The sequence below is a fragment of the Copadichromis virginalis genome, linkage group LG6 (genome assembly GCF_057382275.1).
Source record: "Copadichromis virginalis isolate Kocher_CV1m ecotype Utaka linkage group LG6, C_Virginalis_male_GT1.1, whole genome shotgun sequence".
In the NCBI taxonomy this organism is placed as follows: Eukaryota; Metazoa; Chordata; class Actinopteri; order Cichliformes; family Cichlidae; genus Copadichromis; species Copadichromis virginalis.
The window spans coordinates 2,957,706-3,100,804 of NC_140623.1; the positions used below are offsets into that span (position 1 = coordinate 2,957,706).

Consider the following 143,099-nt stretch of genomic DNA (forward strand, 5'->3'; position numbering starts at 1 on the left):
AAGCTGGGTCGTGAGGGCATCAGCACTTTGGAGGAAAAAATTCACACCATTACCGAGTGGCCCACACCAGCAGACCAGAAACAGCTCAAAAGCTTCCTAGGACTGGCGTCTTATTACAGGAGGTTTGTGAAGGGCTTTTCCTCCATAGCCGCACCACTCTTCCACCTGCTGCAGAAGGACCGTGACTTCATCTGGACCCAGGACTGTCAGCAGGCGTTCGACACCCTCCGCAGATCGCTGACAGAGTCCCCAGTCCTTGCCCCCCCTGACCCCGCCCTGCCTTTTGTCCTGGACACTGACGCAAGTAATGTGGGGCTGGGAGCGGTGTTGTCGCAGGTTGGACCGGAAGGGGAGAAGGTGGTGGCGTACTTCAGCCGGGTCCTGAACAGGAGCGAGCGGCGCTACTGTGTCACACGACGAGAGCTGTTGGCTGTGGTGGCGGGGGTGAGACACTTTAAATACTACCTGTGCGGCACAGCATTTGTTGTCAGAACTGATCATGCTGCCCTTCAGTGGCTGATGTCTTTCAGGGAGCCAGAGGGACAGGTGGCTCGCTGGCTGGAGGAGCTCCAAGCCTTCAATTTCACCGTGGAGCACAGAGCAGGGACGCACCATTCTAACGCAGACGCCCTCTCTCGCCGCCCATGTGCTGCAGCTGGCTGCCGTTACTGTGAGAAGCGAGAGGAAATAGAGCGGGAACTCACGACAATAGACGGAGCAGCACAGCTCGCCTGCAGGGTTCTTCTGGTGGTGGATGCAGCGGAGTGGAGGGCACGGCAGGAACAAGACGCAGACCTGCTGCCGGTCCTGCAGTGGCTGGAGAAGGGGGAGCAACCCCTTTGGGATGAGGTCACTGGGTTTTCCATCTGTACCAGGGGGCTGTGGGCCAAGTTTGCAGCTCTCAGGCTGAAGGAGGGGGTGTTGGAGCGTGCCTGGAAGGATCCTGCCACGGGGGAGGAGAGGTGGCAGGTTGTGGTGCCAAGGTCGCTGAGGTCAGCTGTGCTGGGAGCCTGCCATGGGAGCACTGGCTCTGGCCACTTTGGGGTCTCCAAGACTCTTCGCCGCCTCCGCCAGGGCTATTACTGGGGTCAACAGCGGAGGGATGTGGAGGACTTTTGCCGCAGCTGTGATGCATGTTCCTCACACAAAGGGCCACAAGACCAGTCCCGGGCTCAGCTTCAGCAGCAACCAGCAGGAGCCCCAATGGAGCGAGTAGCTGTGGACGTCATGGGCCCATTTCCTCGCACAGACAGAGGAAACCGCTATGTTCTTGTGGCCATGGACTATTTTACCAAGTGGCCGGAAGCATACGCCATCCCAGATCAGGAGGCTGAGACGGTCGCTGATGTATTAGTGGAGGGGATGTTCAGCCGCTTTGGAACAGCAGAGACCCTCCACAGTGACCAGGGGCGTAACTTTGAGTCCAAGGTATTTGCTGCCATGTGTGAACGCCTTGGGACTAAGAAAACCCGCACCACCCCACTTCACCCCCAAAGCGATGGGCTGGTGGAAAGGTTTAACAGGACGCTGGCCCAGCAGCTAGCCATCCTTACCTCAGAACACCAACGGGACTGGGATTACCATCTTCCCCTTACCCTCATGGCCTACAGGTCGGCAGTGCAGGACTCCACCCAATGTACGCCTGCCCTGCTCATGTTAGGGAGAGAGCTGAGAACTCCTGCAGAGTTGGCTTTTGGGAAACCCCCGGACGCGCCAGAGGCACCACCGGGCCGGGACTACGCAAGGAAGCTGCAGGACCGGCTGGATTCTGCACATTCCTACGCCCGAGAGCAGCTGGCGAAGGCAGGCCTGCGCCAAAAGAGGAATTACGACATCACCACTAAAGGGAGGCACTTCCGTGCTGGGGAGCTGGTGTGGGTCTACAGCCCAAAGAGGAAGAAGGGACGGTGTCCTAAACTGGATAGCAGCTGGGTGGGGCCTTGCAGCGTCCTAGAGCGAGTGGGGGAGGTTGTTTACAGGGTGCAGTTGCCTCCTAGGGGGAGGATAGTAGCGCTGCACAGAGACCGGATGGCCCCCTACAGAGGACAGTCCCTCCCCTCCTTTCCAGAGGGACGTGTACAGAGCGTCCATGACCCTGCTCAGAGGGGCCCCCGACCGGGGCTGCGTTCCCCCCCCTCGGACTCTTCACCCCAAAGCCCCGAAGCTCCGCGTCCTCCTCAGGGGCTCAGGAGGTCAAGGAGGGAACGTAGGCTACCGCCCCGCCTCAGAGACTGTGTCGTTCCCTCGGGGACGAGGAACTTATTGCTGGGGGGGCAGTGTAACGATGGTTAAGTGTTACTGGACAGTGACATGTTGGTTTTCTCTGCACACTGTTGTTGTTCCTTTAAGATTCATGTTTGGTTGGGCTGCAGGAAGTAGTGAGGGTGGTGTACAGGAAGGGGTGGGGGGGACCTGGTTGTTCTGTGTGTGTGCCAGGCTGAAGAGAGGTGTAGTTCGAGAGCGCTTCCCCCTGAGTTAACAACCCGCTGGCTTATGTGCCGAATAAACGGACAAACTGAGACCCCAACCGTCTGGTTCTTGTGAACGTTACAATAGCTAACTTCACTCAGAGATGGGGAAAGATAAGAAAGGCAGGAGAAGAAGAGAGGTTAGATTTAAAGATAAGGACTGCTCAGTTCAGCTGGATAAACTGGAAATTTGAAACTAACATGCAAGTCCTCATGTTTTTAAGTCAGATAGGGTCCTGACATGTGACATTGCTTTTTTTTTTTTAAATTGTGAAACATGCTGCACAACAAACTGAGGCAGACTAACTTGCATTTACATGATTTTTAATAAGTTGCGTTTCTCTGAGTGTCATGGGTCCCTGTGTAGCTTCAGCATTGTCTTTGAAGTGTCTTTGGGTGTTTCCCTACCCCAAAGCCCGCTTTTTCTACAGTCTTGTGTTCGGGTGATTGTCACCGGCAATAGTGATAAAGGGTAAAGTAGGTTTGGGGCGGATTTCACCCAGTGATAGTGTTAGTGTACAAAATCAGGCGATCTTGATTTTTAGCGATAATATTCTTGTTTGCTCTAATAAGGTTGCTCTGCAGGTTAGTGCTGGATAAACAGGTTAGCTTGCTGTACTGTGATGGATTTAAAGTAAAGAGCAGTGTGTGACTGGTGCACAGTGGCTGCCTAGTAAAAAGTTAGTACAAGCAGTGTCCTCTCAGTGTTGAGGATGGAAATCAGCCAAGACAACTTATGAAACGTCTGCTGACATCTGGCTGAATTCAAGTGTGTACATCCACAAAGAGCAGCTGGTAGCTGATAACAGCCTGTACATTAAGAACATCTGCTGGAGCTCTCAACAGAAATTATTGTGAGTTGTGATTCTTTCCCCCACGCTGAGCGATTACATCTGACTTTAGGAAATTATGATTCTAGAAATACTCCACGCATCTACGTGTTGCGATAACCCCCGTGACAAGACGGTAGCCCGAGTGAACGTTTGCTAACAGTAAGGAGCCAGCAATCAGGGAAACACTGAAATCTTCCGTAAAGGAAGTGTGGCTCACATAATATGCGCGTTCACGTCGCTATTTTTAGATAATAAACTATATCGCGCTTTAGTATTTACAAACTCCGCGCGTGTGCCAACAAAGCCGTGGACGCCAGTAAAGTAGAAATAAACTCAAGAAATGTTACTGTGCTTTTTTCGCTGTGGTCGCTTTATTTTTTAAAAGTGAATAACAGATGACACCATACGGCAAGAAACACGGTCTGTGTTTAAACAGCGCTCTCTCTAAGCTCTGGGTAACACCACGGATCAGTCAAAGTTAGTAAAAACACCCAACACAGGATTGTTTGCGCTTAACGTGCCAGATTAAATTCTGTTGCTCGCGCCGTCCCAGCGCTGTGAAATACGGATCAAAGATCACCGTTACGCCGCGTGAACCATCCGAGAATGAGGAGGGCCTCAATTCAGACATTCTGAGAGAAAACACGGCAGACAAATAAATAAACAACACTTACTTGCGGTCGATTTCCGTTCCTCGCTAACATGACCGAACATCACAGCAACCTCCTCTAAGATACGGCAAGTGACCCGCAGTAAAATACCGTATTACTGAGAACACAGTCGCAGAGGTGCATACTGCTCCTGATCAGCAGGTGGCGCCACCTGACACAAGAAATGCATACAGGAGGGGTCTTTTTTTCTGTTCTCACTAATGAAAGCTACCTTCCGCTTCTCCCTTTTTCACGACGGCAGAAAACTCTCAAAAACATTTTAAACACTTATCAGGGACACAGAGTTGAGTGTGATAATCATAATACTGCACACAATAAACACTGCAAAAGGAACAGCTCAGCCATAAGTGACACACATACACACAAACATACAAACAAACATATTTCATCCACTATTCAATGATTTAACAACATAAACTGAATCAGATTAAAACATACATGAACATCTTCACTTTTCTGCACTCCTTCCTGTTAAAGAGTAAACAAATTTCTTCTATACCACCAAAAGTTATTTATCATCTATTATCAAAGATTCCTTTATTGTCACCGTACAGGGAAACTGGCACAAGGTTTACATTTCAGAAGACTATTAGCTGAGTCTGCTGAAATGACACGTGGTGGAAGAACTTTTAAAAACCCTTACTTTAAGAAAAGTCGCAATGAAACAGTAATAAAACACGCTGCTATGCAAAAAGTGTAAAAAGTAAGAATATTTTTTCTGCAGAGAAATGTTTGCCATCAGTGTTAAATTGATTAATAGTACTGATGCATGTGTTTAAGGTTGAGCTCATTTAAAAACTTTATATTCTGTGTATTTTTAGTGGTTGCCCTGTGAGGACCACAAGTCTAAAGAAAAATAATTTTTTTAAAACCCCTAAAAACAGTTATTCATGAGCTCAGAAACACAAGCCTTGAGTGTGTGACATGGTTAACTGTCAATCTGCAGGGGATTAAAAATATTAATGAATAATAAAGATCGACTGTTGGCAAACAACTGTTACACCTGCACTTGGTCAACTTAGTAAATGGACTGGTTCTTATATGGCAGTTTTTTACTCCACCTGAGTACTCTAAGCATTGCCTCAATCATGCCTCAACCACATGCCTCACTCATCCATTCATGCAAGCACATTTTTCTATGCTTAAGTGTTTTCTATCTAACATTCACACATTTATACTCTGATGGATGCGTTAGAGACAACTTTGGTCCAGCATCTTGCCGATGGATATTTGGCATCTACACTGGAGCAGCGTGGGACTGAACCACCAAGTTTCCCATTAGTTCTTACCTACCTAATGAGCTACAGGTAGCCACTTACAAGTTTTGTTAGCCTGGGCATGAGAAGAGCTGCCATCTCATCAAGACTTGCTAGTGTAGTGTTATTAGCAATTTACTTCACACTTCCATCCTCTTTACACTACACATGTTGCCCAAGGTGGTTAGTAAGAAATTATTTGAACTTATGTCTACCTACAGATTTGGCAAGTGCTGCTAGGTTATTTGTCAAGAAGCAGTTGAGGTAAACAGTAGGTAAATGATTTGTTAACAGTTTGTTAACCTTTAATGTTTATTCCTATGTGTTCAGTGACAGATTCTGTATGTAAGTCTCAGCTGACAGAGATCCACCAGCTTACAGGAAAAAGAGTGAGGTAACACCAGCATAGTGACGCTTTGCTCATTATGCCATGGCATGCTAGACACTGCCAAGCCTAGCCTAGGAAAGATTCCCTTAATGACTCCACACCTGTAAGACACATGCTGGGCTGCTTTACTGGTTTTTAACAGCCTGGAAATGAAAACCTACTGTTTAAACGCAATATTGCAAAAGAGCTTTCAAGGAAGGAGGAGGTCCAAGTCACTGACTCACAAAACTGTCAGGTTTACAGACTAAAAACTGTGATCTCATTTCTTTTGGGAAGGGCCAATCCCTGATTGTGATCAAATGTGCCACTCCTTAAATCCAGTTAAACTACATAAAGATGAAGGGATCAAGGAACGCAAAAAACAAATTTTTCAAACGGTGTTGCAGTTAATCTCAGCAGGGAATGAAATCCTGCTAGCTACTATGACCTCCACAAATAGTGACTGAATTTTCATTTAAAATCAGCAAGAAAAAGAATCATTGAGAGATGCAAGAATCTTAGAAAGAGAACGGTCTTTCACTGCAGAAGGATGGACTCCAGTTTAAAGGCAGTTTCATGTTCATTCTGTTCAAACACTGCTTTGTACAGGAAGCCAATTCTACCAAACTTAATGTAGACATAGGGATTGCCTATTGTTTAAGTATTTACTGGATTTTATTATTTATCTCCTGCATCGTGACAGACAAACAAACTATCCACAGTGGATTCTGCATCTCGATGACTGGACTATGCAAGAATTTTAGTTTAATTACAAATTTTCTAACTACGTGTTGAATATGAATAGAGAAAGACAGTCAGCTGTCGGGCCACAGGTCTACCTGGTGTTTTGGTTGCTGGCCTGCTTCTGTGGGGGTTGTGGTCTGGGGTGGCTCGGGCCTCTCAGTTGCATGGTGGGCACTCCGCTGGCTGTGAGGCAGTTCTTGGGGCTGGGGGTCTGGGGCCCCATCCTTGGCTTGTGCTGGGGTTGCCGGCCTGTCTGCTGCCTCTGGTTCCCTGGCACTCCTGCCCTTGGCTGTGGGAGCTCTGTCCAGCTTCCCTCTCCCCCTGCTGGGGTGGACGCACATGTGTCATTGGGATGTGTGGCCTCAGGTTTTCAATGCTTTTATGGGGTCGTGGATGCTGGGGCCTCCAAGAGATGCTGCTATGACTTAGAAAGTAGCTGCTTATTTTTATTATTTCTTTCTAACTAGCATAAAAAACATTCGCTAATGTAGATTAGATCACAAAAATCTCAGAGATTTTCAGAACTTTCAGAGATACAAGTCTGGTGTTATATTGGTAATTGCCAGCCAAGAAGCTGATGCACTTTATTATATTTATTGGGTAAATATTTTTATTGATATTCTGGTCTTCAGTGTTAGTTTACAGTCCAGCTTCAGTAAAAGCAAGTCAAATTCACATTTACTGTCAATGGCCAACATTGACAGGTAAGAGTAGACCACATTCACCTTTAATATTGCTTTGGATCAGTTTATGCTTTTTATTAGGTTGCAAATTCTATTTCTTTGTTACATTTAGTTAAAAGAAACAGGTAAGATAGGACATGTAGCCAAAGTCAACAAAACGTTATAAAGCTTCTGTCTTCCCTGCATTCATTGATGATGATTTCACAAAACGAATGTAGATCCCCAACCTGCTGTTAAAGTAATTACCGTAAGATTATATTTTTCTTCATTTCTAGCTGAGTATGTTTATGTGTGATTGTCAGTACAAAGGTTTGTGTCACGGCTGGCGGGGTGAGCCGTGCGGTGTTGGAGGAAAAGGAGGACCCAAAATGCGGCAGTGACTGATGATTCGAGTGACGTTTATTTACAAGTGGTGGAGTGGCAAAAACAGGCAGTGAGGCATGACAAAACAACTGAAGAAACCTAAACTGGGAGAACTAAATGACAAACCCGAGAGCATACAAAAGGGGTGCAGGGCAGCGAGCCGCAGAGACAGGACCGAAACACCATAGAACGCAGACGAGCCAACGACGAACACAGACCGACACCCACTATATATACACACACAAGGTAATCGGGTAATCGAACACAGGAGGGAAGAACAGCTGATCTGAATACACATGATGACTGGAGGACACAAGCTGAACACAATGACAACAGACACAGACCTTCAGAATAGAACAGGAAATCCAAAACACGAACCTTCAAAGTACAGCAGGAAACAGGTAGGGCTGATAAAACACTAAACTTCAGGTTCAACCCTAAACTAATACAAAATCAGAATAAACACAAGGCACAAAAATGACCCAGGACCATGACAGTTTGAGGAGAATGAAGGAAGAGAGGACAAAGAAATTGTATGATAGCAGGAAGAGCCAGGTGAGCAAATTTGCACATAGTTAAATGGAAAAACAATTATTTTTGACATAATTCACATAGATTTTATGGATGCTTTGTGTGATTTCCAATAGCATATGATACAAATGGTAGCACTTAACATTTAAAAGTTTGGACTTAGAATCTCCCCTGGTTTCTGTGTTCACCAGCTTTGACTATCCAAAATGGTACTCTGGTAATTTGGGGGATTTTATATTTTTGGAAGCAGAATTCAATCTTGTACACAAGCTTCAACTGACAGAGGTCCATTAATTTACAGGAGGAAGAGTCAGGTAACACCACTGTGGTGACACTTATTATGTTATGACATGCCATGACAAACCCAGCCAACCCAGCCTCCACAACTGTAAGACACCTGCTGGGCTGGTTTACTGGTTATTACAAAAACTCAGTTCTCATATTGTGGCTCAGACTACTGCACAGTGTATCAACTGTGCTGACAAAGAAAACTTTGAAAAATCTCTTTGGATTGGTTGCCCTTGATTATTGTAAAATCAGCTACATTCATCACCGCCCCGTTGTCCTCCACCCCAGATCATTTTGGAGGCTAAAACAGTTATCCTGGCTCTTTCTTTAGTACCTGGTGGAAATGCAACTAGGTTTTCAAAAGGTTGTTGGTCCCCAGGGAAGTTTCTTTGCTGAACTCTGAATACTAGAAATAATAGCTAATTATTGGTCATTTGTACTTCTGGAGAGAAAACTGATAAATTTTTGTGGAAATGGAATCCTACTTAGCACTCAGTATTTAAAAAAAACAAAACGGAAGGTTGTTGCGTATTAATTTGAGTATAAATCAGAAGAAATATTGGATATTAATTAAGATCACTTCTGTGGGGTGATGAATTTGTTTTGGGTTGTTAGACATAACTACTGATGTTATTCATTTCACTGCTTGCCACGTTACATTCTTTTAAACTGGGATGTTAAATGGAAAATCCATTGTGTTTTGATGGCTGTTATGCTAACCCAACACTAAAGCTAAAAAAAACCCCAGATTTTAACATTTATAATGATTGCTATGAAATTTTACCTTCAAATATCAAATATCTATGTGGGGGGCATTTGTGGAATGGTACATCTGGCAACTTTCAAACAGGCAAGGAAACCACACCAAAACATGTCCAGAAGTAGCAGTATTATCCACATGCAATGTCCAATGGGAAGTGGTAGGAAGGGGCAATCCACCCTCCATGAACATGTCCCACTGAGCCAAGGGTCAGCAAACCCCAGACCCAAGCCCAGGCATACACCAACACAGACTGACCATGGAAAACTTTGTGTTATAGAATATTAAATACCACCTAACTCCTTATTACAATCCCGGGCATTAGGTGCAGCTTTTTTGTGTGACTAATATACTTTATTTAAATTTTTTTGTATTAGTATATATTCTTTACCTTCTTAAATATCCTTTTATAGATTCTCTCTTCCTTTCCTTTTCATATTTGTTTTTGTTCTTCTCAGTACCACAGGGACAGCACCTAATTTCATTGTACTCGTTACAGGGACAATAAAGCTATTCTGATTCTGACATACCTTCAGAAACTAGTCACTAGCCACTTTTCAAATTTGAAGTGTTTTATTAGTGCTCAAATATGGGACTTTTTTCCATATATTATTATTCATATATTTCAAATATATATATATATATATATATATATATATATATTGAAAAATTTAAAAACTTGATATATAAATGGGCGACTGTGGCTCAGGGGTTTGGGAAGCGTATCTGTGACCGGAAGCTCGCCGGTTCGATCCCCGGGCTCTCTGTCCTGGTCGTTGTGTCCTTGGGCAAGACACTTCGCCTACTGGTGTTGGCCAGAGGGGCCGATGGTGCGATATGGCAGCCTCGCCTCTGTCAGTCTACCCCAGGGCAGCTGTGGCTACAACCATAGCTTGCCTCCACCAGTGTGTGAATGTGAGAGTGAATGAATAGTGGCATTGTAAAGCGCTTTGGGTGCCTTGAAAAGCGCTATATAAATCCAATCCATTATTCATGTTTTTAACATTTTTTATGCATATCAGTGTTAAGTGTTAAGTTGATTTAAGATGGAATGATATATATGGGTTAGTGAAAGCCTTTCACTGCAACAGAATGCTTGGTATTACACTATGAACTATATAGAAGGTTGTGTTTCCTGGCTTAATTTTAATTGTTCTCTTTCTGCCAACAAATTATTTCAAAATGCTTTGACCTGTATTGCAATTTTATAGAATCAGGAACAGCTGCAAGGTTCTGTCACGGTGACTACAAGTACAAGGAACTTCATTTGGAGAATCATTAAAGAATTTCGGTTTCTGCTTGACCAATTATTGTTTGTTGTTGTTGTTGTTTCTTTTCTTGGGTTTCTTGGCTTTACTTACGAAGAGTGTTGTCTCCACCAGGAGTAGGTTAGATAGTGTGACAGGTGCAGGAAACCGGATCCACCACGTCAATTATCAGAGGTGTTTGCGCAACAGCTCACTTACCCAAATGACCAAGCTTGCCACCTTTACGTTTCCATGGAACTGTTGTTTACAGTGGGTAGTGTGAAAAGCTGCAAGCTCACAAACGGAACTGAGTTCAGCTGGCAGCACATAAAAAATGTCTTCATATGTCTTTATTTCCATTCATGCAAACTGCTGCTGGAGACCTCTGCATTACTCTGCCAAATCGAGCCCTGCACTCACAAATTTAAATGTGGCCCAAATATTTTGTCCCACCTAGTTGTTGCCTAGGTCTGCACGCGTGGTGCACGTGCTAAAATCAACAATCTGAAGCAAACGTATTCTGAGAATGACGGGGAAGTGAAGTACTCCTTTATTAACTGTTAAGAGACGCTCATGCATCCTTCTGCCAAGTTTATGACGTTCTGGAACTGAATTTGCGTCAAAAAAAAAAATTTGAAGAGGAAAATGTAAATAAATAAAAAGTCCAGCAGAGCTATTGCTATTGTCGCTCTTGAGTTTTTTGTTATTTGATGTTCTTGAAAGCGGAGCTGCTGCCCGTTGTCATGGTGATAAATGAGCCAGTGTCCAAACACTGCCGTCTGTCCCGCACTGATGATCCATCAAAGGCATCTCCATATTCGTTAAATTCGCTCTGACTACGCCCCAATTACCGGGCGTGTCTGCACTGTGCTGATGGAGATTCCGTTTTTTTCTGCAGCCTGCTCCACCTGCTTTTCAACCGTAGCGGGTTTGAATCCGATTTAGTCTAACAGCAGCAGCAGCAGCAGCAGCAGCAGCAGCAGCAGCAGGATGGCCTCCAACACTAGGACTATGGCAAACCTTCCCAGCGGGGTCGGAATATGTGCCACCCTCCCCGACATCCTGTACCTCCCAGAACTGGTAAGAAACGGCGATTGTAGGAACTTTTCTCTGTCACACAGTTTTTACTCACAAAACATGCAGAAACTTTCTTATCCAGAGATGTTCAGATGGAAAGCCCTTAAAAAATAATTTTAAAAAAAGAAAAGAAAGAAAATAACTTTTAACCATTTTCTACTTTTTATTTCAGTGACGGTTTTTGTTTTCTGAAACAGAAGGACAAAATTGTTTCATTTCTGGTTAACCTGTGGTTCAAAATATATTTATATAGTAGGTATAGTGTAAAAGTAAGTTACAAATAAGGTTAAACTTCTCACTTTCTCTTCACAGCAGTAGTAAGAGGAGCTGATTTACAGCCACTTTGCAGAGAACGTGGTTCCAAACGTTTTTGTGCTCTCCTGTGCCTAATTTTAAGTTGGCTTCACCCTACTGATAACTGAAGTTTATAGGATGCTGACTGAGGGTTAATGATGTGGGTGTGTTAGGAGTAGGATAATCTTCCTACATGAGCAATATTACAATTAATTATATTCCAGTGACTATGTCATGAGCCAAACATCACAATAGGCGGAGGACAGACCGAGCAGGTTGGATTCCTATGATGACTCTGTGCAGTGGAGGAAAACAGATATGAAAAGAAAAAATGTTTTCATAAGCCACGTTTAGCTTAAGAAAATGTCAGCAGTGGAGGAATGTCGCAGGTGTTTTCACATGAATGTGTGTGAACAGGTGGAGTTCAGACAGTGATGACATACGGTGGAGGAGGGTCAGGCTCCCTGAATAATGCAGTCTGTCAATCATTAAAGGTGTAGAGTAAACGAAGGCAGTCACGCCTGTGCTGCATGCTCAAGTAGAAGTACAGGTTCTACAAATAACTGCAACACACGTTGTGGAAACATATAATTTCCTTAAACTAAAGCTTTATGATCGTCCCAGATCTAACTGAGGCTGTCATTTAGGGGCTTCTAAGCCCGTGTGGAGATTTTTCACATGTTCCAGCTCTTCTCATGTGTACATGATGTATACATGTTGTTGCAGGTTTTTGGTGGTCTGGTGTGGATCTTGGTGGCATGCACACTGGTAGTGCCAGAAAATCCTCAGGGCTGGGTCATGTTTGTCTCTGTCTTCTGCTTTGTGATGACTTTTATCTGGATGGTGGTGTTCGCCTGTGGGAGACATCATAATAAAGCCAGCTGGGCAGCAGCAGTAAGTCCTCCACAAATCATATCGCACACACTTACTTGTCCTTGCTGCTTGGCAGCTGTCTGATTGTTGAACTTTTATCTCTATTTTTGTTATAAAAGTAGTTATAAAGCATCTTGAGGCTATTGTTCTTGATTTGGTGCTATATAAATAAAACTGACTTAAAGTGTGTTTCATTCCTGTTTATGTAGCTCTATCATACCTGTCTTGACTCCAGTAGCAGGAAGTACCCCTGGCAGATAGAGGATCCAACTTATACGCAATAGAAATTGACCAGCTTGAAGTCCTACCTCGTTGTTTTGTCTGTTATAAACTGTAGTATAATACAGCGAACAATATTAATATGGTTGCTTCAGAGAAACACGGATCGTTCTAATTGCAAATAGATGCAGTTAAATGATGGTAGATATACAGCATCTACCTTCATCATCAACCCTGACACATGCCTCACTTTAGAGGTAAAAAAGAGACAGGAAACAGAGATTTTGGCAGAGTTTTAAGGAAAACGCACCCTTCCTTATAATTCTATATAATATACATATAGTACATATAATTTTATATAAACCACAATTAAATGTTACAATTTAAGCCACTTTACTTTTCCTTCTTGAGCTTGTGTCCATTATATATCATTGTTCTGAACTTTTCTTCTGCCGTGGTTAAATGACAAGCATCAGTGCAAGATTGCTTTGACAATCTTCTTCGGTTGCTTTCCGTGGTGCTCTGACACCTGATATTTAAGAATTTGCAGCTACAAAACAAGTTTTTTGATGCAAACACACACAACACAATAGCTTTACATGCCAGTGTTTGACAGGATTTTGCAACTATATGTGTGTTTTGACTCTATGCCAATGCAGGCAGTCACCACTTTGAAGACATCACCACATAACAATGTCTCGCTCTTTTTCTTCCTACTCTGTCAGGACTTTTTGTATCATGGCATTGCTGCATTCTTCTACCTCAGTGCTTCAGTGGCGTTGGCCAAAGTGACGCTGGATCTGAGCGGAAAACAGAGCAACAACACAACTACAGGACCACGCAACTACAAGTTGGACGTCTCTGCAGTGGTGAGTCAGGCTGTTGTTACTTGGGTGACACAAAGAAATGAATGATTATAAAGCTAATGAAATAAAGCCCACAGAGAATTACACACTGGTTGCAGTTTTCTTTCAGAGTTGGCTCTCAGTGAGTTGAAATAGTGATACAAGAGGTAGTCGTATTTCAGTGAGGCAAACATAAAAATACCAAATAGTTTTTATTGCATTAATTCTTTCAGGCATCATTTTTAATTTTACTTTAAATGTACTGATTTTTTACTTTACTTTGTAGATGTTCCGTTTTTGTTTTGAGGTATTTAACCTATTTTAGATCATGTTCTGATTAGTTGTTTTCTTTGGATCTTTTAATAAGAAAAAATAGGAAGAATCAGAAGAAATCAAGTCAGTAGAATATTTGCACAGATCTTCATGAATTTCTGTCTGTCGTGGATGTAATATTTGATCAACTCCATAGCCCTAACTTAAAAAAAAACATAGGAGGCTATCATTACCTAGTAAAATGATTCCAAAATACTAAAATAACTTTGAAATCTCACCTGCTTTACTTCTGCAGTCTTCTGCTGTGTAAGTATCGACTCGCTTAGTAGACATTTTTGTCGCTAGTGGTTTTCTATCCATTTGTAATTGTTTTGTGTCTGTTTGCATTAATGTTCTATGTCTTTGTAGTCATTATATTCTATTATTTCTTGTTAATTAACTTGTTTTTTGTCTTTATACTAAGCTAGGCTAAAGTGGTTTTAATCTAGATGTTAAGTCTCAATAAAAAAGAGAGTGTTTGGCACATTGTCAAACAACGGCTTTGAAACTGAAGCCAGCCTATTTTTTAAAATATGAAACTACTTAAGAATAAACTTTTAGTGCACTCAAGGTGGTGAAGTGGAGACTATTCTAAAACCTCTTTCTCCAGGGCAAATATTTCATTGCATTGCAGCAGCAGCAGCAGATCTGCTTTAACATTTAGCTCTATCATACAAGATTTACTCTCAACAAATGACTTCTAATCAAAGACGGATATTATGAACAATTTAGCTTCAGTAATGCCTGGAGGAAATGTTATATGTTGCTGTTAACATTGCTTAAAATCTGATACTGTGTTGGTTTGGATTTTTTTAAGGCTTTAAGTTTCAGTGGTTCAAAGATCATTTAAGGTGTTGATTACCTCCTGACCTCCTGATGTTCTCTGTCTTTGCAGGTTTTCTCATATGTAGCCACTCTTCTCTACTTCGTCCACACAATCCTGTCTGCCATCCGATGGAAATCTTTCTAGAAGCTTTCTCCCTATAAACCTCATGAGCAGAACTGAATTTCATTTTGTACATACGGAAATGCTGATATGACGGGGGTTTGGTGATGGAGACTGTCAAGTTACTGATCTGGCGTTTCCCTCTGCTAAATGAAAGACGATCTGGGTCTCACTGTGCCTCACACTGCCTCATGTCTACTGTTAACTTCCAGAATACCATTCCACAGTATCACTACTTACAGCCACAAGATTAAAACCAGGGGCCACACAGTGTGTAGGAACTGGATATTTGTGAATGTGCTGGGATGCCAAGCACTGGAATGTGAAAGGTGGATCCTTTGCACTCCTTATCCCAGGAATAATGGGGTCTGAGATTAACACCTTAGATTAGTTTCAGATTTCATTTGCCATTTTAAATAGTTCTCATTTTGCAAACATTTTTAAGTTGACAAAGTGTTCCAATAAAACCCTGCTTTGTAGTAAAATAATCAATGCTACGTATATGTCAGTAGTTTTAATGTTGTGGCTGTTTTGGTAAATGGTAAATGGCCTGTATTTGTATAGCGCTTTACTTAGTCCCTAAGGACCCCAAAGCGTTCACAATCACTACTCAAGCTCTCATTATATAGAAATGTCAGAGCGCCAAAATAAAGAATAACCAGGATAGGAACAGAATGATTGTATAGCCAGACATAAAAAGATTTATCATTGCCCTGCAAAACTGAGCAAGCCAGCTTACTTAGAAAGACTGAGGGACTAGAGAGACAAGCTTATTTGCTGATATCAGAACACTTGATATCATTTGGCGAGGAGTGAACTCATCACTTGAATGATCATTCTGCTACACTCCATGAAAATAATATTTGACATATTTAGTTTAAATTAATGTGATAATTAATTTATCAGTGATTAATTTCAGGTTCCCATGGGTCCTTTACTCCTTTTCTTCTCATCATTATTATTTGGATAACTTTGTCCTTTAATGAAAACCTTTCGATTAATATTATTGTTCTGCTCTCAGCTGACTAAAGAAAGGAGCGGGTGGGGAAACATTTATATTTTTGTAGGTTTATTCACACTTTCTTTGAAATTAAATAAATTTGGGGTTTTTTCATGAAATACATGAAATATGTGAAGTGTGTCTGTATGCTATATTACCAGATTTTGTAAGGTGAATACAATACATTCAGACAGAGATTGTGGTTTGTTGAATAGTTATGCTACGTGTTGAGTGCTTACAAATTTTATGCCAAGGAGTCCAGACCAAGTCTGCTGTGACACACACAAAAGGTGATTTTGAGCACTTGTTTTTGTATCAGTTTGTGAACAGATTTTTTCAACATAATGCAGTTCATGCAGTGTGAATATGTGGTATATAGAAACAGTATCCATTACATCACCAACTTTGAGCTTTGAAACTTTGAACTAGGACTGTAGTCGCGATTTTAATGTAAACATGGGGAACCAACCTTAAGAAGGGTCAAAAACTAGTTCCAGAGAAGAAGTTTAGCTAAATACAAAATAATTTGTCAATAATTTATTAATGAATAAAGAAAATCTGTTCTGTTCAATCAAATTTCATTTATATAGTGCAACATGATAACAACAGTTGTCTCAAGGTGATTTATATTTTAGGGTAAAAACTCTACAATAATATAGAGAAAACAGAAACCCCCAAAATCAGATGACCCCCTACGACAGGGGTGGGGAAGCTTTTTTATATGAAGGGCCATTTAAATGTTTATATATTTCTCAGAGGGACATACTATTATGAACACATACCTAGGGATCCAAAAAGAAAGACCAAAAAAGCTACATGAGGTTTCAGCTCGCCAACACACCTCACAGCAGCCGGAGGTGAGTGCAACAACACAAGCTTGACACAGGGGTCGAGGGGACACGGGAGAGAGGGAGACAGAGACAAGACTAAGACACACAAAGGACAAGGGAGACTTAAACACAAGTTAGAACATAATACAAAAAAGGCACAAAACTCAAAATGCTGGTTCAAGATGAACCAGAACTATGACGTAACCAACTGCAAAAAAATAATGATGAGATTCATTTAAGATAAGATAAGATAAGATAAGATAAGATAACCTTTATTAGTCCCACGTGTGGGAAATTGTGTTACAGCAGTGGACAATCCAAAGTTACATGGAAAATTAGAAAAAAGAAAAACACTGGAATAAGATTTCAATAGATACTGTATACAACTGTACACAATAGAATAGAATAGAATAAAATAATATATACAATCGAATAAAATAGAATAAAATAGAATACAAATGCTATATACAATTGAGTATAATACAACGATGCCAGAAAAGAGTATTGCACTTAATTTGCACTTAATTTGAGATTACAGAGCACAAAAACTGCTACTGTTCTGAAGTGCATTACTATTTAACTATTGATTACTGAATTGGCCAAATGGTTACATTCTTGGGATTTACATGTAAACAGAACAGCTAGAAAGAGACACAACACGAGATAGAAATGGATAGCAGCCATGAATATTTCACGTAGCAGAAGCTTGTTGCTTTTCTTTTCTGTTTTTAACCACAGTAGCATTTTACTGCTAGAGCAGCAGAACAGCATGAAGCAGAAGCATTAATGATTTATATCAGTTAAATAACAACAATAGCATTTGTCCTGAAAAGCAACTGATAACTATATTTTAATCACTCGAGCAATTTCTTCTGACATAAACACATAAACAACAAGATCCTTATAGCGTTATTTCCCGCTGTTATAAAGCGTTGAATTCATTTGACAGCTGTACAAACTTAATCAAATTTTTAAAAAGTAGTGTGGATGAGTCATGTCCAGATATTTTAGCTCTGGACATGACTGAGCTAAAATAACCACTACTCTTTTTATTCTGACCAGCAGTGAAGAGTTTAAATCAGAGAAAACATGAAAGCAGGTTTTATAGAAGTACAGCAGAGAGCAAATACAGAACACGGCGCCTCATACACAAGATGTGTTTCCATCACTTCAGAGATGCATGTTTACATTGGCATATTAATTTCATGGAAAACTCCCATGATCATAACCAGTATTTATTTAAAACTTAATCCTAAACCTCACAAGTTCATCCTCATGGGGACTTGCTTCATGTCAAGAAAATATAAGTACACATGGAGCCATACTGGCAGTGTGGCAGGTCAGTGAACTGTAGCTGTGATGGATAATTGATGAGAAGGCAGGAGGTGATAATAGCAGAGTATTTCCATGAAACTGAAGACGAGAGAAGCCCTGGGATGATGCAGTCTGTCTAAATGACTATGACATCCTAATCTCAGACAACAAACAGTTGATAAGCATTATGGACAAAGATACTTCATGTCTGTGCCTCTTTTATGGATAGTCTTGATGTTGTAGACAGCAGTGATCCTCCAACTTTGTGTCACCATTTTGGATATATAACAACCCCCAAAATGGGCCCTACAGTGGTTAAAATGCACATTAGTTTAGGCACAAAGAAAACTTCTTGTCCTTCTGTGCTTGATACTGTCGACCATAATATCCTATTAGAGCGATTAGAACATGCTGTAGGTATTACAGGTACTGTGCTGCAGTGGTTTGTGTCATATCTACCTAATAGACTCCAGTTTGTTCATGTAAATGGAGAGTCCTCTTCACACACTGAGGTTAATTATGGAGTTCCTCAGGGTTCAGTGCTAGGACCAATTCTGTTTACATTATACATGCTTCCCTCAGGCAGTATCATCAGAAGGCATAGCATACATTTTCTTTGCACTTCAGATGATATCTAACTTAATCTATCCATGAAGCCAGATAATACACACCAACTAGTTATGAAGCAGGAATGTCTTAAAGACATAAAGACCTCTATCTTTCTGTTTCTAAATTCAGATAAAACAGAGGTTATTTTCCTCGGCCCTAAAAACCTTAGAAATATGGTCGTAACCAGATACGCGCTCTGGATGGCATTTCTTTGGCCTCCAGTAACACTGTGAGGACTCTTGGAGTCATTTTTGACCAGGACTGCTTTCTTCCATTTGACAATATCTCTAAAATTAGAAATATCCTGTCTTAGAGTGATGCTGAAAAATTTGTTCATGCTTTCGTTACTTCCAGTCTGGACTACTGTAATTCATTTTTTTAGGATGTCCTAAAACTCCCTGAAAAGCCTTTCAGTTGATCCAAAATGCTGCAGCAAAAAATACCAACAGGTATGTTTTTTCTTTCTGTTTATCCAACTTTTTATTGCTTTGTTTTGTTATATCCTCCTGAGAACCAAGGAAAAAGATTCTTCCGATTTAACTTTTTTTTTGTAATTTCCCGTGTCTTTGGGGTCACCCAAACACATGAGATATCATTGGAAAGCCCAGGATGTCCTTTATTTACTACATTGGGCTGGTTCTCAGGAAGATTTATCATTTCATGTTAACCTGTACCGTTGCCTCATGTATACCAATATCCTCTGCAGCCACCTTATGGTGAAACTGCTGTACTACAGCTAAGGCCTACACTTATTCACATTGGCGTCAATAAAAGCAAAACTGATAACAGCCCTAAAACGCGAATACACACAATGCACCTGATTCTATTATTAGCTTAAAAAAATAAAAGATAAAGATAAAAAATAAAAGAACAATAAAAGTCAGTCATTAATTGTTACTATCTTACAGTTAACTTTAAGATTTAATAAAAGGCAATAACGTATACATTTTAAATATTTATTAACCAGTTTATGAAATATATGTTGTAATCTAATAATCTACAAACAGAAGATTTTCAAAAGTGCTCAAGTTATAAGTATTGATAAATGCATTAATTACCAAAAAATACAAAAATTTAACAAAACCAAAAGTATTTTTGTAGCAAGTAAAATTCCAGTTAGGACAAACAGGTATTTATATAATAAAGCCTCCACTTACAGACTGTTAATACATACACTGATACACTGAACTAGAAACTGATGTTGTGATATATGTTGATGAAAAGAGACTGTCACGGCTGGCGGGGTGAGCCGTGTGGTGTAGGAGGAAAATGACCCAAAATGCAGGCAGTTGACTGGTGATGAGAGTGATGTTTTATTTACAGAAGTGGAGCGACTGAACAGGTAGTGAGAAAAGACGAATGACTGAAAAAAACCTAGACTGGGAAAACTAAATGACAAACCTAAGCATGAAACGGGGAGCAGAGAATGCAGAGAGACGTAGATACACCGAGAAACACAGCTGACACTAATGGACATGATGAGAAGCAGACCTACAAAGTAAAACCGGAAACACACAGACTGTTTTGCAACAAAAACGCAGGGACCTGAACGGAGCACAGAGGGGAGACACAGGTAGGGATAATAACACGACAACCAACCCAAAGAATTAATACAGAATCAGAATAAACACCAAACACAAGATGAACCCAAAAAGAAACACAAAACGCTGGGTCAACGACCCAGGATCATGACAGAGACCCATAACTCTACAGTCCATTCATGTGGAATCTGAATTTATTAAAGTTTTAACTTTCATTTAAACTAACATTTGTTTGTAGAACGCACAATGCATTTCTGAACATCAGAAACTATTAATCACACACTAATATGGACATTTGTAAATCTTGTTTTGTTGTACCAGCATCATCTGGTACCAGAACGCCTGGAGTGAATACACACAGTGCAAATAACACTGAAATCCGAGACCTCCTGCTGAGCAGGGACACTGCTTAACCCAGTTTGGAGATAATGATGCTACCTTTGATCCATAAGGTATCAATGTCTTTGAGTGATGTCACTCTGTGGTGAAAATAAAACAGCTGCTGGCCATCCACAAACACACGAAATCTGCTTTGTTCACACCGAATCTCAATCTGTGAGGACAGAGGGAATGTTTAGTTAATTTTACAGTCTTTTTCTTTCAGGAGCGGTGTGCACTGAGTAGTTGCCATTCATTCGTGTACTCCTTGTTATTGCCGATCATTTCATGACACCCAAAATCACTCGGTAACAATAACATATCCATGGAATGTACTCTATTTTGCACTAACATATTCTACACATGTAATTTATATGTATAGCATAAACTCATAAATGCCATTACAGTATCAACAAGTTTATGGTACCTTGAAGGGCTGGTCTCTGATGAAGGGGAAAAAAGGAACAGCTTTGTCAACATCTCCCCAGGATCCAGACATGCAGGCTCTTCGTAGCACTTGTCTGTCCTTGAATCGAACACACATCTCCAGAGCCACATCAGGTGGAGGCTCCCTGGATGTGCCACAACCACATGTCAGGGCAATGTAGAACCTAACAGGGGGATGGATATACAGTATGAATCTGGCCACACCTTTCCTTAGATTATCACATAATAAATGAATTTTATATGCGGTGGTTTCTCAAAAGGGAATCCTACAATCAGGCATCGTTTTGGACTTGAATAATGGAGAAATCTCTGTAGGAGAGGCGATTACCATACTGATGTCACTGACTTTAAGCCCATCTTCACCCCTCAAAGTCACAGAGACCTGTTTTAAATTCTGTCTAGATAACATTTCTTCAGCATTCACTTCAAAAGTCTTTAAGGCAGCTGTCTCAAACTCAGAGCTGCTAGGGGCCACTGCTGGAATGCTTAAGTATTCAATCAGAACAAAAAAGAAAACATCCACAAATATTTCCAAAAATGTAGTTTTTTTATTTTAAATATTGTATAACGAGACAAAACTGCAGATGTAAGCACAATTGTTTTTCTCATGCTTAACTAACTCATCGGGCACTCTGCACTGGCTGCAGTGGTTATTATTATATTTACATGCTTTCATTTTCCGTTTCTCATCAGTAGCAACTCGTACTTTTTGACCCTCCTTTTTCTCCCTCCCTCGCCCTCACATGCACACAACAGGAGGGGCTGTCCCACACATTCCCCCTGCAGCACAGACTACACTGTCCATGATGCAACATTCTTAAAGGGGCTGTAACACTCTGCTCATGCTGCCTTCATATTAAATAATTTTAGAGGAATAGGTATGGAGGGAAGAAGGATCTCGTATATAATGTGGTAATACTGTGGGAAGGATGGAAAGTCAGTAATTACACAAAACATTTCTACCTATCAGGATGGGGATTCACAGTACCAATCACTATGATCCTTTTCCCCAGCTGCATTCCTCCTGGGATACGACCTCTGAAAGGAACTGCCTGCACACACAAGCATTTGCATAGAGCAACAAAATGCTGAAAAACCACAGTTAATTAAATTTGATTTAAATAATAAAGTTAAAAACTAAAAAATCAAAAGGCAAGCAAGTGGTGAGCCTAAATAATTTTGGATGAATCTAATGGAAATATATGGTACAATAAAATTACAAAAATTACTGAGAATTCAAGAATAAAGCTGAAAACGTTTAAGACAAAACGGAAAGAATACAAATGTGCTTTTTGTTGAAAAAATTAAATTCACTTCTGTAGCACCAAATCACAACAACAGTCACCTCCAGGCACTATATATTGTAGGGCAGTCACTGTGTAAATGGTAGCATAATCTGACCAGAAAAGGCTAAAGTGTTACTTTATTTCCAAAATGTTTTCTAAGTAAAGTGTAAATTGGATAAAAATAAAAATTTTACAAGATCCACTGCAAAATAAATAGAAAAATACACATTTTATATTATATTATACATCATGCATGCTTCCCTTAGGCAGTATCATCAGAAGGCATAGCATACATTTTCAGTGCTGTGCGGATGACACCCAGCTCTATCTGTCCATGAAGCCAGAAAACACACACCATTTACTTAAACTGCAGGAATGTCTTAAAGACATAAAGACCTCTAACTTTCGCTTCTAAATTCAGATTAAATTGGGGTTATTTGTACTCGGCCCTGACAATCTTAGAAATATGGTATCTAACCAGATTCAGTGCACATATTGAACATTTTCCATTTGCGCAACATCTCTAAAATTAGAAATATCCTGTCTCAGAGTGACGCTGAAAAACTAGTTCATGCATTTATTACTTCCAGGCTGGACGACTGTAATTCATTATTATCAGGAAGTCCAAAAAACTCGCTGAAAAGCCTTCAGCTAATCCAAAATGCTGCAGCAAGAGTCCTGACAGGGACTAGAAAGAGAGAGCATATTTCTCCTGTTTTGGCTTCCCTTCATTGGCTTCCTGTTAAATCCAGAATTGAATTCAAAATCCTGCTCCTCACATACAAGGTCTTAAATAATCAGGCCCATCTTATCTTAATGACCTTGTAGTACCATATCACCCTATTAGAGCACTTCGCTCTCGCTCTGCAGGCCTACTTGTTGTTCCTAGAGTATTTAAAAGTAGAATGGGAGGGAGAGCCTTCAGTTTTCAGGCCCCTCTTCTGTGGAACCAGTTTCCAGTTTGGATTCAGGAGACAGACACTATCTCTACTTTCAAGATTAGGCTTAAAACTTTCCTTTTTGCTAAAGCATATAGTTAGGGCTGGACCAGGTGACCCTGAATCCTCCCTTAGTTATGCTGCAATAGACGTAGGCTGCCGGGGATTCCCATGATGCATTGAGTTTTTCCTTTCCAGTCACCTTTCTCACTCACTATGTATTAATAGACCTCTCTGCATTGAATCATATCTGTTATTAACCTCTGTCTCTCTTCCACAGCATGTCTTTTATCCTGTCTTCCTTCTCTCACCCCAACCGGTCGCAGCAGATGGCCCCGCCCCTCCCTGAACCTGGTTCTGTCAGAGGTTTCTTCCTGTTAAAAGGGAGTTTTTCCTTCCCACTGTCGCCAAAGTGCTTGCTCATAGGGGGTCATATGATTGTTGGGTTTTTCACCGTATGTATTATTGTAGGGTCGACCTTACAATATGAAGCACTGTTGTTGTGATGTGGCGCTGTATAAATAGAATTGATTTGAACTGACATGAAATGACATGAAATTCAAATATATTGTGTTTATTTATTACACTGAAACTGATTAATACGCTATTAATAATGTAACTGTTATTGACATGATGCACAGCTTATTTGTGATTAAAATAACAAACTTTACATTTTAAATTTCCATCAAAGATGAAATAGTTTTGTTTTATTTTGTTACTTGCAGCCTTCACATCAAAGTGTGTTTGCTTGATATTCATGTGACATTACCAGTTTTCTCTCAGTGTCTCTGTCAGGAGGGTCAGTATTTGCTTTTCTAGGCTCAGTCCCACCTCTCTGTGGTAAATTCCATTTCTGAAAGGAAGCAAAAAAAATGATTGCAACTTCACCGGAAGTGTAGATAGATAGATAGATAGATAGATAGATAGATAGATAGATAGATAGATAGATAGATAGATAGATAGATAGATAGATAGATAGATAGATAGCGTGACAATAAATACATCACAATTACATAGACAATTATTTCGGTTTACAATAGAAAGCTTGGTATTTACTTCACTCCTGCTGGCCGAATGAAGTCAAAGCATAGGTCACAGTTTGATCACGTGCCCTCAAAGCGTGAACAAGGCAGGAAGCTATTTGAGTTGAAGTTGACCTTCAAAATATAAGCTTCAGATTTGAACTCGTGCTACAAACTTCGTAATAACAAATCAGAAGCTCACTTACGAGCAATTTACATGTTCAGTTGATTTATAATTTACCAGAAAAGAATGAAGTGAGTATTTTTACAGACCGGAGCTGAATCTTCTATCACGACCATCAACCCTTCTACGCGTATTGTTAAACCAATTATTAACTTGCTCAAGAACTGATATTGGAAAAGTAAAGTTGGAATATGGGATAACCATAATATAATTTCGATATAAGACTTAAGTTGATTGTATTAGTTTTACTTTTCTTTCTTTGTGCGCGTGTGTTTATTTTTATTTAAAAAACAAGCAAACACTGGGCCTTTATTTTGGTGGCTCTAAGCGGAAGAGTCGCTTTACTTACTTCTGCCATTTTAAAACTACCTGTACTAGAACAGGTTGATAGTTTTCAAAGCCAAGAAAGCTTAGGTTGTGTCTAAACAGCCACCTGAGAAATAGATCGAAATCAGAAACGGAAAGTAATGAAGTAGTTTGTCAGCCTGCTTCGTCTCTGTGTCCCCTCTCTGCTTGGTCACTTACCTTCCTGCCCTGCGCTGCTGTCAAACTGTGTGTTTCAGCCATGTTAACCTGAAGGGAACAAAAAGCAAAGAAATAAGCTGGAGATCCAGTTTGTCTGCTGGTCGCTGAATGAACAGTGACGCAAAGCTTAATCTCAGCACACACACACACACACACACACACACACACATTTTTGATAATCAGCTGCCCTGCATGCCTTCCTGTTTCTAACAAGTGCGCTCATTGTGAGGCTACAACTTAAGGTAAAATAAAATAAATCCGCTTCAAGCACAGCAAATTAAATACAATATGTCTTATTGACTTCAAAAGCTTCAAGTTTACAAGTCTCATATTTTTCATACTGCCAAGAATTCTCGAAAAAAGTGCCTGAAAGAATGCAGTCAATTTATTTACCTTCATGTCTGAGGATAAAGTGCAGAGTTCACGCAAAAGCTCAGCGGGAGAAGATACATTTGTTCGGTGGTGTGCCGTGTCAGCTGTCCACTGAATATTTATATTATTAAATATAATATTTAGATTTAATATTTAACATTTGATGAAAAGTTACAAATATTTTACTAAATGTTGTAAAAAATTACTCGAAAAAATATGTTTTTGTAAGGTTTTGAGCTAAATGTGGAAAAATGTTGCCGTTAATTTCAGCATGTTTCACTTTACAAACGGCGCCCCATACAGAAATGTTTCTTAAACCAGGTAATCAAACTTGGTCTGCATTTCTATATTTGTTAATACAATGCAGAATATAGATATGCAGAGTAAAACAACTCAAGTGCACAGAAGAAATCACGATTTAAAAAACAAACAATAAAACTGATTTGACTTTGAGCTGTAAATCTATTCGTCCATCACTCAGTAATTCTCAAATTGAGAGCATCATTAAAAATAAAGACAAACAACAAATATTTTTACTGTTTTTCAAGGGGAATATATTTTTGAAGCTCTACAGTAGGACAGTGCATGAGGCCAAATACAAACAGAACCACTAGACTTATCTTAATTGTTACTACCTTTAGATACACAATAGTTTTTAATCGGATACAATCAGTGTTCCTATCCCATTTGAGATATCAAGATATAAAGAATAGACTCAATCCATAAATACTCACAGTGTCTGCAGCCGAGCTGTGGAGCTTATTTTTACCTGTCTGTGGGCCTGAAATTGCATTTCTAATGTGGTTTAGAGAATACTGAAACACTTCTTGTTGTGACTTTTCTGAAGTCACAAATGAAGAATCAAAGAATGGGAGGAAGCAGAGGACATGGAGTCACAGGAATGGGCTGAGCTGCAGGAAACGGGAAATGCAAGCAGCCTTAGAACAAGAGGCTACAGTGCACTCGCTGCATACCGTGTTCTACATGCTGGGCACCACATGAAAGCATCTGTTGGTAGCTACAGTTTCTTCTGATTACACTAAACAGATACTTATCAGTGATTTGCTGTAATAACAGAAACAAAGCTAGCAGGGATATTCACATGTGAAGAAGCTCCACCCCTTCTAACCAGAATGAAAATGTGATACTGTGCATATGTTAGTGTATGAATTGAAGGAATGACATACAACCAGAACAGTACAAAGCAACAGCAGGAAAAGCTACAACCTAAATAAAACGTGGGTTTATGAGATTTTCAAATCAGTACATGCTGTTTTGACTGACACATTTTATGCAGCATCCAAACTGTTTTGGAAAATGACAAAATGGCTACAGTGACGTTTAAAACTACAGATAATGAATGCAACAACATTTCAGACATCTTCACAGAAACAAAATGACTATAAAGAGATGAAAAATGCGCACAAGTTATTAAAACGCAGAGAGAAAATCGGTACAAAGAGAAACAAAATAATACACAGTCTATAAGGTAATTTGGTAAAGTGAATGCTATCAAGTGGGTTTTCCTTCAGCACATATCAGTGTTTGTTGTTGCAGTATTCTAGAACCTTAGCATCCACCAGGTCTCTAGAAATCCATCTAGTGTTAGGGTTCAGTTAACACAGTAAATGGGCCTTTCTACTACAAGGCTCATTCCTCAGTCACACACTTTCATACAGTGCTTTCATCTATGCATAAACACTTTTTCTCCACACACACAGTCAAACCCTGATGGATGCATGAGGGGCAGAGAAGGTTATGTATCTTGCATACACATGGACTGTAGGAGCTGGGGATTGATTGGTTGTGGCTGTAGAGTTTGAGAGTTAACATACATCCCATCATCCATCTTGTTCCACTTAATGAATTCAGGGTAGTCAGGGTATTCACAGGGAGAACATCCAAACTTCAGAGGGTGGAGTTTTCTGTGAAGCAACAGTGCTAACCACCTCACCACCGTGGTTCCCTACGCCAGTACGTTTTTTATAGAATTTCCCTATTTAAAAAATTCCACCCATCCATCCATTTAGACAGGTTGGATCACATAAGTTGGATGAGGCCTGTAATCAGAGTAATTGACAGAGTAATGCCCCAACTATGACTAATACCACTAAGGCAGGATGGGATGTACTGAACTGCCAGGCCATGCAAATATACAAAAACTGGATTCACTGATACTTTGACATTTTGATACAAAGGCAAATATATCAATTTGTAAACTGTGACATAAAACAAGAATGGGAAACCATTTTGAACAAGCCTTTATTAAAAGTTTGAACATACATAAAAAAAAAACATTTATTGCAACGTATAAAAATTACAAAAACAGAAATAAGCAGTGAAAAAATTTATAGTTCATTTAATTTAAGTATTTTTTTAAACTGTCTTCAGGTAAAAAACATTAATATTTTTAAAAAAAACACTGAAAAACTGAGAGATAAATACAGTCGTGTAAAGCAAAGATATAAAAGGTCCCATTAATTAATATTAATTAATATTTAAAAAAAAACAACAAGAGAGAAATGATTTATTTTAGCTGCATTGATCAATGTCTCTCAAATGAATTGCCCTTTCCAATGAAGTATTCAATGTGACACAAATCACGTAAAATAATGCCAGCACCTACCTGAGACTGAAATACTTACTCTGTATTACAAAGAGTAAAACATTCATTTAGAAATCCTGCATGGCTTACTTTAAAATGCCAGTGCAACAAATGGACAGCTCAGTACTTTATATAGAGTTGTCGTTGTGTCTCATATAAGATATAACATATAACTAAGAACAGGATAAGCATCAAGTGCTTTTACACTTTTCATAACAATATGTCATCAAATGTCAGATATACAGTTTTCCTACTACCTTTAAACCAGTTTTCCTAGTAGGAATGAGAACGATGCTCCCACAGCCAAACCCAGGACCAAGAAGAAGGTCATCAAAGAGCCAGCTGTCTCGCAATCCTTACACCGCACCAACCTGAAGGAGACGAAAACACACAGTTACAACACTATCCAGTACAGTGAACACAACACACAGAGAAGTCGATTCATCTTTTTCATTTATTCTTCAACAAAAACACATGAAAGTTTTTCACAAACCATCAGTACAAGTGAAGTGCTTGTGTCTTCATGTTGCCTGTATTACTTTGGTTTACTTCCTGTTTTATTTTGAAGGTTTAAAACCTCATGTGGCTTTCTGTTTCCTCCCTGTTGCCTTTCTCTTCCCTCTCTTGTTAATGCCTGATAAAGTTCAGTGTTGGTCTCCTTTTTTCCCTGTGTTTAGTCTGTTTTTGTTGTATTCATTGTTGAAAGTTTTTTGTCATTTGGGATGTGTTTTCTCTCAATTATTGTGCAGCAGTTTGTTATTTTTTAGTTATTAGTTAAAGTACCTTATTTACTTCCTATAAATGTATCCTAGTTTGCTTTTTGTTCTGCAGTAGGGCTGGTGGAGGGTTTCAGGGATCCCTGAACACACAAACTCCCTGAGCGGACACTTGGACCACTGTGAGCAACAGCAGACGTGTGCACTGTGGTCACGCAGGCATCGAATCCATCCAAGTTACATGGTTTAATAAAGTAATCAAATTACAGCATTTACATTTATGTTAGACTACTTTTAATTAAGTGCTTTAGCCCCACTTACAATGAAAATTAAAAAAAAAATCTTGTTCATGACCTGTGTAGTATGCTAACACAATTGGAAGTAAAAATAACTTGAACTCCAACTTTGAAAACACAACTTTCTTTCTTTTTTATAAAGCTGTGACTTGTATTATGAGTCTGTGGTCTGGGAGAGAGTCCTGTAACTCTGTCTGCAAAATACAGTATATAATGACCAATGTTGGGCAATTAATTATATAGTTACTTCTTCAAAAAAGTAACTGAGTTTTGCAAACAGCAATTTTTTTTGCAGCTGTTTATCTAAAAATGCAGCCAAGGCGTTTTTTAAAATAAACATTTCAAACTTTCTACAGAACAATCAGCTGTTCTGCATCAAATCTGAATCCACACAAATTATTTGTGCCACTCCAAAAAATAATTTCTGTCCACTATGAGATGAAGGAGAACAACAGCCTGATACCTGCAGGCCTGACAGCAGCAGATGTATCACTGCTGCAACACCTGTAACATTCAGCAGTCGCCTCGTTGTTCTGACACACACAACAAAACTATTGACTACACTACACACTAACTACACAAGATTTGCGCTAAACGTCGCAATACACCGCCGTCACCCCTAAAACTTTCCCCCTTCCTAAACAACTGTTGCCATATCATTTTTTCATTGGTTGACACGGTACATTTTTCGACCAATAGGAAAGGGTTTGGTTTTTTTTGTTTTTGCTCACAGGCTTTCGAGTGTTTTCCTTATAAAACGCCGTTTTTACCGTTTCTTCCCGCAGTAAATATAAACAACGACAGTATTCAGGAAGAAAACCAAACATTGCAGATATTTTATCATAACTGGTTTTATGTGGCCGATCAACACAATTTAAAAACTGGTATAAAGTCCACACTTTTTCCACCAATTGTTCCGTCTGTCCTGCTCACATCTCCAAAGATTGTACATGTCATGACCGTGGCTTCACTCCACATCAGCCACGCCGCTTTGCTAGCTAAAACACCGGTGTCAGCACATAAGGACGCTGTCATAGCCTGTCAACGATGTTTATTAGCTGCGTATATACGAATGTGAATCACATTATTGGCTGGACTATGGGATAAGGTGGCATCGTTCTAATCCCATACTCTGTCAGTGCGCCGCAGGGCAGCTGTGGCTACAATGTAGCTTGACATCACCAGTATGTGAATGTGTGTCTGAATAGGTGGATGACTGAATGTAGTGTAAAGCGCTTTGGTGGTACTTAGGGACTAAGTAAAGCGTTATACAAATACAGGCCATTTACCATTTACCATATGGGAGCAGCCAGTCACTTACTAACACTGCAAAACAGAATTGTTAAAGTTTTAATTTTAATTTCAATTCCGGTTAAATTTTTTTCTTTTTTGTGCACAACACAGATTTTCTGTGCGCAGAGACCGTGTCAGCAGTGCGCACGTGCGCAGCTTAGAGGGAACTTTCCCTGACCCTGTTCAAAATTCACACCAAAAGATTTTGCAGTTGCACCATCCAGCCACTAGGTGCCACAAGACATTCTTCTTCTTCTTGGGTTTTGTTCAGCCAGAAAATTGTGCTGAATGTCTTTGTTTTGTTCCACTGAAGTCTGTGACTTGAATGACATGTTTCACAAGAAACACAGGAATGGTGTGCATGTGTCAGTGGGTGTAGTGTTCTCAGTCAGTGGTAACATACATATAAGGTGCCATATAAAGTAGGCGGTCTGCACCTTTGGCAGATTTATTTCTTTATTTCGGCTGAAATAAATCCCATGTTACATTTTATGTGTAGCTCATGTGCCCAACATGTGGGGACTCGGAGCTGTGACTGGCTTCTTCTGTCTGTAATTCTTGAGTTTGTTAAAGTGAAGCAAGGATTCAGTTTTCACCTACTTTCAGGTACAAACGCTTAATTTAATTTAAATATTCAAACAAATCAAATAAAACTCCAATGGAAATTTTCTCATTCTTATTTTTTATTTTAGATTACTGTTTTATAGAGAGATTTTCTTCTCACTCTCACACAGTAAAAGTCCCTCACTATGCACCTGTGGCACTTTGACCTTATGCTGCTGCTGTAACACAATCACGTTCCTCGTGGGATCAGTAAAGTATTGATTTATCTTGTGCTTCAAGCTCCATCACATCTGCCTCATTGTAATCAAGTTGTGGAAGTTTTCACGTGTTAGCACACAAACTAAGTCACATCATTAAAGAGCAGTTTATATCCTATAGAGGGATTTTTTTTAAATTGGGGTCTGTTGAGGACTCACTGTGGAGCGTAGGCCATGCAGAGGCTTGCCAGGTATCCATTCGAGAAGGCAAACAGAGCCATGATGACGACAAAGGCACAGTCGTGGCGGAAGACGGCGGTTAGTTTAGAGTCCTGGACATTACATAACATGACCAGAGGGATGAAGACCAGGCGAGAAAACACGACGGCAGGAAACCAACGACTCTCCTTCGACGGCTGCACAAAAACATACAGAAATCAGTCGCTGAAGTTATCTGTAACATCGCAACTTCAAAGTCAGATTACGTGTAACATAATGACTCAATGAGTGCTGTGTGGATTTCAGCTATCAGTCCTCTGGAGTCAGTAGACACGCCTGCATTTCCAAATCACATGATTTAAGATGATCTAGCAGCAAGACGCAGCCTCACTGAGTCTCAGTTTCAACTTGTGTCAAAAGTCTGGACTTTAAACTATAAAGTTTGTGGATTTCATCTGTTATTGTTTCACATCACAATAACCATGCAACAAAATAACCGTGCTTATATTGTCTATAATGTGGACACATGTAACTGTAAATAACTAATAACTAATAACGATGCTATCAAACTATTTAAGTAATATATTTAGACTATGGACACTGTAAAAATTCCAATACTAAAACAACATTTCTTTTTATTGTTTTCATAATCAAAATGGTATTTATTGAAATCCTTCAGTAAAGGCCGTTTTCCACAGGAATCCTTTGAAGTGGAAAAAAACACCTCCAGTCCTCACGAAACAATATTCGATTGGTTTGTTGATTTCTATCTTAGAAACAAAAATGTTTGAAGAAGGCAGGCTGCAGACTCACCCACTGGACGATGTATGGGGTTGTGCGACCGGCCAAGTCCATGACATTGAAAACAATGAAACAGCAGACACAGGTGAACACATTGTCTGTTAGGAAGAGGAAGCAGAGGGTGGACTATAAGGAAGAATTCATCGGTGAGCGAGGAATTTTTGCAGAAAGTTTTCAATGGCCTGAGGGTTTCTCTTTCTCTTTAACTTGGTTAGACCATTACACAAACTTGTGCTGAACACATAACCTGCTCTGGAGTCATATGGTCAACCAGATGCTTCTGTAGTCTGCAGTAATGCTGTAATGATGTCTTACCCCATTCAGCATTGTCGTAGACAGTCCTTACTCGCACTGTGATGACAGGAAACACCGACAGGGTAACAGCAAAGACACACGTCACGCACAGAGCCATCAGCCAGATCTGAGAAACACAGGAAGGTGTTAGTCAGTGATTCCAGTAAGGAGGCATTTGGGAACGCGTGTGAAGATAAGCTCCAGGACTACACGAGGAACATTTTTCATCTGAGGTTAGCAAAAGTGTATCAGCTCTTTGATAGAAGACTTTGTACAACCTCTCAGAGCCAGCTTCCACTATTACATTAGACTGCGCCATCATAACAATTTTGGGTTGTTAGATTTGGAGCCGCGGACCAGTATGTCTCTATGTAGGCAAAAGTCTAAACAGTTTAAAACATGTTACTGTGATCAACAGAGGAGGTTTGAGGGGTTTAGTCAATGCTAGCAGAAGAAGTTTAAAAAATGGACACCAAAGCTAACGTTCACCTTCTTAAAGACAGCCAGGACTGAGGAATGTTCCTGATTCTCCTCTTGCTTACTGAGCTTCCCGTTTGCCTCCAGGTCCTTTTTATTTTTTTCTTTGAAAGGAAAAATCAAAAGAATCAGTTGTAAGCCTCATTAACACTGAACGTAGCTCGGCTAACATGTCAGCTATCTAACATAACGCTGAAAGAAATCATATTTTTATTCATTATACTTAATGAGAACCAACCTGTGCTCTCAAGGAAGACCTCCTCCACTTTATCAGGCTGATGTCTGTTCAGATAGAAATCAGCAAACTTCTGCAGAGGAGTCAACATTTTCAGAAGACTGTAATGTGGCTTTTCTTCCACTGACATGATTCAATTCATTTTTTTAGTTAATATATGACACAGATTTTTCAGTTCAGTTCAAAACAGTCATTTTCATGTCCTTTTGTGATAGTGATTTTATGTGGCGTCTCCATACCAGGCGTGGCAGCAGCAGGTAGCATACCAGAGTCCCCAGAGTAGCCACACAGGGTGTTATGAAGTATCCCAGTGCAGCCGAGCTTTGATCTGATTTACCTGCAGGCAAACAGCTTCATTTACACCTCCAAACTCCAGTAATTTTACATTTTTTACAGTGTGATACTGGTATATTTAAATTACTAACGATGAAATAAAAAAATAAATACATTTTGCCTGTGAGGAGGATCAATGCTTACCTAAAATAGAGAAGAGCATGGCTAAGGCGGCAAAGATCCCAGCGAGGCCCTGACCACTCATGAACAGAGTGCTGTAACGAGGGGGTAAGAGGCCCACCATACCGAAGAGACTGCCCTGCAGCACTGCTCCGCACACTGCACTCACACAAGGTACATGATTAGTTAGACTATAATTATAGTCTACATATATATACATACACATATATATATACACATACATATATATACATATATATACTTAGACTATAATTCTTGGCATATTTTTGATAAAGACAATAAGCCTGAAAAGTATTTACAATTTAATGTTTGAACTACGTTGTGATTTGCCAGTGCCAAATGTAACATTTAGGGATCTGATACAAACATTTTACAGCTGCTACATAGTTCATCTGTAGCTGTAAAAATGTTACTGCAGTCATGGGATCGTTTGAGTGAACCTACTGTTAATGAACCAGATGGTTGCCATAGTAATGGAAAAGAAGTTGTCCGGCTCCATGGGGACCTTGACCAAAGCAGCAGTGAGAGAGAAAAGGAGGAAGATGCCGACCAGGCTGAAGGGCACACGAACACGCTCCCTCACGCTGCACAGAGACATGTCTTCATTACCATCAGATAACAGAGGAGATAATCAGACTCTTTAGTTTTCAGGTAAACCTGGTCCTGTCCTGTCCACTAAGGACAGCTTGGTTCAACTTTTATTAACATTGACATCATATTTCTGTCAGTACCAGCCAGCTATGCTTACAGACTATTGCAGTAATTCCTAACAACATTACAGAGATTTGGAGCAGATGTGCTCGTTCATTCAGTCAGTTTAAAGAAAAAAACATTAACATTACTACTACTGCTACTGCTTAAAGCAAAACAAATACAAATAAATACATTAATCATATAATTAACTCTAATTCAAAAACTCAATGAATGTAAATTCTTTGTTGTTACTGTCCCACCCATCTGCAACAGCGCACCTGGAACGCTAACATCATGGAGGGAGGGTCAAGGGTCAAGTCTGGAAGAATTTGCGGCAGCATCTATTCTGTGTTTGTAATAGTCCACTATGAAAAAGTGCAATGAAAAATCTGAAAAGCTGATGACCAAAATGCTTTCCCTCACTGTGTCTTGGATTTCACTGTAGTTATAGTCAGTGTAATACTTGCTGGAAAGCATTTATTAAAATGAACATGTTATGTTGCCATTGCATGAGAAACTAGGGTCACTCATAACATTTCAGTAAATTTATGTTTCTGGATCTATTTATTTCTTATCTTTATCCTTTTACAAAGTTAGGAAAGTAGATTGCATCTTTGTATTATGGTTATGATGTTGTCTTACACATAAAGAGTGATACATGGCCTCTTCTTCAAAGTAATAACTACAGCTTATTTATTTCACTTTGGTATCAGAGGATACCTGAAGCCAAAGTGTCAGAGATTTAAAAACTTTAAAGGTCTTGTTCTTGTGACTCAAACTTAATCTAGAAGAGCCATTCAAGCAGTTTTACTGCTCTTAACACTCACCGCTGATACAGGAAAGAGTTGAGAAGGGTAAACAGCAGCTGTGGCAGTTGGGAAAGCAAAGCCATCCAGCTGTCATAGCTATAGTCTTTGGGAGAAGTTCCTGATGTGCCAGTTGAGTTGAGACGTTCATTGAAATACTTAAAGAGGAAGATTAAAAAAAGCAATTTACTATAAAAGGACATACTGTACCTGCTATAAGATTCAAGTAACAGAATAAACACAGAAAGAACAAGAATGATTTGAATCCCTGTGCAAAATTGCAGACATGTTTTTTTTAACTTATTTTCTTCTCAGTAGTGTATCATGAAAATCCTAAATAAGAATAAAATACAAGCAGTTTTTAAGTAAAATCATCATTATTTCATTATTTTAATAATAAAATCATTTAATTAAAATGTATACATTGAAACAAACTGACCTGCCTACCTACACAATTCATTTTCAAAGTTAACAGTGCTAACATGTGATACAGGGATAGACGATAGTCAAGATGGTCTCAATTTAGAGTAAAGAATCTGCTGCTAAAAATGTGGAAAATGACGTGAACATGAAACCTTAGATGCTGTGATGAAAAAATTCCAGGGCAGCAGAGTTCCTAGACCGAGCACAAAGATAATCAGGGCCACAGCCTGTCCGCTGTGAAAACAAAATACAAGTGAGAAGAAGCGCCAACCAGTGTAAAAGAATCCTCCAATGTAAAGGAGGATTCTTTTAGATGTGTGTATATCTCTAGGAATCAGACTCACCGGTCAACAGGTGCACTCTTTTCATTCGACATCCTGATAGTTTGTCACGTCTCTGCGGATGTCAATAGAAGACCCTTAATAATGATTAAAATGATGTGTTTCCATCACATGTACTGACTGAGTAAATGCTCTGTTGACTGCAGGAACAGAAACTTTTTTTTGTTCTTGTTTCTATTGTACAACCATTTAAAAATACTAGTATAACTCAAATGAGAGAACAGTCAGGTGTCACAATAAGTTGCCCCACAAATTATTTGTGACTGTAAAAATTTGTTTGTCTGCCACAAGACAGAGGAGAACACCACAGGGATAAAAGTGATCTCCTGCCAAAAACTGATTTCCCGTATTTGACAAAAACGGATTGCTCATATTTAAAATGCTATAAATAAGTTGTTGGTCTATAATATGTAAAACGTGTCAAAATTGACCCTCATGAATGACATCAAGTAATCATGGGCCACAAACAACATCCCTGTAACAATCAAGTGGACAAAAAGGACCGGATTGGTTATAATGTAAGTACAATAACACAGAGTTATAAGGATACTTGACAAACAGGTAATTTATACATTTTATATATAACCCTGTTGTAAACCTTGTTCACCGAAGTCTATTTACCAACATACGTAAAGATATTACACATAAAAAACACACGGAAACATTGGAAATCAGTTTTTGGCAGGCAACACTTTTTGGCACAACGTCTGTCCGCACTATTGGGGCTGAACCACGTGTTAATGATGGAGGGGTGGGGGTAACGCTATGCAATATGTTCAGTTTGAGAATTTATATTTCGTGTTAACTGTAGTTAAAGGTGTTAATGCTATCTTATTTTAATAAACAACACTGTCATATGCAAAACTAGGGTGGCAAGACATCATTGTAGTGTGGCACATGCCACCCCATGCCGCAGGGTTTGTCCATCCGAGACTGGCTGTGAGACATCGACTTGCGTCATTAATATGGTTTAACGTCACATCTCCACATGTTGTCTTATCACATTATTCTACTTTATTTCTTAATCTACTTAAAGGAACATAATACATGTTCAACGGATTAAAGCACATTGCTGTTTTTTTTAAATATCTGTAACAACTGCCTGACTAAAGAAACTTTAGAGGATGGATCATTAAAGTGATATTAACTTTGAATAAATATATGTGTCTCGTTATTCTAGCGACGGAAGCTGCGTTTGAGTTTAATTAACCCCAACTTTAATTGTTTTGATGAATTTAAATTTACCCAGCAAGTTAAAAGACGAGTAACCGATACATTAAGTAGTAACAAGTACACGTGTTCCGATTCTTTATGCGATATAAACCAAACCGACAATTAACATCCAAAAGCCAAACGCTGTGTTGAAGCAAGCTAATAAAAACAAAGCACTCGAGTCGGAGCTGACCTGCGAGTCGAACAACGTCTTCTTCTGGGTATCCCTGGATGGATGAATGAAAACGCGGTGAAGAAGATGGTTGTGGGAAAACGTGCCGCCAAAAGCGTTAGAACAAGGAAATGATGAAATGAAACATGATGCGTCGGAACTTCGAATTAGTTCGAGTGCTTCCCCCGCTTCCAACCCACTCAAGGATTGTGCTAATTACTCTAAGGATTGTAACATACAGTCCTATTAAGCATTCAAATTAAGTTGTTCTTCTTTTAACTAGAACTTGGCAGAGATGATGAGCCCCTTAGATGGGTGAGAAACCAGAAGAGACAAATATGGAATGACATTTATGTTACAACAAATGCACGAGCAAATAATAATAATAATAATAATACTAATCTGAGCAAATAATTGCATTTCACTGGCGGAATTAAATTCCTCGCGCGTAAATTCAATAACCCGCGCGCGTATGAAGTTATGTGGAGGCGGAGCCCAAAGTAGGACGGGGTCCTTATATGATAGCTGGACACTTTAGGTTACTTGGTTAATCTGAGTTACTCTTATGCAACTATGAAGTGCTCTTTTAAACCGTATTTGTTTACAGTTTGAAAAATAAAGTTTGCAAAATTAATTATTAACAGTTATTGTTTGCTGTACAGCAGTGGAAATACGCATAACTGTCACTGGATTACTTTAATGTTGAAGAACCAGAGGATTCTATGGCAGGTTTTAAAGCATCTGCAGTGCTGTCCCATTAATCTGCTGTACAGTATTGCACAGCTTCTATGATTTAAAAAAAAAAAAAACAACTCACAACGAGGACCAGGAAAGGAAGAGTGGATCAGAATCTGGCAATTATACATTTGGCCAAAATCCAGACAGTTAAACCATCCAGCAGAAAGTTGCTCAGTCTGCATCAACAGTGAATTTTGGAGGTGGGAACATGATGGTGTCTGTTTTTCAGTATTTCAGCAGCAGTAGGCTACAGTCACACTTCAAATAATTAAAGGATGAATGGAAAAACATACCAAGACATTCTTGATAAAAATCTGCTGCTAGATGATGCCATGGTGCCCTAAGTTCATCCCAAAATGTGTTATGTTTTTAAAGAAAGTGCTGTCAAGAGAAATTGAACCGCACAGTTGAGTTGGTTAGAAATATGCTGTATAATATTATATAATAAGCTAAAGTCATTGATATCCAGTTATTTAAAAAGCAATAGCTATTATTCATTTACTACTCCTGCATGAGGTTTGTGTAATCAAAGAAAACACCAGTCATGCTATCCTTATGTGATTTTCACAGCACCACAATGTTCTTAGAGGATGCTTAAAAAGAACAAATTGTCTGTCAGTTGTTTAAATAGAATTGGAAAAGGCAGAAGAAGACGAAAGTAAAGATCAAAGCTGCTGATGACACCCACCACACTCATGTCATCGGTGAACTTGATGATGTGTCTCTAACTGTGCATTGCTGCACAGTCGTCAGTCAGCAGTGAACAGCAGTGGGCTGAGCACACAGCCCTGAGGGGCTCCAGTGCTCAGTGTAGTGGTGTTGAGATGCTGTTACCGATCCGAACTGTCTGAGGTCTCTCCCACAGAAAGTCCAGGAGTGGGGTTCGACTTCCTCACCAACACATCATTCTGAGCGTCAAACCGTGCAGAAGTTGTTCAGTGCATCTGGTATGGAGGCGTCACCATGGCAGGCAGGTGTCGTCTTCCTGTAGTTAGTGATGGCATGGATGCCGTGCCACATGCGCTTTGTGTTGCAGGGTTGACTTGAGCATATAGCTATATATGCTATAACAATTTAAAGCATATAAAATTCATAACTGAAGATTATCAGTGTTGTCTTCAATCAGATGATTTAGACCTTGACAGGTTGAACTGTGACATCAGAGTTTAATCTTCCTGCATATAAGAAACGTTGAATTCAGTCTCAGTTAGTAATGTCTGACATGACTGTTAGTGTATGCTATTGTTCCTGTTGTTTAGGAAACGGTTTCCACCTTGGGATCCTAAATACAAAATAGGCTGTAAAAATCAGATCCAATACTCTCAGTAAAGGAACATGGCTCATTTTCCAGGAACTAAGATCACTTCAAAGTTGGACAGTGCTCTTCTTCCATTACAAGCACAGCACAGCGTTTTACCTTAACCAGCCTTGTTACAGCTGTTCTGTTTATCCAGCACTTGTTTTTTTTTTTTATCTGTTGTCTGTCTCTGTGTGTTAACCTGCCTCAAACTGGTATAAGAAAATAGACGGGCCGATGTTTTAGGTATAATATCTGATTTAAATTGTGTTGTGACATGACTGGAAAAAATACTAATAAAAAAAAAAATCAACACTATTTACATTAAAAAACAAACAAACCCCCAAACAACAACTACCAAGATAACTTTTTAAAGTATATTTAGGAACAGGATGAAGCTTGTAGGAACTCTACATCGTTGGGGACGGTTAATCAAAATAAACCAGTTGGTAACTCACTCCTGTCTTCCAAAAGTTTACGCAGCAGCCTAAGGTACCAAAACGTATAACTGACACGTCGGCGTTTAAACAGACATTATTAACATTTTAAATACATATTATCCCAGCTTACGATTAAGGTCCCTGGAATGTACTTGACACGTATTTTGCTCACTACCGACTTCTTGGCTTTAAATATATTATTTCATGCGCAGGAGGTTTTATGCTTGTGTGCTGTCATCTGTGCTGTGTGGTTTACATTCTTCTTACAGTTACAGTTACAGTTACATTTCCTGTCTTTCATATATATATATTTTAATTGATTGTTACCAAACCATTGCCCTCAGGATTAATAAGTATTCAGATTCTGATTCAGAGTTTGATTTTAATTTAGCTGAATGACCTAATGTGAGGAAACATTTGACTAATTTGAGAGGATGTCTTATTGGGGTAACAGCTGCAGTAAGTCATAAACCTAAAATCATAGTTGTTTGTGCACAGCTACACACGCAGACCGCAGAGAAAACCGGAAGTACAGGTTTTGTATTTTCATAATAAAACAAGTGTTAATGGTGCAACCATCTCAAATAACCAGGTTCTCTTAATTAACTATGAGTAAACTAAAAACTAAAAGTAGACGTTCAAGTTTATAAGACATACTACTGGCATTTACTTCAGCTTGAAAACAATTTGGCATTTGAGTAAGTATTGAGTATTTTGGTATTCAAGTAAGTTAAGTTGTTTTACTCTGAAATGTTAACCGGAAATCAGTAGCCTTGATAGCTAAGAGGCGCAGTTGAGTTTGAAAACGGTTAAGCCAGCATTCGCTCAGTGTGGTTTTGTTAGGAACAAAATCGATAAAAAGTCGCCGAACTCCTGGTAAACATTTAAGTAACTGTGACATTTATGGTCTAAAACGGCTAACAGCGTTTGTTCCTGGAACAAAGACATCCGGGACATGAGACTGCTTTAAGACGAACTGTAACTTCGGTGAGTTAATTGTCTAAGGAGTTGATTCTTTTCGTCATTGTTAGCGCCACTAACGCCGCCTTAGTCCTCTGTAGTTAGTGGTAACCTTATGCTAAATAAGTACCTAATGAACTAACACATTCTCTACTTTTTCTCAAGTTTTACGATCGAAAAATGCTAACTAGCTACGAGTTACCGTAATGACGTTATATAGGGCAACAACAGTATACCAATCTCTTAAACAATTCAAGATTTAGGTTGAAAGCGCCATAGGTTTAGGTTGATAAGCGTCTTTTTTTTTTTCACTGACAAAATCCCAAACACAAGTTGTTTTTTTTTGGGGGGGGGGGAGATTGTGTGAGTTTTGGAAAACGTAAATCAAATTTTATCGACGCTTTTATGGTCGTATATGGTATTAAATTTCGTAATAAATTACGGTGACACGTCCTTTTCGTAGTAACTTGTGAAGTGTCCTGTGTGTATGTGTGTCATAAACGGCTCTGAAGTGTCTGCTGACTCCACTAACATAGCTTCTTTTCTGTAATAGTGTGTCGTACTGTTTTGTCCACAATAGAGTGGCCACAAATAGAACTCCAGATATTTAATTAAAATGTACACACAGCATTGCTATATTCTGCAGCTCATTGAATTCAGGATTTGAAGTTATTATTCATATTAGGTAAAACATATAGTGTGTGTATATTTAGTGTCTTAAACAGGGCTCTGTCCGTGGTGGTACTCCGTCCTGTCCTGTAGCCCAGCTGGCCTTCTTTGTCCTGGCCACACAGACTCATTAGCATTCACCATCCTACCAGAGCATCCATCTGTCCCCACAGACGATGCTTTTGTTCCCCATTTTAATGTTAAAACTTTGCCCTTTTTGTCCAACTGTCCCCTCATATTAAAAGCCTACAGATGTGTCAGCCCATCTCCAAAGACGAATGTTGATCTAAAGCCTGGAAAGTTTTAGGAGTTCTAGGTGAGAGTTGCACCAGAGGATAAACAGAAGTGATGCTTACAGTTTACGTAAATTGAGATATTTCATTGTCAGAATATCACAATTTATAGCTGATTTACATACGTTAACGTTTCTGTGGCTGTTGTTCAAACTGGTATTCACAAACAAAAGGGCAGAAAAATTATGATATTAATCCTGAGGGCGAATCTGTGGGAGAACTCTGAAATGCTAAAGATGGTAGTTGTCCCAACTTTGTCACCAGAGAGCCAATTAACACCCAGATAATGAAACAGAAAGTCTTTGACTTTTTACCACTGGAGTGAGGAGATCTCTGAAAATGTTGACTTTTTTTGGGCCGGTCCCCACTTTTTCACACCCCTCTTAGGTATCTGCAGAACATGCCTGCTCGTGTTCTGCAGGCTCATCTGCGGTATGTGTGTGGAGTGGGAGGTATTTCTTCTTCAGAGGTTATGTGGAATCATCACAGAATGGTATAGGTCTTGTACCTTGTAGCTGGTCTGGTTTGGTAAACATCCAACACCTCCGCCCCCACCCCCCTGTTATTTCTTTAATATTACTGTACATGAGTTTATCCTGTTGTGTCATTCTTTTGCTAACTAACTTGTATAGTACCCACAACTCTTGGCTGACATTTCCTTTGAGCTTTAGATTAGAATAACTTAATCTTTTATTTCAACTCAATAATAGTTACAGATCACAGCGTTTTAGAAATACTGGTTGGATGTTCCAAGTAAACTCATAATTTTCTAGCATAGTTCATAAATTTAAAATAGATTTCTTTTAAGAGTTTCATCATGTACATGTAAGCCATAGAAGGGCTCCAACTCTCATAGCCATGATAGTTCTTTGCACTTTAGGATTGTCTTAATCTTAATAATGGTTTTATCCCATGCTGGCGTTCTGGCTTGGCTAAATAAGTGTGAGCCATCCTGAATGGTATTCCAGTGAATATTCTGCAGTTTTGTGTACTGTAAACACCTTACTTTCACAGTAATGAAACAATATAGTGGTCAGATAGAGGTACCCGTTTGTGTCAGGTGTTATTCTGCTGTCTTTATAGTCTGTTTTTTTTTTTCATAGTGGATAAAGAAAAAAAATGACTAACAGCTCAATGTACAGTGCTGTGGAAAAGTATTTTCCCTGTTTCTGATGTCTTTCTTTTTTATTTTTGGAACATCATTTATTATATGATGTAAAGTAATATTAAACATAGATGGCATGAGAATTACAAATTGCAATTTTTAAATCATGATTTTATTTATTAATGGGGAAAAAGGCTATTTAGACATACCTGGCCCGATCTGAAAGTGAATTTCCCCTGAACCTGCTGGTGTGGCACTTTTGACACCAAGAACTGCAAATGTTTGCAAGGGTGTTTCACATCACTGTAGAGGAAGTGTTGTTAGTTCATACCGAGATGAAATGGAATGTTAACTTTCCAAAAAGTTCCTTTTGCCTCCTCAGTCTACGGGCTATTTTCTGAAAAGCTTTGGTTATCATTAAGATGGTTTTTTTGGCAAATGTGACATTACCCTTTTGTACTTGTACTCTCCTATGGATTTTATTTTTTTGTGGCCAGCAGTTCTTTAGATGATGTTTCTTCTTTGACCTCCTGGGATGAGTTGTCAATGAATTTTTTTAGTGTTTTTGGTAGGCCTGGTACTCCTGGGAAGGTTCCCCACTGTTGGAAGTTTTTGTTTGTTTGTGGGAAATGGCTTACACCATGGATCAATGGAGTCTCAAAGCCTTAGAAATGGTTGGTAAACCTTTTCTGGCTGGTGGATGTCAGTGACTGTGTTTGTTTCTTTAGACTGTGAGATGTGTTGCGTTTTGAAGTCTTTTCAGTCTACTCCACTTTGTAGGACAGATTCTATTTAAGTGATATCTTGATTTAACAGATCTGGCAGTAATCTGGCCCACGTGTGACTAGTGAAATTGAGCTTGACTTTCCAAAAAAAGTGTGTTTAAAAATTAAGAAGGCAGCAGACAATGTAGTTTGCAGTCAGGTATTCAGCTGATACCCATCCGCTTAAGTTAATTAATTATGGTACACTAAAAATTTGTACTCTTTTATAAGAGGCTGATGTTGATAACCTAAAGTAACAGCGCTTCCATCAAATGACATCAAGGCTGAATCGTCACCATGCCAGTGGTGAGAAACGGCAGCCCAAACTAGGTCGCGTGAGGAGCCGTGACTCCATTTGAGCTTTGTGTTGTTGAGGCTGATTACAGATTGAGAGATGGGTCACAAAGGCGGGATACAGTGAGTTGCAGTATGAACATAGCATCTATGTCAGAATCTACATTGCTTTCACAAGAGGGAAAAGACGCACATGAGAAAGAGGAGTGAAGTCACTTTAGAACTCAACCTTGTTATCTGGTGTCAATTTACAGATAGTGACTGTGTCTCTTCAACCCTGCATTTCACTGAAATAAACTTTGGACATTTTTGAGGGCATTGGATAGTCACGGGGACATCGCTTTGTTGTAAATGCACTGAAATCACATTACCTCTTAAGCTTTCCAGTCAGCTGCAAGGAGATCCTACAAGGTTTATCTTTAATTTTAGCCATAGGATGTTTTTCAAATGAAGTCAGAAATTGAAAGCTTTGTGTCTATATAATTCTTATAGCAATGAACTTGGAAACAGTGTGTAATGTAAAATAATTATTACAATGTTACAGATTTGTTCAGAATCATTTTTAATGTTGATAATTTTTCTGCTTCACAACATAATTCCTTTTGCAAGTGCGGCATTTTGAAGAAGTGACATATTTTGATGTACTTATTAGTAGGAAGCAACAGATTAATTCAGTTCATTTAATGCATTTTCCTTTTAATGTAAACCTGAGATAGATCCATACAGTAGGACATTTGGTGATAGTATGCAGAAGATCAGTTATTCTAAGTGATTAACCTTATGTGTCCAGACAGGAATGGCCTGTGATGAAGATGATGTGAATCACACGCTATGAACTGAGGCTACGTCCACACGTACACGGGTATTTTTGAAAACTGAGATTTTCCTTTTTCGTTTTAAAAAATAATCCCGTCCACACGTAAACGCAGAAATGAAGGAAAATGCTGCTATGAACATGCCAAAGCAGCAGGTGGCGCTAGATTCCTAACCGTGCAGAAATGTTGGCCAATCAGAAGTCTAGAAGCCTCGGTGGGGAAAAAGTAAACAAAGCTGGGGCATAGAAGCAGAACCGAGTCGTATGTGTGGAGGGACAGTAACTGTGTGTGTATGTAAGCATTTAAACACTGCAGAGAGTAGAATTAACAGTATTGTAGAAATTCATTTAACCAAAACAATAACGTGGTGCACAGTGTGACGTCAAAAAAGGCGCACACCTTTGACGCTGCGTTTTCTCCGTTTTCTCAGTTTTTCTCGTCCACACGTAAATGCAAAAACTGAGTTTTCGAAAATATCCACCCTGGCAGGAGATTTTAAAAATCTCAGTTTTCAGTGACTGAAAACGCCGTTTACGTGTGGATGGAAGGTGCAAACGCATAGAGAAATCTGCGTTTTCAAAATTCCCGGGTACGTGTGGACGTAGCCTGAGTCAGCAGATGCAGCAGGTGTTACAGATCTAAAGTTTAAGGGTCAGAATTTTTTATTCAATATAAAACACAAGTTACGGCTGCATCATTACATATACTGGTCTGTGGTATCTTCAGTTGACCCTGTCCTTGTCCACAACTGAGATTCAGCCATAGCTAGTGTCAGCCTTCAGCGGTGTATTTAAAGATAGGCAGGTGGCGTACTACACATTCATCATTATCACTATCATTAAAGCTCTAGTTGATAATTAATTGTAGATGTAGAAACGTACAGGTGCATGTGTTTATCCTGGATTAGCAGGTCCTGGCCCTGTTGAATGATATTTGCAACTAAGAATCGGTAAATAACACCATTTACGGATGTATATATTTTTTTAATATTTTTGTTTAATTATTATTATTAATAATAATACTTTATTATTTATTTATGCAAAATTGTTTTAGATTATCTTATCTAACAGTATTTAAAGTAGGTTGATTATTAAAAATTGCTTTAGTGAAAATACACAAGGTAACTGTTTTGTCTTAAAGTTCATGCATTCTTAAATTGTAAAGTTGAAGAGCATGAGGACACCTGAGTGGGGGAAACAACTCAAAAAGCTCTGATACTGCAGAAAACACATGAAAGGCTTCTGAGTGGGAAGTATGTGCTAAAATGAAAGGCTGACGGGAAGCAAGAAATGGCACAGCTTTTCAGTGCATGCTAACACAGAATAGCGCTTATCGCCATCAGCATATCTTCATCTAGAAGCGAAATGCCACATCCTAACAGCTTTTAATACATTTTCTGCTAAGTTGCTTTGATACCAGCTTATCTTGATAGTGTCTTGATATACTCCTTGTTTCCCGTCACTTAGCTGTATCATGCGTTTATCTGTGGTATTAAGAGGAAACATGCTGTAAAGGCTTCAGTTTGTCCTGCCTGTAATAACGATTATGTTGGATGATGTTTGCCAAACTTAACTGTTACTCCTTCTACCTTCTTTCTTCTTGTGCTCTGAGGCCTGATCTGAACTTATTGGCTGTAGACAATTCTGCTTTGTAATGGACTTCTAAATATAAATATTGGTGAACGTTACAGAAATTTTAGTGTTTTGTTCATAAGCTTAAAAGGTCAAGAACAGTCTTCTCCACTAAACATTCAGTTAATCATTTTAGTCTATACCACAAATATGTAACCAGTTTCCCCCACAACCAAAAGATCAGGGTTTAACAGCCATTTGTATGCTTTACTGGGTGCAGAGAGAACAATCATGGAAGAGGAGCAGCTTCAGCTTCACTATAAGCTATGGCGTCACCTACACTACTACTGTATTGTGGGAAAAATGGAAGCTGAATCTTCTAAAACCTTTAATCTGCACACTCAGGTGTATTTTTTACATTCTCCACTCATTCAATATTTGTATTGTTACTTTTATGGAGAAAACTGTTCAATGCAGTGAGACAGATGTCAGTTCTGGATGGGGTGTAACAAAGATGCATCATAAATTAATGTCTTAATAACTGAGCTGGTCAGGTAAAATGTCAAAGATGAGTTTAATGTAGCAGGATTGTACTTATTTTCTCAACACGGAGTTGTTTTTTCCCTGTTCTGAAAAATGTGATTATAGGAAAACACTGTCATGGCCAGTCGGCTTGCATAGCACAACGTTTACTGGTCCATCAGCTGTGCTGAACGTGTCCTTCTTAGCCTGTTACTATAGCCAACACTCATTGATAGTTTTTCTTCCTTAAATCCTTAAAAGTTGAGTGAAGAAATATATATTTTTTTAAAAACAGCCCTTTAAAAAAGAAAAAAATGCATTTTTTTTAAAGCGTTGCTTAAAATGGGGGGCAGGGATAGCTCAGTAGGTAAAGTGGTCACCCCATGATCGGAAGGTCGGCGGTTCGAATCCACTTAACGGCTACCCTGAGGTACCCCTGAGCAAGGTACCGTCCCTACACACTGCTCCCCGGGCGCCTGCTTAGTGGGCTGCCCACTGCTTCACTGAGTGAATGGGTCAAATGCAGAGAAAAACAAGTAATTTCCCCATGGGGATCAATAAAGTATCCATTATTATTATTATTATTATTATTATTAAAATGGTATTTTCAGAATATTAGCAATGCTGAACAAAGAGCGGAATTATACCTGAATCTGTGACGGTGATCTGCCACACTTTTTCCATAAGCTGGAATATTAACTCTAGGGATTGCACTCAAAGAAAAAAATTGGGGGTCCTTCAACATACCCACATCTGTGTGACAACCAGTCGAGATCAGTGCAGTATTTGTCATAATTGTGTAACACGCAGATTTAGATGATCATGATGTGTCCTCTTTGGCCTTTTGACATCAGAGCTGGCATTCTGAATACAGGCTCAGCTTGTTAAGTGTTTTCTGTTCTTCTGTTTTTTGTTTATTTCATAGTACAAAAGAACATAACATCAGTCCTGGCGTGTTTCTAAGTGAGTCAGCCTTCACAGATAAAATGGACCCTGCATTACCCCAACAACACTCAGTAGATTTGAATGGATACATTGTGCGCCACTGTTGCTCCCAGTACAAAGACACTGGGTGTATTGTAGCAATGAATAGGATTGTGTTGAAGCCTTTGTGTGTTTATATGAATGCCTAAATGTTTTTAAAGTGAATATTCAGTGATGTATGTTTTTCATTATTTTTCTTTAAAACCGAATCATGAAAACTTTTGATGATTTTATATCCAAGAATATAAACCTTGGTCTGATTGTGTCTGCAGGTGGCGGGCTGTGTGCCTCTTTCAGTAGAGAATCTCTGATGGTACTCAGCCTGCCTTTTTCAGAAACCTGCACAGATGTTTTCGCTGGGTCAGGAAAACATCTCCACCCACCTTATGTCTACCAAAGGACCTGTCAAATATGGGGAGCTCATCGTTCTGGGGTAAGCGGTTAATTACTGAGTTCACATACATTCATAAGTCATCAAAGCAGAACTTCTTCAGACCATTTTTTTTCTTTAAAATCCTTTTTAAAACTGTTGAATGTGTAGGAAATAAGCAGCTTTTGATCAATGTTGTACCTTCCAGGAAGGAGGGAACAAAATCCTATTATTTTACCCACAGGCACACATGCAGGCAAGAAATCAACGATGGTGAAAACACAGTGTTTGGCTTAACAAGAGGAAACCCTTTCTTACATTTTTTTTAACAGGGGGATTTAGCTGTAAGGAGGGATTCCATTTGAGTTCTGTTGTCTCAATATCAAACTTAAAAGGCATACAGTAACCAAACATGCATAATAAATATGAATTTTTTCCGCCAGTGGAGATGGTTAATACAGCAGTCCCAGTCATGGTAAGATGAAGAACAACTGACATGGCAGGAATCAACATCTGCGTATTTGCTTTTTGTCAAAGGGAAAAGTGGTTAATGCAGACACTGTGTACGCACACTCATTCTAAACCCACAGACCACAGAGGCAAACTCGCTCTAAACCCACAGAGTAAAAGCCCTTCAGGTGGAAAGATGGGGTACTGTCATCACCCTGCCAGGCGGGTGGTGTGGGCACCTAAGTTTGTGAATGCGATAACTCGAGATCAAAGCAGCATAGGAGCTTCAAATTGATACCAGAGGCACATCTACAAAAAATCTGGGACAAGTTTGAATCTCAGTGACCTCAATCTCAAGGTCAGAGTAAGCTTTCTGAAAATGTTGTGAATATGATAACTTGAGAACAAGGCGACGTAGGTTTTTGAAATTGATACTAGAAAGTTGTTCTATACAGTGGATGTAGAAAAAGGAGTTAAATTCATAACTGATAGGGGACTTTAATGCGGTCTAAAACTAAATGTTTTAATAAATGTCACAACCACTCATTTACATGTAAAGGACTCTGGCCTCCTCCCGCAAGCCAAAGACGTCTAATGTTAGCTTACTGTTTTATTTTTAATTGGGTTTAGGCATGAATGTGATTGTCATTAATGACAGTAAAATCCTGGAAAAGGAAGACGGGATACATCCTTAGTTTTGTTTGCACTTATAAAAAAAGTTTAGTGCCTGCAAGCTGCAATCACTTATACAACTTTCTTCAATATTTTATCTATATTTTTTATAAATATCATAATCACAAACTTCCATGATATATCATGATAAACTTTTGAGGCCATCTGAAGCATTTCTAGACCGTATCTTATAGATATGTTCCTGGAAACTTGTGTGCTCGGGGTGGCTAGTGTTTGGTAAAAGTCTCTTTAAAATCCCTTTTAATTTCTAAAATGTACGTAGTAATTCTAAACCAAACGATAAAACAGCTGGATATTGCAGACATATTTTTGATGTCATCAAAACCATTTTTGGAGTTTGATAACCGATCCTTAAACCTGGTTGTAACATTCAACTTCTTTAGCTGTAGTATAAAGGACAAATTGTGCTGTTGTTGATCTAAAAGGGCCTGGCAGTCTTTGTTTGTGTGCCTTGAAGTTTATAAGCGTCACTGTTTTAGGTAAGAAATTGACTAAACTTGGGTAGGTTTAAGCAAGTCTCTTTATTTTAATGTGCCTTGTAGTGTGAGAAATTCAGTTGGGTGCTGCATAACTAAAGTGTGTTGGGAAACTCAACCGCAGCCATTAAATGCTGCCGACTTCCTGACTAAAGGCCATTCACTGTGCACACAAGAGTGAGCCTGCGGTTCAGGGAGGTCGGGTCAGGAACGTGGTGGCTGCTGTGGTTTTAGCCCTTTTGTTTGCTTTTGTATTATTGTGACCACACGTGGAATTAAACAGTCTGGATTGCCCTGAGGCTGGCAATTACACTAGTCATAAGATTTAATTAGAAAGATCCACATAGTTTGTGAAAACATACCTTGTAGTGTGGTTCATAGAGTGGAGCCACAGCGGAACTGGGGTGGCTAGTGTTTGTCTAAGAAAAAGGTGGCTGGTACTTCATCTCAAACGCAGGAAGTTTGCATTAAGCAGTGAAAGAATGGCTTGTCTCAACTGTTTACTTGACCTGCAGCTAACAGCAGCCTGACTCTGAAGATAACTTCAGTTAAACTGACTCTTATTGGAGCCCCCATAACATTCAGGATTGTGTTTTCAAATGTTAAACACATCAGGACAACAGCGGTGCTGTCATTGTTTTGTGTTTTTTGTTAATTTTCAAAACATGATAGTTTGCTTTTAAAAAACAGACACATTTAATGGTATCCTAATGGCTCAGTTGGATAACCTATAAATCTCTCAACCGCAGCATCCTGCTTTTAATTCTGGACTGAAACCGTAGTTACTTTTTGCTCCCTCCCTCAAAGCTTCCTGTCTGCAGTGAAAGCTGTGGAAGGAATGTTTGGGCAATATCTCTGTTCGTCTTTTTACCTACACTACAGAGAAACGGCCTCGGTGTGTTTAGCCAACACAAACTAGCAGAGAAAACTGAAAGTGAAGCTGCTAGGGTTGTCAGGCATAAATTTCTCTTAGGTGGTTCCTTGTTGTTGGTGAGGCTGCAACAGTTTCTCTGGGAAATTCAGAGAAGTTTCGTTTTATTTGTTTTTCTATTGGATGCAGACCTGGGACCTGCAGGTTTAGCTAACAGCTCTGAGTTTGTTAACCATGAGTTGAGGGACGCTTTGGGTCTTCTTTTCCAAAAAGTGAGTTAACTTCAACTCCAACTCACTTTACTGAGAACTTTCACACTCATAAGGTTGAAACAGCAGTTGCGTTACAGATGTATATCAGCTCAGAATAAAAACTATAGTCTTCATCTTTCTAACTCTGTGACTCTGGCTGACCGTCTAAGAGGAGCATTTTTGTCCAGTTTCCTCGTACTGCAAACCTAACTGTGTGTCACTTTATCAAACGCTGTTTAAATAAAGCTTTAGCCATAGAACACACCAATCAATGAATCAATTGTCATGTTGCAATCGGTCACACGGAAAGATAGCTGTCATCTTGGAGATGATGTGAAGAGTCTGAAGACTTAAACTGTATAAAATGTATTTCAAAGAGAGCTTTAATTGCAGCTGCAGAGTCCGTCTTCTGAATAGGAGTTCACTTGCAAAGCAGGATGGATCCAAAACTGATCACTGATTTAGACCACGTCAGCCCCAGTTCCAGGCAGGCTAAGATTGGATCAGATTAGACATGGTTACGTTGGCGAACATTAAAGCAGAGATTTTAAGAAATTGGAGTAAAAAAAATTTTTTGGATTACATTTTTTACTGAATACATCTGTGTAGGTCTTCAATCATCCTGGGGTTGAGGCGCCTGACAAGGGATTTTTAAAAAAACGCGTTATAGGTGGCAGACAGTTGGTGTTGTAAGCCACCTGGTCTGTTCATCTGTCTTCTCAGTCTAAAATGTGAACATCGGTGTCCTCGAAGGAGTGACCTTTTATCTAGTAGATGTACAGCTGAGTCTCGTCCTGTCGAGGTGGCGCATCTATGTTGTGCTGTGCGTTTATGGAGGAGCTGTTTGGTTTCTCCAGTGTAGAGGTCTGAGCACTCCTCACTGCACTACACAGCACACATTACATTGTTTAGTTTGTGTGTGGGAGTCTCATCCTTGGGATGAACCAGTTTTTGTCTGAGGGTGTGGTGGCGTTTGAAGCCATGCTTGGAGAAAATTCTCTGATAAACCTGCTACATAAGGGACGGCAATGTTGTTCTGTTTGTCATTCGGTTTCTCCCTAGTTGGTGTCTGACCTTCTTTCCTGTGTATCTTTGACTGATTTAATGAAGGCTCAGTTGGGATAACCATGTTTAAATCTTTAAAGCGTTTTTTAAATCTGTGTTTTCCTAAAAATAAATAATAATAAAAAATTATATGGAACTTTTATTGAGACAGTGGCCTAAGTTAATTACAACTGCTCGTTTCTTCCTTCCTATGATCAGCACCGACACGTTACTGAAGCTCAGCAGGTCGAGCAGGTCCTCTAATAGTCTGAAGGTGTGTGGTTTGATCCCTGGTTGCGCCAGTCTGCATACCAGATATCCTTACTAACCCCAAGCTGCTCTTTGATACATCCATCAGAGCGTAAATGTTAGAAAGCACTGAAGCATACAAAAAAGTGCTTGTGCAAATGAGTGAACAAGGCATGTTGAATAAAGCACTTCGAGTGCTCAGGTAGACTTGAAATATCCTCAGTCTAGTGGATTAAAATGGAGGCACTGCTCTCTCCATTCCCAGGTTGATTCCTAATATTTGGAGCACCACTGACCCTTTGTTTCCTTACTCACTGCTTAACTCTAGATGAACATACTCTAAGTTGATTTAAATGCTGAGCTGCCAGGAGATGATTTTCTGATTTGCCATTGTCTTTGGTTCATTCATTCATAATAATGTATTATTAAAATTAAAATGCCTTTTTGAAATGCAGCTGAACATAAAGCAGTTTTGCTCATCGTTATCCTCTGTGTTCAGGTGTAATGGGTCTCTACCCTATGGAGACAAGGGGAGGCGGAAAAGCCGCTTCGCTTTGTGTCGCAGAAATAAGGCCAACGGTGTGAAACCGAGCACTGTCCACATGTCATGCACACCTCAAGCTGCCAAGGTGAGAGTTCAACACAAATGAAAGTGGCACATTTCTGGTGTATTTTAATCTAAATATGACGAGTGTGAGGAAACTACAATGAATATGGAACGCATATTTAACTCTTTTAATCAGTTCTATCTTAAAGGTCTGCAGGTTAAATATGATGCTCTAAATCAGGGGTGCTCAATACGTCGATCGCGATCGACCAGTCGATCGCAAAGGTAGTATTGGTAGATCGCATGGCATTAAAAAAATAGATGCCAGCCTATCATCCATCCCGTCACTTGATTGATACAGGGAAGCCAGTCAGATGACAGCAGATTTTTTCTGACGCTTAGGTCGCTGCGCATGCGCAAACAGCGGCGCGAAGTGTAGTAAAACTGACAAGCTAGTCAGCGAGTTAACTCCAATTTTTAGCTCTCGGTTTTTTCTCTTAAACCTGGCCGTCAGCAGCTACTGTCCGGACTATGCATCCCTGGCTGATTCAATTCAGTGCAAGTCATCAGAGTAAACTCAGGTAATGACAAAAAATTTACATAGTTAATTGTGTTGTGAAATATTGGATATTGCGGTTATGCATGTATATACATTGTAGATATAAAGAATCCTCAATATATTTATAAATAAGTATAGGTTTTGGATTTTTGTAGTGGGTAGATCATTTTGACTTGGTCATTTTATAAGTAGCTCACATGCGGAAAAAGTGTGAGCACCCCTGCTCTAAATGGAACATGCCCTTAATAGGATTTAACTAAAACATCTTGAATTTGTTACCAGTTTCAAAATACTCTTCCTGACATGCTTCCATCAGTATTAACATCCCCGCGATTGCTGTAGAAGAAATTCTTTCATGTCTTAAACACACTAACAGAGCTTCTTCTTTCATGTTTGTTTTGTTAAGGCCGTCAGCAACAAGGAGCAGCACAGTATTTCATACACGCTGTCTCGCGCACAGACAGTGGTGGTGGAGTACACTCATGACAGCAACACAGACATGTTCCAGGTGTGTACTTTGAAAAGCATACACCCTACATGGATATTCAACCTTGTGATTTTCAGTATTATCCTTTTTCAAATCAAATCACTTTTATTGTCACATCACATGTGCAGGTACATTGGTACAGTATATGTGAGTGAAATTCTTGTGTGCGAGCTTCACAAGCAACAGAGTTGTGCAAAATACAATAATGTAAACAAGCAAAATACAAGAATGGCTACATCTGAAACTAATAATATATGTACAATATATAATAGTATATGCATTTCTGGATGTGTATACTAAATATTTTTCTACGTGTGTGTGTGTGTGTGTGTGTGTGTGTGTGTGTGTGTGTGTGTGTGTATACACATATTTTACAAATTAAATAGAGTAAACAATAAAATAAAATATATAAAATATACAGAGTTGAGACGTGCAAAACAGTGGCATTACTGTACAGTATGGAGTGCATAATGTTGAAGTTCCAGTAGTGAAGCTGAGGTGTCTATGACGTGTTCAGCAGTCTGATGGCCTGATGGAAGAAGCTGTCTCTCAGTCTGCTGGTACGGGACCGGATGCTGCAGAACCTCCTTCCTGATGGAAGCAGTCTGAACAGTTTATGGCTGGGGTGACTGGAGTCCTTGATGATCCTCCCCGCTTTCCTCAGGCAGCGCTTCCTGTAGATGTCTTGGAGGGAGGGAAGCTCACCTCCAATTATCCGTTCAGAGCACCGCACTACTCGCTGGAGAGCTTTGCAGTTGTAGGCGGTGCTGTTGCCATACCAGGTGGTGATGCATCCAGTGAGGATGCTCTCAATGGCACAGTGATAGAAGGTCCTGAGGATGCGGGGGCTCATGCCAAATCTTTTCAGTCTCCTGAGAAAGAAGAGGCGCTGCTGCGCCTTCTTCACTGTTTTGTTTGTGTGTACTGACCACGTAAGATCCACGTAAGATTTTTAGGTCAAAGTGAACACTGGATGAATGACATTGTTACATGTCAGTTTTCTTTATTAAAGTGGTGTCTACCACAAAATATGTTCTGTAGGTAGCATAATGAACACCACTGAAAACAAGCAAGACATGAGCACTTGTCTCTGTGTAATTACAGATTGGCCGTTCTACAGAGAGTCCCATTGACTTTGTGGTTACGGATACTGTGCCTGGAGGTCAGAACCAAGCTGACAGTCAGACACTTCAGAGCACCATCTCCCGCTTTGCCTGCCGCATCATCTGCCAAAGAAACCCACCTTACTCTGCACGAATTTACGCCGCAGGCTTTGACACGTCTAAAAACATCTTCCTTGGGGTAGAATGCACAAACTGCTCATTTCCTGTGATAACATTTCTTCAGTTTGAATGTGCTAAACATACATTTGACCTCTTCATAGGAGAAGGCAGCCAAGTGGAGAATGCAGGATGGGCAGATGGATGCACTGACGACAAATGGAGTTCTCGTGATGCATCCTCGCCACGGCTTCTGCCAGGACTCCAAACCTGGTCAATGGAGGGAAATCTCAGTTTGTGGGAATGTTTTTACACTGCGGGAGACCAGATCAGCTCAGCAGAGGGGGAATATGGTGAGCGACTCCTGTTTTCTCTCACACACCACACAAACACACACAGTTGTGTTTTCATATTCTCGTGGGGACATCTAATTGATATGCTTTCCCTAGCTGCTTACTCTAATCCTAACCTAATTGTAACCCTGACACTAAAACCACATTTTGAGACTCAAAAATGTCTTCAAACACGTGGGGGAGGGGAATTTGTCCCCATAAGGGCCGTTGGTCCCCACAAGCATAGTAAACTTACAATCTTTGGTCCCCACAAAGACATGCAAACCTGTTACACACAGACATGCGCAAGGCCCAGGTCATTAATCCCAGGTCATTAATGCCCCCTCCAAGGTGGAATCTGAGTCCAACGAGCTGGTGGATGGGTCTCTTATCGACCTGTGTGGTGCCACCCTGCTGTGGCGCACGGCCGAAGGACTGTCCCTCACTCCCACTGTCAAACACCTGGAGGCCCTGCGGCAGGAGCTGAATGCCGGGCGGCCACAGTGTCCCGTGGGCTTCAACACACTGGCCTTCCCCAGCCTGCGTCGCAAGGACGTCCTGGATGAGAAGCAACCATGGGCATACCTGCGCTGCGGCCATGTGCATGGCTACCATGGCTGGGGAGGGCGCTGTGATCCTGAGGTCGAAGCAGAGTGTCAGGAGCGGGAGTGCCCCATGTGCCGTGCGAGGGGCCCTTATGTGCCACTGTGGCTTGGCTGCGAGCCGGGGTTCTACGTCGATGCGGAGTCCCCTACCCACGCCTTTGTCCCCTGTGGCCACGTTTGTTCAGAAAAAACAACTGTGTACTGGAGCCAGATCCCGCTGCCACATGGCACACATGCCTTCCATGCCGCCTGCCCATTCTGCATCCAGCCGCTGAGCAGGGAGACCGGCTGTGTCAAACTGATCTTCCAAAGCCCGCTGGATTAGGAACGACTCTTGACTCTTTATCTGAAGCCTTAATCAACAAAAGAGGGATGCAACTATTTACAGTTTGGGAATTTTCATAACTTAATTTAACTTAATTTAGTGTTTTTGTGCATTTATTGGGTTGATTCTTACCTTTTATACGGTTATATGGTTCAGGCACCAAAAAGGTGATTGTTCTTCCCCAGATACAGCTGTCTGGAAAAGCTGTGATGATCTTTAACTTACTTACACTTAATTTATTCTTTTACCTTTTTAATGTAATTTTGTCTATGAGTCAGTGCAACATTTCCCTGCATCTCTCTGTAGCTGATTACCGTCTCATACTGCATTAATGAGCTGATAACAAGATCGAGTTAAGAGTTGTGTGCAGATGTTGGTCTGGAAGCTTATTCAGGGGAAACACTGGATTTTAGATTTTTTTTTTAAACATTTTTTTCTTACCTGGAGTGTAAGACTACATTTTGATTTTTTGGGGGGGATTGTTTTTTAAACTCCAAAATCAAGTGACCTCTTTTTTTTTTCTTTTTTTTTTTCTGAATGCAAACTCTGAACCCAAGCTAGCAAAACTGTATCTGGGAAACTTTTTAAGCTGCTCTCCTGTGACTTGAAACATCTATAAGTTTATACATTTTTCAACTAAAGAGATGAATGACTTCAAATCAGCGATCATTGTTTTAACAATTTTTTTTTTTACAAGCAATAAATATAGACTTCCTTACAGACCTGGGTCTGTAAGGAAATAGTTATATTTATACTATTTATTAGGGAATAGTTACATTTATACTATTTATAAGGAAATAGTTACATTTCCTTACAGACCCAGGTAGCTCAGCAGCTCTGTATTCAGCATTTGTCCAGTATCTTGAGGCCAAACCTGTCACTTTAAATTCATCATGTACTTCATATTTTCTTAATTATGTTTTATTCTGATTGTAAAGATTCTTGGACCTCTTTCTTGTACCTTTCTCTAAACTTTATTTTTGTCCCTGATGAGTTTTAAGAAATATTATCCAAGTATCTTTATTGTTATTTTTTTGTTTTGACTCATCGTGCAAGAAATTAACAGCATCATCAACCAAAACCGTGATGAGAGGGAAGGTTAGTCTGAAAGCATCAAAGCAGATGCTGATACGTTCGCTCTGACTCATTTCCTGTGAACCAGGTATTCATTATATTTTGTCACTAGCCTGTTTTTAAAGTGTGTCTCCTTCTTGGTTATGCAGTCATGCTGTACACTTTTCTTTTCCTTTTTTTTTTCTTTTCTTTTTTTTGTACCGATAGCGAACAATAAAAACAAGGCTGAAATTTATGTGACTGTTTGTTTACTGTACATATACAACCAGAGTATTCATATAAGAGTAGTGGAAGTTAGATTTTAAATGAGTCTATCTATATATCAAGATATAGATGTGTATACACAAAAAATTGAGAACATTGAAAATGAATCAGGCTGAGTACTGTACTGATGTGGACTGGATAATGTGTTTGGAGCAAAAGGGACGTCATTTAGCCCAAACTGGGAAAGTACAGCTGATGGAAAGCCAGCTGGATCAAGATTGGTAAATGTGCATAAACTCATTTTCAAGTACAAGTCACATCTTTGGATTCATACTGAACATTTACACTTTGTATTTTGAATGTGATCTGACTCCAGTTCACTGGTCTTTACTGATTTAGTGAATTCAAGAAGATATAACCAGTTGTTCAATAAGCTATATGGCTCATTTCCAACCTCTACACACTATAAAGCTGCTATAAAAGGTAAAATTCATTCATCTAATCAGCATCAGTACCTTGAATTAATGTCCGCTACCCTTGTAACCTCGCATTGAGCATGATTATCACGCCTTGTCCTGCACCAGTCCAGTGCATTACTGTGAACTTTACCACAGTTTAGCCTGCACTAAGGTGTACTGAAGTATCTAGTATTTTCATTCAACCTCTGAATAACATAAAATTATTATAATTACAGTTTTTTTCTAAAACATTTCACAATATGAAAAAATAAATTTAGCAACATATCTGGTCCTATTTCCCTCACGGCAGATGACCGCCCCTCCCTGAGCCTAGTTCTGCTGGAGGTTTCTTCTTGTTAAAAGGGAGTTTTTTCCTCCCCACTGCTGCCAAAGCTTTGTTCATATGGGGTCACATGATTGTGGGGTTTTCTCTGTTGTATTATTGTAAAGTATGCCTTACAATATAAAGCGCCTTGAGGCGACAGCTGTTGTGATTGGCGCTGTATAAATAAAATTGAATTGAATCTTCGGTAGATCCAGCATCCTAAAATGAATGAGGGCATTACCAGCGAGAAATAAATTAGTTAGCATTGTTGTATCACAGCAGGAAGGTTCTGGGTTCAATTCCACAATCATGCTATGCATGTTCCCCCCGTGTTTGCGTGGGTCCTGTCCGCGTACTCCGGCTTCCTCCCACAGTCCAAAGACATGCAGTTAATGGGGTTAGGCTAAATTGCCCATAGGTGACATTGTGAGGTTGTCTATCTCTCTTCGTTAACCCTGTTAGACTGGTGACCCTGTCTCTCGACAGCTGGGATAGGCACTGCCGTAACACCGTTTAATATATCGTGTTCAGTAAACCTATTTGAAATTATTTTAGCTTTGCGGCATGGCGAGTTATCCTGCTGGAAGTAGCCATCGAAAGACCGGGGACACAGTGGCCATAAGAAGACGGAAAGTTCAATAGCACTACTCTCGTAGGTTATTCCATTAAAATTATGCGGTTGTTACTGTAAGTATGCCCGGTCAGCGTTTTTCTGATCTTCTGTTGTGCAGTTAAGTTAAACCCTGCTTCACAATCACTTATCACCTTTCGTTGCCCGTTCTGATACTCAATTTGAACAGCAGTTCGTCTTAACAATGTCTACATGACAAAATGCTGAGTTGCTGCTATATTAGATATGCCATAAACTGTTTATATAACAGTTTAACAGCTGTATCTAGTGGCCGGTGAGTGCGCACTTTGTTGTCTACTGTATACGGACCAATGACATTGATATGGACCGATTCAGCTTTAGTTAGCAGGGGGCAGCAGCGAGCTTTGAAGACTGAAACTTGCAAACAGGCAAATAAAGAACCTGACGTTGATGTTCCTCTTTCCAGCAGTGCATGATGGTCCGTATACCGGTATTAACTGCTGTGAGTCCTGTTGTTTTCCCCTCGTTTCCTTTAGTGCTACTGTGATTATGAAGAAAAGACACACCGTCCGCTTTATTTTACATGACAGGTAGGTGTCCAAATGAAGCCTCTCGGTCCCCTGTCATTTCGGGCTTTCTTTGGTGTTTTTATGTTGCCTGTTGGGGTAGCTTATCCGGCTAACTTGCTACCATTGGCTAGTCTACGTGTAACTGCCGTTGACAACATTAGCTGTAGCGTTAGCTCTAGCATGTAGCTAATAAGGCCGCGAATATTCTGCAGCACATCAGCCCCTGACAACAAAACTGCAATTAGTTTTGTGTGTTTCATGTTGCTGTTAGGCATTGACTTCACTGTCAGCGTGAACGGTTGTAATGCAAACACCTGCCAGCAATGCGTGCACTGTAGCTAGGCTAAGGCTAGCTGCCTAGCTTCTGTTACATCTACTTGTCCCGATGGGAGGCACAGCAACGATGACAGCCGAAAGCATAAACATTTTAATATCAAAGATTAAATGACTACAAGGGACACCTGTTTTTTCTCCGCTCAGAAATAATCACGATGTTTTATTGGGCGAGGAAATTTATAGTATAATTTATTAACGGTGCTAATTACTAAAAAAAATGCCATTAAGGCCATGTTTATTTCTTGGCACAATTTCCGGAATATATTAGGGTTTCAGATTTACATTATAAGGAAACGTTTATGCCTGAAAATAATCAGTTCTCGCTGAGTAGATCATAATGTGATTGAAACAAGTAGAATCGAGTTCAATACAGCGGCTCCCCTTGGTATTGTGCTTTCACTTTTGTTGATACCGAGAAAAGGATTAAAAGCCTGATTAATTAATAAGATCCTAATATAGGATGGTGCACACTGTTTGTTTTTTTTTTTTTTTTTTTAAAAACAAGTATTCTTTGTCCATACATGCCGTCCAAAACTATTCCTGAATAATTTGGATTTCTAAGAATCGGTAAATAATTTTTCTTTGGACTTTACATGTCAACATAGAAATATAACTGAGCTTTTATGATCTCAGCAAGAATATCTCTGTGCAGTTATGCTCTTGTTTTACTGTAATTTGCTGATGATTTATTGTTTTTGAGTATTTTACAACGGTTTTCTAAGGGCAGATGAAAATAAATGAGGAAGGTGTTATAAGCTGCTCCTGCTTGTTTTTTTTTCTTTTTCTTTTATGGATGGGATTCAGTGTTACTGCTTGACATATCTTATATGTCATATAGTGAAGAACTAGCCAGTTATATACCTGATGTACCTGCATAAATAAATTCAAATAATACTTATTTTAATCTTTGGCTATCACCATATTACTGCCATTCCTTCCTATTCCTTCAAAGCAGTCTGTCTTCAAAAAGAGGAATCGGACAATCATTCCTATTTTTAGCTCCATGCAGTTGCAGTGGGTGGTAGAAAATTGACGGGCCAAGGATCCAAGATGGTTGTGAGTGCTTGAATCTGTGACAAGTCTGAAGTTTTATGTGTTAAGATGGTTCTTAATATTTTGACAGCATTTTTTTAAAATGTAAAAGCAATATGAAGGAGCTAAAAACGGTTCTGATAATAATGGGGAGCGCATAGATCTATAATCCTCTCATTTGTGTGATGGGATTAACAGCAGAGGGTCATACACCTCCACAGTTTGAGCAGTCAGATTACAACTGACTGTTAGCACAGCAACATATCATTGGTTTACAGCTGTCATTTAACCAGCAGTTTTCTTTCAGTTGTTAACCACCAGGGCTGTGAAATGGAGCCAATGTAAAACTCTAAAAAATGCAGTTCTTCCATGGCCAAGTCAGCTTTGGTCCAAATTTTACAGGGTGGTACACAAAACTGACCCTATAGGTAGTTTCTCCTTGTATAACAATTGTAAGACGGCCGAAAAGCAGCACAGGTCTGTTGACCCAGGCAGGTGGAGCTGGGTACCTTTTCCAGTTGAATCAGCAGAGCATCAAATATGAAACATGTGGTCAAAGTTTAGATGCATTTTGTGTTTGATCGGGTGTTGCCGCCTTGGTCAGCTTTTTGTCAGCTTGCATTTTTCGCTACAGATGCTGCAGAAAATGTCTGCATTAAGTTTTAAAGAATTTAAGCACATCTGAGAGCACTTTCACCACGTTGCAGATGTATGTAGGCTTACTGACTGGAGGTTGATAGGCCTTAAATTTGTCACTTAACCAAAGGACTTTTCTATATTTGTGTTGTTTGTGTATTTGGAGCATTTTTAATGAAATGATAAATGATACTGTTCGATAACAGGGCTGCAGTCTATCCCAGCTATCTTAGGGCATAAGCAAGGTACTCCCTGGACAAGTCACCAGCCTCATGCAAGTGTTAACTGAACCTTCAAATGTAGTTAACAAAATGAATGCATGTTATTATCTCAGTTGTTAGATTTAATGCAGCACTGTTGAAAGCTGTACCAGTCACCCCACCCCCCCATAAAACCACTGTGTACATTACCACACAGAAAGAGCTGGAGACTTGCTTGCACCAGTGGATGAACCAGGGCACGTTTCTGTGTCAGTTTGATGTAGAACTTGTATTGAAATTGAGGCCCTTCACAAATTTTGATGTAACTTTAGTCTGCCTTGTACATGGCAAGCTGAACACATAGTCGTTCTCTACTGCAGCTAACAAGTTACACTAAAAGCTACCTTTGATTTGTCTGTTATATACAAGGGTTCGCTATAGCAGGTAGCTCAACACATTTTATTGAATTTTTTTGTACTGGATGTTCTTTCTGATGCAACCATGAAGAGGTTTGTGTCTTGTCCCATGATCAAACTTTGGATCTTTTGCTGGTTAGATGAATGTGTAAGACTTTATGGCAAAACTAAAGGAACACCAACACATTACAAGTACAAGAGCTGCTCAGCCATTGAAACCCATGCTACAGCATTTACTGAGTCAGCAGAAGATTGGCAACTTTTACACATTATGCACTTCAACACTTAGCAATCACAGTATAACTTTGTACAGTCTGCCACTTTGAGGCTGAGTTGCTGCGATTCCTAAATGCTTTCACTTTGCAATAACATCCCCTACAGTACCCCCACAGTTGATCATATCTAGGAGGGAAGACTTGGACTAGGATGCCTTCTCTTGCAGTACCACACTCGAATTTTCTGAGCTTGTTAGAATGATTCATTCTTTCACAAAACTTTGTAAAGACAGACTGCATGGTCATGTGCTTGATTTCAGACTGTGGCAATGGGTCTAAAAACACTCAAATTTAAAGGTTAATTAGATTCAGCCACCAATCGTTTTTTTTAATATAGTGTTGCTATCCCTAATGGTGTACAACAGAAGGGGAAGACGTGATACTAAAAGCTGCCAATTTCAAGAAATCATCATTTTGAAACCACAAACCTGCAGAGATGTGGAATGAGACTTCAGAAAGTCCCCTAGTCATCCACTACAAAAAATGGTTCCCAAAGACTCACTATTACTATTTATTTAAAAAAACAAAAAAACCCCAAAACAATGCCCAGTGACTTTATGAAATTATTGATGCTTTAACATCTTACAAGATCAATCTTCTGAAAACATCTGTGACTCTTTACAGATTGGGCAAAGTTTTAAGAGAGATGGACCACATAACTCGTTTGGAACTTTGCTGATTTGGAGTTGATAGTGCTGATTATGATTTCTCTATCTAATGCTAGCCCTGTTTTCATCTTTTTTTCCAGCTAGCCTGCTGGGAGGCACGTCCCAATGACATGGCCTCCAGTCACAGCTCCTCCCCAGTGCCTCGTCCCAGCAGCGGAGGCCGAGATGGGATCTATCACAAGGAGCGAGATCCTTCCCCACCTCGCTACCGGCATATCCGCTCTTTGCCTGACGTCTGCCCGAAGGAGCCGACTGGTAGGAAGAATGACTGACTTCAGTGCAATGGCATGCATAGGCATCATTTTTAGCAGTAGAACATAACCAGAAAGTATACATATTTTGCAGTTAGACAGTGAAAATAGTCTATAAAAGGTGGTGAAAATCTAGATGTTCATCTATACATCTGCGCTAAGGGTCATCAGTCATTTAAAGTTTACATAGAAACATAAACAGTGATGCTAATATTTTTTTAAGTATACATTTTTTTTTTACATACTGGCTATCTAAAGCCCACTCTTTCTTTCACGTTGTCATATTGAACACAAATGAACTTTAAATAGACAAATTTGTGACACTGCAGGAAAACACAGCGTCTTGCAGTTTTTATCTGTATGTTGTGCATTGATTTACTGCTGTGCTTGTGATGTTGCTGTTTGTTGCATTCACCTGGGCCACAGCTGTGATTTAAGTTCAGGAACATGGAAACAAAACCAAGAAACCATGGCAGGCCAGATGCTTAAATTATGAGTTGTTGTTCTCCGCAGAAAATGAAAGCACTGACTTTATTTCTATGTGGTCCTCCAGGTGAGGGGCAGGGCCTGTGTAATGGCCCATCTGTGGTGGCAGAGCACGACCGATGGACAGTTTATAGCTCGAAGGTCAACCTCCCAGCTGCACTGAATGACCCTCGGCTCGCCAAAAGGGAATCTGACTTTTTCACTAAAACATGGGGGCTGGACTTCACCGAGACGGAGGTGATGCCCTCATTTTGCCTCCCCAACATCACCAAGGAGCACTTTGGGCCCTACCTGCAAGAGATGACTCAGGTAATACCTAGAGCGAATTATTAAGAGCATTTATGATTTGTTGACAAGTCAGTATCACTGCAGCTCAGATCTGTGTGGAGTCAATGTTAAAGATGCTATTAGGATATTTTTGTTCTTGAGAGAGTCTTGATTGGGGAAACCTGCAGTCGGCTGAGACTGAAGAAGTCACTTAGATGAGTGACGAAACGTTTCTCCCAGTGAAAACCCTACAATCAACCTTTTGGGGTTCCTGAGAAAGATTCTACGTTTCTCTTGTTTTGGGTTTGTCAAGAATCTGAGGCAGTTTCACTTTGTAGCCTTTTTTGCTCAGGACATGTAAAGTAGAAGTCTTGAAATGCATCTGTTAACTAAGAACTTTAGTTTAAGAAATCTTGTGCATGGATCTTGTGCAAACAATGCAACTGTCTCCCGCTGATGAGCAGCTGCTGTATTTTCCCACCATTTAGAACAAAGGTGGCATTATAGAAGAAGAAAAGATGAAAATGTCTGAATAAAGCTGGACCTTTTTTTAAATCTCAGGAATTCAAACAGCCTGAATACTGGAGGCATTTGCATTTCCTAGAGGAGTTTACTAAATAAAAAAGCAATAGAAGTACTGATGCCAAAGCTGTTGTGATGGAAAGATGTGTCTCAGTCTGTATGTTAAATATGTGATTTTCACTTTAACCAGTCAGGGTTTTCATGTTGATTTTTCTTTCTTTTTTTTTCTTGTACATGCACTCATTTGTTGACAGAGTTACTTATCACAATGGTTGTGTTACTCTGGCATTTGGCTGAGATTTGCTCTTCTTGTTTTGCCTCACAGTTAAGCTACATTAGTTCTAACTGATAGCTTCTACTGGAGGAAACATGACAACTGCAGTTATGTGTATAGATACGAACAGTAACATACATGGTTACTGATAGTAATTTATTGTTTAATAGTTAAAGTAGGGTTTGATTTACAGAAGTTAACTGGTAACCAAGCCAAAGCCAGAGCGCTGTGGGTAGGATGAGTAGCGTGCTTAAACGATTATGGAAGTGACGTGAGTAAAAATGGCGTTTTGAGATAGTCTTACGTTCATCATTAACCCAGCCCCAGTGAGGAATGTCTTTGTGTTTAAGAGACAGCAGCTGTACGTTTGTATTCAAGATTCAAAGTTTTAAAGGGAATCCAGTCTCGATACAGTACAAACACACCTTAATGTGTTGGATAAATGTGTTGGACGGTACAGGGCAATCAGAGCAAGGACTAATAGACTCAAACACAGCTGTTATCCAACTGCAATAACACATCTGAATACTACAAAAAAAATGTCCATCACGCCACTCTTGTGTTAATCTATGCACGGTCTGAAGCATGTGTGTGGGAATGTATGTGAATGTTTTACTGTTATATCTTATTAGTATTTTAAGTATTCTATCTATTTTATTTATTGAATTTTATTGTTTTATTTATATTTTGATATCGCTAGGGATGATGCAATGATCGGGGACCATTCTTAATTTCGTTGTTCTCATGACAATGACAATAAAGTTTCTGATTCTGATTCTAAAACCTTCCTTTACTGGCTGTCATGTTTCAAGTAGAATAGATGTCTTGAAATGCAGCTGATGCTTTAATGTTGTCAACAAACATTCTACAAACAATTAAAATAATGAAAATAAAATACAAACAGGCTTTAAAGTTCTTATGTGTTTTTAAATTCTTAAATTGTCTTGGCCTGTGCTGCTTCATTTTTATAATGCCTCAAGTGGCAAAAATAGCTCTTACAGAAGGTTTCTGTTCCTCATTTAGTCTTTTATTACTTTTGTTACCAGCTGAGTGTGGTGAGATTGAGCTGTAACATCTCTTGCACTTCTGACAGTGCATTTCTGTTCTTGTAAGAGTCATCTAGTTTTTAGAAATGTTATTGTAGCTTTGTTTTCACTTCCTCCTACGGGTTTCATGCATCTGATTTCTTGTTCAGTGTGTTGCTTTGTTCTTCTCTAACGACCCACAGCTGTAACCTTTGTTAGTTTGTATCATCAAACTTGGCTTCTCTGATTCACTCAAGCCTTTTTTTCCTGGTGCGTAACGATCATGTTAGCTTTACAGAGAGCGGGCTGGGCCAAAAATCCTGAACTTCCTTTTTGGATTTCATGATTTCATTTTTAGAGGGAACGAATCCATGAACGTTGCAAGACGATCTGCCCCAACAAAGATGATGTCGACGCTGTCTCTAGTATCACCACCAACCAAGGTATGAATTATTAACCAGCTGCTGCAGGACTCTCTGACTGCCTAAGATTGGCAGCACGCAATGACTTCAGATGCAAATATGCAGGCTACAGTGTATACATATACACTGTCACATCTGACTGTACCACACATTAAGTGTATGTGAGCGTAGTTTGGTCCTGAACCTTGGCTCTTTAATAGATTTAAGGGTTTTTACAGTTTAACACACGGGTTTTATTATCTTTCTTTTGATTTGCTTCCAAAACAATATTTTATGCCTTTAATGCACATTTCAGAATTTGATCTGATAAACACATTTCTCTGCTTGCTGCACTTTTCACAAGTTTCCTGTCTTTTTTATTTTTATTGTTTAGTTTGTACAGAGCACACTCTAGTGTCAGTCTTAGAAACTAAACTTTGTCAAACTTTGTTAGCTGAGCAACACAAAAGGATATTCTGACTCTTAAACATAACTACTGTAACCGATAGTGATTTAGAGCTTTTGTTGCTTATTCCAGACAAATCCAGAACTGAGCTGGAGCAAGTCCCGAAGGTAATTATGCAAACATGCATAATATTCTGTCTGATTCTCTTTGGATTTCCCTTTAACTTTGACAGTGTGGCCAATGCTCTAATGCAGTTCCGTTGTATCATTTTAGCTGTGGACTCAAACACATTGTGACTCTTTTGACACTTGCAACTAAGCATGTCTCATTTATTAGCTTAGACATGATAGTGACACTATTGTGACAACAGGCTGTCTCCAGAGTGACCTTGCTGCTTCACTGTCTCACTGTGCTTTATATTGTCAGATTTTCATGAAGCCCGACTTTGCTCTTGAGGACCCGGCTACCTTCAACATGGTCCTTCCCTGGTCACACTTTAACAATGCTGGGGGGAAGAGCAGCAGAGACGTGGCTTCTTCCAAACTGCTCCAGGAAAAGGTGAATTCTCATCAACACATACAGATCACCCAGGGAGGGCGATCTGTAGATCGAGAGTAAACCTGCACTGATGTGTTTTCAAAGTGTTCCTTTCAAACCATCTTGGTAACACTCCAAGGCAGTTATATAGTGTTCCTTTGAAAACGCATCAGATCACAATGGAGAAAAGCATCATGCTGAGTATCTGTACTGATATGGACTGTGAAATGTAAGGAATAAAGGATGCGATTGTTTAATGGGAATGAAAATGATCAACCTGCAGAGGGCTGAATTCAGGGTGCTCCTGCCCCCCCCTGCTGTTTGTGTTGAATTTTACACATCCACAAACAGTGGTTTTGGCTCTGACACCGGCATGTTTATCTGTCTAAACAGCTAATCACAACCTAAACAAGAAGCAACCACTGACCAGTAAGAGGTAGTTTGGTGTTGGGGCCTTGTAGCATAACAAAAGAACAAAAGGAACTTAAAAATAATAATACTAATAAGTTTTAGTAGCAATTTTGTTAAATACTTGTTTAAATCCCTTTAGCTTCTACATCTGTGAGTATTTTCTGCTTTTCTCAGTTTTACAAGAAAGACACGTGGCACTCCAGGAAATTTTGTAATATATCGTTCAATCTTTATTTTAGGGAAAGCTAGCAGGAGTTGTAGACTCACCGGTCCAGTCACTTTTGATGAGCAGTGAAATTAAAGTTCCTGTAGATACATTCTATAAGTTAATTACCTTGAGGTGTTACCAAGATGATTTCTAAAAGGACACTGGTTGGTGTTGACTGGAGAGGTTAAGAAAAATGATGGATAATTGTAATTTATTTATAATTGTATTTGATGGACTTGATCTAAACACAGAAATTAGACGTCTGTTGTTATATATTTAAGGATGAAATGCATATTGTTATTGTTCAGTTAATTTACCTGAAGATATTTAAAACTTATGACAAGTAGAATATAACCGCAGTGGAGGTTTAGTATCGGTCATGTGTCATGTGATTAACTGCTTACAGTTAACAGGATCCTAATCAAACAGGATAGTTGTTGATTTGCACTTTTGTGCTCATCAGTCATTAGATCAGTTAAACCAGCAACCTTCATATGTAGAAGTTAATCAAATGATGTTCTTTTTCCTCCAGCTCAGCCACTACCTAGATGTGGTGGAGGTGAGCATTGCTCGACAGATCTCGCTGCGTTCCGAAGCGTTTTTCCATGCTATGTCGTCGCAGCACGAGCTGCAGGACCAGCTGCAGGAGACGCAGCATGCCGTGGCCGTCCTTCGGGGCCGTACAGCTGCCATGGACCAGGTCATGTGCCAAGGACCTCTCCAGGCTCTCTGCACCGCCCTGACTCGCAACAACTGCGTGAAGCTGCACAACAAGCTGAAGCTGATGGCCGCAGTGCATCAGACACAGCCCACTGTACAGCTGCTGCTCTCCACCTCTGAGTTTGTTGGAGCACTGGAACTTATCGCCACCACTAAGGAGGTGCTCCAGCAAGAGCTGCAGGGCATCCACAGCTTCAGGTGAGAGTGTGTTTACTGGATCAGTTTTACTAGGATAGTTTTTGTTGTGATGTCTGAAATTGATGTTCTACAAGCAGCCAACAGAGCAGCTGTACAATGCTGTGTTTGCATCTCTCAGACATCTGGGCTCCCAGCTGTGCGAGCTAGAGAAGCTGATTGATAAGATGATGGTGGAGGACTTCAGTATGTACGCTCACAGTGACCTGAACCGCAGCCTGAGAGATGAGCCACAGGTTCTGGAGAAGGTCTGAACAATCACCTTCAACACAAAGGGTCTAATAGATTTCAGGATGGTCATGTTTAGAAGATGACTGACAACAACAACTGTTGGGGAATGTGCGGTTGCCATTTACATTTGCATGCATCTCTGTATACATGATAAATATAAGTATTCCTGCTACATCTACACACACAAAACATCAACGTTTCTGTTCCTGTCATCAGTGTGATGCTTAATATCGAAAGACTAAATTATATTTCTTTGTCATTTCGAATGTGCTTCTGCTTTTAGTTTCAGTTACATCAAACAAAATGTAGAATCTGATTCTGGCAGCAAGTCATTATTATAGTCTGACAGAAACAATTATATACAGCTGTGCAGCTCTGCTCATGCTGAGTATCAGTATTCGTTTTTAGTCTTTGAATGTGATTACGTAATTGAATTCTTCGGTCTCATATTAAATTCATCTCAGCTTTCTGAAACCCTGCTGCCCGGTCATGTCAGTGTTTTAGGACCCTGTATTTTCTGGTGCGTTTGTCTGTGGATTTTAGGAGCGTCTGGAGTCGCTGGTGTTCGGCCTGCTGCGGCAGCGGAAGCTGGATTTTCTGGATATTTACAGTGATGAGATGATCGTAGCGGCCAAGGCAATCGTCTCTCAGGTGTGACTCCTCCTGACACAGTCCAGTCTTTATCTGTTTCTAAGCGCTGCATTAAATAACAGCGATCCAGCTGCGATTTATCATGTAATAGAAACCTTTTTGTGTTTGCAGTGTGTGGCAGATAGTGTTGTGCAGATAGAAGAAATTGATGCTGAAGTCGTTGTTAAGTAAGTTGGAACAATGTGATTAATACCACTGGTTGTATTAAAGCATTTTATGCAATGTTTAATGAGCACATTGACTTTGTAAACAAAGAAAATACCAGTCCAAGTTGAACCTCATGGAGACTCGCTGTACATGTGTGCATTTGTGTTTCTCAAGGCTTGCTGACCAAATGCGTCTGATGACATTCCCTCAGTGGTTTGACCTGCTGAAAAATGTCTTTGAGAGCTTCCTTTTCTTCCTGCAGAGAATCAAGGTTAGTCAAAACAGCTCCTGGTACAGAGCTCCTATTTTTAGTCTGCTAGACTTCAGAAGATGGTTCACACATCACAAACATTATCCAACATTTGATGCAGGTAAAAATATTCTTTCTGTGTGAATTCAACAAACTGAATCTAATTGTGCACCTTATTACCCAACTGCCTGTTTGCTAGGCCACTATGAATGTGATCAGGAATGTGGTTCTAGAGGTTCTGGACTCAAACCAGAAAACCCGTCTCCTGGAGGACTCCTGTTCAGAACCATCCGGCCAAGAGGCTTCTCAGGTCCCGTCACTCCTGCAGGGAGAGGCTGAGCTGGCCTACCTCACCCATGAAGGCCTGTTCATCAGTGATGCTTTGAATGATGCCCAGCAGAAACGGCAGGAGCAGAAACAACAGCGAGTAGTGCCGGCAGCCCAGGATCAGAGCTCTGCAGCAGGATTCAGGAGCCAGCAGGGCCGGGTGGAGACTGCCAGTAGTGACTCTGGGGCCACAGAAATGTCTGCCAGCAGAGAGCAGAGCTTCATGTATGTCACTCTTAAGTTTTTCTTCTTCTTCTTTTTTTCTTTTTCTGTTTGAACAAAAACAAAAATATCATGGTAATTGCAGTCCCGTTGCACCATAGCCTCTAACTGACATCTGGTTAAAAGGCTGTTGCATTTTCCTTTTTTTGCAATTCAGGTCTTCTTATTTACTGAAAACAGCATCAAACCGTAAAGTGACAGTTTTGTTCAAAAGTCTTGAGCCTTCCAACAAGACAGATTTTCTTGTAATTAAAGTTGTCTTGAGCAGCAGTTCTCCAGGCTTTCTGAAGGAGCTTTTCTTTAGACATTGGGTGCTTTTTCTCTCTTTTTCAGTTGTGAAAAACACTTTTTGTTTGTGATGCTACTTAACATTGACCCGTGAATTATTCAAGCATAAAAAAAAGGGATGAACCAGTGTTATGACTGCATTTTAGATACTTTGTTACTGGTCGCATATCACAAAAACACAGGATGCTCTTATTTCTTTAGTTGATTCTACGAAAATGGCAAACACGCATAACTTACACGAGAACTGGACTTGAAAACCAGTGGCAGCAGATCTTACAGAGTGGTGTGGACTGTAGTGGCTTATAATCTCCTGTAGTTCCCTATTAAATGTAGAGACTGGCTCTCTTAAAACAAAAATGGAAGTGTTGTTGCCCAAGATAAAGTACAAAAATGATTTAACCAAAAGTGAAAATGACTGAGAGGGATTAAAGCTGTGAAACCTTTGACTCGGTTCTTCAGCCTGTTAACAGTGAGTGTGTTTGTGTTCAGGCCTGGTGAGAACATGATGCCCACCGACTTTGAGCTGAACCTTGTGATAAACAACCTCCAGGAGCTCATGTACACGGCTTCCGACATCAGCCATGACCGCTGCGTCAAAGTGCTCACAGCCCGAGCCAAGGTATGGTGTACATGTGTCTGTATTTGAGGTTTTCTATGGAAAAGGATAAACCTGAAAATGTAATTGAAGTGTTTGTGTTTACGTTTAACAGGATGGATCTCTGGAGCGTCTGACCTCAGCGGAGTTCGTTTGTCTTTCACAGGCAGTGGAGGGATTTGTCAGGGACACAGAGGAGCTCTGTGGCAGGCGAAGCGTTTCCCTGAGGGGCGCGTTGCAGAGCCAGGCCAACCGCTTCGTCCACCGCTTCCACGAAGAACGCAAGACCAAACTCAGGTAACCTGCAGTACCATTGTTTTCAGGATGTGAAGGTTTGCTTTTAAATATGATAACTGTTTGTGTGAGTGAGTGAAGGTTTAGTTTCATGGTTGAATTTGAGTGTGTATCTGGTCTTACTCCTGTAATGTAGCAGTGTAGGTGCTGAAGTTTGCTTTTGTGCCCCTGCAGCCTGCTGCTGGATAATGAGCGCTGGAAGCAGGCTGAGGTTCCTGCTGAGTTTCAGGATCTGGTGAACTCCATTGCTAATGGTAGAATATCACTACCAGAGCGCAAAATCCCAGGTATCAGACTCCACTGTCCGAAAATCCTCATTAACCTGATTTTATTTGTAATTTCTGTAGTTTTAGTTCTACAGTTCTGAAATGTTTTGACTACTTACAGAGTAACCTACGCACACATTGCATATATATGCTGACTTTGATGTAAAATAAGAAAATGGATAAAGAAGTAAAGATTCACAGTTCAGTCCAGTCAAGGAGTTTATAAGACCCCCAAACCTTAGAGAGAAAATCCCAACAATTGGACAGTCCCCTATAAGCAGCACTTGGCAACAGTGGGGACAAAAGAACTCCCTGAGAGGCAGTTATCTATGAGACCTGTTGGGTGAGGGTTGGGCAGTTAATTTCCCTAACGGACCACATGAAGCAGAATTTATGTTAAAGTGCAGTCGTGTGTCTGCTTGGTGCTGCTTGTGCTGTTCTTGGTCTGTCAGCAGGCGCAGAGAAGAGCGGACTTGTAACCTACAAAGAGTTGTAGTGAAACAGAGTGTTAAAAACAGTGAAACCTGTTCACTGCAGCAGCAGTCTCCCCCTCCTCCAGTTTGGACAGAAACATGCATGCAGACAGACTTAAATTACACTTAAGAAGCTGGGAGTAGAGCAGAACTGCTCTGTGTTGTTGTCAGAGGCTCCAGGTGCTTGGAGGTTTCCAGTGATGCACTGAGGCTTGGTTCCACAGCTTGCATACAGAGCAACAGAGAAACATCACAGCACAAGAAGAACAGCTTTATTATTTGTAACATTCGTTTTCCCATTCCAGGTCCCAATGACAGGAAACCCACAGAGTTTCTGCTTGTCAACGGGCAGAAATATGCAGTTGTTGGGTAGGTGAAATCACATATTTCATGATTTTAAATATTATTCTGTCCTCACACTGTCATTAAAGTTGGAAGTTAGACAGCGCAAATGCTTTTTAAATGTGAACATTTAGTTTTAAAAGATTTTCTGAGTAGCCTTTGTGTTCCTTCAGGACGGTTCTGCTGCTGATCCGGATCTTTTTAGAATACTGCCAGTGTGTCAATGACATCCCATCCATCTCTACAGACATGCTGACGCGTCTGGCAGACCTCCTCAAGGTCAGAAACTCAACAGCACACAAATCACACGATCCTACGTTAGTTCAGCCTCTTGTAGTTAGTAAACAGGAAAAGACTTTGTTTCCTAGAGACAATTTGATCACAACACTGAAGTGTTTACATTTGACACAGCCGTGACATGCTGGTATGCTAGCCTTAGGTTTAGAGTGGTGGTGTTTACTGAATTTTCTTGGATTGTCTTTCTGCAGCACTTCAACTCTCGGAGCTGCCAGCTGGTTCTGGGAGCCGGAGCTTTGCAGATCGTCGGCCTCAAGACCATCACCACCAAAAACCTTGGTATATAACACCTGCTACACACACTGCTTACAAGTAGACCTGTTTTTTCAGTATGTGAAGCAACTTTTAATGGTTGAGAATGCTGATTTTTACTGTTAACTGTGTGTGTTGTAGCATTAGCTTCCCGCTGTCTGCAGCTGGTGGTTCACTACATTCCCATCATCAGAGCTCATTTTGAGACCAAACTGCAGCCCAAACAATTCAGTGTTCTCAGACACTTTGATCACATCACCAAGGTAACACTCAGCATGACCACTTTAAGTGTGGCCTCATCCTGGCTAAATAAAAGTTTGAGAGAAGAGTTAAAAATAAAATGTCATGACAAAATCTCCAAAGATTTCAGCTCGATGTGAGTCGTGTTGCTGAGGCTGTTTGTTGTGTTGCAGGACTACAACGATCACATAGCAGAGATCTCTGCTAAGCTGGTGGCCATCATGGACAGTCTGTTTGAGAAGGTTCTATCAAAGGTTAGATGAGGGCAGGGAACACGAGAACACTTTATGAATGGTTTTAAATTTTATGCAAGCATAAAAATAATTCTATTTACAGAGGACTTTCAGTTGTAATGAGATTCAGGCAGTGTGTGTAGGCCTAATATTTCCACAGTTAGTTGTGTTAATCCTTTTTTTTTTACTTTAATAATAGTATTGAATTAATGTAGACTTAATAGAATCATTGCTATTAGATAATAGAACAAACAAATAACCAATAATCGAACCTACTAAATTATACTTGCACTGTATACCTGATGGTCAGGTATCCATTTCTGTCCTTTATTAGTACAGAATTTATGACTTTTTGACATGTGTAATGCACTTTCTCAGAATCTTTCTGTGTATTTTAAATTGTTGTATTCCAAATGCGCACAGAATCACATGACCTCAGGCGTATCCTTTTATGTCCTCAGTATGAAGTGAAGGCTCCGATGCCCTCAGCCTGCTTCAGAAACATCTGTAAGCAGATGGCAAAGATGCACGAAGCCATTTATGAACTTTTACCTGAAGAACAGACACAGGTGAGATCTTTTTGTTTTCTCTACTCTTTTTGTGTCTGTGACAGCTTGTTGATCAGAGACTTGAGAGTTGTGTATCCATATACAGATGCTGTTTCTGAGGATCAATGCCAGTTTCAAAATGCATCTGAAGAGGCAGCTGGCTCGGCTTGGAGTTATTAATGATGGAGGACCGCAGCATGGGTAAGTGCCCTGAAAACCAGCTAATGATTGGAGTATGTTGATATGACAGAGCAGCACTTCCTGCTTCGCTCTGAAGAGAAGTAGCACCTCTTTTCCTGTTGGTGTTCCCCGTTGTTTCACATTTTATTGAAAGAGAATTTTGAACATTACATGAATACTTGACATGTCTTTATATCTGCTATATTAAAGTGCTAGAATTGTACTTAACAAACCTGACACAAATTTAGAGTTCCACTTCTGTGAGTTAGTTTTGGAATTAACGGAGGTGATAGGTGTGTGTCAGTGACAGCTGCCACGGTGCCAGAATCATTGCTGCCAATTTTGAAAGAATATCCTCATATGTGGCTCTCATTTTTCTTAAAAACAAAAATAAGGTAAAAAAAAAAAAATCTGGTAATTCTTTGTTTTTACATTCATCGGGCCCCAATGTGACCAAATATCAAAGAGAAATTAAAAATGCTGCTGTGGAAGAGTTCAGGTCTTAGGAGGTTATAAACTGCTTCTTGTCAGAGCATAGCTCTTCCCCATCTTTCATGTCTTTGACACTTTGACTCGTGTTTGCAGGCTGGTGGTGGTAGACGTGGCGTTCTACACCGAGAACATCCAGGGGCTGAAGAGCCTCGAGAGGCTCGACCTGAACATGGTTGAGGTCTGGGAGCAGAAGAGGTGATGGAGGATGGAATCTGCATCTCCAGAACTGACCATACCTCAGCAGTTATGGGAGCCTGACCCCCGGGGGCTGGCTGAGGCTGGAAGAGGCCCAAAGGGACCAAAAATGCGAGTATGGGAGAAGAGCAGCAGCATACCGGTGCTTCAGAGACTGTTCAGAAACGCACAGCGCCTGGTGAAAAACTGTTGCCACCTCATCGCAGTGTGTGCAATTCAATAGAAAATGAAAAAATAAATTATTACTGTTTTAGTGGGAGGGCAGGATGTGGATTATTCTTATGAAATTTGGGGGTAATTTATTTTTCTTTCTCCGGAAACATTCTATACTGTGTTAGGCTTTTTCCTCCAGCAGTCTGCAATGCTGGAGCTGACAGGATTTTTATCAACACCGCATGCTCGGCAGGTTACCCTTTTGCATACTCGGAGAGCTTGGGAGGGGTCATTCTTATTGCTTAAAAAAATCAACAGGGTTCCTGTTCCATGTTAACACTATTCCAATCCTCTCTGATCAGCTGCTTTTGGGTTTATTTGCTTACTTTTTTGTACTCCAAAATAATAATAACAGTAGCTGAGAGAAAGGTTTAATTTCAGTATGTGGGCATAGTGACAAGATTCACTTCAAAAGGTTTAACTTCCACCTTAAAACAGTTTGGTCATGCAGTTGCTTCAGCCCAGTCAGATCCTGGTCGTTGTGATGATTGACAGTGGCGCAGAACTCGCTAAACTGATGCAGAGAGTTTGCAGGATGTGAAGCATGAATATCAGCTGTTAACTTTTGCACCTTCCAGTCTGTGTGAGCTGTTAGTTTTCTGCGAAGATGGAAGAGAAAATCTGATTAAACCTATCATCCAGAATACCTTCTTCTGATGCTGCAATATTGTGTCACAACTCCCCACAGGGGTAAAAGTAACAAGTGCTTACAGCTCTCCCTCCTCCTGCTAGCAGAGTTTTCTTCATGACATCAGATTTGATCAGATTTTCTCTTCCTGACTGTTCAGCTACCGAGAGCTCCCGTCACACGAAGCAAACGACCTGTCCAGATGCAGTCACAGATCAGTCTCTGCAGCAGTAAGAACACTACAGGCTGACAGGCTGCTGTTTGGAACCATTCGACTCCCAAATGCAAATATTCATCTACTCTCCTAGTCTATGTGTTGGCTTTTGTAAGCAGCTTGTTTCCAAGATAAATCTCCTGGTATGAAACTAATGAGCTGGCATTGCAATAATTTGCCCTTCTGAAATGATTGATTAATCTAACATGTGCAGCCATAGTCATTCTTAACTCCCACACTAATCAGAAGGCATAAATGGTGTACATATGGTGACAAGCACAGTTGGATTAATGTGATGTGACTGCAGCGGTCAGCGTCAGGCGCGCCAGAGAACAGAAGCATTAACGATCATCACTGTCTGCTTCAGAAGTGCCTACTTTGAATCGACTATCAGAGACGACACATCTGAGCTCTCCACTACAGTGTGCCTACCATACCACTGTGTGTGTGTGTGTGAGTGTGTGAGAGACTTTTTGGGGTTTTGATGAGCATGTGTGTATGAGTCCAAATGAATCTGTTTCCTTCAAACCTGCTGTGAATAAAACAGGATGATGGAGCGACCTATTGTCAGTCTGTTCATCTGTTGCACATTGTCATCTTCAGAGCTAGCATACTTCCTGTCTGAGCCTCACAAAACATGTTAAGGCAAATGTAAGAGTGTTATTATTTCCAGTTAGCCAATGTTACTACATCGGTCTATTCTGCACAGTTCTAGCTGTATTCATTTTCTTAAAACTCACATCAAACACTTCCTGTAAGATCTTTGGCTTGAAACCACTTAAGTTTTTTAAAAATTTGATTTTCGACCCTTTCTATCACTTTCCAAATTGATATGAAAGATTTTACATGAAGTATTTGATTCAAGCGGAGTTACTGAAGTAAGGATAGAGAACACTTAAAAGAGATCGTTTGACATTGCTGGATGTACTAGATCTTTCTCACATCGGCTTTTTGGATCATGTATCGCTTGCTTTCACTGAAGTAAGCTTTAAGTTACTCTAGACAGTGAGAATGACGATGGCTAAAAATATGAAAGGTTTGTCATATCTATGGTTGATGGAACAGCCAAAAACTTTACAAGGTTTACTTGAAATATTACTATTACTTGATAACTAAAAAAAAAAACCCAGCATCAAGAACTCCTACCAATGAGCTAGAACAGGCCAGCCTAAACAACAGTACAAAACTCTAGTCCTGGCAGCACAAAGACCAGAGGCAACAAGACTGAGACTCTCCAACTGTGACTCGTACACTGAAAGGCACAATCAAGTGACTAAGATGATGTACAGGAGCATCTATGGCCTGGAAGTCCCAAGCCCTGATGGGAGACGACACCAAAGGTGCTTGAGAACAGCAGGGTTATGGTCCTGTGACAATTTGAGTTCCAAGCAGCTTTTCGCCAGCCAACTAGAGATGGTGGTGGCTGACAGGGAGGAGAAGATTGCTGAGATTGCCACATGTATCACAAATGCAGACAGTAACATCAGGAAGAAAGAAAATGGAAAAAAGATGAGTGCCAGGAGCTGAAGAGGCAGCTGGAGCAGATGAAGTGATCCCAGTGGGTAGGAAACTGGAGGAGCAGCTCAAGCAGATTCCAGCAAGGGGGACTGGTGTATATTTATTTATTAGAACAAATGGTAAAATGGGCTGTATTTGTATAGTGCTTTACACGTCCAGTCACCCACACATTCACACACTGGTGATGGCAGCTACATGTAGCCACAGCCACCCTGGGGCGCACTGACAGAGGCGAGGCTGCCGGACACTGGCGCCACCGGGCCCTCTGACCACCACCAGTAGGCAACGGGTGAAGTGTCTTGCCCAAGGACACAACGACCGAGGCTGTCCAAGCCGGGGCTTGAACCGGCAACCTTCCAATTACAAGGCGAACAGAACACAGCTGCCCCAAATTAACAGTATAAATAATGACCAAAATCAGTAGTTATGTGCAAGCTCTGAATGACAAAATGTAAACCAAAAAAAGCACTTTATTATTTATTCTAGTTACTTTTTGATTTGGGTACAAAAACATGAATTCTAGTATATACGAATCTCTCTTCTGACCATTTAACACTGTGTGCTCTGTGATGAAATGATCATTTGTGAGTTTTGTGAGGAGGATCATCAGTAGTGATCCAATCTGAGTCTGCAACTAAGATCAAACGGGTTTTAAGTCTGTTTGATCTTAAGGCCGAGTGTCAGGTGACGAGCAAGACCAGGAGCATAATTATTCACTGATCTTTTATCGTTGGCTGCAATAAGGAATTGACAGGTTTAATCACTTTATATGCTAATGGGGTCACAGCTCTTAATGCTCCTGTCTACCTATAAGATCCAAATGACTTTGTATGTTTTTGAGCAAACCCAACACATTGATGCAGGAGTAAAGGGATGCAGCAGTGATTAGAAGTAGCAGCAACTCTGAGAATAGCACAGAGGCGCTGTGAGATCAGCCATCATTTTCATTTTTCTGGGCCTGTTCACAGAACTTTCTGATCTCACCTTGTACACAAAAAAACATAAAACAAATAAAGAATGAGTCCGACGTTTCCACAAAACACAGGAAGCTCTGCTGACCCGTACTGCACTTTTTTATTGACACAAGAAAAAAGATGACCACAGTGAGCCAGACTTTACAGTGATTGTCTTGCAGTAACAGCAAATTTCTTCTACACAGTGCTGGAGAAATTTGGAAGCACGATGAATTTGACCTCTGACCTTTTCAGGCTGACTTTACACTGACACAACTGTTTAAAACAAAAGCTGTAACAACCCTGCTGTTCATCAGAAGAACAGAATCTCTTAAAAGTCATCTTTAAGATCCAAATGGCTTTGAGCATTTTTCCCAGAAGGCCTCAGTGGTCAAGGATCCGCAGATTTCCTGAAACAATCTTGTTCTCCAGCATGGCTCCAGCAGGAATATCTATCCGGTCACCATGATTGGCTATGATGATGACAGTACCCTGATGAATAAAACGATTAACGAGTGAAAAACTGACAGAAATGTCACGTATTCTTGCAACCTTTGTTCGAAATCAAAGGTTATTGTTAAAAAATATAGTTGAGTAGCCCTGACAGGCTGGTGACCTGTCCAGGGTGTATCCCACCTCCCGCCCTGTGGCAGCTGGGATAAGCTCCATGAAAACTGTTGAGTCTGGCTAAAAATCTTTAAGCTGGTCTTTCTTTGAGCAAACATGTTAAAAGGTGAACTAAACATTCTGTGTATGCACTACCTATTTGCTCTAAATTTCAATCAATTTGTTCACAATGGTTAGTCAAGTTAGAAAGTGAAGGAGCTGCTCGTTATTCTGTCTAACATGGGACATAAATGAAATGTTTAAGGTGGAATTCCTTTCTAATTTCTGGAACAGTACTGTAGGCCCGAATAAGGCTCGACGTTAATTCAATTCAGAGAGCTGAAATAATGCTCTGTAGAAGTATTTGATTTAAGCCTGTAGGTGGCGCTGTTCAACTGTGCCTCAGTTATTGGAGCGGTTGCTTACTTTGAGAGAGACGTTCTTCCCGAAGGTGACATCTCCAGACACAGTGAGGTGATCAAGCTCCAACATGTCAGGGATGTTTTCAAACCTTGCCAGAAACTCCTGAACCTGTGGAGCAACAAAGCAAAAAGCAACCAAACCCTGATTTTATTATTTAGGCTCTCTAACATTATAACATAAAACACCTTCAGATGACTGTTCAGACTTATTTAAATAAAACTGAAACATGCTCCTACTTTCTCACTACGCTGAGCAGCAAGCAGGTCATGATGTTGTAGCTGAAAACATTATCTTTCCATTTCCTGAGAACTGATTTTTTTTTTCCTTTAGTTAACTTGTAGTTAGATTTAATTAGAAATATAACGTGATTAAACCTGTCAATTCCTTATTGCACCCAATGATAAAGTACAGAAGCTGAGAGAGGCTTGGATCGAGAGTGGAGATGATGCTTTCTGGGTGGCAGCTGACCTTTGTGAAGGAGCTGCCCAGTTTGACATGAGGCGTGGTTGGGAACTCTCTCTTCTTGCTCATGGTGAGAGAGCCGGCGTCCAGGGTGTACAGATTGGACATCACCAGCAGCAGGTCAGATGATGTCTTCACGGGCAGGAAGCGGCTACGGGGTACGTTCACACCCATGGCATTGTTAAAGCTTTTGATGGCAGCACCCACAGCTGTCTCTAGCTGGATGACATTCAGCCCACCATCCAGGGTCTACAGAGAGATGGAGCGCTTCAGTCAATAGGAGGAAAAACAGTTCCAACAGGCTCATAATCAAATTTGTTCATTCCACTCCTTATCGTCCACTCATCTTAGTGTGGTACTAATACACTTAGCACCCCACTAAGATGAGTGGACGATAAGGAGTGGAATGAACAAATTTTTTGAACTCAGGACTTTACACAAGTCCTGAGTTCAAAAATAGCTTTCAAAATAAACCAAATCTATTGACAAAATGTGCAGAAAAAACTGCTCTGAGCTAATGTCAAAAATATCTATTGTGTAAGATAAGGATGTATGATAACACCAATTTGTATCCTAAGACGACATATTAACAGTATTCGTCTGATAAAGCCTCTTGAGAAAATGGAAGCAGGGTTAAAAAGAAAAAGTAAAAGACAAGCAGCACACACCCAAAACATTTTAATACTGCCCCCAAAACTTTTCACAGCCTCATTACTTGAAGTACCTTTAAAATATCGCTTCATATCACAACACCAGAGAACACAAAAGCTCAGGACTGTGATTATGAGGTTTTTAAAGGTCCTTGAGTATTTTGTGGTACTTTGATTCTTAAATATCAGTTTTCTGACATTACAAGTTACAAACTTTGCAGCCTCTAGGAGCAACGTATATGTTCTACATGCAGTTTTGAGTTTGACATCCGACTCTTTTTCCTCCCAACACCAAGCGGCACCTCTTTGTTGGATGGTTGTATTTAAGAAGGATCTGAGAATTGTTGCTTAGTCATGAGCAGGTGTTTTTTTAAGTTATCCATGAAAAGGGAATCACAGTGTCACTCATGTCAGGCACACTGGATTCCTTTGGCTGAGGTTAGTGGTAATGTTTTTGCAGTGGTAGCTCCTACAAACAAGTCTAACAGCATAATGTTAAACAAAAAGATTTCCGCAGGATTACCTTTGGATTGACGATGATCTCCAGGTCCATGGAGTTCTTCTCTTGCAACCTCTTGATGGCAGGCAGAGAGATCCACAAATTGTTGGTGTTGAAGATCTTGAACTTGGTAACAGACTTAAATTCGTCAACATGGGCCTTGGGGACCTGTGCGATCTCCAGCAGCCTCAGACGATCCTCATACTGGATCAGAGTACCACCCTGGACAGAAGGGAAACAGGCTGCACAGGCCGAGCCACACTTTGTTCAGCCGGGGCCAGATCGCCATGAGGGCGATACTAAACATACCTTGACGTCGGCTCTGGTCTTGTCTGTGACCTCCATGATGAACTCGCAGCGTTTGTCGGCCGGCTGGCTCATCAGATGGTTGAGGATGAACAGGTCAACTGTGGCTCCCAGGTTGTCGATGTTGGAAACAAAGATGTACTCTTTCCCTTCAGCAATGAGTTTGTCCAGGAGCCCGGAGTTTTGGAAGCTGGCATAGATGTCTCCGTGCCCTGGTGGGTACCAGGCCTCAGCATTTTCGCCACTGGTGCCCATGCTCTTAGCAATTGGCAGGAGGGACTCCTTGTTGGTCCTCGGATACCTATTAAGAAAATAAAGAGTCCGTCATTTAGACTATAAAGAACTGAAGAGCTCTCTATTCCAAGAGAAGTGAAGGAAAATCAGATGGTGGACAAAACAAATTTACCCTCAAAGCAACTTTGACACTTTTATTTTTGGACAGCAGATGTAAACGATGGCCCTTATTTACCAACAGTTTCTACACACAAATCTGTGCGCACAAATGTTTAATGCTCAAATCACTGACTTATAAATTATATTTTTCTATATTTTGTGCACTTTTGTACTTGTCTGTTTACTACCAAATCAGAGAAGACAGCATAGCTCGATATGTCTTCAGAATCTTGAATCTGGAAATGTTTTTTTAACATCATCATAAAAATTAGTAGTGAATGCTGATGCATACATGCCTGTTCTTCTTTATAGTTCATGTAGTGTACTTCAAATCAAAAGACATTTCAAGTCTTCTAAAAACTTGCTTTTCTTATTTTTCCTTATAGTCGTTGTCCTAATCCGACTGTTTCGCTCTGGAGTCAAATCACTGGATTGTACTTTTTGATGAGTCCTCTGTGTTTGCTCTCATGAAGTTTTCTTTTCAGTGCAGACCTGAATATTAACATCAGGTCTGATGGACAGTGATCTGGTCTTTACTTGTCTGGATGTTCTGAATGGATCCAGCATTGTCTTCCTTCCAGGTTTTGTTTTTTTAAGAACACACCAAAGATTATTTGTCCACTGCTAACGCTCCAGCTTTCCTTTTAATGGACTTGTTGTAGTTTTACTGCTTACCACTTTAACAATGACATATGTACAGTGGGGCAAAAAAGTATTTAGTCAGCCACCGATTGTGCAAGTTCCCCCACCTAAAATGATGACAGAGGTCAGTAATTTGCACCAGAGGTACACTTCAACTGTGAGAGACAGAATGTGAAAAAAGAATCCATGAATTCACATGGTAGGATTTGTAAAGAATTTATTCGTAAATCAGGGTGGAAAATAAGTATTTGGTCAATAACGAAAATACAACTCAATACTTTGTAACATAACCTTTGTTGGCAATAACAGAGGTCAAACGTTTACTATAGGTCTTTACCAGGTTTGCACACACAGTAGCTGGTATTTTGGCCCATTCCTCCATGCAGATCTTCTCGAGAGCAGTGATGTTTTGGGGCTGTCGCCGAGCAACACGGACTTTCAACTCCCGCCACAGATTTTCTATGGGGTTGAGGTCTGGAGACTGGCTAGGCCACTCCAGGACTTTCAAATGCTTCTTACGGAGCCACTCCTTTGTTGCCCGGGCGGTGTGTTTTGGATCATTGTCATGTTGGAAGACCCAGCCTCGTTTCATCTTCAAAGTTCTCACTGATGGAAGGAGGTTTTGGCTCAAAATCTCACGATACATGGCCCCATTCATTCTGTCCTTAACACGGATCAGTCGTCCTGTCCCCTTGGCAGAAAAACAGCCCCATAGCATGATGTTTCCACCCCCATGCTTCACAGTAGGTATGGTGTTCTTGGGATGCAACTCAGTATTCTTCTTCCTCCAAACACGACGAGTTGAGTTTATACCAAAAAGTTCTAATTTGGTTTCATCTGACCACATGACATTCTCCCAATCCTCTGCTGTATCATCCATGTGCTCTCTGGCAAACTTCAGACGGGCCTGGACATGCACTGGCTTCAGCAGCGGAACACGTCTGGCACTGCGGGATTTGATTCCCTGCCGTTGTAGTGTGTTACTGATGGTGACCTTTGTTACTTTGGTCCCAGCTCTCTGCAGGTCATTCACCAGGTCCCCCCGTGTGGTTCTGGGATCTTTGCTCACCGTTCTCATGATCATTTTGACCCCACGGGATGAGATCTTGCGTGGAGCCCCAGATCGAGGGAGATTATCAGTGGTCTTGTATGTCTTCCATTTTCTGATGATTGCTCCCACAGTTGATTTTTTCACACCAAGCTGCTTGCCTATTGTAGATTCACTCTTCCCAGTCTGGTGCAGGTCTACAATACTTTTCCTGGTGTCCTTCGAAAGCTCTTTGGTCTTGGCCATGGCGGAGTTTGGAGTCTGACTGTTTGAGGCTGTGGACAGGTGTCTTTTATACAGATGATGAGTTCAAACAGGTGCCATTCATACAGGTAACGAGTGGGGGACAGAAAAGCTTCTTACAGAAGACGTTACAGGTCTGTGAGAGCCAGAGATCTTCCTTGTTTGAGGTGACCAAATACTTATTTTCCACCCTGATTTACGAATAAATTCTTTACAAATCCTACCATGTGAATTCATGGATTTTTTTTTCACATTCTGTCTCTCACAGTTGAAGTGTACCTCTGGTGCAAATTACTGACCTCTGTCATCATTTTAAGTGGGGGAACTTGCACAATCGGTGGCTGACTAAATACTTTTTTGCCCCACTGTAACTTCCATCTGTCTCTGTTTCCATCCACCCAAAAAATAATGAACCATTTCTTTAATCACCTCTGGCTTTTTACACTTATTTCATACTTAACAGATTTTGTTCACAGACTCTCCGTATGTGTGTGTGTGTGCGCACTGCACCTGCTCTGATTGAAAGTGTGGATTTTGACTTGGTGGTGTTTGTATTTCTGCAGGATCTTCTTTGTATCCTCGTCGGTGTTGAAGGAGTTCATGAGTACAAGCGGCACGTCAGCATTAAAGGTTTTGTTTAGATGCTGAAAACACACAATCATTTAGCACCATGTTAGAACAACAATTGCCTCAAGGTAGTTCACCAGAGGCAAAAACATGACCCTGGACTCATCCTGATCATCAGAGGTTAAGATGTGCAGTGTTTTTCTGCATTCTTACCTCAATTTGTTTCACTGTCAAGTCCAAGAAGGTGTTCTCATTGCGGACACTGATCAGACTCTTTGGGCCCTTGCAGCCCATGCTGGTTCCTAGACCGCCATTCAGTTTGACCACAGCAAGTTTGTTGAGACTGACAGCGATGTTGTCGGGTAGTCCCCTCGCCTTGATCCTGTCATAGGGCTGGATCTGAGCAAAATCCCACAAATGAGTAAGATGGGAGTTAAAAGTCTACGAAGAGTAGAGCTTTTTTTTTAATACTGTAAAACAAAACAGTGAAGAGGCTCAAGTTAAGGTCAAGGTGAGATTGAACAAACAGTTCAGTTTGTTTTACATGTAAGTCATCAGGATGTTATGCAACAATACAACCAGGCTTTAGTCTGATAAGCACAGACAGCAATTCTCAATTCTTTATTTATTTGTCACATGTAGTTATAGCTGGTACAACATACAGTGAAATGTTTTTCCTGGCTAAAAAAGTACTCCCCCCGACTGTGCAGACATGCTAAAAAGGATTTTACATAAACTAAAAAAAAAGGGGGGGGGGGAAGAAACAAAAGTTAAAAAGTAAAAAATAATATAAAAAACAATGTAAAAGTCCATATGTTTGTGCTTATAAGTATATATCCATGACGTGCAGGATATTGTACTGTAATAATTTAAATGAAAAAACTATAAAAATATACATTATTTACATAGTACAGATATATATAATAAGGTACGGATAAGGTTCAGCAAACAGCTCTGCAAGTTACACAGTGAAACCCATCAGTGCTAGATTTGTTTGTTCACTACAAAGCTGCTATGTCACCACCAGAAATGAGGAGTAACGCATGAAAAGTAGTGCATTACTGTAATCTGATTACTTTTCTCAAGTAACGATTAAAGTAAGGGATTACTATTGCAAAAAGTAATTCGATTACTGTACTTTCCCGTATGCACGCTGCGTTACTGCACCGTGATTTTGTTTGTGAGAGTGTCTCATGACAATGACGTACGAGCGTGCGACGTCCGTGGCAACAGACGTGTGCAGATCAACAAGTATGAGTAACATATTATGAGATATATATTATAATATGAGAGAGTATGATCGTGCAGCGCTTAAAGCTCGGAAGTACTGACATTACTTTGAGTTTGATTCTGTAAAAAGTAACAGAAACATTAGCGTCCGCTGTTCACTCTGTGAGGGAAGAAAACTTCTTTCTACAAAAAGTAAAGTTCAAATTGAGCGAGCACCCAGCACGCTGCCACGGGAGTGTGAAATCCACAGAGAAACCCCCGGATCCCCCCGGGGGCCACTGCAGCACCGGGCAAACCTCCACCCGCCCCACTCCTGCTAAACAGGTGACAATAGATTTAAGAGCGACAGGACTCGGTGCCGATGAGTTTTTGATTTTATTTATTTTTTGCTGTGTTTTACTTGCATGTATTTGAAAGAGTGTGAACACAAAAAATATTTTATTTTATTTTATATGCTGGAATATGAAGAAAATAGCTTTAACTGTTAAACAAATTTCTTCAAGTCAAACACTGTTGCATATAATTTAATTTTTGCTTGATGCAATGTGCATAAAGTTGAAAGATTAAACCTAAAAAATGTTTTAAAAAAAACTTTTTCATTTGATTCAATTTTATATGATGGATTATGCAGAAAAAATAGAATTGGCCTGAAAGGTCTGTTGCTTTATTACGTATTCAGGTTGTGCATCATGTTTTTAAAAAGTAACTAAGCAATAAAGTAACGAATTACTTTTGAAAATAAGTAATCAGTAAAGTAACAGGATTCCTTTCTTGGAGAAGTAATCAGTAACTAATTACTATTTTAAAGTAACTTGACCAACACTGCTGACCACTGCAGACTGGGAGCTAGTTGTCCAGCTGACACAATTTGCCCCTCTTTAAACTTTCTCAAATCCTCACGCTTGCCCATTTTTCCTGCTTCGACCAGATCAACTTTGGGGACACAATTTTCACTTGTTCCCCAATATATCAAATCCATGTTAGGAATATCTGCTTGCAGATATTACACAGAACCAAGAGTAATAAAAGACTGTCTGAAACTGTGATAGCAGCAGTCTGGCGCTCACAGGTATTACCTCATTATTTGAAACATTGACCATGTTTGTAACAGCATATATATCCATTACAGATAATAAGGAAAACATAACACTTAATGTATATTTTTATAGAGAGATGTTTCTGTGGTACAAATGTCTACAGTAAGACCATTTACTTGAACCCTTTTTATATTCAGACAAACATGCATACCCAGATACAAATATATGTGTAGCTGGGTATTAGAACATGGACAAGTAAACTAAATGTGTATATATGTATATTCATATCATTTCTAGTAAGAATTAAATAAAAAAATGTGTAGGGAAACCAATTTGAATCTCTGTGGTGTTTTTTAGCTTCCAAATGGTGCATGCCGAATAAAGCCTGCTGGGTCTATACTGGGTGAAGCTGTAGTCTACAGTTATGGGCAGGAGGAGTTTTCTATTTTAAGGTTTTACTTGGATATTTGTGGCTCCATTATTAAACAGTAACAAAACAGATAACCTCCCGTAACTGGAATGAACAGAGTTACTTTTGGAAGTGCAGTCTTCTGACTTTTCAAACCTCATGACACAGTGTGACACACAGAAAGGACACATGTATTTATGGTCACACTACACACCATATCAAAGCTGGATTTCTGCCCGTGCTTCTATAAACAGCTATCCAACAACAGAGCAACTGTTAAATATATAGCAAGTCACACTGTAACAAACACTGGGACATCTTGTATTGCTTTTCTCTTCATGCTTTGTGACGTTCTGAGGTTTTTAAAGATCTACTGGAATGGTGTGAGCTTGGAGGCCGACCAAAGACGGTCAGCTGCAGGTGATCAGCTATAGAGGAATCTATGACCTTTGCTCTATGACCTCAGTAAAGTCTTGCCTCACATGTTTGTGGATGTATTGGAGAGCAAATTGGGTTTAGTGTCTTGCTCAAGGATATTTGGCATGCAGACTGCAGCAGCCGGGAACTGACCAACAAACCTTGTGATTAATAGAGAACCTGCTCTGCCTGTTGAGCTACAGGAGGCCAAAGCTTGAGAAAACAAGTGGACAGCTCCACGGCCACCAGTGATTTTGGTTTTTAACAGCAAAAATGAATTATATCCATTATTCCTGTAATATTCCTTTGAGATATCCACAGCTCATCATGACTGTAAATATATTAGTGTTTGTTTCAACTCTGGAAAATATTCAGTCGAAGACATTCAGAGACTCTCTTTATGAAATAAACTGACACATGAAAATGTGAGGGTGGTTTCATGGACAATGTCAAAAACTGTGTAAATAAAGGATTTAAAACCTCCATCACATTGTCTTGATGCATGCTCAATCACCAAGGTATGGAAATCCCACAAAGTCGATGCTGTACATATAAAGGCGAGTGTTACGCATGTCTTGCACCAGTAAACTTAAAACGCAGTGTCTCATTTTCTCTGAACCACGCTCATGACGACAGCGGTGGTTTGAGGCACAGGGTGATTAAGGTCAGAAGGGGAGTGCGAGTGGAAGATGTGTGGGTGCTCCGCACGACACTCTGAAATGCTCCAGCAGTCAGGCTAATCTTAGTCCTAACCTTCACTTGGCTGATATTTTTGGGAACACCGTAGGCAGGAACTGAACATGTGTGTGAAATGTCACCATGCTGACAAACAGCTGGCTTTGGCCTGAGCGTTCACTATCCTCAGATCTGGTTGCAGTAGCTTGTTTTTGAAGTATGACACCCGTCGCCACAGTGGTGTAGGAGAGTCAGGAGAGTGCATGTTAACCTTAGCATAAAGACTGGAGTTAGGTAAGTGCGCGCTAGCCTCACTGTTACAAGTTAATAAGTAAACATTGTACTCTAATAATACGATTACTCATCTTTAAAATGTTCATTTTTGAATTCACCTTTCTAAAACGTTGCCTGTTGATTTCTTTGAACTTTTAATATAATTCATCTGAAGGATAAATAAACACGTGAAAGAAATTGGTGTTTGGAATAAAGCACAGTGTAGATGGTGTTTGCAGCCATGAAGCCCATCACCACACTGGCTGCAAACTCTTGGGACAGGACATCTCTACATGAATTGAATTGAATTAATGATTAAGCTGAACTATGCAGTAAGTGAGTTTGCTTTTTAGGGGCATATAAAAGTCTTAAAAAATGTTTAATTCTTAATTTAAAAGCTTCAGAAGGTCTTTTCAAAGACTGTTCAGGGTTGGAGTTGATCTAAGAGTGGATGCTGCTCCTGCACATACTGTATAACATGTATACAGCTTTAAGATATAAACTGAAGCAGTTAGAAAATATTTGGAAAAATACATTTGCTCATCTGTAGATTATGTAATTATTCCCTTACAATTTAAGCAGCTGTGGATTGTTAGCAGGTCCCAACTGTGAGGTTTTTCTTACATATTTCTGTTGCCCTCAGATGGGTTATATTCTAGCTTACTTTTATTTAGCTTACTTCTAGAATAATTTATTAATCCCTGAGGAAATTATGTGGTCGCAGTTATTCCAAGACAGTAAGAACTGTAACCAACTAAACTACAAGTGCAGATGATGCGCAGAGAGTGAGGGTGTGCAACTATCACACTGCGTACTTGCGCTTTAGATGGAACATTTAAAGCACATATGAGCACCAGCACAGAGCACTGCAATGTCAAAACTCAAGCCGTGTTAACCAGAAACATTATCTTGTGCTCACCAACTCCTCCGGTGGCCGGCTGATCTTGGCCCAGTCCACTGAAGGCCCTTTGACTTGCAGGAATCTGTGGAAGAGCTTCTTGAAACCATCAAAATCTTTTCTGGAGATCTGAAACAAAAGAAGTCAAATATCAAAACTCACTGATTAGGAATCTATGTTTAACGTCTATATGTTGCATTTATCTAGAGTGATTTTTCACTGGCTTTCAAACTACCCTTCCTACATTAAATAAATCAATACAAAATAAGCTTTATTAGAAACAGTCAGTCAGTCGGACACCAGAAAGGTTGGCTATACATCAATAAAAGCTTCAAACTAAAAACACAAAGGTGATTTTATTTACAAACATTTTGTTTTTGTCAGCTAATCATATTAAAGCTCTAATCTGCAGGTTGGTTTACATGTCTACCCTGGTTTCTTAAAGTGCACCCCTAATAATATTTTATGTAGCCCACAAGCATAACAAGGACAAAGTGGACTTCATTCACAGTGCATACTGTGGTATATTAGTGCAGAACAAGACCAAAGGGATGTCTTTAGAATTTCAACTTCTTATGTGATCATAGCAGATGAAACCTTCATAACTTGGATAAGACAGCTGGTTTCAAGAGGTGAAATGGCTTTAAACCAGCACAAAAACATAATCGACCACGAACAACCACCTCATTAAAAGACAAACTGAAAACATTTCACACACGCGCAGTGTCCCTGGACTTTGAGACCTCACACACAAACACAAAGTTCATCTGTGAAAACAGGTTAGACGTGTCTAAAGTTGCTTTTTCACTTACTCATATATGCTTGCTTCATAAATTAGCACCATAACAGGTTTATAAGCTATCAATTAATGTTGTAGCATGTTAAAAGAAAAGGAGCAGCATTGTCTTCGTTCATCCTTCAGAGTGACAGCTACACCACATTAAAATCTTCATAATGTCTGAGGCCGATTACTGAAGCAGGTATGAATCATTTACAGGACCTCTGGGTTGTTCACCTCAGGTTCCCCCGTCAGGCCAAATTTCTGCCAACAAAATCTACGTGCTCAGATGAATGTAATGGACTCTCTGTACAAACATTTGTTCTACATATATAACAGATCAATGAGTCCATGGCATCTGTCACCTCGTGTGTCTCCCAAAAACTACAAGAATGTAACAGAAAATTACAAATTTAACAAAAGTAGCAAATCAGATGCTGTCTTATGCTACAGTGCAAACACCGCATCCTTCAAGAACCACATCGCTTCAGAGCTAAATCTGACAAAATGAAAATTACTAGTAAAAACCAAACAGTTAATGGCAAAAAAGCTGATGGCGCTTTGTGTCATTACAACCTACGCACCAACTCTGTGACGACCCTGTGATAGAAACTTTGTTTTAATTTAACAAAACCATAAGAAAGAAGATGACAAAAGCTCGAAGGATGAGAAGAACAAACACAAAAAAAACGTACACATGGCCAGTCGCCAGTCTGCGTGCAGTAAAAGTAATGGGTATGTGTTACCTTATTTGACATATGCATGTTTTCTCTCACATATTAACTACAATTAGGTAAATGAAACCTCAATTAACAAAACTGTAGAGGGAAAAATCGTATTAAATTACAAAAAAGCTTTTCTGGGGCTGCACGAGATAATCCTATGCAGAAAAATCCCACGTTTACTCCTGTCCTGTGATGTTTGAGAGGATTTTTCAGAGTTTCAGAGCATTTGTGGGGATGTTTGGAGGGAGCAGCAGAGCCAAAGGCGTTCCCACCTCTGCTTCAGCTTTGTTGGTTGTGGTGAGCAGAGCCTCCAGCTCGCGGTGCATCGAATCCTCATGTTGCTGACGGAGCTTCTCCTCAAACTCTGTCATTGCTCTCCGAGTCAGATCTGTAAGCATACGCATGGGTCGTCTTCATTTAATTTAACTGTACATGTGTTGCTCAAAGATTAAATACACAGGCTGTTACTGGTTTCCAAATATATTTTAGAAAAAGAGCCACAGTTAAAGGAACAATTATAATCTGTGAATTGGAATTTATTCTTTACTGCATTCTTAGGTGCCAGCTGCAACTTTGAATATATTTTAATATTCATTTAGCTAATTTCTCTGTTCTTTTATTTCTCTGTCAGCTACATAAATTATAAGTGCTTTAAAAAAAAAACCTTTAAAGCTCAGGTTTGACAGGAATTGTAATTCTGGAATTAAACGCTTGTACTTTATCCTTAATACATCAAATATTAGGTCACACATTAAGCTTGGGAACAAATAATTACATACGGAATTACATAAGAAAAAAAAGTTAGTGCAACACAAACCAGTCAGCAGAAGCTCACTTTTAAAACAGTATGAGGTGCTTTTATGTCAGTGTTTGTGTCAATACTAAAGTCTGACTTTCAGGATGTCTGAGGACGTGCTGGAGTCTTCAAGTCGCTTTTTTACCCCTCGGGTAATCTTGGTGACTGAGAGTTTAAGGAAAAACCAGAAAATCTATTGACACTAACAACACGAATGTCTGAGGGAACAGACTTGCACTCAGAAAGTCCATCCTGTCAACCAAGATGCAAACTTACCAGCTACAGTCAGAGTCATTTTAACAGTGGGGGCGAGCTCAGCAGAAACGAAGCAGCTGGCAGCTTTTGGTGGCAGGTATGTCAGCTCACAGTGAACAATGGTCCCAAAGAAAAGCAGAGTGAGCAGCTGTCAGAGAACAACACACATACTCCTCATCCTCAGCTCAGAGGAAGCTCACAGAGCCGCTGCTCTGACCCCAAGCTTAATTCAAGGCCTGCCCCCAACCCCACACACCAATCACAAGCTGCCAGGGGGTTTGTCACAAGGCGCTGTGTACCGTTGAAACATTCAGTTAATCAGTTCTTTAAGAAACAGAATACAGATTGGCTTTTTATGTCCTGCGTTACAGTAAAAATCTGATTTCTAGATTTCAGATTTTTTTTTTAGTGTCAACTTTATATTAAAAAATAAAAACTATCCAAAAGCCTTAAAGCTTGAGGTAGACCTGGCTGACAAGCCAAGGTCAGGATTGCTCATACTATAACAACTTCCTCAGTCACAGAGTAGGTCCACCCTAAAACTGTTTGTTCGTCTATTTTACCTTCTGCAGTTGCCCACAGTTGGGGGTTGCCCACTCATGTCTTCACATCTACCTCCTGAGGATTCCCACCCCATCATTCTACTTTGACGAGTCTCTCAAGCTTCTGTAGATTTGATGGCCACAGCCTTTCAGTGGGATGTGCAGGTCGGTCAATAATATTCACTTTGGACTTTGCCATGTAGTTCTTCACCAGAGATGATGTATGTTATGGGTTGTTGTTTTGAAAGACACAGCGATAACCTAGATCTAATTCTGCTGCTTGAGGTTTCTTTCAAATTTCTTCACGTCCTTTCTTTATGATTCCTTTCACAATACTCCCAACACAGTGTTTCACTGAGAGGATGGTGTTCTTTGGGTTTCTTTTTCTAAACATAAGAAGAGCTTCAGTTTAATGTCATCTGACCAAAGGATGGCCTTCCAGTATGCATAATCTTTCTCCAGGTTGTCCTGAGCTTGAACATATCGCTTGTCAGGGCTCGCAAAATCGCTAGCCCGACGTCCCGGGGCTAGCGATTTTTCCAGTCGGGCTACCAAAATCTATCTCTGCCCTGCCCGTCGGGCTATTGTAGGAAAAATATATGTCAATGCTTTTGCATTCTTTCGGAAATGTAGCTGGGTAATTATGTCATTGGCATCGGTGAGCCACTGTCAATATGTGACATATTGAAGTCGCGTTTGAATTTGCGCTTGTTTTTTGCTTTCACTTTGCAATCGTGCGAACTGTGTATAGAGAGCGACAGCACTGATCTGTGAGTGATGATCATTTGCGCACGAATTCCTCTGACATCGTCTTATTAATCGTTAGCTTACTATGCAAACATGACAAGTGAAATCTCCCGCAGCTTAAACATATGAGAGGTTGATCGCGCAGAGAATCGCTGACCGTTATGTGTGTGTGTGTGTGTGTGTGTATGAAAGCAGCAGGATATATATTTTAGTTCTGCTGAGCCAAATAAGAGAGGTCAGGGTGAAGAAGTGACAGCCAAAGAAAAGCTTACCACAAAACGGAAAAGTTATGACAAATGAGACTATAAGGCAAAAAGAAAGTGCAGCTTTATGGTTTCATGGACAAAAGAATTTCTGTGGCTGCAATATGACGAGCTAAATAACCAGGGCTGCACATAAGTGGTCCGCAGGTGCGCATTCGCTGTCAAAATAAAAAGAGTGCACAAGATAAGAAGTTGCAACGCGTGTTTGGGTACATAAGATTTTCTGGAGGAAGACAGACATTTGTTTAGAACTCTTAAAGATGTCGAAGAAGCTCCTTTAAGCAATTACTTTGGTGTTCCTCCACCTACAAAGAAATATCAGGAGTCCGAACCACAAAAGAAGCACGTTTTCTCGGAAAAGTAGTTGCAGGAGGTGAGCTGGCTTCAAAGAAATGATGAACGCACAGAGATGTGGTGCGGAATGTGCCGTGAAAATCCCACTCTAGCGAACAAAAACAGTGCCTTTTATATGGACGCAAACGCGCGTTGCAACTTCTTATCTGGTGCGCGTCTTTTATTTTGACAGCGAATGCGCACATGCGGACCACTTATGTGGGCGATCGTGGCTCAAGAATTGGGAGTTCGCCTCGTAATCGGAAGGTTGCCGGTTCGAGCCCCGGCTTGGACAGTCTCGGTCGTTGTGTCCTTGGGCAAGACACTTCACCTGTTGCCTACTGGTGGTGGTCAGAGGGCCCGGTGGCGCCAGTGTCCGGCAGCCTTGCCTCTGTCAGTGCGCCCCAGGGTGGCTGTGGCTACAATGTAGCTGCCATCACCAGTGTGTGAATGTGTGTGTGAATGGGTGGATGACTGGATATGTAAAGCGCTTTGGGGTCCTTAGGGACGAGTAAAAGCGCTATATAAATACAGGCCATTTAGCATTTACCATGTGCACCCGTGTAAATAACATAATGTTCTGCCGGGTGTGTTGTTGGTTTTCCCTCGATTTCTGAGTCGACAAGCGCCTTTGTTACTGGGACCAGTAATTTTAAGAAAGGCCCCCATTAGAACCCATGAGAAATGCAAGAAATGCATTGCTCAGTCTGCAATATCTTTCCCAGAACAAACACCAATTGCAAATAACATACTAAAAATAAACCTGAAAATCAGTTTAGAACAGCGTACTATGTTGCAAAGAGTGAACTACCACTGGCACAATTTAGCAGTCTTTGCAAACTTCAAAAAGCAAATGGCCTCGATCTTGGTTCCACTTGCCTCTTACCCGTGACTTCAGTGGAAATTTCAAATTCAGGATCTGACACAGACTGATTCATGTCCTACACAGTTCTTACAAGTTCATAGAAATTTCTGTTCAATTAGAACCAAGTATTTGAGTTGATGATTGTAATTTTTATACAATGTTGTAATTTGTGTTTCAACAATTTTTTGATTAATGTTTTGTTTCCGTTACAATATTATACGGAAACAAAACAGGAAACAAAACATCAATCAAAAAATTGCTCTCTTTTTTTATTCGGGCTACTTAAATTTATTTTGGGCTACCAAAAACTGAAGAGTCCCTGCCCGAAGGGCTACCAGGGATTTTGAAATTTTGCGAGCCCTGCTTGTGCAGAAGTGGAGTTTTTCTTGGTGTGTAAAAGGTTCTGGTATTGACCTTCTTTAAGACTACAATTTCTGACAGGGAAGTCAGTCATTGCTGTCTTCGTAGTGGTTCTGGAGTCTTAAGCCACTTCTCTCACTAGTTTTCTTTTCAGCATGTTTGAAATCATCCACTTTTCATCTCTGTCAGGCTTTTTCTATACGGTGTACAGAAAAAGTCTAAAATGTTTTTTTAGCATGTTTTTTCAAGTGACAAACCCTTGCTTAAGTTTTTATACTGTGTGTAAGTTGGAAGTTATCCTTCACATTAAACTCAATTTTGCTTTGAGCATTACAGAGATGAAGCATTTTCATTGCACAGCTGTACTTCATGCTAGTCCAGTTTTTCAGGGGGCTAATATTGTTGACAATTCTTTTTTGTCGTTATTCTATTTTATTGTGTGCAAACAGAAATAATTTATGCTTCTAAAGAAAACTGGTACGTGTAGAAACGCTATGCTGAAAATAAAATATTAATAAAAAAATCAATTCACCTTTTTAAATGTGAGGTTTTGCTATATTTCTTCCATTCAGATAATCCATTTAGTTGGTTTCCCAAGTTATCAGTGGTTTGTTGCTGAAATCACCTGCAAGCTTTAATGGTGACCTTTACCCTGACCTTTACGCTGCTGTTTAAAGGTCAAAGGTTGAGATTCCACTCCAGCTGGCACAACGTAAAGGCACGTATCATTGCACCACAAAGAAAAAACTGCAACGTTTGCTTAAAATTCACTAAAGCTATCAGCTGCAGATTGTTGTGTCCATTTGGCTGTAGGGTGTGTGAAGACCGTGGTGAAACGTTTCTGTTCAGCGCGCACACACAGGGCAGAAGCAGTTTCGTGTTTGAGCGCTTTTCAATGTTCATTTACGCTTCTCCAAACACTCGTTTTGACCAACGTGCAAAGCAGCCACAGCTCTCACTGAGCTCTTACTCACCTGAACACTGTCAAAGTAACGGAAGGGCCTCAAAACACACCCGAGAACAACACGGACAACTTCAGACGGGGATCGAGTAGGGCTCAGACCGGGGAGTTCATTTTAATTTAAAAACAAATAACATTAAAAGGTGTCGTCATCCTGCCTTTAGCTTGTAGCTGACAGCAGCCACAACCAGCAGCACGAGCCGGGATGGTAAGTGACGTAACGGTGCGCCCTTTAGTGCCAAGTGGTGATTGGCTAAAAACGCCTGTCAATCGAAGCTGCTGGCCATTAACCCTTCTTCCTTTTTCTACAGATAGATCCACCAAACTGCAAAACTCTACAAAGAAAACCAAGAAAACCCTGTTTACGTCCCCAAGCCCCCAAAATTGTCACATCTAAAACTTTTATGCTGTTTGCTGCAGGTTTTAGCCCCATTTCTTTATATTATTTATTTATGGTTATAACGGGAGGAATGCATGCTTTTAAAAGGAGCTGGTGGATATTTAAATTGATCCATTTATCTGTCTCTCTGTCTTTTGTAGGCCAGTGCTTAATTTTACAAAAACAAAACAAAAACAGCTTTAGTATAACTGCCATTTATTCTTTTGAAGTTAACAAGCCTTCATTACTGATCTCCTGTTTCCACATATCTTACTCTGGTTTTATTTGTATTGTATTCATTTCTATTAAAAAAAGAAAAAGAAATCTTCTATTGTTGATAAAAAAAAAAAAAGGTTTCATTTATATAAACACTGGTAATACAATTGAAACCCTATAGTTACCTATTAATTTAGTTGCAAACAGGAAGAGTCTGATTATAAATTATTAACTGAACGCAACACAAAAAAATCCTCAGCTGTTTATGTGCAGATTGATACTGCCCTCTTGTGGCTAATAGGCTTTTACTGCAACTGTCTGGAGGATTTAATAGAAATCACAAAGTAAAGGTATCATCACCACCTGGGTTGAGCTTTGTTCTGCCTTCTGAGGTTTTCAGAGTGGTAAAACACCACACTATGCAGTGTCTACCTTATAATGACATAGTGTCATATAAGGTAGACACTGGCTAAAACTTTCCAATATTGGTGCTCATTTCCCACACATCACTGCAAGTTGATTTACAAGATTGAGATATAGAAAAGATATCAATAATATTTTAAAAGGTTGTGCTGCACATAATGTCCCCTATACTGCATTCATGTGTCTTTCAGACTGTATTCTGACAGTGGACCATCTATTATAACAGATCCAGGTGGGTATGATAGTTTAACCCCAGTCTTTAAAGAAAAGTTTAAAACCTGTATTGTATCCACTGCTGAGACTCCTAAACATGAAAGAAGCACAACTGAGGCCTGATTTGGTCGGTTTCTTGCTTTATTGGTGACATGTTCCGTTACAGTTTCTGGACAGCTACTGCGTGTTATCTACCACCACAGACATTTTTCAGTGTCTTGCAGATGTAGGAGGCCAGGCTATGTTCATTAAACAGGTTTTCTGAAAACCTGAAGTGGCCAAGTGACACACACTCACTCACACACACGCATAAACACATACACACAGAGGTGACACGCGGGCGCCAGCTTGGACGGTTTATTATGGTGGAATCTCAGAGCCGAGAGCAGCGCGCCTTTGGGGGAACTAAATTCTGGACACCGGCGCGTGACAGTCACTGGGAGAGGAAATCCAGGGCAGTGTCTCGCTCCTCCACCAGCTCTGCCGCTGTGGCGTCCATCTTGGCTCGGGAGAAGTCATTGATGGGAAGGCCATCGACCACTTTCCAGGTCTTGTTCTGTGGATAGAGAGAGAAGAGTCAATGGTCGAGCTATGAGATTTAATGCATTTTGTCCAAACTCATCTTCAACTAAGGCTGTCAGCAAAAGAGCATTGTTGTTACACTGTTATTGTTACTGTGCGACAAACATCGACTAAAAGCATGAAGTGACTTACATGTGACTAACCTACAGTTTTGGACACTAATGTATCTTATACATCATCTGGGAGACGAGTATATACACTTTATATACAAGTACCAGTTATAATGCCGACTAAATTTACATGAATGTGATAAGGGGCACACGTTCATTTTGCAGCTGTTAAGTAATTAGGCAAGCTAGCCAACCACTTTAATCTGATTTTGGTTAAGCATTGGGTAACATGAGCCAGAATCACGTTTGATCACGAAAACCAAAAGATCCGTTCAGTGAGATAAATGTTCCGTCGATGTCCACTGCAGTATTCTGCTGTTTGACAGGCTTTAATATTTACAGCATGTTTTTTTTCTTCTTTTTAGCTGATATCAGCTAACATCAGCTTACTTGCTAACGCTGACAAACTGCTTGATGCCCAGGCAAAAAGAAATACACCCTCAACAACCTTAAAGAGTTTGGGCCATGTTCATTTTCTGAACCGATGGAGGCAGAAGAGTGCAGGTGGACATGCTGTTGAAAAGACAAATCGGTTTGCTACAGATTTACAAGCACTAACATTGTTTATTTAAGCTAAATAAACAATGTTATCTAAGGACCATAAAGCAGCAGGAGTGTGGGAATGATCTGCAGCAGCTGTTTATATAGACAGATGTATGTAGCCTGTATATAAACCAGCCCAACACAAGAACCTGGACAGATTTTGAACAGTCACTTGGGGCGATCGTGGCTCAAGAGTTGGGAGTTCGCCTTGTAATCGGAAGGTTGACGGTTCGAGCCCCGGCTTGAAGTGTCTCGCCCAAGGACACAACGACCGAGACGGTCGTTGTGTCCTTGAGCGAGACACTTCAGCCGTTGCCTACTGGTGGTGGTCAGAGGGCCCGGTGGCGCCAGTGTCCGGCAGCCTCGCCTCTGTCAGTGCGCCCCAGGGTGGCTGTGGCTACGATGTAGCTGCCATCACCAGTGTGTGAATGTGTGGGTGGATGACTGGATATGTAAAGCGCTTTGGGGTCCGTAAGGACTAGTAAAGCGCTATATAAATACAGGCCATTTACCATTTACTTCCTAATCTGGACCTATTTTACGGTCCAGCATGTATTCACCTTGATTTGGACTGGGAAAGAATAGATCAAGTCCTCTGGGATGTTGTAGGAGTTTCCAGAAGCATAGACACCCATGGAGACAAATTCACCCTTGAAGACAGGTAACAGTTTCAATCAGTTTGCATCAATAACATGTAAGCAGAAATGTATAAAAGAAGACTACAAACTCAGCAACTTGTCTGGAAAAAAAGAAAAGAAAAAGCTTTTTTGATGTGATCTTACAGGTCTAAAGATGAGGACTTACCTTTCTGACCATCGGGATTCTTATTATTGTCAAACACTAAAAAAATAAAATAAAATTGAGCTGGGATTAATCTCTGTATCCACACTGACCTCCTTGGTGCCAAACCAGATGTCCCTCATGTGGTCACAGATGGCCTTGGCGGCAGACATGGCACTGGACAGCTTCCTGGCCTTGATGACAGCAGCACCACGCTGCTGCACTGTCTGCAGGATGAAGAGGAGAAGGTTTCACATTAGAACAAAGTTTCTGTCTGTTTGTTATGTTTGGCATGGAGTCAATAACTCACAGAGATGAAGTCTCCTCTGAGCCAGGCATCGTCCTTGATGGCTTGGTAGGCTTCCGTCTCGGCTCCCTGGAGGTTGACCTTAGCGTGGTGGACATCGGGGTACTGGGTGGAGGAGTGGTTGCCCCAGATGATGACGTTCTTCACTTGGTCAGAGGACACGCCACAGCGCATCGCCACCTTCAGGAGAGAATACAACAACAAAAACAGAAGTAGTATTTTAAAATAGTAACCATGATATGTCAACACTATAATTAATGGTGCGTTTTCCAGTTAGTGGTTATTCGATATAAAATCTTTTATCAATATAAGCAAAAAAACCCAAAACAAACTGTTACTGGGGAACTTAAGTGTATTTTTCCATCTGACAGAATCGAACCAAAGGAAAGTTTGAGCACCTGAAAAAACACTTTGTGCAACTAAACGTTCTGGGCCCTTGTTTGTGCGTGATATTGTTCAGCTGTCTTTGCAAAGACAAATGTCAGTTTCAGATCTTAATGTACATCACAATATTATAATACGGTTTACTCCAAAAAACAAAACAAGTTTAAAGCATGTCCGGACATATTTAGGGCAGAGACGAACTACAGTCACGTCAGATAGGATTTTATGCATTACTATAGTTCACAATTCAAAATAATTTCATGATGACAACTCTCGTCAGCTTGATTTAAGAGTTTCTCACAGAAACTGTCCCAGCAGGATGAGTGTTTAATTGCCTCAGTGATGTGTGGTCAACAGCTGGTTGGAGATGTGAGCAGGTTGTCCTGTATTATACAAATGTATATTGTAAACAAAACAATAGTAAATTGTAAACACATGTACCTGGGAGCAGGCTCTGTTGTGGTCCAGTCGGGTCAGGCAGGAGAAGTTCTCTTTAGGGATGGATGGAGCAGACTTGGAGGCGATCAGACAGTTGGTGTTTGCGGGGTTTCCAACCACCACAACCTGTCAGGGTGAGATCCAAACATATCTGTCAGACACAGAGTCTGAGACAATTTCCTGAATTTGCTTTGCCTGCAGAAAGCAAATGAACAACTGGCAAAACAGAGTCACAGGGTGAGCAGAATTTAGAAGATGCTCAAATCTTCTGTTATCCTGAAAATACACATTTATTAAAAAAAAAAAAAACTTTTAAACTAATGGAGTAATCAAAAACGTAAACGTTTACAGTAAAGAACGGCACTAGCGATTTAGCTCTACGCTGGTAGTGACCCGAGTTTGTAGCTGCTCTGTTAAAAGTCAGCAGGGCAGGTTGTTATGGCCCACGGCGCTCTGTTGCATAAACAAACTCAGAAATGAATCACACAAATAAATTTAGCTCTCTTGACAAAAAGGACTTAAAACACAAATATTCTTCTCCCCTTTGTAAACAGAACTCTGGCATGAAAAAGAAAGATTTTTGAAGATAAAGTACTCGGGACTAATCCTCACTGAATTAGAGATTTTAAGATTAGGCACAGTACAAAATGCAAGTTCAACAAAACACACTTGGAACCTTTGGAGACCTGCAGTTCTTTTATGCAGCAGCATGACGCTGCTGTGTGACGTCCAGCAGACAAACAGATGGTTTTGACATGCAAAAGACGTTTTCTGGATAAGCACTTTCACTTCCTGTGTTCATCAGCTGCAACTGGCTTATTAAGTCACAGATTTTCAACAAAATATCTGAAAATAATATTATACTAATATAATAATATTCCCCCCCCCCAAAAAAAGCGAATGGAATGAACGTAAATATGGGTATAGTGAAAGTCGAGGGGTCACCTTGACAGTCTTCTTCGCATACTTGTCCAGAGCAGCTCCTTGCGTCTTGAAGATGGCCACGTTGGCCTTGAGCAGGTCCTTCCTCTCCATGCCCTCCTTCCTGGGCATTGAACCCACCAAAATGGCGGCATCAATGTCCTTGAAAGCCACTTCTACCTTGTCAGTGGGGATGACCTCTGTTGGAGACGAAGCACGTTAGCTGTCGCAATTGGGACTTAAATATTCCAATATTTTGACAACATTTTGATGAGCGAGAGCCTTTATTTGTCAGTTGCACACAGTTGTTTTAGTCTGCAAACCCCAAGCACAATCCTGTCAGGAGATTTTCTTTCTGTGTTTATCACTACACTGCACCATGAGCTATCTGAACAAAGGGGCCCCTGCAGGAACGTAATGATAAGAAAAAGTAAATGCATGGACTGATAAGACACACACTGATTTTTAAAACCAGCATCAGTACCCAGTGTACCCAGTTACTCCCTGCAAGCGTAACTTTGCGCATAACTTTGTAAGTTCTGACTAAAAATAGCGACTACTTTAATGAAAGTTACAGAAGCTTGGCATCTCAAAGATACGTAGGGTATAGCTGATTGGCATGCCTACTATGCGATTTTTTTTGTTCTTAGTTGTGTACAAACTTTGGACAGTAGTATTTATTTTTTAATGGCAAAATCAGTGTGATAATTTATAAAAAATGATCATTTCCCAAGTGAAGATAGTCCTCGATAGGGTCACATTAACCTTCTCACAATTTTTACTGTAATAAAAGCTCATTGTTACTGAGCGACTGAGTCCACATGAATATCTGCAGCCTTGGCTGATTCTGCCTTTGCTGATAAGATGTGCTTGATGTCTGATGTTAGACGTAAGCTGGCTGGTATCAGCCTGGACTTCAGTCGGGGTTCATCTCTACTCCATTCATATTTGTCCCACCACTGCTCTGATTGGCTGCTCTGGTGCCTGAACCAGCAGCCAACCAGAAACTGTACTTTAGACACTCCTCCAAAGAGCAGCAGCAGTAGACAGAGAAGGCTTCTGCCCACAGTTTATGAAGGGCGCGTGCGCACACACACACACACACACACACACACACACACACACACACACACACACACACACACACACACACAGTGTGTACTGCATTCCAGATGGAGCACAACAAGCGTCTGTGGCTGCATCTGGCCGCTGACTTCTTAAAATCTCCATCCTTCTATCCACTTGAGCTTAAAATGAGCAATAAACAGCTTTTGAACAATGTATTGCATGCTAACATAATAGAGTGGTTTCTGATTCAAAATAATTAGCAAAAGCTCTGCAGAATATTTGTCAACATCTTCAAAAGGCAGGCAACACCTTTTAAGATTCCAGAAAATAAACAAGCAGTTATTTTTGTAGTTAAAAGGCTAGTTTAGATCCAACTGATTGAGAAGATTCACCATGAATTCTTGCCATGCACAGACACACGATGTGGGCTTACCCTTCAGAATGGGGAGGGCGCAGTCCTGCAGCTCCATGACGACTCCATCAAGCACTGGCAGCATGGGGGGGATGTCCAGGAGGATCAAGATGATTGGCTGAGAACACAACATGGTGACATCACAGTAAGACAACTTGAATTATGGTGTTCAATGTGCATCACACAAGTTCAAACCAAACACTTTATTGTAAGTGATATAAAACAAACAAAAAACCCAAAAACTTTTGACTGATTTATTTGTAAGCAAAACAGGGTGTATCCATGAAAAACACTGATGTGGCTTAAAATTAGATTTTGCTAGTGGCTAAATCCAGGGACAGATAGATACTTGGGGAAATCGCATGGTTAACATCAGCCGGGCATCTACAGAATTATTTCGTACTTTGTCTTTCGTCTGGCTAACACTGGCTATTTCTAGCATGTCCTCTAACGTGTAAGCTCTTTCTAGTGAAAATGCTATCTTGAACGGACAGGATCAGTCAGTTATCCAAACTTCCTGTGCTGTCCAGTATCCTGGCAGACAAAAGCAAGCAAACTTAAGTCACTTAATAATGCTTTGATAAGGTTATGCAGAGCTCATTTTATAAATGTCGGGAAAAATGTGCAAAACACTCAGTGCAGCATGTTTCAGTAGAAGCAAGATTATTATTTTTTGTAAGGTGAATATAGCATGAAAGTGAAAGGATTTGGGACAGATTAGCTCCTTTCTACACCTCGTACAAAGACCTTTCGATGCATTTCCCGGTGTCACCTCCCACATGGAGTGACTCATTAAGGTCATGTTTTAAACTGCAATATTGGCATGGAATCAGGTTTCAGATGCAATCACTAAAGTAGAACCTGTTGTTCCTAAAACTTGTTCTTCCAAACCTTCACAAGTGTGGGAGTTTTCCCATGCTTTTCTCCAATGCCTTCCTAAATCCATATGAGTTATTAAAGCTCTGTTATTTTATTCTAATAGCATACCTTTGCATGATTACGAGTTTAATACTCTTACATTGGCTTCATCTTCTAAAACAAGCTGTTTTAGCCCCTCCCACTTAGAGACCACACTCCCTTTAAGTCAACTTTCTTCAAACGGCTGCACTCATCAAACATAAGAGTGAACAGCAAGTGGGAGGGGCTTTTGTGCTTACAGGCAGCACTGTGTACATGAGATGTCCATGTCAGCGAAAGAGCGTTTAGAGCAGCCTGAGCTTTAGGCTCACAGAGACTACTTGTTCATAAAGAGGCCTTTTATTTGAAAACTTTGTTCACTTCTCCTTTTTCCCTACACTCTCTCACAGATCAGAACTCCATTAACAAGGCATGTTCATTACTCATGCTAATTCCATTATATAACAGTCCCAGTCAGAGATCGGGATCTGAGAGAAGGGGACTCTGCTGCTTCTGAACATTATGTAATCAAAGCTCAGAATGAATCTCACCTGGTCCTTCCCGAACACATCTCCCTTGGCGATGCTGTACAGCAGGGAGTAGGCAATCTGGCCAGCAGCGCCGGTCACCAGAACACGGATTGGTTCAGCCTGCGTAGACAAAAACATTAGCGTCACTGACCCAGTTAAACAACTGAGGCAGGAAATGAAGGAGCAGTAACTATCATTGTTGGCTCACTGGCTGTGACTTTTCTTTCTAGTTGAAAAGCACATATGCATAACAAACTAAATCTTTACATTGAGGACAGTGATGTCTTCCTCATAGACAAAACTTCACAACAAAGCCCGTTTGAAAATTAGGACAAACAGAATGATCTAATATTCTTGCATAATAGCAAGAGGAGCAAAATTATTGTTTATTTTCTGTGAGCACTTGGTATCTCCGTCTCATTGTCCATGCATGAAATTCATCAAGCAGTGGACAGACATACTTAAGTATATACAAGCATGGAAGGAATTCCTTTCATGCTTGTATGACTTCGCACTCACTTTAATGAGAAATAATCAATGAAATGGGCGAATTGCATACAGGGTTAACGTGCATTTTAAACACAAAATAAACTGCACACAAGTATGTTCAGAGCCCGCCTTGCATTATTTCTAACTGGGCGGTTTGTAAGAGAGATTTCAATCTGATGGAGCTCCTGTTGTGATTGGTTACGCCAACAGATTGAAAGAAAAGGCCGCTGATGTAATTTGAGGCCGATGCCACGCCACCGCCTCTCCTTCATATTAAAATGGAGGTTTTGATGTACAGTGAACCAGCGACTGTTAAACAGTACAGCGGTGCACTAACCCGCAACAGACCGTTGCTGTATTACATCTTCCGTATTTTCGATAACGCATCTCCTTCCTGCGCCACAGCCTGCGCGTGTCTGCTTTGCCCTTGGGTCTCGTACAACACAAAGATAACCTTTATTAAAAACTCGTAACACCATCAGCATGAAGTGAGATGAAACAATTACTCTGCCGCCTTCTTGTCAATGTTAACGATTAGTGCATCATTAAATAAACCGTTTTTTTAACCAAGAGAAACGGTATTATGATATTCGACGTCTAGTTTACATAGTTACTATCAGCCAACGAGGTCAAAATATTCCAGCTTACCATTTTAACTAGCGAATGCAGATAGGTTTGCTGTGCGGTGCCTGATTCCCCCTGTCAGAGTCGGACTGGACTGCGGGGTCACCTCTAGCCTTGTGTTGCAAGTCAGGCGGCGAACCGACTCTTCACACTCACCATGGGATTTGTAGTCCTTTTCAATATTAAGTCAGATGTTTTGACACAGCCGAGAATACAGAAAAGAACCCATTCTCCCACAATGCATCACTCTAGTGAAACCGCGCCCCTTTGTGCTGAATATGGTGGATGGTTTTCTGAAAAGCGTCCTTTTTAACAGAGCATCTAAAAACTGTATGTTGTCGACATCGTGTGGTCGGCAGCGGAACATCATTTGTTTCGCAAAATGACAGCTTTGAAACTCAAGAACGGCATTATTTACACTTACAGAAGTATGTTTAAGGCCCTCTCTATGGAACGTTTTAAGAATGAGCAATCTAAAAAACGAAAACACCAATGGAATAACATAATAACACTGGGAATATGGGGACTCAACACTGACCCAATGAATGGAACCCCATAAACCTTTCTGGCTACCGAAACTACCGAAATATATCAAGAAGTGGATGAATTCCCTTAAAATTCTTAGAACACTTTAATTGTCAATTAAGTATTCACAGAACTGAGGTGAAACACACACACACACACACACACACACACACACACACACACACACACACAAATTCCCCTCTTGCTCCTGCAGGCAGTCTTTATTCTTCAAGCTGGGTCCTCTACCAGAGCTGGCAGCTTGAGGGTCCTGCACAGTATCTTTGCTGTTCCCAGGACTGCGCTCTTCTGGACAGAGATCTCAGATGTTGTTCCTGGGATCTATTGGAGCCACTCACCTAGCTTCAGGGTCACTGCACCTTGTGCTCTGATTACCACAGGGACCACTGTTACCTTCACCCTCCACACCTTCTCGAGCTCTTCTCTGAGCCCTCGGTACTTTTCCAGCTTCTTGTGTTCCTTCTTCCTGATGTTGCTGTCATTCGGTATTGCTACGTCTATCACTACGGCCGTCTTCCTGTGCTTGTCCACCACTACTATATCTGGTTGGTTAGCCATCACTATTTATGTCCATCTGTATCTGGATGTCCCACAGGACCTTAGCTCGGTCATTCTCGACCACCCTAGGGGGCGTCTCCCATTTTGACCTCCGGACATCCAGGCCATGCTTGGCACACACTATGCCGGCCACTTGGTTATGGCGTTCCATGTATGCCCTGCCTGCTAGAATCTTGCACTCTGCTGTGATGTACTGGAGCATCTTTACACAGCCTTCATCTGGGGCCTTGCTTGGTTGTGATAGACCCCAGCCTCTAAGGATCTTGTACTTAGAGCTTGTTCATGTGCTTCCATGATTAGAGCCTCTGTGCTGTCTTTCAATCCAGCTTTGTCAGCCTGCTGGTAGGATTTCTAGATGTCAGCCACTTCCTCTATCTGCCAGTGGTACATACCGTGCAGAGGGCTTGTCCGTCCATGATGGTTCCTCCTCTTGCTCTGCTTTCTTGGGTTGCTGCTGCCTCAGGTATTGATTGAACCTGGTTAGTTGGGGCCATCTTCCTGATATAACCGAGGATGTTTGTTGTCTCATCTTCGACTGTGGTACTGACACTCACTAGTCCCCGGCCTCCTTCCTTCCGCTAAGCGTACAGTTTCAGGGTGCTGGACTTGGGATGAAACCCTCCATGCATGGTCAGGAGCTTCATTGTATTGATGTCAGTGGCTTCTATCTTCTCCTTTGGCCAACTTATTATTGCAGCAGGGTACCTGATCGTGGGCAGGGCGTGGGTGTTATAGCCCAGATCTTGTTCTCTTCCTTCAGCTCACTCCTCAGGACTTGCCTGACCCTCTGCAGGAACTTAGTGGTTGCGGCTTTCCTAGCGGCCTCTGCGTAGTTCCCATTTGCCTGTGGGATTCCCATGTACTTGTAGCTGTCTTCGATGTCTGCAATGTTGCCTATGCAGAACAGCAGTGGGAACAGCGCATCTCCTTGGTAGATCCCACACTTGATGGTGACTTGTGCTATATGCTTGAAGTCGACCTCTATTGTTGTACCCATTGAGTTTGTGATGAAAGCTCTTAGAGTCCCAAAACATGGTGGAGGTAGAGATTGCTTGTGTGGTTAAGAGTTTAAGTCAGTCACTAGTGTTTATTGATGATTTAACTGCTGATAGCAGTAGCAGGATCAACCTCAAGTGTACAGAATCTCTTCATTGTATCAGTGAGCCTTTTACATGAACCAAGCCTTTTGGACCCTTATCATCCATGGAAAGTACTTCTGGAACTTCCTCAAAGGACTTGATGATTTTTTCCATTAAATTCAAGATGAAGGTCATCATGCATTACATGACATTAAGTGTTTATAGATTAATGTCAAACCGTTTTCTTTTCCCGTTAATGAGTGAACATTTTGCGACTGTGTGAGGTGTCAGAATTTCTTATAGTTTGCATTTTAGAATTCAAATTTGTAACAGTCTTTTCATTTCTTTTATTATTATTATTTTTGTTGAAAAACAATAAAAATCAAATCAGGCCAGCAAGCAGGTGTTATTGCACAGGGATTGGTGTAATACAGGTTTATACTTCCGAATTAATTTTTTATAGTACTTTCAAGCTCAGAATTGGATATGAATAATGGAGTCATTTCAATGATTTCATGTTTACTTATTATTATTATTATTATTTTATAATTACAAAAATAAAAAATAAAAACAAAATAATTTTTCAACTATGAGATAAAGTATTTCTCATTCTCTCTGTAAGTCAGAAGCATAGTAGATGACACCTTTTGGCTACCAACAATATTATAAATAGTAAATGCATCTCTGACTATTCACACCAAGCACATTTATTCTACATCTAAGTACTTGGAACCTGTGTATTTTTAAAAGACCAGGCTTTTCAGGCTCATCAGAACTCATGAGGCTCCCTTACTAACCTCCTCAAGAATCCCTGAAATCCTGTTAAGTGTTTCCTCTGGGATTTTTTTTTCCCACTCCAAGACCCCTATAACACCATGTAGGCTTTATTTTATTTACCACAAGTCTTTGCCTTTGAGACTTTTGTTTCAGTTGATTTGTATCCCCTTTAAAGCATCTAAAACTCTAAAGATTTCATTTCAAACTCTAAGCAGCAATATGTTTTCCTCAAAACGTCGCCCCTGATGTAGATAGTAGAAAAAGTCAATCTGAAAAAGTCAGTCAGTTTTACAGTAAGGTGTGAATTATTTTGATTGCTTTCAAGTCAGGGCCAAAAGTGAACAGTTACTTTTGGTGAGTTCACTTCATGCACTACAGGAAGCTAACATGATCAGCTGCTATCTTGTTAAGTTGCCAGTCAACCTAGCAGGGGGTAAAGTTGCACTGAGCTGAGCTATCTAATCTGCTGTTGTGTTGTGGCACAACCAAGGTCACAAACAAGAGTCAGGAGGCTGAAGTGACCTGATAGCTTAGCAGTTAGAATGCATTTCACATGGGGAAAATAAAATAACTTCAAGCTGTGAGTCCCCTGTTTTTCGCAAGTCATTCCTCTGCCCTCTTTCCACTCTAACTATCCAATGATGCCAAAACTTCTTTCTTTTTAATGTACTTTCTCTATGCATCCTTTCCCATTGCTCATTGAAGCTTAACCTATAAAAGAAATCCAAATTTAACAACAAAATGTAGCCTTTTAAAAATATTTAACCACAGTTATACTGATAGTTACACTGATAAATATAGGATATAGTGGTAAGGTATGTTTTTAAAGAGAGTGGTTTTTTTGGCTTTAAATGGGTGTCAATCATAATCAGGGACTGCAAATATCCAATCTGTAAAAGAATTACAACACAATGCAGAAAGCCTGAATGGGAGAGTCAAGGCTGTAGCGGCACATTTTCATATTCAGCCATCACACATTTTTTGGCTGTGTAGTGTATTTTAGCAACTGATAACTGAAGGGAGGGAAGTGAAGGAATGCAGGGTCTGTTCTAGGAGAAAAAAACAGAGGACCAAGTGAGTTTTTCAGTTACAGTCAGAATTCTTCTGCATATCATTCAGCTCAGCCATGTTGGATTTGTGTGGGCCCAGTTAAACTTTCCCGAAACAGGTCTGTGTTGGCGGTAGCTGGGCGGGAACTGACCGCGGTGCTGATAATCTGCAGCGTGGTGTACTGCATCAAAGCAGCGGGAACAACCACCGGTGTATGGCCTTCAAAATAAAAGGATGGAAAGTGTATAATATTTGCTAAGCCTTCATTGGCAGACAAAACATCTATGTTACACGATTTATGTCCTTTTATTCTGTTTATATAGTTTTAAGGGTGTTTTTCTTAGGTGCACTGTACATGGGTTCCTGTATGAGCTGGGAGAGACTCCAGCAAGCCAGGGAATTTTTTTGTGTGTTCATTTTTCATGCAGAGCGAAGGTTTAGGGTGTTGATTTATTATTCATTCAAATGTTTTAAGTTTACTCTGTGTAATTATTCTTTTCAATTTTACTTAAAAAACAACAACATGTTTTATCATAGTTTTAATTTGGACATTATCATAATATATTTACTATTGTACTTTCTGCCGTGCCAAGGGTGTATCTTCATGCTTGAGTTAAAAAAACAAACAAAAATCGGGGGGCTTTTTCTTTTATTTTGAAGAAACCCTGCGGAAGTTGGTTTGCTTATTTTAGTTTGGTTGTCAGTGTAAGCTTTACCAAAGCTGCTAAGTGTGAAGGCGACGGCTGTTGTCAAATCAATGACAACGGGGTGAGAGAAAGACGCAACCTGCTGAGTTTCTTCATTCACATGAATGTAGCATAGGTTTTCCGGTAGCCAGTTTCATACCAGTAGTTAAACGCAAAAGGCCCAGGTGAAACACAACATAGGGCTGTATGAGTTAACCATCGGTTTACTACAACAGTTAGAACAAACGACAATGGCATGCACCTGTCTAACGCAGACATGAATTATTAATATCAATTAGTTCGAAAGCTAAAGTGAATAGTGACCGTTTGCATCGGTCAAGTTTGACTTTAATGATGCGTTCAAGGACGCGTCGTCAGCTCCGTCCCCAAGGTGGTAAAACTAACATCCTATGCTTTGCTGATGCTGATTTCCACTCACCCGCGATGAAACGGTCCGCATCACCAGATACATGGAAGTCAGCAGCGTTAACATGGTGCCGCTGGTGTTTAGTTGTCTTCTACTAAAAACAGACGTCCTCTGAAGCAGAAATGGCGCCTCAGTAACGAGAGAAAGACACACAGACACCCTCAGAAAGAGAATACGGCAGGCGAGGATCCCACCGCGACACCAAAAGCGACTGTACCCGCGGTGCAGTCACATTCACGGCTTCTTGTTTCTCGTATGCCCGAGTCACACCTCCACTCTCTACCTATACACACACATTAACACACAAACACACACGATTGCTGCAGTCCGTCTAGTCCCTTAATGAGATTTTGAGGACGCAAATAGCCTCTGACCAAACCGCTAAAGCTTTTCCTCTGCAACCATAGGTGTAAATTAATCGTCATAATGGGCGTAATATAGTAGTGCTTTTCTAATAAGAATATCTGTAGTAGGTGACGTCACTGCAGGGGAACGGGATATCATGGCTGCTCCAACCCAAAATGTATGTTTTTCAGGTCACATGAGGACTGCTGCAGAATCAACGCTGTCTTGGAAGGAAAGCAAGGGGCAATAGTAATGCAGGTGTTGATACAGAGATGTGCAAAGACATTCAGACAGGGCTCGATTTAAAGACAGAAAAACTCACAATGTTCAAATAAACTGTTTTGAGGTTAGGGGAGTTCGGGTACAAGAAAGTTGGCCACAATTATATTTGATCATGTAATAATCAAGCTATTGTTTCGTGATTAATTGATTTAACTACTCTTTTGATGATAAATGTTCAAATGGGAAGATGGAACCTAAAGTATATTTACATTTTAAGGAGACTAAGGTGAAATATAAGTTTGGACACACCTTCTCATTTAATGTTTTTTCTTTATTTTCACTTCTTTCGACATTGTAGATACATACTGAAGACGTCAAATATATGAAGCAAGATATATGGAATTATGTAGCAAAGAAAAAAAAAAGATAAATAACTCTAAATATATTGCTGTGTTGACAGCGCCGCAAACCTTTGGCCTCCTCTCACTGAGCTTCATGATGTAGTCACCTGAAATGGTTTTCACTTCACAGCTGTGCCTTATCAGGGTTCACTTGTGGAATTTCTTGCCTTCTTAATGAGGTTGGGACGATCAGTTGTGTTGTGCAGAAGTCAGGCTGGTACAGAGCTGACAGCCCTATTTGACAACTGTTAGAATTCATATCATGGCAAGAACCAATCAGCTAAGTAAAGAAATGACAGTCCATCATTACTTTAAGAACTGAAGGTCAGTCAGTCCGGAAAATTGCTAAAACTTTGAATGTGTCCCCAAGTCCAGTTGCAAAAATCATCAAGCGGTATGACAAAACTGGCTCACATGAGGACCGCTGCATGAAAGACTGTTAAATCTTTCAGTGTTTAAAAGCAAGGCTCCATTGTGTAAATTAGCATATTTATGCATAGTGTAGCAGTATTCATGTCTACTTTAAAATCACTTTAAAAAGCTAGTGTTCACAAAGAAAGATGCAGAGTTGCAGTAAGCTGCAATAAGTAAACATACTGATGCCAGTAGCTGTGCGTGCTGACATTGTTCACAAAGGACATTTTACATGCTGGCAGGTTTCTGACTGGGGGACCTGTACCCATTAAGATCATTCTGTGAAATCTTTGTGGGTTAGTTAATGATAGATTTGAACGTTTTCTCCCCTCTTATGCACAGATGCAGCACTGATTCATTCTGTGAGTTATATGCCTTTTGTATTCTTGTACTATTCTTAAGTCAGAATGAAGTCGTTTAACAAACATTCCTATGAAAGTAGTCAGGTGGAGACTGACCAATAATAACTGAAAAAGTATCCAATACACACTGAAGAAGTTGAGTTTTGCACAGTACTGTGTGTATTATCATTTCGCTTTAAATACTGCAGCTATTTAGGGAAGGGAAACAGAAAAAGAACGGTAGACACAAAGTAACTCCTAAAAACTATACAATACTTTTCAAATGATTGTGTTTCATACTGTTGCACCTGCTGACTCCTGTCAGTAGAGGTCACTATATGCATACAGGTGCAATATGGTGGCTTCTCTTTTGCAGTCAGAGGGGTCATGTTTCAAGAATATTTGGAGTAGAAAATAGTTAAGCACACGTGAATATGTATACAGAAATTAAAGAAGGTTATTTCAAATAGTTAATAGTAATGTCAATAATTGTGTAAGTCTAAATGCTATATATTAATATTAATTAACTCTCTCCAACTGCTCTGTGGAACAAGACATGGCTTTTATTATTATTATTATTATTATTATTATTATTATTATTATTATTATTATTATTATTATTTTGCAAAGTGCTGGTCTTATGAATTAATCTTATGGTCTATGAATTCTGTCTGGCACAGTGGTTAGCACTGCTGCCATATAGCAAGAAGGTCTTGGGTTTGAATCCACCATCTGGCTTCTGTGTAGAGTTTGTGTGATCTCACTGGGTACTCTCTGTTCCTCCCACAGTCCAAAGACATGCTGTTAGTGGGGTTAGGTTAACTAGTAATTCTAAATTGCCCATAGGTGAAAGGTAGTCTGTCTCTCTATGTGAACCCTGTGACAACTAAAGCATTTACTTTAGCATTATATTAACCTTTTTGCAAATTAAAAAAAAGAACAATTCTGGTGATGACAAACACTCACATAGCTGTGACCCCCACTGACCTGGCAGCCTGCCCCTGCTTCAATCTTGTGATAACTTATTGTGAGGTGAATTCTTCTTTCATGCTGATATTGGTAGCACAGATAGTCACGACTAGGCACACTTAAGTTATTTGAACAGCATGTCCAAACCTGGCAAATAACAGCCAGCCAGCTAATCAGTCAGTCAGTCATAGCACACATAATCTGAGTACATATCAGTATAAGTCATATGGGGAGAGAAATCCTTACACTGGGGCTCTTAAAAAGACAGTTTGTTTGGTTTTAACATCATGTACAGACAGGGGTTAAAGTTAGATTTGGCAGATGGGGGGATTCTAAGATCAGGTGCAGAGTGGGGAAAAGAATTATCTATAAATAATCAGTAGAATTTGTGTTGTGAGCCCCAGTAGATTTTTCTTGCGTACAAAATGTCGTTAGCAGACATACTGATGTTCCAATATTGACTTTCCAAACCCGGAACGCTATAAAGTTAGAATAAAATATATAGTTGAGTGAATCTAATCAACATCATCACTTTAAATATAAAATGATTTCTGGTACTCGTGATGTAACCTAGTAACAGTACCTTAGATGTAACCAATCCAACATACTGCATCACTGTAAATTTGATCACAATAGTACAGACTAACTAATTTAGCTTACCTTAACTGCCTGTATCATGGCAAAATGTGTAATAGAATAGCACAAAATTATCATACATCGTTTTTTTCCCCCAAGATATAAACAAATAAATTAGCAAAACATTGTGGTTAGATCTCATGCCGTATTTAAATTCTATACAATAAACGAGGACATTAGATGTAAGAGTTAAAAGTCTCAAAATAATCATCCTTCCTCTCCTGTCCTCTCCATAACCAGTGTGGCACATTAACGTTTTTATTTTGTTTTCAATTTTACATCTGCATCATGAATGCGTTGAAGGTGTGAGTCGTGGGACAATATTTTGTTCTTATTATTGAGCAAGCATCTCAATGCTGTCAGTCTCTGTTTTGCAACCCTATTCCATGCTCACTTCTTATTTAAGAGTTGATTCTGCTCTATTTCTATTAAACCGTTGCAGTCACTGTTTTAATTATGAAAATGTTCATGGTATCCAGTTGAAGACGCTGTTTACAAAGCTTAATTCGGGAACAGTGAAGTTGACATTTTGACATTGTCTTTCACTTACTGGAACATGTCCAACATCTAGCGTAAAGCTTCATGTTCTAGTTTATACTATAAATTATGTGTTCATTGTTGTTTAGTTAATTAAAGTCATATAAATGTGAGAAACTGTCTACTCAGGGCCCCTGGTATACCAAGTGCTTGCAGTGAACTGAGGGTTTGGCCTAATATTCATTGGTTATTGAGCTAGTTTCATCACACAGACCTAGCAACCCTAAACAAAATAAAATTTAGTTCAGATCCTGGGCTTTTGCATTGCATTGCATTGTCTTACTTGTGGACCTACTTGTGGACCTATTACAAGTGTGCTTCACAATAGAAATGTTTGGAATTGAGAATTGCTCTTTTGAAACTATTTCTGTTTTCTGCTACCTGCGGACAAATGCTCTGCTCTGTTTACTAACTTGTCTCTGTGTGATTAGATGCTAACCATGGATTCTACAGAAGCTTTTTGTTTCTCCCACTCTTTCTAAGCGGTACAGGTGACAGTTCTTGGGCTCTTTCTAGTGACCTTTGTGTCATTTTGAACATAGTTTTAGTGTCAACTAAGATATTATAGTTATGTCATAGTTTTTCTTCATCACTTTTACTTCTTCTGAGTGGTTAAAACATTCATATACACCAGGGCTCATTATTTAGTTTCAAACCATGCAGACACATATCCTCTGTAATAATGATATCGGTTGTGGATCCTTTCTGGCCTTTGGATTGTATGGCTCGATCCTGGTAAGCTGGACTTTTTATAATTCAGCTGCAGATGCCCAGTCAGGTTGGCATCTGATGTTATGGTGCAGCAGGAGACAATATTCTGCAATGGAAGGTAGCTGCTGTTGGGGAGTGTGATTGTCACGGGAGGGTGTGTGTGAGCTGCAACAATTTTCAAGTGGGTATAACGTGCCAAAGTAAAAAAGAATCTTAAATGCACTAGAGGAACCAAGTAATGAGATGATAAATATAATAACTTCAGCTGTCACTATATATAACAGTTGTAAAGTCATAGTATTACACTTCTGCGTACAGTACATTTGTGAGGAAGTATGGATTTTTTTCTTCTCATTCTGAAGCTTCAGGAGCTGGAGTTAGTGGGACCCAACATTTTTTGCTGGAAGCTTAGATTTTGCTCATGGTGAGCATTCACCATTCTGTATGTCTCCCATTGATATACATTCTTTATGTAGAATAAACACTTCTAATACAAATGATGTTTTTTCTGGGAGGTTAAAACTGCTTTTACATGCTGTTTTCTGTTGATTACTGAGCTACTGCAGCTCAAAACTACATCCAGTACCAGCTCTTACTCTAAAGTCTAAGACACCACATGCTTAAGAAGACTTAACCCTTTAAAATCTGAACCATGAAATAACTACCAGAAATCTTTAATTGTTTGATAATGGAGTGTTTGTTGAACCTTTAGACAAAATATATAAGAATATATCTAATTGTAATCTGCATATACCTGTATATGAGTTCTAATTTGTATCACATTTGCTACATAAGGCATTTTTTTTGCAATTTAGTCATTAAAAATGTGTCATGCAACATGTGTACACACACACACACACACACACACACACACACACACACACACACACACACACACACACACACACACACACAAATGCAAATAAGGAAGCAGAAAAAGTCTAGTGTGTGTTTTGCATGTGAGGGCTCGTCACATGAAACACCAACTGCCTGTTACAAATATTTATAATCAGCTGGTACTAATGAGCAACATTTTTTCTACTTTAAGCACCTCTTCAGGTTTGACAGCCGAAGCATGAACAAAGTGCTGTGGTGTGGAGCTGACATGTCATGTTAGTTGCTTGACGGTAAAGGAGGCACGGCTGAGCCTGTTTGCCACATCTCTCATTACTTTGTATTGTCTGTACTCCCTGCCCTCCACAGCTGTCAGTCTGTGACATATGCCTGTGGAGGGGGATGTTTCACACACACACACACACACACACACACACACACACACACACACACACACACACACACACACACACACACACACACCTGTAATTGAACAGTTTATTTTCCTTAAATTAAATTTTATTAAATCACCATTATTTATTTTACTATGTTAAAATATCAATGAAATTACAAATTAGACTTTGAGTTAACATGTAAAAAAACATGAAAAACCTGTAACTGCGAGTAATCATATAATTTAAGTGAGAAGCCAGGCAAAGAGTGATTAAAACAACCATTATGAAGACAACCAAGGGAACAGTGTCCCCTGCCCAGCACAGGGTTCAAAAGGCTCCATCCCGGAGCCAAGCCTAGGAAGTGTGCCGGAGGGAGAGTCCATGAAATAGCGCAGCCTAAAGAGGAGACGTGGGCCTGTTCTCCTTTCGGCCCACTACCAAAAGGAGGCGCTGAAGGGGTTTGGTGCAGTGTGTGTTGGATGGCAGCCACGTGTGGAGTCCCGACTATTGCAGCTGGTGTTGATGGGTCATTGAATGTGACCTGTCTGGTGAGGAAGAGCGAGTTAGGTTGGGAGATGTTGGGTTCATCTCAACACACCTCTTAAACCTTGTTCCAGTCTGGAGTTGCCCTCAGTGAGGGTTTGTGGGCTAGGATGGTTGTCCATCTTCTTGGTTTGCTGCCTATACATTGGCGTTTTTACTGGTGGGCAAAAGGTTGTTTCCCTGCACCTTTGGGCCAGCGACCAGATCCTGATGTTGTTTTTGCGCTTATGCAACAAACAACTGTTTAGAGTCGCTGAATGGGGTGCTCAGAGGTGATCCATCTGCTGACTCCATTGTTCTACTGGGAGACTTCAAAGCTCACGTGGGGAACTGCAGTGAGACCTGGTGAGAGGGGTGTGATTAGGTTAAAAGGCCTGCCTGATCTGAACCCGAGTGGTGTTGTCATTGGACAAAATTTTGTCCATAAGAAACACCATGTTTGAACATAAGCACGTCCATAAGAGCATGTGTCACCAAGGTTAGAGGTGGATATTTTTAATTGTATCATCAGAACTGTGACCATATGTTCTGGACACTTGAGTGAAGAGAGAAGCTGAGCTGTCAACTGATCACCACCTGGTGTTGTGCTGAATTAGGTAATGGGGAAGGATAGATCTGTCACACCTTAAGGTATAGTGAGAGTGTGCTAAGAATGCATGGCATCGGGCATTGGTCTGTAAGATCTTCAACTCTGCAAGAACCATTTTTAGTGAAATAAAACAGAGCTTTAGAAATTCGAGTCTGCTCTTGTGTTGTATTTTATGGAGATAAAATACAGCACAAGCCATGTGGTTGGTGTACTGAAAAAGGGTTGTTTTTCCCAAAAACACTAAATGCACTATGCTTAAAATTAGAGATGGTATCTGTTTCCCCAAACCAAACTAAGTGCTGGATCCAAGAGAGAGAGGCCTGAGAGCTGAGGGCTCTCCTTCTCCTTTTAATTTTAGAAACTCTAGGAACCACAAGTATGTCTGATGCTTGAGAGAAAAGTGGTCTATTGGGATAATATAATACTAAAAGGTATAATAGGGCTTCATTATTCAGGAATTAGTGAGAAAAGAAAAAGAAAGGAAAAGAAAAGAAAACACAAGCAAAGTATGGGAAAATGATGACAAGAAGAATTATTGACATGCTGCAGGGATATCTAAATTTAGGGAGTAGGAATAGATGGAGAATAAGTAGTAAGTGTATTGCATGAAGTCCTGCAGCAGTCTGAGCATATAATAGAATAACTAAGGGATAGTTCACAGTCAGCCGATCCAGGCCTAACTATAAACTTTATCGGAAAGGTTTGAATCAAATTTTAAAACTAGAGAAGAGTTCCACCAGCAACCACACAAACCTCGTGAACTCCAGTTTTATTTTGGAGGAAATAGTCACCCAGCTTCAGGAATACTACAAGAATGTTATAATACAAGAAACTGATTCAGGTTATTTTCTTTGGTGATTACATTTCGTCTACGCCCTGGCTCTTGGGATACACTGAGATAGCAGCACACACTGTTACTCAGCTTTAGCAGAATCTTCAGAGTGAGCTGCATAGGCAGCCCTATTAAGGAGTGTCCGTCTTCCACATTCCAGCAGTCCCTTGCCACATGGTCACCTCTCTATTGCTGTTGCTGCCAATTACTTATTGCCCCGCACTGCAGCAAGCTCTTTGCAAGAGGAAGTGTGGCTCCAGGTGACATTCTTCCCCTGCGCAGCCTCAGTTCAACCCTGTATCTCTTTTGGCACCTACCTACTGGTGTGTCCTGTGCAGAGAGAGTCTGGTGAGTATCTTCTGCCGGAACTTGAGAATGAGCTAGCGAGTCCTGTTCCACCTAAACCTGAGCTGGAGGAGTTTCAAACTGCCTCTGCATGACCTTCTCCACTTCCACCTCTTCCTCCACCTCCGCTGCAGACCGTCAGCCAACACACTTTGTTTGCGGTTTCTGTTTTTTTCATTTAAAAAGGTAGCTGATAGAGTATTACTTGTGTCCCTTTTCATTTTTTTAAAATCTGAATTTGAGCTCCCTGTAGCCATAATGCAAAAATATTTACCATACAGCCCCCAGAAAGACAAGCTGCATAGCTCGACTTGGAAATAGTTTGTTGACAATAATATTTCTCATTACTGTGAGCTCTGGTTGCAATTATGAAGCTGTCTATCAGGTTGTCAGGATGGAGGAGGAATGTGGAGAATGCAGTTTTCTGTCTGTTCAGCTGGATATTAGCCTTTCACCAATCGTAACTGAACATATAGAGACAAAGAACTTAAATATTCCTTCTTCTGAACCAGTTGTTGTCACTTTTGAATTGGCATCACTCCTGCAGCTTGTCACTTGTTTGTTATGACTCATGAACCAACAATATGGGGATTAGGAATATTTTCAGGAACTTTCAGGAACAACAACACAGACAAAGAGGAATGTGATTGTATCGGACTAACGGTTTTTGCTTGGTGCATGGTTGACACTTGAAATTAAGGGTAGTGAGAGCTTCTACTAACCTAAGGTTGAACTTACTGTAGATGATCTCATCTACGATGGGTGGCTGTCTTCTCAGTTGTGCGTGACTCAGATACATGAAGCTGCCGGCTTGGTGTCTCCATGCCGTCTTTGTCTTCATCTTCACCCCTATGAAGCCAACACCCATCCGCCTTTTTGTACCTGTGGTTTCCAAACTGGTGGTGGTTAGCTTTGTTCATCTGCTTCTTGAGGCCACTCTGCTGGCCGCTTGAGTAGATTCATATCTCAGCAAGAGCGACATGTGTATGGTCACATTCCAATGGGGATTTGTAGAGTAGATCGGAGAAACTCATCTAAACCCAGGATTAAAACTCAGAGCCAGTTCAGATGTTCTGATAGCAAATGCTGCCGGCCTGCCTATATTCTTCTCTTGTATTTCATGGGAAAGACTATCAGCGTAGCTGTTGGCAGCAAACACAGGCTGTTTACAGAACCACATTAATGACTTACATTCTGGTATCAGAAACCTCCCCACTGCCCCCAAAATTATCAGTGGAGCTGGAAACCCATCACTCGGCTCTAAAGAACCTTGTCAGAGCGTCAGCACTTGGCAAGCCTTTGGGATGATTAAGACTGGTCGTGCCCTGCACCCCTCCATTCTCTGCACACTCTTATTCCCCCCTCCCAATGCTTGCTGGCAGCAGCCTCTGTTCTGTCTCTGCTTCTTCCACTTCTCCTGCCAATCACACTTACTCTGCCATCTGCCTGGAATGGCACTGATAGAAAACACCCTAAAGTGCTGGTTCAGGGCCAGAGACGATTCTCTAGACGCTGATCAATGGTTAATGGTGAAGACAGAAGAAGGAAAGTGTTGTGACTTCCTTTGCAGGCCAAAAGGATGCTTCCCCTCCCTAAAGACTGACAGAAAGGCTGTTTGGTCTCAGACGAACACAACAATTTGAGGAATTTTCAGGCTGTCAACTCACATTTCTGTTGTCAGTCTGGTTCGGAGCACTCTGCTTCAACATCTTAAACTTAAAGAACCTTCTTTTTGCTAATTTTTGTCATGCACTATTGTAAAAAAAACTGTGCTCATGTAAAAAAAACTTTGAGCGCACGTAAAAAAAATTTGCAAGTGTTGCATTTTGAGGAGAAATTTATTTTGAGCAAAGAAAAGCTAAATTTGAGTGAACAAAATTCATTGCTGTGTGCAAAAAATGTATTTCAGTGTTTTCTATTATCCACACACACACAATAGCAGCCCCTCTCACTCAGTTTTTTGCATTTGTGCTTGCTCGCAATGTGTTGCTTGCGCTCTCAACATTTCTCTCTGTGCGCGTTCAACTCTTTCTGTACACCGTTATGTTTGTGCCACAAAACCAACCAATCGCAGACTTGGATGCAAAAAAATCTGATTGGCTGTTTTGGTCTCCAATCAGCTCGAAATGACGAAATGCAATATCCCAGAATCCATTTTGTCCAAAACTCAAACGAGGCAGTGACGGAGGAACACAGATTGGCGGAGTTTGAAATATTACTCTTTCTGGGTCACAAAATAAACTTTTAAGATATTTTCATGCGAGAATGGTGCTGTGTAAACTTCAAATACCTGCTCGATTCATCAAGACATCACATATTTACATAAGTGTTCTAATGTTTTTTTTTTTAAACTTGTTTTATTCATTTTAATCTTTTAATTTTATCCACATTGCATCAAGCAAAAATGAAATCATATTCAACACTGACGTGAAGAAATTTGTTTAGCATTTATGCCTAATTTCTGCATATTCCAGCATATAAAAAAACTTCTTTGTGTTACACTCACTCTAAGCACTATGTCCTATTGCTCTTAAGTCTATTTTCACTGGGTTAGCAGGAGTGGGGCTGGTGGAGGTTTGCCCCATGTCAGTGGGGGGATCCAGGAGTGTCTCTGTGAACTTCACATTCCTGTGGCAGCATGCTCGGTGCTTGCTCAGATTTGAAGTTAAATTTTTCGCTGTAAAATGAAGTTTCCTTCCCACGCAGAGTGAACAGCGAACGCTAATGTTTTTGTCACTTTTTATGGAGTCAAACTCAAAGTAAATGGACTGATTCTTATATAGCACTTTTCTACTCTCCCGGAGTACTCAAAGCGCTCTATACAACACATTCACCCAGTCACACCCATTCTCACAAGCACTACCTCTATAGTGAGCGCTTTCTAACTATACTCACACACATTTATACTCCAATGGATGCATCGGAGAGCAACTTGGGGTTAGTATCTTGCCCAAGGATGCTTGGCATGCAGACTGGAGGAGCCTGGGATCAAACCTCCAACCTTCCGATCAGTAGGTGACCTGCTCTACCTCCTGAGCTACAGCCACCCCAAAGCAATGTCAGTACTTCCACGCTTTAAATGCTGCATGATTGTAGTCTCTCCCACACTCCATATTATCCATTGTTGATCTACACATGTCTATTGCTGCTACAGATGTCGCTCGTACATCATCGTCATGAGACACTCTCACAAACAAAAGCACGGTTTAGTAATGCAGTAATGCAGCGTGCTTACGGGAAAGTAACAGTAATCTAATTACTTTTTTGCAATAGTAATTGCAAAATTACTTTACTCGTTACTTAAAAAAGTAATCGGATTACTTCCCATCTCTGCTTGTAATAAACAAAATTATTTTCATGTGTTTGCATGTTTAATCCATCAGTATGGGTTCTTTAATGTAAATTATATTTAAATGCTAAAAAATAATTATTGCTGTTATCCATGAATGTTTAATTTAACTATTTTACACAAAAAGCAGTGAAACTGTATTGCTTTCAGTTTTGACACCACATTCAGTTAAATTACTCTGAAGTTGGTGATTACTCAACTCAAAGTAAATCTAAACCACCTCAGTTTATGTTGTAAACCACTTACTATTTTACCTTCTACTATTTGTCCTCTGTCACCTTAGCCTGCTCTAATCCTGCCCCCACCCCCAGTCCTGTCTTTGCCTCAAATTTTTGCATGACTGCCTCCATCGCCTTTCTACTCACCTTTCTTCTACCCTACGGATGAACTTTTCAACCCTTCAACTCTGCTCACATCCTCGGGGACAGGAGACAAAGTCCTGAAGTGTTTCATGTCTTTTCTGTCTGTGCATGACCTTTTAAAGTCTGTGGTCTTATTTGCTTACTGGCATGCCCCAGCACCTCTTGCATGGCTTTGACTCCTGCGGCCATGTTGTATATGCCTACACCTGTGACCTGATGAAGGCATGCACTAATAAGCTCTTGTCCTCATCATGTCCCCATCATTCTGACATCTGTCAGTTGACAATATAAATATCAGGCACGTGCACCAACATGACATCTGTCACTATGTGGACACTTATTCTAAACATCATGACTGATACAGGATCTCCTTAAACTGGGGGAATTATAGTAAACATAGTTGTGATGAATATTCCTTTTTTTATTTCAGTAACTGATTCAAGGTTGTACACGGTTGTGTTTACATTCTTTAATTAGTCCCATTAAAAATTTTTATAAAAATAAATAGTCTAATTAGGTAAGTAAAAAACAAAAACAAACTGCCACATAAAACAGCCATCAACACTGGACAGGGACAGGGTCTCGTATAGCTCTAAAATTCTCTGTTTTTTCCTGAAACTCTTTACCTTTCTTTCTTTTTAAAAAATAATTTCAGATGTAAAACCCTCTCTGTCTCTGTGCACAAACTAGTACTAAGTACTAAGAAATAAAAGAATGATTTAATTAAAATATAATTTATGTTTTTAACAAAATATATTTTATTAACTTTAAAAATGATCAGCAAATACTCATTGTAAAAACTTTCTTTTTTTCCTTTTTTCCCCCCCCCTTGGGTTGAAACATCCTTAGATTTCTCATGTGGAAAAGATTTACATTTTGTTCGTACTCTTACTGTGAAACACCAGGCAAACACATGTTAGGGAGAAAATTATTAAAATAATTTGAATTCAATTTTATTTATGTTGCACCAAATCACACTATCACTCCATCCGACGATCCCTGACACATCTGCATGGGTTAGTTTCACCTGATGTGTCACATGATCCAGTCTGTTTTGGGAGAATCTGAGGAAGCCTGCTGGATGTGGCTGTGTTAAATCCTGGCGCCACTCTGTCCACCCATCCCTACATTGCCTCCTCAGGCTCTGTACTCCTTTACATCACCTTTATTCTGGGCAAGAAGTGAGCCGAACATCCCCCAAAAGACCTACAGGCCAACAACAGAGAAAGAAAGAGTGAGAGCAAAGGACTGACAAGGAGAAATCAGAGACACTAATAAGAGGAGAAAGTTCGAAGAGAGAGAGAAAGAGGTGTAATTTAAAACTTGGAATTAGTGTGACACAAGGAAAATCAACAACATAGCCACTAACAGAAACATTTATAGTTGTACTGTTTATCCGGTTGTTCAGTGATGACACGACGAATCCTACTTCCGGGCCTAAAGTAGTCTGCGTTTAATATGGCTTTTGTGTTGTTAACATGTTTAATGTTATGTATTTTCTTCTATTTGATCTCAAAAAGCTCCTAAAACAGTCAGTGATCACTGTTGACCTCCCTCGGCTTTTATTATCGCTAATCATTTATTTAAGCTCAGTTTTTAAAACCTTAGGATGTAACTACAGCCCAGCCCATGCAGCAGTATATGAATGACTAACCTCGTATTGTGGATGGATTATCTCAGTTGTTCTCCTGGCTGAAGTTTGGTCCTTTTACAGCATCCTGCCATGCGATTACATTTGTTCCTGACCACCGAGAACACTCACGTTAACTTTTATCGAGTGGAAAAAAAGTTAGCTTGTTTATATTATGCTAACATAGCTGTGTCGCTAGCGGTCACGTAGCACATCATTATATACCAGCTAGCCCAACTTCAGTAACCCTACAAACGTCACTGCTGTTTAGTTTTCTGTCTTCGTTTATGCTGGAAGTGATAACAGAGCTGTACGTTTTAATTTGTTTCCAAAACCCCGCAGTCAGGACATGCTATATTGTATTTAGATAGAAGCTAGTGAGCTAACTCCCTGCTAACTTCTAACTCCGTTAAATGTCATAAATTCCGTTTTCATGGATGCCTGGATGTTAAACTCAATTGTTACACCTGGTAGAGCAGAACGCTGATCATTTTATTAAAGATGAAAGAATTTAGACAGTTTTTCAACTCTCAGTAATGCCATAGTGATCATTTGATATATGGACCTGCAGCGGAGTTTAGGTCCAGACACAGCTAGTGACGTCAGACTGAACAACCGGATTGAGTTCCGCTCAGCTGTCTTACATAAAGACAGCTACTCTGTATATAGAGTGAAGTAAGTAAACCTTGGACAGCAGTGTTAAAAAAGTAAATTTCAACTTGCTTTTGTTGGACTAGTTACACCAATTTACTGTACATACTGTACTATGTGTGTATTTGCATGTCAGCGCATACTGACATTTAGAGGATTAAAGCTTTTTGAAAAAAAGTAGTTTAGATAGTTTAGAGCTTCTCGTTTAATGTCTTTCCCCAAAGACAGATTGAGAGACATGTTCAAAGCCTGGTTACTTCTACAGTGTATAGCTGCATAGTCGCTACACAATGTGAAAGTCATTGTCAGGTTGAGCACCCCTCATTTTGTTATGAAATGTGAGTTGCAAACACTGTTCAGTAAGAGTAACTCTTTTCAGTGCTGTAAGAATTAGACAAATCTTTCATATAGTATGATTTGCTCATGAAAGTGACCATTTTAGCATCTTCCCCTACAACATACCATTTGCTTGACTTAAGCAATAGTTACGGCTCAGAACAAAGACAGTGATCTCTGATACAATTAAAAGAAGTTGAAACAGGAAACAGTGATTTTTATTATTCTTATTATTATTCTGTTTTACTTTGTTGTACAAGATAGATACAACAGGGCCATTTCCACAGTACAACCCTAATTTTAAAAGTAAAAAGCAGAATGCAATCATTTGGAAGTCTCATATAAACCCATATTTTATTCATAGTAGAACATAGAAAACGTATCAAATGTCCAAATGGACAAAATTATTCATTTAAAAAACCAGATTAGTTAATGTTGATTTCAGTGATTATCACACTATAGCATGCTCTCTTCTTTGAACAACAGTTGTAAAGTCTGGGAAGTGAGGAGATCAACTGCTTGCCTTTTAGGAGAGGAATGTTGACCTCTTTCTTGTCTGATAAAGGATTCTAGCTACTCAACCTTTCTGTTGCATTTTTGGGTTTGTGATGGAAAAAATGTTTTCAGTTGGTGGAACATCTGGATTTAACCTGCATTTGTAGAGAGCGGCTATTTCTGGAATTGTTCCTGAGCCCGAGTGTTTTCCATGCCAGAATCATGCCTGAGGACCAGTAGATGACAGACACTGAATATTGTTTTTTACCCTTATTCCTTGAACATAGAGATTTCTTCAGATTCTCAGAATCCGTTGATGATATTATGCATTGTATATGGTGAGATTGTCAAAATCTTATGTTGAAGGACACTTTTCTGATTTTTTAAAAAAATTGTTATTATAGAGCCAAGAATCAATCCTTCGAAGCTCTCTGCACTCTCTGTTCGTTCGCTCTGTGGTAGAGTATCACTTCCCTTTCCTGCTCAAACACAGGCTGTATCCCAATTCAGGGTCTGCAGCCTTAAAGTACATATTTCAAGGCCGATTACATCACAGCGGCGCGCCGAAGGCTGTCCCAATTCAAAGGCTGCTCGAAATGCGGCCCTGAAATGCGTCCTTCATTTCCCTGAATTTTAAGGCTGTGGAAGTGTAGACTTCGTGGCCCAACATATCCCAGAATGCATAGCGTGGCGATGGGTGTGGATAAATTTGCAGAAAAAAACAGCGGGTGAGGGGCGGCCGAAGAGTACACTTTAAGTACTGAATATTATGTCACTTATTTATGTGCAAATGTTTAATAACGAAGAACAAAACATTACTGTTGGCCACATGTCGGCAAAGTTATGTGACATTAGTGATGTTTGTACTAACTTGGTTTTAAAGCCTTTACTTTAAAATATACGCCGTTCAATAGCTGAGCTTAATCTTACAGAGAATGATCAAAGCTCATGTAGAAACAAACAAATGAACCAAAGATTTTCTCCTTCATTTCTGTCAAACAAAGCTATGACACGTTTCCAGTGGTTAGTATCATGGTTGCTAGGCAACCTGGGCAGCGCAATGGAGGCTTTTTTTTTTAAACTTTATTGACAAACAACAGTATCAGCGCAATGGAGGCTAGACCGTCCCATTACACAAGCCTCGCACTTCCGGCCTTAGCGGTCTTTGAGTACGCGGCCCTTGAGGATCGTTGAGGCTGCGTACTTTAAGGCTGCAGACCCTGAATTGGGATACAGCCACAGTGGTGTTTCTGAGTAGCTTATCTGCTTAGCAATTTAATTAAAAACTTTTAAATACATTGTTTTTTCATGGTATAATCTTCACGTGCTTCATCCGAAGCACACTTTCTGTGTACTCACTACCTAATTTATAGCCAAAGTATTCACTCACTGTCTCTGTACTGTTTCGCTAGCTTAGCTTAGCTCGTAGCCGACTCATTAGCACCATAGCTACTTCACCTGTCCCTCCTGCACTTTCTTGCTCATTGTGTCAGATGTTTAGTTACTCCTCGGCCTCCTTTAGCAGTAATGATAACTGTAACAAATGTAGCATATTTGCAGCTCTGGAGGCCAGGATTACTGAATTGGAGACTTGGCTTCGCAAGCTTCATTCACCCATAGCTAGCCAGGCCCCTGTAGCTGGTGCAGCCGAAGATAGCGTAGGCCCTGCTAGCTGTTCCCCGGCAGACCCCAAGCAGCTGGGGAAAGAGGGTGGCTGGGTGACGGTGAGGAGGAAGCATAGTCCTAAACAGAAGCCCCAGGTACACCACCAACCTGTTCATGTGTCTAACTGTTTTTCTCCACTCTGCGACACACCCGCTGGGGCTCAAACTCTGGTAATTGGTTATTCTGTTCTCAGATATGTGAAGCTAGAGACACCGGCAACCACAGTCAATTGTCTTCCAGGGGCCAGAGCAGGCGACATTGAAGGAAATTTAAAACTGCTGGCTAAGGGTAAACGTAAATTCAGTAAGATCATAATTCACGTCGGCAGTAATGACACCCTGTTACGCCAATCGGAGGTCACTAAAATCAATATTGAATCAGTGTGCAACTTTGCCAAAACAATGTCGGACTCTGTAGTTTTCTCTGGTCCCCTCCCAATCAGACCAGGGGTGACATGTTTAGCCGCATGTTCTGCTTAAATTGCTGTCTGTCTGAGTGGTGTCCCAGAAACGATGTGGGCTTCATAGATAATTGGCAAACCTTCTGGAGGAAACCTGGTCTTGTTAGGAGAGACGGCATCCATCCCACTTTGGATGGAGCAGCTCTCATTTCTAGAAATATGGACAAATTTATTAAACCCCCCAAAATATGACTATCCAGAGTTGGGACCAGGAAGCAGAGTTGCAGTCTTACACGCCTCTCTGCAGCTTCTCTCCTCCTGCTACCCCCCCAAAAACCCATCTCCATAGAGACTGTGTCAGCTCCCAAACAGACAAAAAACAAACTAAAAACCAGCAACAAACAACTTAAACATAAACAATTACAAAGAAAGAACAATAAAGTATCCACACCTGAACCAAAGAGTAAAACAGTGAAATGTGGATTATTAAATATTAGGTCTCTCTCCTCCAAGTCTCTGTTAGTACATGACTTAATAATTGATCAACAAATCAATTTACTCTGCCTTACAGAAACCTGGTTACAGCAGGATGATTATGTTACTTTAAATGAATCAACACCCCCGAGTCATTCTAACTACCAGAAACCCCGAAGCACAGGCCGAGGGGGCGGTGTGGCAGCAATTTTTCACACCAGCCTATTAATCAACCAAAGACCCAGACAGACTTTTAATTCATTTGAAAGCCTGATACTTAGCCTCGTCCACCCCAGCTGTAAAACTCAGAAACCAGTCTTACTTGTTATCATCTATCGTTCACCTGGGCCTTACACAGAGTTTCTGTCTGATTTCTCAGACTTTATATCTAATTTAGTTCTGAGCTCAGATAAAATAATTATTGTGGGTGATTTTAACATTCATGTAGATGCTAAAATGACAGCCTCAACATGGCATTTAATCTGTTATTAGACTCAATTGGCTTCTCTCAAACTGTAAAAGAACCCACCCACCACTTTAATCACACTCTAGATCTTGTTTTAACATATGGCATAGAAACTGAACATTTAACAGTTTTTCCTAAAAACCCTCTCCTGTCTGATCATTTCCTGATAACATTTACATTTACAATAATCGATTACACAGTAGTGGAGAGTAGACTTTATCAAAGTAGATGTCTTTCTGAAAGCGCTGTAACTAAGTTGAAGAATATAATCCACCCACTGTTATCATCTTCAATGCCCTGTACCAACACAGAGCAGAGCAGAGCAGCTATCTGAACGCTACCCCAACAGAGGTCGATTATCTTGTTAATAATTTCACCTCCTCACTATGTACGACTCCGGATATTGTAGCTCCTGTGAAAACTAAGGTCTCTAATCAGAAGTACCTGACTCCGTGGTATAATTCTCAAACACGTACCCTAAAGCAGATGACTCGTAAGCTGGAGAGGAAATGGCGTGTCACAAATTTAGAGGATCATCATTTAGCCTGGAGAAATAGTTTGCTGCTTTATAAGAAAGCCCTCTGCAAAGCCAGAACATCTTACTATTCGTCACTGATTGAAGAAAATAAGAACAACCCCAGGTTTCTCTTCAGCACTGTAGCCAGGCTGACAAAAAGTCAGAGCTCTTTTGAGCCAACCATCCCTTTGATGTTAACTAGTAATGACTTCATGAACTTCTTCACAAATAAAATTTTTATCATTAGAGAAAAAATTACCAATAATCATCTCACAGATGTAATATTATCTACAGCTACTCTTAGTACCATTGATGTTAAGTTAGACTCTTTTTCTCCAATTGATCTTTCTGAGTTAACTTCGATAATTACTTCCTCCAAGCCATCAACGTGTCTTTTAGACCCCATTCCTACAAAACTGCTCAAAGAAGTCCTGCCATTAATTAATTCTTCGATTTTAAATATGATCAACCTATCTCTAATAATCGGCTATGTACCACAGGCCTTCAAGCTGGCTGTAGTTAAACCTTTACTCAAAAAGCATCTCTAGACCCAGCAGTCTTAGCTAATTATAGGCCAATCTCAACCTTCCTTTCATATCAAAAATCCTTGAAAGAGTAGTTGTCAAACAGCTAACTGATCATCTGCAGAGGAATGGTTTATTTGAAGAGTTTCAGTCAGGCTTCAGAGCTCATCACAGAACAGAAACAGCTTTAGTGAAGGTTACAAATGATCTTCTTATGGCCTCTGACAGTGGACTCATCTCTGTGCTTGTCCTGCTAGACCTCAGTGCAGCGTTCGATACTGTCGACCATAATATCCTATTAGAGCGATTAGAACATGCTGTAGGTATTACAGGTACTGCACTGCAGTGGTTTGTATCATATCTATCTAATAGACTCCAATTTGTGCATGTAAATGGAGAGTCCTCTTCACACACTGAGGTTAATTATGGAGTTCCACAGGGTTCAGTGCTAGGACCAATTCTGTTTACATTATACATGCTTCCCTTAGGCAGCATCATTAGAAGACATAGCATACATTTTCACTGCTATGTAGATGACACCCAGCTCTATCTGTCCATGAAGCCAGATAACACACACCAATGAGTTAAACTGCAGGAATGTCTTAAAGACATAAAGACCTGGATGGCTGCTAACTTTCTGCTTCTTAATTCAGATCAAACTGAGGTTATTGTACTCGGCCCTGAAAATCTTAGAAATATGGTATCTAACCAGATTCCTACTCTGGATGGCATTACCTTGGCCTCCAGTAACACTGTGAGGAACCTTGGAGTCATTTTTGACCAGGACATGTCCTTCAACGCACATATTAAACAAATATGTAAGACTGCATTCTTCCATTTGCGCAACATCTCTAAAGTTAGAAATATCCTGTCTCAGAGTGACGCTGAAAAACTAGTTCATGCATTTATTACTTCCAGGCTGGACGACTGTAATTCATTATTATCAGGATGTCCAAAAAACTCGCTGAAAAGCCTTCAGCTAATCCAAAATGCTGCAGCAAGAGTCCTGACAGGGACTAGAAAGAGAGAGCATATTTCTCCTGTTTTGGCTTTCCTTCATTTCCTGTTAAATCCAGAATTGAATTCAAAATCCTGCTCCTCACATACAAGGTCTTAAATAATCAGGCCCCATCTTATCTTAATGACCTTGTAGTACCATATCACCCTATTAGAGCACCTCTGTCTCTCTTCCACAGCATGTCTTTTATCCTGTCTTCCTTCTCTCACCCCAACCGGTGGCAGCAGATGGCCCCGCCCCTCCCTGAGCCTGGTTCTGCCGGAGGTTTCTTCCTGTTAAAAGGGAGTTTTTCCTTCCCACTGTCGCCAAAGTGCTTCATATGATTGTTGGGGTTTTCTCTGTATCTATGAAGCGCCTTGAGGCGACTTTTGTTGTGATTTGGCGCTATATAAATAAAATTGAATTGAATTGAATTGGCCAAAATGGCTTGGGAGGACTGTATATATTGACTTTTATTTATTATAGTGTGTTTGTGTATCCATGAGAATAAAAGTATTTGGCTGTTATCATGTTAATTCTGCTCAAGTTTTCAGGAACTTGTGCTTGTTGAATGATTCTAGTTTCTTGTTGTTGTTTATAGCAGTGCAGTATTGTTCATTAGATGCATACTGCCATTATTTCTCTCCCTCATAGTAAAGAGAGTTTGGGTATGCAGTTAAGGACCGTCCTACATTTCTTTATCTTGCTTCTAAAGATCTATTTTTTGGGTCATTGTTGTGTTGGAAGACAAAACGATGACCCAGACCCAGTTTTGCTGCTGACTGCTTGGGGGTTTTCTTTCAAAATCTTCACATATCCTTCTTTCTTCATGAATCCTTCTACTTCGATAAAATTCCCAGTCCCAAACTCACATAAGCATCCCCTAAGTAATTGTACTCCCACCACCGTATTTAGCTATGGGGATGACCTCTCCCTGCTTTCTCTGTAAGCAGCGTAAAATGAGATGAAGCCATATCTCTTTGGCCAAAGGACACACTTCCAGTATTCCAGTACATTCTTTTTAGCAAAACTTACCTTTTTAGCATTTTGTTGCACCTTAAATGAGATAACATTTTTCACTAAATACCAAAATGTCTCAGTTTAAACATTTTATTTAAATACTTTTTTTTGCATCTGCAGTCATTTATTTTGGTAAAATGTTGTTATTTAGTGATGGTACCTCCCTCCTATTCCTTGCACATACATGGAAACATGGAGATATGGAGTCCAGGAACAAGAGTCAGACACAGAACAGAGTGGATCATCAGTGACAAAAATATATGATGCTGATGACGATGATGCCCAACATGGACTGGAAGATGGTCACAAAGTTGCTTACATATGGGCAGCAAATGATAGCTCACAGGTCACCATAAATAAGATACTGGGCTTTTATACAGAGTTTTCAAACACTTCATATGATTTATTATTTGTCTTTTACGTTTTCTTTATGTAAGTATTTTCTGAGTTAGAAACTTCCTCAAAGTCCTCAAAGGGTAAAGAGCTATTACTCTGTTCTGTGACTGGGATGAAAACTGCATTGTTCCTCCTGCATCTGAGGTTTGACTAATGGATGGACTCTCCTCTCCTGCAACCTGGCATAGGCTTTCCCAGGGTGGCTTTAGTTGGAGCACATCCTCTGGTCCCCCTCCTTAAAGATGGGAACCACCACACCGGCCTGCTAATCGAGAGGTACCGTCCCAGATCTCCATGCAGCATTGTAGAGGCGTGACAGACGAGACAGCCCTACAACATCCAGAGCCTTCAGGAGCATCCACCCCAGGGGCCCTGCCACCAAGGAGTTGTTTAATTGCCTCAGTGACTTCTCCCCCAGTGATGAGGGAGAGGTCACTGTTTTGAAAATTATTAATTATTGATATAAACAGGCTGATATTGGCCCAATGAACCATTTGATGGGTTTGATTAATTAAACCACACAGAGACAATGTAGTTATACAGTAGCTTTGAACTTTATTTTTTCTTCTGAACCATTCATTTTATTAACATGTACAGTAATTCAATTCAGTTCAGTTTTATTTATATAGCTCCAAGTCACAGCAACAATCACCTCAAGATGCTTTATGATATAAGGTAAAGACCCTACAGTTGTGTGAGATCCAAAAGCAAGTGATCTATAACAGATACATGTAAACACACTTACACAATGCTCATGTATTTGTATACATATCTTCAAACTGCACAATCACAGAGAACAGAATTCGACAAAGGTAATTAACCCCGTATAATTGAGGCCGGCTGGAAGATGAGAAGACGAGAAGAAGAAGAAGAAAGAAGAAAACAAGGGGAGGTAGAGGGATACATGATCTCACTGCTCATCATAATGAATATATAAATGCATCTTTTCGAGCTCTAGGAATCTCACCGGAGCTGGGGCATTATCCTGGCGGTGGTGTGTCTTTGTTCTTCCCTATAGAAGAGCAGCAGTGAAAGCAATCTGTCCTGTAGTGGAGCTCCATCCAGCAGCCTAGCCCTGATAAGGAGACCCCCTTGGTGTCTGGTCCAGCGGGCTTAGCTTCGCCTTGCTAATCCCCCCCAGGAGAAAAAAAGTGCTTTGATTATTTGCTGACCATTAAAGCCCAAACTGCGAGCAGAGGTGGCATTTGTTTCAGGGGTTATAGACAAGGTTGAGGCCATGATTGGCACATTTATTTCACAGCGTTTATCACTTCTAGTGATCCGTCTGCCTGCTTAATAATGTCTGTCTGTAGGATCAGTGCAAAATGTTTTATGCTTTTTGTTCAGCTCTTTTTCATTCCCTTTCTTACTTCCAGTGTAAAAACAGCCACTTAGAAAATGGAGGGTCTATGAAAGAAGCTAATCTCACAGTGTCGAGAGGCTTGGTTCATTGGGCTACAAGGTGCTACTCAGGCTGCCATGCTACAGCACCTACAAGCCAAGGTGGCAGGTATGCTGTCTGGTCCAAATATGAACCACAAAGGCCTAATTATGGCACACACACACCCCCTCTAGCCCCCAAAACCTCCAGTGTAAACCCTTGACGATGCAAATGAACCATGTAGGTTTGGGTGAGATAGCACGAGGCCTTTAAGCTATGCAAAAATATTCACAATTCCAAACTAGAAAATGAAGAGAAAAATAATAAGATATGAAAAGTAGGAGAAAAAATTATTATATTTTGCTTTGCTGGCTGTATATTTAGGCTGGAGTGTGCTGGGGATTTGTTACCGTCTATCACCTTTCCCTCCCTCCCTTTCTCTGCATCATCTTCCTCTAATTAAAGTGTTTGTTGTCACCCTCAGATCCAAAGTGTGAAATTAAGTTAGCAGTTTATGTAAGAGCCGTGGAGAAAATCAAACACTTTGTTCATCAGAAAGACAGCTACTTCAATCACTCTGAGCTGGGATGTATGTTCCCATTGTTGACTTTGCTATCTGCATGCTAAGCCAATTTTCTACTTAAGTCTCCCAGCTTTAAAAAAATGTTATTTGGTTCCCTATGTGGTGTTAATTCTTATCCCTTACTGATAAGCACAGCCACAGCAGCTTGGGAAAATATAGGCCCAATTATAGAGGACTTTACATTCCAAATAATTCTAGAAAGACAAGAAAAAATGATTTTGATGTACCAGTAAAAGAGAAGGTGTATTCTGAGGCCCGATGGTCCATTTCACAAACAAAACTGTCCCTCACCCTTAACAACTCCCTGTTTCCACATCATGCTGTGTGTTGGTGCCATATAAACACCAGAGGTAATATAAATATATAGGTACTCAGGTAAAAGAGAAAAAGTACAGTTTACACATTTAAGATAACTGAACTTTGTGCTATATTAATATAATTATAAAATAAGTAAATGAGTTATAGCTTTCTGACTATAACCTATTGATCCATTTTATTTGAACTATTTCACTTTAAAACAAAGTAATGAACTGACTGGTCGGCTGAGTGACATTTGTCCATTAGCAGGGAGCATCGGTGAAAAGCAGTCAAATGAAAAAAACAGAGACCTGGGGTTATTTTTCTGAAGCTCAAACTCAGAGATTTTCTTTGCCCAAACATATCTATTGCACAACAAAACAGTAGGCTAATGCAGCACTCCCTCCGATTTCTTTTATCCAGGACGCCGTGTACCACTGTTCCCCCAACTTGGTGCCAGTTGAACTTGCTAGGAGATTTGTCATGAAACTCCAAAGCCTCTATTGATATCAGTCAGTGGTGTTATTGTCCAGCTGGGTGGAGGACTGGCCAGGTGTTACATTCTGTGTTGCTAAATAAGCTTGTGTGGCGTGGAGAAGACTTCGGTCAGTCCGGAGACTCAAACCAGCTGCAGCTGCTGCTCAGATGTGGAGATCAAGAATTTTTAGTGTTTGTGTGTGTTTGGGCTGGTAGGACAGGTGTGGCCACTGGTTGTGACAGCAACCTGGCAAAGATTTAACCCCTTCGTGCCACCTGCACCCCCCACCCCACTTCATCACCACTAAACCTACCCCCTCCCCCATACCCCTCAGGGGGAAACAGGATCTGGTCCAGAGGGATAACAGGAGAGGAAGAGAATCCAATTTCTTATCCAGCCAGGCAACTGACTTAATTCTAGTTTTGGCAGCCAGTGACTAGACTGCCTGTTTGGAGGCTGACTGCCTGCAGCCTCCCAAACAGAGGGAAATATAGAACTACAGTACAGGAAGAAAGGTAGGAAAGGAAAAGAAAAAGGAAGAAATTACTATTAGTTCTATAATGAGCTTCATGAATAACAGAAAGTAGAGTGGATGGAGGATAAAATAACTGTCATATTATCAATTATAAAGCTTTAAAGGTACTAACTGTATAACTCTGAAACTGGCATTAAAGTAGTGTTTCATGTCATTCAGCACCATTCATTTCCACAGCAAGCACATTTTTTTCATTTTAAGTGATCTTTAAGGATCAAAGGAAAAAATGTAAGAATGGATATAAAAAGGTTGGAGCCAAAAAACCCCAAACTGGACGCAAATCAGTTTGCTGGTTAAAATTTTAATAATTTATGCCACACTGCGTGCATATGCAATACATTTTCCCAAAAAAAGCTACAACTTTACAATCCAGACAGTTTTCATAGATACTTTACAAATCAGGTTTTAACCAGATGGTTATCTTTAATAAATATTACATCACTTTTTGTGAAAGCAATAGTTAACAAAATCAATTTGTTTGTATTTAATTATGTTTTCGATTTGTTTATAACAATTAAAGTGTTGGCCTTAATGGAGACTGCTGGATCCTGGTTATACAGGTTGGGCCATTTATATGGATACACGGTAATAAAATGGGAATGGTTGGTGATATTAAAGTCCTGTTTGTGGCACATTAGTATATGTGAGGGGGCAAACTCCTCAAGATGGGTGGTGTCCAAGATGGCCATTTAGAAGTTGGCCATCTTGGATACAACTTTTGTTTTTTCAATAGGAAGACGGCCATGTGACACATCAAACTTATTGGTAATGTCACAAGAAAAACAATGGTGTGCTTGGTTTCAACGTAACTTTCATGAGTTATTTACAAGTTTCTGACCACTTATAAAATGTGTTCAATGTGCTGCCCATTGTGTTGGATTGTCAATGCAACCCTCTTCTCCCACTCTTCACACACTGATAGCAACACCGCAGGAGAAGTGCCAGCACAGGCATCCAGTATCCGTAGTTTCAGGTGCTGCACATCTCGTATCTAAAGAGGGAAACACATCATCATGTAGCAATTTCAAATATCCAGTGGCCTTGAGATTTCCATTGATGAAGAATGGACCCACTATCGTTGTACCCCATATACCACACCAAACCATCACTTTTGTTGGTCCAACAGTCTTGGAGGGATCCATCCAATGTGGGTTAGTGTCAGACCAATAGCGGTGTTTTGTTTGTTAACTTCACCATTCACATAAAAGTTTGCCTCATCACTGAACAAAATCTTCTGCGTGAACTGAGGGTCCTGTTCCAATTTGTGTTTTGCCCATTCTGCAAATTCTGTGCGCCGATCTGGGTCATCCTCGCTGAGATGCTGCAGTAGCTGGAGTTTGTAAGGGTGCCATTTGTGAGTAGCTAATATCCGCCGAAGGGATGTTCAACTAATGCCACTCTCCAGTGACATGCGGCGAGTGCTACGCTGTGGGCTCTTGCTGAATGAAGCTGGGACAGCCACTGATGTTACTTTATCAGTGACAGTTTTCTTGCGTCCACATTTTGGCAAATCCAACACTGAACCAGTTTCACGAAAGTTAGCAAGCAGTTTGCTAACTGTAGCGTGGGAGATGGGTGGTCTCGTAGGGTGTCTTGCATTGAAATCTGCTGCAATGACCCGGTTACTGCGTTCACCAGATATCAACACAATTTAGATCCGCTCCTCATGTGTTAACCTCTTCAACATGTCAATGGTTGTGAACAAAGAGAAACTTATAAATAACTCATGAAAGAATAAAGTTACGTTGAAACCAAGCACACCATTGTTTTTCTTGTGGCATTACCAATAAGTTTGATGTGTCACATGGCCCTCTTCCTACTGAAAAAACAAAAGTTGTATCCAAGATGGCCGACTTCTAAATGGCCACCATGGTCACCACCCATCTTGAGGAGTTTGCCCCCTCACATATACTAATGTGCCACAAACAGGACTTTAATATCACCAACCATTCCCCTTTTTATTACCGTGTATCCATATAAATGGCCCACCCTGTAGATTTAAATGGCTCAATTTTAGATTTTTTGGGTTGGTTTAAATCTTATATTAGTGTTTTAATTCTGATTTCACGAGCATAAATAATAAAAGAAGGAAAAAACACACTACACTACACTACACACTCCTACAAACACACAAGTAAGAACCGCAACAGTTCCAGTCCATTCGTCCTGTAAGAATCGTCCACTGAGCCAAGCAGATTGGAAAGGAGGAGCTGAGGCTGTGGAGTATGAAAGAGGATAGAAGAAGAAGACAACAGGAGAAAAGTGAATAAGAAGAAAGGAAATAGGTGGGGGGGCAAAAAAACAAGAAGGGAGGGTCAGTCTTCAAACAATTCCTCCTCCACCCCACCACTTAAGAGACCCTTTAGGGGGGAGTCAAATTGTTAACACTCCTACGACCACTTTAATGATGAGAAAAGAGGCTATGTGTGTGTGTGTGTGTGTGTGTGTGGGTGGGGGTGGGGTTGGGGCACTGATGTTTCACCCAGTCGGTCAATTTCTACTTTAATTAGTCTCTAAATGAACCCACTGCAAACACAAAAATACACACTAGGATACACATATGATAATTTAAGTGCTTTTTTTCTTTTGTTTGATATAAACTTTGTTTTAATTAAAGCTGAAAAGTTGGCTCACACATTAGAAGTATCGATTCGGATGTGAAAGTCTTAACGTTTGGCCTGGATCTGTCCTCTGGGTCAGCTGGTGTTGAAATTTGTGACACTGTTCTTTCTTTCTTTCTTAAAAACTGATGCAAGTTGTCTCCTCATCCAGTTGCTGCACGTTTGCCTAAATGAAACCCAGTGTTTACTATTGTGCAGATACTCAGTGAAATAGAAACAAAATGCATTCATATTTTTTTAATGTATCTGATGTTTTTTAAACTGTAAAAAACCTTGAAATTATGTTTTTTAAGTTAGATGTAAATCTAATTCCTTTAATCATCTTAGTTTATCTGGTTTAAATCTGATCATTACCAGTGTTGGTCAAGTTACTTGAAGATAGTAATTAGTTACTAATCACTTCTCCAAGAAAGGAATCCCATTACCTTCTTGATTACTTATTTTCTAAAGTAATTAGTTACTTTACTACTTAGTTACTTAAAAAAAAACATGATACACAACCTGAATACGTAATAAAGCGATAGACCTTTCAGCCCAATTCTATTCTTCTTCTTTTTTTTAGAAAGACGTTTTCTTCCCACGCAGAGTGTACAGCAGACGATAATGTTTTTGTCACTTTTTACGGAGTCAAACTCAAAGTAATGTCAGTACTTGCAAGCTGTAAACGCTGCATGGTCGTACTCCATATTATGCATTGTTGATCTACACACGTCTGTTGCTGCCACGGATGTCTCGCACTCATACGTCATTGTCATGAGACACTCTCACAAACAAAATCACGGTTTAGTAACCCAGCAACGCAGCATGCTTACAGGAAAGTACTTTTTTTGCAATAGTAATCCCTTACTTTACCCGCTACTTGAAAAAACGTAATCGGATTTTGTGTTACTGCCCATCTCTGATCATTACACAAACTTACTTTTAAATTTGTTTTTTATTCTAAACATCAGCTTAACACAAGTCAGTTAATTACAGGCATGGAAGGAATGGAAGTGAATTTAGTATAACCTTCACTTGGTTTGTATGTTTTACATTATTATGTAAAGAAACAACCTACAGAAAGTGAGTTTCCAAACTACAAAACACTGTCCTTGGAGAGTTTTATCACTCCAAAGGTTTTGCATTTCTACATCTGCTGGGGCTAATGCTAACCTGCTATGTTTGACTGAGCATCTGATACACAGGAAATTAGACATTTGCTGACTGGTAACCCACAGGTAGCTGGTTTGAGTTCCCTTTCAGACGCTGACATCTCTAAGATGAATGTATGATTTCTGCAGCACTCAATCTAGATTTGCACATTTATTGTCTATGTGGAACACAGAACACAGTTAATGCACACACACACAGACACAATGTGTCTGCTGTTTTTCATGAATACCCTTCCATTTGCAGTAAACACAAAATGAAAATAATCAGTAAAGCGAATCGTGGCTCAAGAGTTGGCAGTTCGTCTTGTAATCGGAAGGTTGCTGGTTCGAGCCCCGGCTAGGAAAGTCTCGGTCGTTGTGCCCTTGGGCAAGACACTTCATCTACTGGTGTTGGCCAGAGGGGCTGATGGCGCGATATGGCAGCCTCGCTTCTGTCAGTCTGCCCCAGGGCAGCTGTGGCTGCAACTGTAGCTGCCTCCACCAGTGTGTGAATGTGAGAGTGACTGAATAGTGGCATTGTAAAGCGCTTTGAGGGTCTCAAAAAGCGCTATATAAATGCAATCCATTATTATTATAAAATAAAATGTACCTTAATATCACATGTGGTCATCTTCCAAGTGGAAAAAAATAAAGGCTCATTAGAAAAGACTCTTACTTTCAAGTTGTCAGGCTTCTGACTCAAAAAGTAAAGACTTTTATAAATATATAAAAGTTGACTATGACAACAGCTTAAATTGTAGTTAGTATATTCTGGCAATGAACAGAGTAAAAAAGGCACCAAAGATCAAGGAATGAATAGATGTCTTTTTTTTTCATATTCCTCATATTGAAAATGGTAAGGCAAGAGTGCCGTTATTTGATGGGCTGCCACATTTTTTGTTAGATGACAGTATTAGTCATACTGGGAGTGAAAAAAAGTGTGTGCTTTCTATCATTTAGGACTGACGTTCCCTTACGTGAGGTCCAGATGCCACCACACTTTCCAAATTGATTCCTTTTAACTGAGATCTAATCTAGATTGACTCTCACAATTTAATTCTTTGTTTTATAATTTGCTCTTAATCGCCTTCCATCTCTGCTAATGATAAGGCTGCCACTTTGCTTAGAATAAAGCTCGTCATTGTGAGCCTCTAAGGCTCTTAAATAAATAAGATTAGCACATATCTTGTGTTACATTACCTCCATCCATCCATCCATCCATCCTGTGCTTATGCAGGTCAGAGTCAAGGGGAGTTTTCTGTCATTTCAGCATACAAGCTGTAAATGATGTGTATTTTATTTCTTTCTACTGATATATGGTTAGGGTTACGATTGCTGCTGGTCACAACAAATACAGCTGTCACATTATGCTACACGTATGCGGATCCAACAGTGTATGTTGACTTGACAGAACACTGGATCCTGTGTATTCCAACTAACCCAGCTGTCACGGAAAAATCTAGATCATGTAATTAATCTGATTTCAACGTAAGTTTTTTCTCGCCCTACTTTAAAGATGCGCTAACACCAACATTGACACGTTGCGTAATATCATTAACCAGGTAGTGATATTACACAGCGTCAACATTGTGGCCCAAACGGCATCTGGTGAAATATTCCCATGATTCTCTAAGTTGAAATGGGATAAGTTTGCTAAATTTTAAGAGACCGTCTAAGCCCTTTCTTTTTGTTTCTGATGAACACATCTGGTTAGTGTATCTTACCCAAAGATATTTTGGCATGCAGCCAGGAGCAGCCAGGGATCAAACCGCTGACTTTCTCTACTCTATATATTAACTTCGGAGAGTTTGCAAAAACAAAGTGTATAGCAGTAGTTAGCAACAGATCAGGCACTAACTCTGATTTCAGCCAACAGATATGACTTAGTGCTGCAAAAAAGGAACATGGCTGAAGTTTAAAGTGGGTCAAAAGTCTCTCTAAAACATCAGTGTTTGTTTTTGCCTGGCTAAATTTAATCCTGGGTTCTTGTGTTGCACAAGCCTGTCTGTCAAAGCAGTGACAGCAGCAATGAAACCTGCATACACATGCTCTGACTTGTTACTGGTGCTCTAGAAACAAAACCATCCGGGAATGCTCAATTAATGAAACACTTTCATAGTGACTGAATAACAATACAATAGAAATTTGTGGACAAGAAACTGTTTCGTTTCAGAATGGTGTCACAGAGACTAACTGTTTTATTGGAAACAATGAAAAATAGTGTCTTCTGTTTCGTGACTACAGGTTTCAAACAATTTAAAGATGTTCACTATGATCTTCAATAGAAGGACTCTAATTGTTGCTTCTCTATTAACATAATATTTTTAGTGTTTTTGCATTAATATGTGATTTTTCTGTGTTGTTTTTATTTTTGTTATTCTCATAGCAGATATTTCCCAGGCTAGTCTTAGTCTGTTTTACTTGGTCTTTGTCTAACATTAAGACGACTTGGGATTTTTTAAATCCCGCAGGTTACCAGTGAAACTGTGTCATTTGTGGATGCTGTTGACATGGGATAAAATAAAAAAATTGCTGCTTAAAAAACACTTGTCAGGGTAAATTTTAGATAAGTACAGGGACACCAGGTACAGGAAATATCAGGTTGAAATGGCAGTTTCATTGAGTTTAAAAAACTACTATGATAAAGGTAATCTCGATTTATGATTGTCATCATAAGTCCTAGATTTTAAATGGAAAGATAAAATAAACAGCATTTTTGCATGTCACACTTCCTTAACTTCCCGATCACAGAGATTGAAATTGTTGCCACCAGTTTTAATACATTTTTCATTGTGAGAAATCAGATTTTATGCAAACCACAAATGCTTACACTTGTATCTTTTACCATTAGATGTTTTCTAAAGAATAATGATTAAATGAGCAGAGCTACTTCCAACCTGAGCCATAATAGTGACTTGTGACGTGAGACATTGCCTCTGGGAAAAAGAGAATGGGATTTTTACTTGTAGTGCCAAGGGTTGCTTAAATAGTGCTTCCCATTTTGAAACCCCCATTACTCCAGTCAATACAGCGCCAGTGACAGTTACGGTGGTTAATCATTGTTTATGGGTAAATGCTGCCCTTGTGTGTTTTGACCGCTACGATTATGCCATCTGTCATGTAAAAATCTTTCAAGATATTGGCCAGGTGTTGTTTCCATTCTGAGTGACGATTTTTGTCAAACAAAGTTTTTATTGTCATATGCTGTGTTTTCTCCAGAAGTCCTCATAATGTTTATTTCCAGGGACTAATGTCTGGAATGGTTCCTTTAGCCCCTTTTATCTTCTTTTTCAACACACTCTAAAGCCCCATGAAGATTAGGCAAATTAGTTAGCTGATATATCTGATTGCATATCACCATTTCCCACTGGATGTCCTTTTCTGCATAAAGGCCTGTACTTTGCAGTCGATCCTTCTGAGGATTTCTTCTGAACCTCAGTAGTATTTTGTTGAAGCACAAACGTTTTTGCTGTTGGAGGCTTTTAAAAATGGCAGAAAGCAGATGCAGATTCTTACTTACTTCTTTAACAGAGACCAAAATGACATCTACCATCAATGGGTGCATGTTTACAGTCAGATTATATGACAGGGGAACGATCGCAGTTGCATGTTTCAGTCTTGGAAGCGGTCACAGATCAAATGGAGGAGGCCAGCTTTTCCATTACTTGTGAAACAGACCAGGATCACAGCTCAGCAGAAACACATTCCTCTTTGCCACCCCAAGTCTCAACTTAATGGGGATTCCCTAGAAGGCAGAGACTGTCTTCTTTCTTTCTCTCTCCCTCTTTGCTCTTCTTTAAGTGTTAATCCTTGGGAAACTTCCATCCGTAGCGGCTCGTTTGAAGCAGGCCAGTGGCAATCTGCTAAGTACGGCCCCCAGTCATCAGAATCATTAGATTAGGCTTAGCCACGGTCCTGACAAAGAGATTTCCTATCGCCATTTGTTTCAAGGAGAGACCGTGCTTCAGCCAGCACAACCTTAGAACTGGGAGGCACTTGGAAAGAAAATGCATCAAACGTAGGAAACTGAAAACAAGACACACTCCATCTCTCTCTGATTTAGGGTATCGGTATTGGTGCAGCCTATGCTGTTTTCATGTTACAATAGGTTACTGCCCTGGAATTGTACAGATACACTTATTGAATTGGTTAGCGGTGAACTAATTAGTAATGTCCACACCTTACATACAGAATCACAAAGACAAAATGTTAACTTGTTACAAATGCATAGATAAACATTTACAAGGGGTTTTACAATGACATACAAGCTAAAAGATCAATGAAGCACTGATAGTATATATCAATAATAATATGCCTACACTGTCATATT

At 40.3% G+C, this 143,099-nt stretch overlaps 8 protein-coding genes and 1 long non-coding RNA gene across 14 annotated transcripts in view; 3 read left to right on the forward strand and 6 right to left on the reverse strand.

The window, feature by feature from the left end:
* pgap4 (post-GPI attachment to proteins GalNAc transferase 4) overlaps positions 1-4,058 on the reverse strand; it is a 13,006-nt gene extending 8,948 nt beyond the window's left edge. The window contains exon 1 of the mRNA XM_085458226.1: positions 3,976-4,058. The gene's annotated coding sequence lies outside the window, so the exon portion shown is untranslated. The remainder of the gene's footprint in view (positions 1-3,975) is intronic.
* A 6,905-nt stretch (positions 4,059-10,963) lies between these two features.
* LOC146706928 (myelin and lymphocyte protein-like) lies at positions 10,964-15,974 on the forward strand. The gene is made up of 4 exons (XM_085458227.1): positions 10,964-11,291; positions 12,309-12,476; positions 13,400-13,543; positions 14,727-15,974. The coding sequence occupies exons 1-4, from the start codon at positions 11,202-11,204 to the stop codon at positions 14,799-14,801; spliced, it is 477 nt and encodes a 158-aa protein (XP_085314353.1). The 5' UTR covers positions 10,964-11,201; the 3' UTR covers positions 14,802-15,974.
* Positions 15,975-19,819: 3,845 nt separating this feature from the next.
* LOC146706929 (galectin-related protein-like) lies at positions 19,820-26,015 on the reverse strand. The gene is made up of 6 exons (XM_085458229.1): positions 25,958-26,015; positions 24,852-24,899; positions 23,890-23,973; positions 21,860-21,948; positions 20,877-21,060; positions 19,820-20,624 (listed from the first exon to the last, which is right to left on the reverse strand). Exons 2-6 carry the CDS (start codon positions 24,891-24,893, stop codon positions 20,481-20,483), a joined length of 543 nt encoding a protein of 180 aa, XP_085314355.1. The 5' UTR covers positions 24,894-24,899; positions 25,958-26,015; the 3' UTR covers positions 19,820-20,480.
* Positions 26,016-27,466: 1,451 nt separating this feature from the next.
* On the reverse strand, positions 27,467-37,326 carry LOC146706930 (equilibrative nucleoside transporter 2-like). Of its 2 annotated transcripts, none has more exons than XM_085458230.1 (13): positions 37,063-37,326; positions 35,661-35,712; positions 35,469-35,550; positions 34,915-35,051; positions 33,839-33,978; positions 33,398-33,532; positions 33,160-33,257; positions 32,924-32,993; positions 32,698-32,789; positions 32,230-32,335; positions 31,927-32,012; positions 31,114-31,310; positions 27,467-28,199 (listed from the first exon to the last, which is right to left on the reverse strand). In XM_085458230.1, exons 2-13 carry the CDS (start codon positions 35,690-35,692, stop codon positions 28,088-28,090), a joined length of 1,287 nt encoding a protein of 428 aa, XP_085314356.1. In that variant the 5' UTR covers positions 35,693-35,712; positions 37,063-37,326; the 3' UTR covers positions 27,467-28,087. The 2 variants fall into 2 exon arrangements, with proteins under 2 accessions (XP_085314356.1, XP_085314357.1); XM_085458231.1 differs by having other exon boundaries at positions 35,661-35,734.
* Positions 37,327-40,280: 2,954 nt separating this feature from the next.
* LOC146706931 (E3 ubiquitin-protein ligase pellino homolog 1-like) lies at positions 40,281-57,281 on the forward strand. Its single transcript, XM_085458237.1, has 7 exons — positions 40,281-40,503; positions 47,766-47,926; positions 52,397-52,526; positions 53,410-53,511; positions 54,595-54,792; positions 54,875-55,063; positions 55,394-57,281. Exons 2-7 carry the CDS (start codon positions 47,841-47,843, stop codon positions 55,970-55,972), a joined length of 1,284 nt encoding a protein of 427 aa, XP_085314363.1. The 5' UTR covers positions 40,281-40,503; positions 47,766-47,840; the 3' UTR covers positions 55,973-57,281.
* Positions 57,282-58,433: 1,152 nt separating this feature from the next.
* On the forward strand, positions 58,434-75,242 carry vps54 (VPS54 subunit of GARP complex). 3 transcript variants are annotated; one of them, XM_085458234.1, is made up of 23 exons: positions 58,434-58,720; positions 62,838-63,012; positions 63,562-63,803; positions 65,941-66,025; positions 66,522-66,556; positions 66,816-66,947; positions 68,078-68,463; positions 68,582-68,708; positions 69,235-69,342; positions 69,454-69,509; positions 69,664-69,760; positions 69,939-70,291; positions 71,066-71,195; positions 71,287-71,468; positions 71,640-71,752; positions 72,510-72,573; positions 72,720-72,825; positions 73,035-73,122; positions 73,237-73,358; positions 73,509-73,589; positions 74,030-74,137; positions 74,223-74,317; positions 74,882-75,242. In XM_085458234.1, the coding sequence occupies exons 2-23, from the start codon at positions 62,868-62,870 to the stop codon at positions 74,985-74,987; spliced, it is 2,961 nt and encodes a 986-aa protein (XP_085314360.1). In that variant the 5' UTR covers positions 58,434-58,720; positions 62,838-62,867; the 3' UTR covers positions 74,988-75,242. The 3 variants fall into 3 exon arrangements, with proteins under 3 accessions (XP_085314360.1, XP_085314359.1, XP_085314358.1); XM_085458233.1 differs by having other exon boundaries at positions 58,434-58,685; XM_085458232.1 differs by lacking the exon at positions 58,434-58,720 and adding an exon at positions 58,967-59,215.
* A 96-nt stretch (positions 75,243-75,338) lies between these two features.
* LOC146706933 (uncharacterized) lies at positions 75,339-77,131 on the reverse strand. The gene is made up of 2 exons (XR_014920725.1): positions 75,908-77,131; positions 75,339-75,795 (listed from the first exon to the last, which is right to left on the reverse strand). It is a non-coding gene; the product is annotated as an uncharacterized LOC146706933 (long non-coding RNA).
* Positions 77,132-78,611: 1,480 nt separating this feature from the next.
* Positions 78,612-96,098, reverse strand: LOC146706934 (UTP--glucose-1-phosphate uridylyltransferase-like). 2 transcript variants are annotated; one of them, XM_085458236.1, is made up of 10 exons: positions 95,926-96,098; positions 91,063-91,178; positions 89,309-89,416; positions 84,562-84,747; positions 84,292-84,425; positions 81,459-81,756; positions 81,174-81,371; positions 80,007-80,249; positions 79,542-79,646; positions 78,612-79,001 (listed from the first exon to the last, which is right to left on the reverse strand). In XM_085458236.1, the coding sequence occupies exons 2-10, from the start codon at positions 91,159-91,161 to the stop codon at positions 78,894-78,896; spliced, it is 1,479 nt and encodes a 492-aa protein (XP_085314362.1). In that variant the 5' UTR covers positions 91,162-91,178; positions 95,926-96,098; the 3' UTR covers positions 78,612-78,893. The 2 variants fall into 2 exon arrangements, with proteins under 2 accessions (XP_085314362.1, XP_085314361.1); XM_085458235.1 differs by lacking the exon at positions 95,926-96,098 and adding an exon at positions 91,863-92,045.
* A 1,164-nt stretch (positions 96,099-97,262) lies between these two features.
* LOC146706935 (malate dehydrogenase, cytoplasmic-like) lies at positions 97,263-110,639 on the reverse strand. Of its 2 annotated transcripts, none has more exons than XM_085458238.1 (9): positions 110,361-110,639; positions 104,137-104,235; positions 102,710-102,806; positions 101,233-101,408; positions 100,291-100,413; positions 99,469-99,645; positions 99,272-99,385; positions 98,939-99,028; positions 97,263-97,699 (listed from the first exon to the last, which is right to left on the reverse strand). In XM_085458238.1, the coding sequence occupies exons 1-9, from the start codon at positions 110,412-110,414 to the stop codon at positions 97,577-97,579; spliced, it is 1,053 nt and encodes a 350-aa protein (XP_085314364.1). In that variant the 5' UTR covers positions 110,415-110,639; the 3' UTR covers positions 97,263-97,576. The 2 variants fall into 2 exon arrangements, with proteins under 2 accessions (XP_085314364.1, XP_085314365.1); XM_085458239.1 differs by lacking the exon at positions 110,361-110,639 and adding an exon at positions 105,253-105,358.
* Positions 110,640-143,099: the final 32,460 nt, after the last annotated feature.

Excerpts from the sequence above, each read along its gene's own strand:
- LOC146706929 (XM_085458229.1), bottom strand. The coding sequence starts at position 24,893 with ATGGCTGAAACACACAGTTTGACAGCAGCGCAGGGCAGGAAG. Across the intron at positions 23,974-24,851 it reads CAGCAGCGCAGGGCAGGAAG|AAATGGAATTTACCACAGAG; the intron begins GTAAGTGACCAA and ends GCTTCCTTTCAG. Across the intron at positions 20,625-20,876 it reads TCAGAGACCAGCCCTTCAAG|ATTGAGATTCGGTGTGAACA; the intron begins GTACCATAAACT and ends CTGTCCTCACAG.
- LOC146706930 (XM_085458230.1), bottom strand. The coding sequence starts at position 35,692 with ATGTCGAATGAAAAGAGTGCACCTGTTGACCG. Across the intron at positions 33,533-33,838 it reads AACCATCTGGTTCATTAACA|TGTGCGGAGCAGTGCTGCAG; the intron begins GTAGGTTCACTC and ends GTGTGAGTGCAG. Across the intron at positions 32,994-33,159 it reads ACCTGCTGCTGCCACGCCTG|AAGTTTGCTGATTTCTATCT; the intron begins GTATGGAGACGC and ends ACTCCTCTGCAG.
- LOC146706931 (XM_085458237.1), top strand. The coding sequence starts at position 47,841 with ATGTTTTCGCTGGGTCAGGAAAACATCTCCACCCACCTTATGTCTACC. Across the intron at positions 52,527-53,409 it reads GCACACCTCAAGCTGCCAAG|GCCGTCAGCAACAAGGAGCA; the intron begins GTGAGAGTTCAA and ends TGTTTTGTTAAG. Across the intron at positions 55,064-55,393 it reads CTCAGCAGAGGGGGAATATG|GTGGAATCTGAGTCCAACGA; the intron begins GTGAGCGACTCC and ends GCCCCCTCCAAG.
- vps54 (XM_085458234.1), top strand. The coding sequence starts at position 62,868 with ATGGCCTCCAGTCACAGCTCCTCCCCAGTGCCTCGTCCCAGCAGCGGA. Across the intron at positions 68,709-69,234 it reads AGCCACAGGTTCTGGAGAAG|GAGCGTCTGGAGTCGCTGGT; the intron begins GTCTGAACAATC and ends TGTGGATTTTAG. Across the intron at positions 73,590-74,029 it reads TTGAGAAGGTTCTATCAAAG|TATGAAGTGAAGGCTCCGAT; the intron begins GTTAGATGAGGG and ends TTATGTCCTCAG.
- LOC146706935 (XM_085458238.1), bottom strand. The coding sequence starts at position 110,414 with ATGTTAACGCTGCTGACTTCCATGTATCTGGTGATGCGGACCGTTTCA. Across the intron at positions 102,807-104,136 it reads ATGTGTTCGGGAAGGACCAG|CCAATCATCTTGATCCTCCT; the intron begins GTGAGATTCATT and ends TTGTGTTCTCAG. Across the intron at positions 99,646-100,290 it reads ACAACAGAGCCTGCTCCCAG|GTGGCGATGCGCTGTGGCGT; the intron begins GTACATGTGTTT and ends TCTCTCCTGAAG.
- LOC146706928 (XM_085458227.1), top strand. The coding sequence starts at position 11,202 with ATGGCCTCCAACACTAGGACTATGGCAAACCTTCCCAGCGGGGTCGGA. Across the intron at positions 11,292-12,308 it reads TCCTGTACCTCCCAGAACTG|GTTTTTGGTGGTCTGGTGTG; the intron begins GTAAGAAACGGC and ends ATGTTGTTGCAG. Across the intron at positions 13,544-14,726 it reads AGTTGGACGTCTCTGCAGTG|GTTTTCTCATATGTAGCCAC; the intron begins GTGAGTCAGGCT and ends CTGTCTTTGCAG.
- LOC146706934 (XM_085458235.1), bottom strand. Across the intron at positions 80,250-81,173 it reads AGATCATCGTCAATCCAAAG|ACCCTGGATGGTGGGCTGAA; the intron begins GTAATCCTGCGG and ends ATCTCTCTGTAG. Across the intron at positions 79,002-79,541 it reads GGAAGAACGTCTCTCTCAAA|GGTACTGTCATCATCATAGC; the intron begins GTAAGCAACCGC and ends TTTATTCATCAG.